The 144179-nt window shown below is 38.7% G+C and overlaps 2 protein-coding genes across 2 annotated transcripts; one reads left to right on the top strand and one right to left on the bottom strand.

The window, feature by feature from the left end:
* The first annotated feature begins 345 nt into the window (after positions 1 to 345).
* AWAT2 (acyl-CoA wax alcohol acyltransferase 2) lies at positions 346 to 10102 on the top strand. The gene is made up of 7 exons (XM_077146151.1): positions 346 to 430; positions 7674 to 7784; positions 8162 to 8232; positions 8390 to 8594; positions 8798 to 8972; positions 9527 to 9726; positions 9948 to 10102. The coding sequence occupies exons 1-7, from the start codon at positions 346 to 348 to the stop codon at positions 10100 to 10102; spliced, it is 1002 nt and encodes a 333-aa protein (XP_077002266.1).
* Positions 10103 to 12222: 2120 nt separating this feature from the next.
* EDA (ectodysplasin A) lies at positions 12223 to 93026 on the bottom strand. Its single transcript, XM_077146999.1, has 7 exons — positions 92990 to 93026; positions 89394 to 89417; positions 27275 to 27454; positions 25828 to 25862; positions 24866 to 24917; positions 18224 to 18354; positions 12223 to 16357 (listed from the first exon to the last, which is right to left on the bottom strand). Exons 1-7 carry the CDS (start codon positions 93024 to 93026, stop codon positions 16106 to 16108), a joined length of 711 nt encoding a protein of 236 aa, XP_077003114.1. The 3' UTR covers positions 12223 to 16105.
* Positions 93027 to 144179: the final 51153 nt, after the last annotated feature.

Genomic DNA, 144179 nt, shown 5'->3' on the forward strand with positions numbered 1-144179 from the left:
TAAAAAGGCAGGCCTGGGTCCCAGCCCCACCCCCACTCCCACTCACTTTCTATGCCAGGAACTCATCCACATTTTTGTACGTATGTGTGACAGGGATGTCACAATCTCAGCCTAATCCATGCCCAAGTGGGTAAAAGTACAAGTGGGTAGGTAGTTGGAAGGAGTTGGAGAAGCAGAGTCAGTATATAGTCCTGTGATCCTGTGGAGGGGTGGGGAAATGGGGGGTGGAGACTCAAAAGAGATAGTAAAGAAAGCTTGAAAAGATGAAACACCACTGGACCTGGAGCAATCAAGGCTGGGCAACCAAATGAACACTTATCTGGAGCCACTGGGACTCTGGGCATAATGCTCTTTCCCTCCAAGAAGGACCTCAAGGCCGCTCTGGAGGTCTTTGCTGTCTTTCAATGGGCCCTCAGTGGCGTTCTGATTGGTGAGTTTTCAGCTTCTGGTAATCCCTGGTACTGAGGGGGTTTTCCAGGTTGTGGGGCTTTCAGTGCTTAAACAAGGGCAGTCCCAGGCAAATCGGACGAGCCTTGATTTTGTGGGATCTATGTATGTACAAACAGGCAGGTGTGCATGCATATGGTGTGTGCCTATGCAGGTATGTGTGTGTGTGTGTGTGTGTGTGCACATGCCTTGCAAGCAGATGTGTGGAGAGCCCTCCTGGGTCTACAGTGGGACATGAAGGGCATGCTCTCAGAAGATGGGGCACAGTTCCACTAAGGCTAACCAAGGAAAAGGGCTTACCTATGACCACAGTGACTCATGCAGACCATCAGTGGGAGAGAGTTGATCCAGTGACAGGGGGAGGCTCTGGAAACCTCTGGTCAGGAGGAATTCAGCCATTGGTCCAGACATCGTTTTCAACACAAACACTTGGTGAATGTTGCTTATAAGCTGACCACTGTGTTCTATGTGTGGTGGGAGGGGGCAACTGGGAAAAAAAATTCTCATCTGTCAGGTAGTTCAGTTGAGAACTGAGTGGAGGCAGGGGCATGGTGAGTGGAGAATGCAGGTAGGCTCTGGGAGCCTGGGACTGGCACAGCGACATGCCGGTGAGTAGGGAGGATGGGCATCTCTTGCCTCAACTTACCACCATCCTAAAGAACAGGGAATAGGGAATCAGAACTCTATCTGGGGTGGACATCAGTACCCCTCAATGTTGAAAAAAGCAGTGTTAACCCAGGAATGATGGGCAGTCAAAGCTGGAAGGGACCATTAAGGAGAAGGGAATTCATATGTTTTAGGCACTTACTTTGTACCAGGTGTTTTCACACCCATTATTTCATTTCAGCCTCATGCCAACTTCAGGAGGTAGAGACTATTATTATGTGTAATGATACATACTAATTATTACACACACCTAATGATAGCTAAAGTACATGTAACAAAAGCTAACATTTATTGCACTTTCTTCATGCCAGAAACTGTTCTTAGCACCTTATGCAGATACTAATCTCCATTGTACCGATGAGGAAACTGAAGTACATGTAGTATAGCTAATCTGTCCAAGATCCATCAGCTAAGAAGTGGGGTAACTGGGCTGCAAATGGAAGCCACAAGGATCTGATTCCAGCACATGAGTTCCTCTCTCTGTTTCCTGCGTCTCCTCACTCACCACTGGTTGGGGAGTTTGGGCATGGCATGCACACTAGGCCAGGGAGGCCAAGCTTTGTGCATACATAAAAATTCCAAACTGAAAGTTTCTAAGAGCCAACACAAGATGGCCTCCTACTGAGGATACGGCCGCACAAGCTGGACTTCTGCACTCTCTACCACCATTGTGGGGCCTGGAGCCAGGGGCACTTGGTAAGGGGTGAGTCTGCCATCTGGCTGGAAGGGTGGACTACCACTCTTCTCATTCCTCTAGAGCAATCACCACTCTCATTCTTCTAGCTGCTGGATCTCAAAAATATCTGAGGTTAGTCTGCCAGAACTGGCCTGTTCAGAGGACTGCTCAGCTACTTGTTTTCTTTCTTTTTTTGTTTTTTTTCCTTGTCTCTCTCTCTCTCTCTATATATATATATTTTACTTAAGAAAACAAACAATACACATAACCACCAACAATGGATATCTTTTAGCTTAACCATAGGCATATTTAAATAAAGTATCCATGTAATAATTGTAAAGCCTGTTTTTGCACAATAAAATTCATAAACCAATTTAAAATTAAGGCAACAAGGAAAAAAATCTGCATATTCAGATAGAAAAGTTCTTAAATTCTAAATATTAAACACTAACTTAGATACCATTTGATCAGCTGTCAAAACTGTGCATGTTCTCAAAATATCAAGTAGAAAGTTCTTACAAATATCTGCATTGCTATAGTAATGACCTGTGTTACTAAATATTTTCCTGGTTTCAGGAAAAATATGAAGATAGAAATATTTTAATAATTAACATATGGAAATCTTAGCCACCTAAAATGGATATCTTAGATTATCCATAGGCATACTACAAAAAAGAAACTACATAATCATCATAAAGCCTGTTTGTACAATATGTTTCATAAACCAGTTTAAAATTAAAGCAAGGAAAGAAAAAATCTATAAATAAAGATATCAGAGTTACTTGAATTCTAAATATTAAACAGTATCTTAAATACCATTTGATTAACTATCAAAGCTGTGCATTCTCAAAGTATCAAGTAAAAAGCTATGACAAATATCAACTTTGCTATAGTAGTGAGCTATCTTACTAAATATTTTCAAATTTTTGAATTCAGGAATTTATCTCATCTAATATTAGTATAGGGTGCACGAGTGGTTCAGTGGTAGAATGCTCGCTTTTCATACGGGAGACCCAGGTTCGATTCCCACACCATTCAGCCCCCCCCCCCCAAAGATGTAATATTACCATAACTGCCTATAGTTTTTTAAAACTGTTTTTTAGTTGTAAAATATAGCACATGTATACAAAGAAAAGAAAGAAAAAAAGCCACAATTTTCAAAGCACACTTCAAGAAGCAGTTACAGAATCATTCCCAGAGTTTGTCACAGGCTACCATGTCCTCAACTCAGATTTTTTCCTTCTAGCGGCTTCAAAATATTGGCAGTTTTATCGGAGTCATAATAATGGAATCATACAATATCTGTCCTTTTGTGTCTGACTTATTTCACTCAGCATTTTTTCCCCAAGGTTCATCCACATTGTCATATGTTTCGGGACATCATTTTGTCTAAATGTTGCACAATATTCCAACGTATGTATGTACCACATTTTGTTTATCCACTCATCTGCTGATGGGCACCTGGATTGTTTCCATCTCTTGGCAATTGTGAACAATGCTGCTATGAACATTGGTGTGCAAATGCCTGTTTGTGTCACTGCTCTCAACTCTTCTGGGCATATACTGAGCATTGGTATTGCTGAGTCATAGGGCAACTCAATATTTAGTTTTCTGAGGAATTGCCAAACTGACTTCCACAGCAGCTGAACCATTTTACATTCCCACCAACAGTGAATAAGTGCTCCAATTTCTCTTCATCCTCTCCAACATTTGTAGTTTCCTGTTTGTTTAATAGCAGCCATTCTTATAGGGGTGAGGTGATATCTCATTGTCGTCTTAATTTGCATTTCTCTTATAGCCAATGAAGATGAGCAGCTCTTCGTATGCTTTTTAGCCATCTGTATTTGCTTTACAGAAAAGTGCCTATTCATTTTCTCTGCCCATTTTATAATTGGGTTGTTTGTTCCTTTGTTGTTGAGCTGTATAATTTCTTTATGTACACAGGATATCAAGCCTTTATCCAATATGTAGCTTGCAAATATTTTCTCCCATTGAGTTGGCTGCCTCTTTACCTTTTTAAAAAATTTTTTGAGGCACAGAAGCTCTTGATCTTAAGGAGTTCCCATTTGTCTATTTTTTCTTTTGCAGTTTGTACTTTAGGTGTGAAATTTAAGAAGCTACCTCCTATTACTAGATCTTGGAGACATTTCCCTACATTTTTTTCTAGATATTTTAAGGTAGTGGCTCTTACATTTAGGTCTTTGATCCATTTTGAATTAATTTTTGTATAGGGTATAGGGTAGGGGTGCTCTTTCATTCTTTTGACTGTTGAAATCAAGTTCTCCCATGCCCATTTATCGAAAAGACTATTCTGTCCCAGTGCAGTGGATTTGGAGGCCTTATCGAAGATCAAATGTCCATACAAATTTGGTGTCCACTTGTTTCCCTGAATGGGCTGTGGCTTTGGCATTTGGTGCGACTATTCTTCAGGAAGAGCCATTCCCCTGACTGTGCTGGGGCTTCTTCTGCTTGGTTAACAGGACCAGCATTCTTCTTCAGCCTTGGCTCCAGGTTTCTTAGAAACCAGAGTCACCAGCCTTGGGGCACCTGCCACCAACTCCTGCTCTGAGCCAGAAGCTTTAGGACATTGGATTCCTTTCTATTGTCTTTCTTGAGTTCTTCTCCTATCCCCACAGTGACTGTCCTATCCCCCCACCGCTACTATATTCTCACAAGAAATCAGAGTCCTGAAGGCCTAGGAACTGACACTGCTTTGAAGGAGAAGAATGATCACTTATCGGAGGCTATCTTGGGCCAGGCCCAGAGGAGAAGGCTGGAGCATCCAGACTATATATATATATGTACACACACACACACACACACACACACACATATATGTATATATATATACATAACCAAGAGGTAGTATACTATGGGTGCTAAAAATACAGTTTCTGGAGCCAGACTGTCTGCATTCAAATCCCAGGTCCACTAACTTACTGTCTTGCAAACTTTAGCAAGCTATATAAACTCTCTGACCCTTGTTTTCCTCATTCATGAAACACATGTATTAGGGTATATTAGTTAGGATAGACTAGGTTTGCTAAGGTCACAAATTAACTCTGAAGTCTCAGTGGTTTAACCCAATAAATGCATAATTTCGTTCATGCTAAACATCCCGCATAGATTGTTGGTAGGCTCTGCTCATTATGGAGACTAATGTTCAGGCTGATGGACATTAGTCCATTAGTCCTACAAAATTGTGATGCTGCAAAATATGGCTTCAGAGATTTCCACAGCACAGGAAGGAAGGAGAATGAAGATTTCATACCCATCCCTTAACACCTCCACCCAAAAGAAATAGGTGGAAAGTGGTGAGTTGTAGCTTTATTTTAAACTGCCTCAATTATGAATAAGGAGGAGCACTGTTCCATATATCTGTCGGCAATTAGTATTTCATTTTCTGTTAATTGCCCATTCATGAACTTTGTCCATTTTTCTACTGAATCTTGAAGGACAAATATGAAATAGGTCAAGAAGAGAAGAAGTGTTCAGGGCACAGTAGGCAACAGGCGAGAAGACTAGGATGAGGGGGAGAGCATGGAGCATTCAAAGAGCTGCCAATGGTTAAGAAGGTTGAGTGGATGAGATGCACAGAATTGGTGCTCAATACCTATTCAATGAATGAAGGGTTGGACAAATGGGGGAGTGAAGAAGAGGAGGCTGGAGAAGTAGGTAGGAGACAGATTGTGCAGTTGTAGACCATGGCAGGGAGGGTGGACTTTTTCCTGAGGGCCGTGAGGAGACATAACTGGGTTTGGGGCAGGGTGATGGCATCTGATTTGGGTTTTTGTGAGATCGCTATAGGTCTGTGTGGCAAGCCAATTGGAGGAAGATGGGAGTGTAAGTAGGATGCCAGGTAGGAAAATGAGAATTTTGTTCTCACATACATTGTTACCAAAATTTGCTTTCCCTCCATCCCCTCAAAAGTGTTATATCACAATTTTGGTTAAATACTTGACTGTAAGTAGGAAAATATTGCTCACAATTGAGCTATTTAGTTTACTAAGATTACATTTTGTTTCTTGTGCAACTCATTTTCCCTGGAGTTAATAATTGCCTCATTTATTATTTCTTTAATTATCTATGTATCTATCACTAATTCATCTCCGTACTCTCCAAGACTTGTTAATCTTTCAGTACATGCAAATGTATCAGGAAATCCATATCTTCCTCCTCCCCTTCTTTTTTCCTCTGGGAAATTGCTGCTGGAGCCCAGCATTCTCCCACTACTAAGTCCAACTTAGCATGTGTGTAGTGGCAACCCACTACACGGTTGTCACCTCCAGGACGTTTGAGGCGCCTTCGGTGCAAAATTTAAAAAGGTGGTCATTATCAGTGTTGTGGAAATGGAGGATCGTTACTTACACGATCCTGAGAACGAATGTCTCTCTAAGTTTTGGGCCTTCGTTGCCTTCGCTTGCTTCACCCTAGTCCTGAGGCTAGTCACCTCCTGCCTTTGTTGGATCCTTTTATTTCTGGATTCCATGCCTTCTTCTTTCTTGGTTTACTCCCTCATTTTGGTGGAGCACATCCTCCAGTAGTTTCCTGAGAAAGGGGCATGGAAGACAAATTGTCTGAGACCGTGTGTACCTGAAAATGTCTTTTTTTTTTTTTTTTTTTTGGCATGGGCAGGCACCAGAAATCAAATCCGGGTCTCCGCCATGGCAGGCAAGAACTCTGCCAGTGAGCCACCTGGGCCCACCCCTGAAAATGTCTTTATTATACTTTGAAACTTGGTTAATAGTTGGTAACTGACTCTAGAGTCTCTTTGGTTCAAGTTTTTCATAGAGTACTCCTCCCATCAACCAGTTATGTAGGGGAGAGGAGAGGACCTATGACAGACTTTCAATCAATCCTTTCAAGTTCTGAGTCTTTCCTAGGTTCTCCAGTGCCAACAGGCTGGCTTCTTGCTGACAGCCCCTTGCTGATAAATAGGCTTCAGCTTTATTTATTTTGTTCAAAGTCAGCTATCTCCTCCTCCTCTATCCACATTCCAAAAAGCAAAAATTTTATGTGTATCTCTCATCCACCGTTGGTACCTATCTAATTCTCTTTCTTTATAATCTCTATATTGTTCAGAACATTTTATGGTAATTTTCATGGGGCTCCAGTAAGGAGGGAAGATAAACAGTTTGTTCAATCTGTCATGTTCCATTGGAAGTGTTTTCTGTCTTTTCTAAGCTTTATTTTGACCCACTTTCTCTCACACGGTCTTAGTCACAGCTGTTTTAAAAGTGGAGTCCAATAATAATCCTAAGTGAGTGTGACTCCCCAGACTGGTCTCCTTTGTTTAATCTTTCCTAACAAATTTAACCTACAGGGTTCCTGTATTTTTGGAATTCAGTGCTGCTCCAAACCTTATTTTATTCTATTTTGTATTTTCCTTTGGATTCTTGTTTGCCAATCCTGTGTGCTCTCCATCTGATTGAAGGTGGGTCTTCTCTTACTCTGGTTTTCTCCACTGTAGCCTTGCAGAGAAGATGTGGACAGGGAAATTGGAGGAAAATTGTTCCTGGTTCTTTTTTTCCAGGATTCCTGATCTCTGGTGGCCAGATCAGTGTGACCTACCCCTGGCTCCCTGCCATTAATTACACTCCAGAGGTAGCCCAGAGCAGCCGGGCAGCAGGTCCCGGAGAGTAGAGGGCTCACTGTGTTAGGCATCACCGGGAAGGAAAACACTCTGTCTTCCAGATCCAACTCTGATTCTAAGGCCAGGGAGGAGGAGGGGGGTTGGGGAAGCATGTGCCAGGCTGAGGAAGTGAGAGCATGAATGAGCATGAATGAGAGTGTGTGTCATTTTGGGGTGGACAGAACTCTGGAGGCAGTGGTAAATTTGAGGGACTGTTCACAATTCATTAACTTGGGGCTGGGCTTCCTCCAGCATTCGTTGTGATCTGTCTTAACCTCTACCTGGTGGTGTTCACATCATACTGGCCAATCACTGTGCTCATGCTCACCTGGCTGGCTTTTGACTGGAAAACTCCTGAGCGAGGTAAGGTATTTGCTGGGGTTGTTTTGCCACACATGCTCCCTTTTTCCTCTTTTCTCCTCATAGTCCTGAGAACCAATTCCCAGGCAAGAGAATTTCAGCATGACCGTCCCTGGGCTAGAGAAGCTGAGGCAAGGGGTCTTTTCAGGGCGATAGATAGGCCCAGATCAGTACTAGAGTGGCTTGGGAAGGGGCAGCTAGGGAAGCAGAAAGCTAAGCCTGTCCTAAATTGACCTGAATTTGCTATAGTCCCACCCTGGTTGTCACTTAAGAGGCTGTGACATAGAGAAGCTGAGAGTACCCTGTGGCATGCCTGAAAGGGCCTGGGAGAAGGTCAGTGAAAGTGGGGCAAAGCTTGGCTATGCTGACTCTGTTTTCAGGTGGCCGCCGGTTTGCCTGTGTGCGGCGTTGGTGCTTGTGGAAACAATACTGCGATTACTTCCCTCTCAAGGTGAGTTGCTGAAGATCCCTCCTCGGGTCCCACTCTATGCTAGTAGATGTATCAGGGTGGGGGCGCCATTCTCACTGAAGCTTATATGAATGATGTCCCCCTGAAGGTTTCCTGTTCCTTGATTAATAAACCCTCTTGACTCTATCATCCTTCACAGCTTTTGAAGACTCAAGATATCTCTCCCAGCCACAACTACCTCCTTATCTGCCACCCTCATGGGCTCCTGGCCCATTCCTACTTTGGCAACTTTTCCACAGAGACCACGGGCTTCTCCAAGATCTTTCCTGGGATTACCCCTTATCTACTCACACTGGGAGCCTTTTTCTGGGTGCCTTTCCTCAGAGACTATATAATGGCTACAGGTAAATTGATTCCCGGGACATAAAATCAAAGGAAAAAAAATGGTTCTCCAGGGGAGAAGTATTGGGGGTAGATGAGACCAAAGCCAACTCTGTGATGCCATCTGGTCTTAAAGGCTTTCTCTTCCTCCTTTTGAAGACGTACGGAGGAAAGTTATCATCCTTAGGAAGTAGCTAATGACTGTTTGTCTTTTTCTGCCCACCAGGGGTCTGTTCCGTAAGCCACTCCTCGATAGAATTTCTACTTACCCAGAAAGGCACAGGTAATATGGTCATTGTGGTGGTTGGTGGCCTGGCTGAGTGCCAATACAGCATACCAAGCTCTTTTACCCTGGTCTTGAAGAATCGGACTGGTTTTGTGCGTATGGCCCTTCAGCATGGGTAAGGACAGCTCTGGTCCAGATTTGGGGAGAGGGGTAGTTCCAGTAGTACAGAAAGGAAGGAGCAAGGGGTCTTAAGGAATCATATCTCAAGAAGGAGGAGGAAATCTACTTCTGGATTGGAATGGAGCTGGGGCTACGGCCCAGAGGTGTTTCTGTTTATGAAGAAAGCCTAGAGGGCTGGATCTTGAGCCTGTTCTCCCTCAAACTAGTCACTCGTCTGGGCCAGTTCCTCCATAAAAGGAGACTGGCTGCAACCCCATCTTAGAGAAAGTCCAACTTAGCATGTGTGTTAAAGGCAAGAAGGCCAAATGAAATCGCCCTTGGGTCTTAGTTTGTAGTTTTCCAGATCTATGGGTTCATAGGAAGGTCCAGGGCTTGCATCTTCTAACCTGCTGCTACTTTGTCCCCACAGTCAGCCTGGTCCTATGCAAAGCTACGTTGAGGCCTGAGGAGCCTGTAGGCAAACCCAGGAACCATTGAGGATCAGCATGTCTGGTGTTCAGCAGGGTCCCTACCTTCGTGAGCATCAAAGAACATTCCTTTCTTCTACAGGGTGGCTCTGATACCTGCCTATGCCTTTGGGGAGACGGAGCTCTATGATCAGTACATTTTCTCTCCTGGGGGCTTGGTCAACCGCTTCCAGAAGTGGTTCCAGAGCATAGTACACATCTATCCTTGTGCTTTCTATGGGCGTGGCTTCACCAAGAACTCCTGGGGCCTTCTGCCCCACGCTCGGCCTGTAACCACCATTGGTGAGCAAACCCTTCTGCTGGCAACTTTGGTTTTGGCTACAGGAACCAGCTCTGAGGCTAAAGCTCAGCTCTGACTATGTGCAGATGCAGGGAACCTGGTTAGGATGAGGGGTAGGGTGGGGGTGAGGGTGGGGAGAACCTGGGCTTGAGGATTGGGGCACCTTCTGAGTAGTAAGGAATTTTGACGCTTTTCCATTTTCCTTCTCTCTCTCCCCTGGCAGTCGGGAAACCGCTACTACTGCCCAAGTTTGAGAATCCAAGCCAAGAGATTGTGGATAAATACCATGCACGCTATATTGATGCCCTATGCAAACTGTTTGACCAGCATAAGACAAAGTTTGGCATCTCAGAGACCCAGGAACTGGTGATAGTTTAACAGATATCTTCAGCAGCCTTCCATTTTAGAACTGGTGAAAACCGAAAGACAAAACTCACCAGCCCTCAATGTGGGGAGGGGCTGCCTACTTGATTGTTTTCTGCCTCCCTCCCTTCCCCCTTTGTCTCTCTTCTTCTGGCTCTTCTTTGCCTTTTCCATGGGGCTACAGGGGAGATAGCCCCAAGAGGCAGGGAAGGTCCTAAGGGAGAGGTGCCCCGAGGGCTCCCTCACATAGGCTCCCTCGGCACCAGCACTGAGGATCACAATGGACAGGAAAAAAAGCCCATCTTTTGATACTGCTCATGCCCCAATTAGACTATGTTGAGGGCTTTGGAATTCCAGAACATACCATTCCTTCTCTAGCTCTAGCAGTCCCATCTCCTGGTACAGAGATTCCTGCAGGACTGGGTTCCTTGGGACCAGCTGACTTTGAATTCAGGCTCCATCACCTAGAAGCCACATGATTGTAGGTGATCAGTCATCTCTGAGCCTCAGTTTCTCCATCTGTAAAACAGGACTATTAATCCCTTCCTTGCTTACCTCAAAGGCTATTGGGTAGATCAAATGATACTGGATGTGACTGAATTTTGCAAACCAGAGAGCTATAGAAAATTATCCTCCTCTAATCATTTTTCCCATTTCTTGTCTCTGAGTAAACAATGTATTACATTTCATGACAATTCAATTATTAAAAGGAAGTTTACAATGCAGGAACTTGTCAACAATCCTTTGAAAGTTTAAATAAGCAATACCCACTGCTAGCCTGTCATCCACATTTAGTTTCTGCCTCATAAAGCTCCAAAAGAATAGGTCAGGCTCAGGACTAATTTCTCCTCCAGGAGTGTGCTGTCTTTTCCTCTGCAACTTGTCTGTACCTGCCTACTTCTATTTCTCTGCCCTTTGTTAAATATTGAGCCAGATTGCTTAGGATGGAAGTGAGGTCCCCAGCTTCAGGCAGCCATAGAGACCTCTTCCTATGAGTGGCAAGTCCCGTAGACTCTTGGTCCAGTGGTTGTTGGCAATGGCAGGTTACACAATTTGGCCTATACCTGCCTTGTTCTCTCCCTCTTGGGTGGATGCCATCTGGTTCCAGTGATTTATCTGCATTGTGTTTGTCACTTTGACCTGGAACATCCTTTGCATTTACCACAGTGTGATCTGCTGCTTCTGCCTTGGGTGCCTGCCTCAGGTGATGATTGTGCAGTGTAGCAAATAAATTCTTCCACTTTTCTGCTGTCTCTGTGACCTCCTCATGCCAGAGACTGCATTTTTCCTGAGATCCTATAAGATGTTTTTAAACAGTCTCCAGGATGTCTCTTAAAAATCAATATATTTCTTACCTAAGGCAGCCAGAGAACCAGCCTGGACTCCAACACCCAGCCCATATACACCTAGCCGGTTCAGATTTTTTATGGGCTACTGTGTGCTGATCATTATATAAGGGCCAAATTCTCTACCAATACAGTGGGCACAAAAGGCAGCTGGGGTTATTAAAGTTGCCCAGAGCTCTCTTGGGCTAGTTGTTCCTAAGCTGCTGTCTGGTCTTCTCTCCTTCTTGTGAGCTTTTTCCTTATTACAGACTTGACATGGCTTTTCTACGCAAAGACCTTGGGACCAAGTGGTAGAGGCAGCATGGTAGGGTAGAAAGTGCATTGCACTAGGAATCAGGCCAGGCCGACACACATACTGGTTGTGTAACTTTGAGTGAGCTACTTAAACTTTTGGAGCAATGGTTTCCTCATCTACGAAATGGGATGACACCTCAGGCAGAAGCTGGAGGCTGGATCTACCCAAGCTACTTTGGGCGTAGGCCTAAAATATGTTATATATGCCATAGCCTCAAGCTGAGATTGCTTCAAGCTACGTGTGTTTGCCTCAGGACAATGTCCCTTTTGGCAGAACAAGCTAATGGAACATGTAGCTTACAAGGTGATAGGGATGGGGTAGGAGAGTGTGTGTGGCCTGAGGTACAGATGTGGGATATTCTGACAGGAAATCCAGATTACCTTACTTCTGTTTCCCTCTGAAATGGGTGACTGTTTGTTCTTCTCCTAGCTCATGTGTTAAGTCACTTGCAAAGAAGCACGTAATATATCGGAACTGCTCAAAGTGGTTTCGAGAAAGGGGAAAAAAAAAGCTTTATTTGCAAAGAACAAACCATTAATTTACACAAACTTACATCCCAGTTTATATACATTATGTATAGCTTATATACACAGTATTTCACACTGGATGCTGACCCCCAAAGCAGCATTGGGCCTGCTCCAGGCCACTCTTACAACAAAGCCTACTCCCCATCCCAGCTGGAAGCTTCTTAAATCAAGGAATGGCACACCCTAACCCCTCCTGGAGAGAGCTGTGAAATGGAGTTAAAGGAAATTTCTGGTTCCTTTTTATTTTGTGTTCAGGTGGCTTAGGCAAGCTTCTAGGCAGGAATGGTACCTGAGGCGGCACCATGGTGGTCTGAGGACTTCCTGGTGCTGGGCCAACCAAAAGCTTTCAGGAAGAATTCTGATGAAGGCTGCAGTTGCTCTCTCACCTGCCTGGCCAGGCTCCTGAAGGAGGCCAAGCCCTTCCAGCCTTGAATTTGTGAGTAGCATAAAGAAGAGGGCCTGTTTCGAGCAGGGACTGTCCTAACCCTCATTCTGCTGAGTCAGGAGTAGGGGCTCTAGTCTCAGCATGTTATCCATCTTGGGCAGGTCAATTTCCTTCTCTGGGCCTCAGCTTCCACATGAGTAACATAGTAAGTTGGGATAGATTCTCTCTAAGGGCCATTCTAGCTTTGCATTTCTCTGAATCTATGTGTATCCACCAGAAGTTACATAAAACACACATACTCACCGGTGGATCAAAATCTATCCATCTTCAGGATTCCTAGCCCTTTCCTGCTCAGGAAAATAAATTTGGCTTAGGATGGATGAAAAGGGATAAATGAGGCAAATATTGCATTTTCCAGGGATCCAGTAGCTGAGCAGACCCCACTATCTAGCAGTTGAAGTCCAGAAGCTGGCAAAAGCCTCTGTCATGCAATTTTCCTGGAAACCGCTATCATTTGTTTGCCCACAAATGTCATCGTCCTGTTCTCCATGCTAGCCTTGGTCCCCTGGTAAACTCACGTTGGTATAATCCCAAACTGTAAATCAATTTCCACATTCTTTTCATCACTGCTTCATCACTTTGCCAATATCTTCACAGCAACAAGGTCCTGCTACCTACTGCTTTCATCATCACCCCCTTTTCTCTAGGATTCCTTTGGTGAGTTCAGAATGAATAAAGGGTTGGGTGAGTCTCCTATTTCCCCTATATTCCCCACCACTTCTGGAGAATAGAATGGGGTGTCAGAATGTACTTTATGGGCACAATTAGGAAGGCCTTTCCTTCTCCCTTCTCTCATTCTTTTGGCTTTAGAACTGGCCCTCTCGGGTCTTTCCTCTATCCCTGAGGTGCCACTAGTACAAACATCTCTGTGGTATGGTGGAAAGAGATAAGGATTCATATAGTAGCTTAGTGAAGTAGATCAGGTCTTGTAACCTATTGTAGGGTAACAAAAGGAGGAACTTAGCCACAGTAGGGGCTCCATACATAAGGGTTGGTTTGTTCACTGGATGGATGAAAGAACATGTGGGGCATCTCTTTTGTGGGTACTGGAAACCTCTACTTTGAAGTCAGGTCAGGAAGTTCCTTCTGAATGCAAGGGCTCTAAGTATGATGACTGTTTCCCAAAGAAAGTCTTTTTTTTTTTTTTTTTTTGCCATAGAGCCCACTGGTAGCCAAGAGCAAAGTCATGACCATCAAAGATAAAATAAAAACGGGTATCTCTGGGTTTCTCCATAGGATCCTAAGGGATTTGGGTTCTACATTACTACTTTCACTCGTTCTCTAAAGACCCCAAATTCAGTATAATGCTGTGGTGTTTTGGAATAGTACTAATTTTGGAGTCAGACCTGGTCAAAGATCCAGGTCTTGACTTAAACTGGGTGAGATCTTGGTTAAATCACTTAATTCCTCTGAGCCTCATCTAAACAATGGGATTCGGGATATTATCTGCCCTCCTTTCTTCAAATGATATAATAAAAGATAAAGTACTTTATAAATTTTAAGAAGAGGCTCTCATCAGTTCCTGATACAACTGAGGAACTGCCCAAGGTTCTTTCTAGGAGTTGGGGCCAGACACATGTCTGTAGGTTGCCTCACCTTGGGTTGTAAGGCTGTCATTAGCAACCAGCGAATGGAGGCATACCCCAAACTCCTCTTGCCCTTACCCTTGAAGGGCCGAGCAATGTGGCTGCTTAGAAAGGGAAGGCATAGCTGAGAAATAAGTACTGGCAATTCTTGTAGGATTTCAGCTGCCTGAAGGAACTTATCCACTACCTCCTCAAAAGGAAATATGTTTCAGAGCAAGAGCAGCAGAATATTTAAGGTTGGTGCCCCCTGCTTTGGACTGCACATAGCACCCAGAAGCCATGCTTGGCCTAATAGCCTAAAGGACCCAATTAACAAAGTCCTTGAGTGGTTCCACCATATGATCAGGTGGGAAGCTTGGGGTAGGGCAGACGGTGCCTTTGGACCTGAAGTAGGGGGTAAAGCCCTGCCCAATGCATAGATGCTGGCTTCATCAGAGCCTGGATTCCAGGTGAGCAACCCTGGAATCTATGGTGACTATGCTCTGTGGTGGCTTTCTGTAGCCAGAGATAAGAAAGACTGGGTCAGCAGGGCATTAACTGCTGTCCTCTCAGATAAGACCTGAGCTAATGACTGCTTGGGTTGCAACAAACTTGACCAAAGAACATCTGGTCCTATCCCCCACGTCTTGCCCTTTGTAGGCCAGGTAGAAAAGCTCTGCCTTGCTGATGCCCAGGGACAGTCTAGGGTTTGGGAATTTTATTAGGTTATCATGGCAGCTGCCTATTACATCTCAAATACTAGAACTTAAAGGGACTTCTGGAGGTCATCCAACCTAACCATTTGCCCCAGATACAACCTGACTAAATGAATAATATTTGTATTGCTTAATAAAGGGGACACTCTCTTTGTGCCCAGGCAAGCTAAAGAGTATCCCAGACTCACAGAAGCACAGGTCCCAGGTTGGGCACCTGTCTCAGACAGAGGTAGGCTCTGTGGAGGAAAGAAGACAAAAGTTCTAGACACGCTGGGAAGGGAGACAAATGGGAGGGGCCCTAGGTAGTTTTCTGAGCATGAAGCATAGCTGTAAACAAAGTGAAAGGCACATGGGTCCAGGTATGGATTCAGGTTCTGATACAGGCATGTTTGTGGCTGTTCCCTGTAGTCATTCAGAGGAAGGCCAAACCCCCTGTCTCCAAAGCCCAGAAAGCTGCCCATAAATGTGGCTTTCAGCCTGAGTGGGAAAAGCTATCTGACCTTCCTGCAGGCTCTAACCCAGAGCAGCAAGGATGCTTCCACTGATGAGGATGCACCATTTGACAGGTTTCTCCCCTGGTCTCTGCCACAAGCACCTGCCTTTTCCCTCCCAGTCCTTCTCCTCATGCAACACTCCCCTCATGGCCCCTGCCCCCTAAATAGGAGTCAGAGCTGCTCATGCTTCTGTTTGCTACTGGTGTGCTCCTGAGGCGGCAGCTCCCTTTGGGTCAGATGTTCACCCCCAGAGTCTAGGAGTGCACCTTGGCTTTCTCTTGCCTGCTGCCCCAAACCCTCTATTTTAGTGCAAAAAGCTATAAATCGGACAATGGGGACCTTGGGGTTGAAAAGCCATGAAATAAGCCAGTCCATGTGGAGCCAAAGAAAGCAGTTCTGCTTCATGCAAACCCTGGGGCTCCATCAACTGTCCTGTTAACTCAAGGTCATTCTGAAAAGTCAAGCAGGCCTTGTCATCCTGAAGTCACTAGGGAATAAATAGTACTGGGGCATTTCTCTCTGAGGCTGCAACACCATTATACCTCACTCCGCAGCAGCACTTAAAGGCTCTGGGAGTCTTGGCTCCCAAACCTGGGGCAGGGGCATGGGTGGGGGCAGAACAGGGGGAATCTAGGATGCCGGGGCCTCGCCCAGCCTGATGGCTCCAAAGAAAGTGGTGTGCTTGCTCATATTGATAGAGATGTCGGCGTGCACCATCTTCACTGCAATCTTCTGCCGGGCTTTGAGGAGGCAGACACCAGCGGTGTAGCAAGTGTTGTAGTTCGTCTTGCCTGTTTCAATGCTGCGAGTGCACTGCAGGAAGGGTTTCTCATCCACCACCACCTCGTAGCTGGCAAAGTCAGTGAAGTTGATGTAGTACACCTGGATGAGAGGCAACAAGAAGGGATTGGGGAAGAGAGGAAAGAGAGGGTGGGCGGCTCTCCCCTGTGATGAGAACAGACAGGACCTTCTCAGATTAGCTGCCCAGTAACCACTGTGTGAAGGATAGGTGTCATGAAGGTGTGCTAGTTGGCCAACAGGAAGGGCAGGACGAGATGCTTACATACTGCTCCTTCCCCAGACTCCATGGGGCTTAGATGGCTGAGCATACCTTTCCTACAACAGCACACCTTTGGTCAGCTCTGTAAAGGCAAGAACCATGCCTTATTTGCCCTTTTGCTTCCCCCCACCCCCCCACATTCTTCAGCCCTGGTCTGAAGCACAATGCTCTGCACATATTAGGTGCTCAATTAGTGCTACAGAAATAAATGAACTCAGACTAACTTTCTAGTTCAAGGAGTCTCTGTGTATAAACTTAGAAAGTCACTGGTTCCCCAGAGAGTACCCAATAATGACTTGTCATTTCTTCCGCTCCTTAACAAGAAGCTCATTCAGCTTGGAGCCCCCTCACCCACCCACCCCTACCTGCCTGCAGCTGAACTTTGTCATAGATTTTCATAATGTCTTTTGGCCCTCTTGTTTGATATTCAAGGAAACAGATCCAGGGAGATGGAGGGCAATCACCACAAATGAGAAAAAGAATCTGGAAGAGCAAAACCCAGGTCCCTAACTTCACTTTTTTTTTTCCAGAACGAAGTGCTATCCTATGGGGATTTTCCCAACCAGCGTGGTGTCCAAGGCCTGAGGCCACTCTCGATTGCCCGGAAAATTAATTTTTCCATCCTTCACTACCCTTGTCCATCAAACGTCACCCCAAGCTTTGATTCCCCACTCCAGAAAGAGCTTAGCCCATAAGACATTTGCTCCTGGGGTTTGAACCTTTATTCCTCAAGTTAATTCACTTTCTGAAAGGAAGCTCCCTCCACCAGCTCTTCATGAGGGAGCAGTGTATTGAAGTGCCATGTAATCTCTTGGGCCAGGACCCAAGCTATGCCAAGATGTTTGGTGGGCTTAGCAAATGATTGTGAACCCACCTTCTCTGGCCATTGTCCTATGAGACCCATCTGCTGGCCCCACAGTTCTTCTGGCTATCCACCTGTTTGCTGCCTACCCCACAGGAGCCCCGACCTCAAGGCTTATTTACCTCTATCTCTGAGGAGCCACCCCAGTGGGGACAAACAACTGAGGGTGGAAGTGAAGGAGCACTGGCAGACCTGGAGCGTGGGCCTGGGGTAGGAAAGGGACAAAGGCAGAGGGAGCAAAGAGCTGGGAGAATGACAGCAGGAAGGAGGCAAGATCAACAGAGAAAATGGAATGGAGGAAGAAAAGGGAGAAAGAGGAAGGAAAGATAGTCAGAAATCTTTTTGAGGTGGAGAAAAAGTCTGCAGGAGCACTATACATTATAATGCCCAAGCTAGCAGCATAGGGAGGGGAGAAGGGTTCCCAGCTGTCCTGGAGTTGACTTTGAAAGAATATACTGAGACCAGGTTCAAGTTCAGCAGTAGAACCAAACAGCTCAGAATAGAAATATGGTGTCATACACCATGGGCCTGGGGCCCTGCAGGAGGGAATGAGATAGCAGTGGGAAGGGCTCATTTCAGTTTTTTCAATGATATCTGGCTAGGGAAAAAACCCTGAAGCACCCCTCCTCCCTTTCCTCCATTCAACTCCTTCCAAGTGCGTCTCCCACCCCCACCCCACCCCACCCCACTCCCACACCACCCTCGACTCCCTAAAGCCAGAAGTAAGCCATTGGTTGGTTTTGACTGGCTCCACAGTGCCCCTCTGTGGCCTGCACTGAATCTGCAGTCTGGATATAAGAAGAGTTAGGCCTAAGACCGTACTCACTTCTACCTGACTATAGATGAAGTAGGTGCCGTCCACCAGTACCTCCAGCTCCCCGCTGCGGGGATGTAGCTTAAACACTTTGGGGTTCATAGTGATGCGAGACCAGTCATTGAGCACTCCACCTGAAAGATCTCAGTATGAGAGAAGGGCAGACACTCAGTATATGTCAGAATGATAAGGACAAAAGAAGTAAGAAATAGCAAACAGTACACCTCCCCACCCCTATCCCACAGCAAGTGGGACAGCCCAGAAGGGTAAGCTTTAAGAATCATATTTGGGTCTAGAGTGGACAATGGTGGTGATTAAATGTATAAATATAAAAACGTTTTTGAATGAGGAAGAACAAAAGAATATCAACATTGAAAGGTATTAGAAAAGGAATGGTATACAAGAAAAAATATAATCAATGCAAGCTAGGGTCTACAGTCAATAGTAACATTGTAATGTGCTTCCACTGAATGTAACAAAGGTATTATGCCAAAACTAAATATCAACAGGCAGGGGGCATGGGGTAGGGGTATAGAGTCTTTTTTTTTTTTTAACATGGGCAAGCACCGAAAATCGAACGCGGGACCTCAGGCATGGCAGGCGAGAACTCTGCCTGCTGAGCCACCGTGGCCCACCTGGTGTATAGATTCTTTGCGGAAGAAAAGGAAATGTCTTCATATAGATTATGTGGTAACGCATGGCTATTTACTTAGGTTGGATTGTATGATGTGTGAAAAAAAACTGTTTAAAAATGAACAGAGAAAAACAAGTGCTAGAGAAAATCTGCAGAAAGAGATGTACTTATTCACTGTCAGTAGGGAAACAGAGTTGCACCCCGTTGGAGGGCAGTGTGGTGGTTCCACAGGAGGCTAGGGGTGGGGTTACCATATGATCTTGCAACCCTGTTGCTCAGTATATACCTGGAAGAACTGAGAGTGGGGACACGAATGGACATTTGCACACTGGTGTTTCTAGTGGCAGTGTTCCAGCAATTCCCAATGGATGGAGGTAGCCTAAGGGTACACTGAGGAATGTGAGGGGGAACTACAGTGTATACATACAATGGACTACTGAACAGCTGCAAGAAGGAAGGACTTTGTGAGGCATGCAACTGGGTGAATGAACCTTCAGGGCAGTATGTTGAATGAAATGTCAGAAAGAAAAAGATAAATATTATTACCCCTCACTCATATGGACTAACTATAATATAAAAACTTGGAGAATTGAAGTTGAGAGCAGGAGCTATCAGGTTGGGGCATACTGTAAAAGTCCTGGATTGTAAGGTCTTATAGCAGTCACATCTATTCAGGAGGAGTAACTGTTTATTTCTAAATTCTGAGATACTGGGCTATTTGTGTTAACCTGGTCATTCCCTGAAACTTCAGGTATTTTTGTGACGCCTGAGACTCAGAGTTAGAGCACTGAGGCTATGAAAGTCAGCATTACCCCATACAGCAACTGCTTAAGAAGTTGAGAAAGGGATCAGACTTTGACTAGAGATATGAATGAAGTTGATCTGGTCCATATTTTAAAACTTCAACTTCTGTGTGAGACCAAAGGGCAAGATATTTTTGATGTAAAATTTATATTTTAGGTAGTGTATTATCTAATTTAACTTGTATGGTCAATTTATTTGAACATCATAACTACATGAAATCTTGAATAGGGCATGAAATCTTGTTGGTTTGTACAAGATAGTGTGATGCTCCGATATATCTCAGTATAATTTTGGTAGAGAATAAAAAAGTATTTGCAAAGTCCCCTTGGGGGACTGAGGAGAAAGGAGGAAATATTAACCTTCCCCACCTGGGGAATTCCTGATATTCTCACAAGCAGTGGGGACAACCAATTCAATAGGTTGAGCCCTCTTTCTTAGGGTTTGCCTCTATGAAACTTATTCCTGCAAAGGGGAAGCTAAGCCTACTTATAATTATGCCTAAGAATCACCCCAGAGAACCTCTTTTGTTGCTCACATGTGGCCTCTCTCACCTGCCAATGTAGGAGGCAGGCCTTCCCCTCTTTCTAGTTCAGCTGTGCTCTCTGTGGAAAATCCCCAACCCCCCTCTCCTGACCTTCAGGAATGGGTAAAACTGCAGGCAAGCGAGATAAGACACATTCCTGGGATAGAAACCCCCTCCCCTAGCCTTCAGGAACTGGTGAAGCTGAAAGTAGGCAAGATAAGACATTCTGGGGTGGGGACCCCTCCCTTAATGGTTCAGCTTTGGGCCATTCTCAACTTAAATCAGCCAATTGTTTCCCTTGTCTTTAACATGTCAAACAGTCTATAAAAGCTAAAGTTGCCTTTTGTTCGGGGCTCAGACTTTCAGAGGCTACTCGCTGAGCCCTATGGCCATAGCAAATAAAACCTGCTTCCTGAAACTAAGGATCCTTAGTCTCAGCCTGTTCTAACTTTGCTGAACGTTCCTGGAGGCCTGTGGCTCGTTCCTGGTTTTCGTGCTACACTAACTTGGCAGGTGAACTCACTGCCCTCGCTTCTATGTGGGACATGACTCCCAGGGGTGTAAATCTCCCTGGCAACATGGGACAGAACTCCTGGGATGAGTCAGGACCCGGCACCTTGGGATCAAGAAAGCCTTCTTGAACAAAAGGGGGGAGACGAAGTGAGACAAAATAAAGTGTCAGTGGCTGAGAGATCTCAAACAGAGTCAAGAGGTTATCCTGGCAGTTATTCTTATGTATTATGTAGATATCCCTTTTTAGTTTATGGTGCATTGGAGTGGGTGGAGGGAAGTACCTGAAACTGTTGAGCTGTGTTCTAGTAGCCTTGATTCTTGAAGACTGCATAACTATATAGCTTTTACATGTGACTGTGTGATTTTGAAAACCTTGTGCCTGATGCTCCTTTTATCCAGGATATGAGTAAAAAAAAATAGGGATAATAATAAATAAATAATGGGGGGGATAAGGGGTAAAAAATTGGGTAGATTGAAATACTAGTGGTCAATGAGAGGGAGGGTTAAGGGATATGGGAGTATGAATTTTTTCTTTTTATTCTTTTTCTGGAGTGATGCAAATGTTCTAAAAATGATCATGCTGATGTATACACAACTATGTAGTGATATTGTAAGCCACTGATTGAATACTTTGGATGAACTGTATGTGTGTGAATTTATCTCAATAAACTATTTTAAAAAAGAAAAAAAAATGAGGTATCATCTCTACTGCACAGGGAACAGTATATCAAGGTGGTTAAAAGTGTAAAATCTAGATTCAAATCCTGCCTCTGCAATTTGCCAGCAATGTAGCATTGTACATCCAACTTAATATCTCTGTACTTGAGTTTTCTCATCTGTATAGGGGATAATAGTCCCTGTCATAGATCACTGTGAGAATTAAATGAGTGTGTAAATCATATAAAACTGTGCCTGATAAAATAAGTACTCAATGCAAGTTAGCTCTTGTGATGTCCTATTACAGAGATCACTGGTTCTCAAAGCTGTATGCACTGGTTGGTGGGAGTGTAAAATGGTGTGGCTACTATAGAAAACAGTTTGGTGTTATCTCAAAAAGTTAAAAAAAGTACTACCATTTCATCCAGCCATCCCAGTTCTAGCCAAAAGAACTGAAAGCAGGGACTTGGACAGATATTTGTATATCAATGTTCATTGCCACATCATTCACAATTGCCAAAAGTTGGAAGCAACCCAACTGTCCATCAAATGACGAATGAATAAATAAAATGTGGTAAATACACACAACGGAATATTATTCAGGCGTAGAGAGGAATGAGGTTCTGATATATACAACAACATGGATGAACTCTGAAGATGTCAAGTTGAGTGAAATAAGCCAGACACAATGGGACAGATAATGTAAGCTGTCACTGATATGAAATAATTTGAATAAGCAAATTCATTGAGCCAATAACTAGAATATAGGTTACCAGGGGTGGTGTGTGGGTAGGGAACAAGGAGTTAAGGCTTAAATTGTATAGGGTTTCTATTTAGATGGTGGTGATGGTAACACAACATTGTGAATGTAACTAATTCCACTGAATTATATATTTGCAGTGGTTATATATGTTACTAGAAAAATTTTTAAAAAAAATTCATAGGTCTGTAGAACTATAGTTAATAGTATAATTAGAAAATGTTCTTTCAACAGTGGTAATAAATGTAACACATTAATGCACTAATAATAGGATAGTGTACAGGAACTCTATTTTATGCGTGATTTTTTCTATAAACCCATAATTCTTTAATAAAAAAGAAAAAAACAAAGAACTGCATTTGCAAGCAGGGAAGGTATTCTGTTTATAAGATGGCTGCCAAGCCTACATCAGGCTCCCTAGAGTCTGCCTGTCTGTCTTCTTCCATCCTTTCCCAACCCCTTCACTGGCAAGAGTCATCAACACCAGCTAGTTGGAATTTGGGGCAGGGGAGTGGTGAGAGAAGAGTCGGCACACTGCTCTGTCTTTGTTGTTCTGGGGCCAGCATAGGCAAAATTCAGACACTGAGTGGCAGGCTAGGTCTTATTATTCAATTTTACTTTCACAGTTTTAGATCCTGAATCCCTTTCCTGTCTCATAGGTTCATGGGGTTCCTCCTTTCCCCTCAAGATATTTCTTTTCATGGCTCCTCTATCCCCACTCCTTTCTGGAAAGCCTCCCTCCCTGGATCCTTGGGAAACTATTGAGCACAATGAACTATCTATCTGGAGAATCTTAGGAAGCAGGGGTGATTCAGACTCCATGGCTGCCAGAGCTATTGACCACCAGCCCCATAGGTGAGGGAGATCTTCATGAGAGCAAAGCTGTACTAGAATCATCCAGGGGGATAGAAGAGGGTGTCTGGGAGCTGCTCCACCCTTGTCAAAGCATCTGTCTCTTATCCCCACTCCAGTCAAAGGTGGAGGGGCAGTCATCTGCCTTGGCTGTCTTGGGGAGCCAGCAGGTGTGAGGAGGAGCAAAAGCTTCCCTTTCCATTCTGCAGAAAGAGGGATGTTCTTTCCCACCATGAGAGGAAAGAGTCCAAGCCCATGGGGCCTTTTCCCTTCTAAACTATCACCCAAGAAAGTATGTTTCTTCACCCAAGAAATTAAATTTTGATCATCCATCTTGGGCCTGTCTCAGGAAGCCATCTTTCTGAGGTGTGAGGAAAGAGGCCTTGGGAAAAGGTGGCCTCTGTCCTAGAGGTGGTAAGTAGAGTCAGATCTTTTCTACAGATGCTCTGTGTGACATCTTCACACTCATGTCTCCTTCACCTGTGCTTCTGGTAGAACCAAAGTTCAGTACAGACTAGTACTGGAGATTGTCTCAGAGGAGTGTGAAACAATCTCGTCACGTGGGAGTGGTAGCAAAATCAGCAACTGCTGCCACAGAATAAAACTTGAGGTCACCCCTCTAAATACCCAAACAAATCTATTTCCTGAACTGTCTCAGTCTTCCCTGTACAGATGATGATCACAGCCCACCCAGTGCCTTGGGGCCCATGGCACCTGATTCCAGCAGGACTGCTTGGTTTTGGTGCCATTCTGTTCCTTTTTACATTTGTGAAGCTATTATCAGGCATCCAGGTGGCTGTCAGGGGAGTAGCTAAGCCCAATCATTAAGGAATCTCAGAACAGCCAGTTCTCAACCAAATGGGCTCTCAGAGGTTGTCCTCTAACCTTCATTTACTGCTTACAAACTTACAGCCCCTCCTTTTAACTCCAAGCTCTGTAAACATCTGGCATCTTGGCTAGCTTGCTGCTTTCCAAGGCTCCCAGGGGTTCATGAATTTTAGGCTTTGTTTACTCTGGGGACTGGACATTATTTTATAGGTTTGTTCTTTCATGAATGTTCATGTCTTTTGGGGGAAGAAAATGAACCTAGCCATTTAGTGGAGTGTACATACACATCAACTGAAGCAGGAGTGTGAAGTGGAAAGAGCTGATTGATGTTGTTTTGGATCCCAGTTCCTATACTTAAACTATGAAATCTTGGACAAGTTAATGAAACTTTCTGAGTTTCAGTTTCTGTCTCTGTAAAAAGGAGCTAATACCTACCCCATAGGGTTGTCGTGAGGATCCAGGGAAATAAAAGACAAAGAAGGTATGTTGAAAACTCTCAAGTACCATATGAATATAAGGCAGTATGATTTATTTTAGTATTATCCAATCTCTCTGGGACTCTGCTGCCTCATCTTTTAAAGGGAGGGATTACATTAAGTCACTTTCTCAGCCTTATTAATATGTTCCCTCTTTTGATGGACACTAATATCTCATGCCCCCTGGAGATTCTAATATGCTCCCCACCCTAGAGAGCAACACCCCTTCCATCCATTTACTGTGTGGACCCATCACAAGCAGAATTTAGTTTTATGTAGTTTCACCTTCGCTAATCTGTACTGCGAAAATGCTTGTCAAACTACACTTATACACAGGGTGACTCTGATATAACCTCCATCCCCCAAGAATCCCTGGGTTAGATGTCTTATGTCCCTTTCAGTTTCATCATCAATGATTCTAAAGGCAATTTGGGTGTAGCAACCAGCCTTGGTGCAAGCAATTAGTCAGGACAGCCACCAGAGGGCGGGATGGTGTAGAGAATGGTCCTTGGCCAAGGGTACTTTGCTGGCCTGGTAATAATTTGGAGGCTGGGGGTGAGGAAGGGAAGGAGCTCCTTTTTGGGAGAGAGCCCACTTTGACTCTTACCATTCTTGACTTGAATTGCTGACCCTTGGCCCTGTAGATGCACCACAGCTGGCTGGGAGGATGAGAAGGATAGAGAGTGGTCACTGTGAGTAATGGCTGCTTGCTCAGCTACCAGTGCCCATGTTACTACCTATAGTTTCTAATCTCCTTTTGCATCACGATTCTGCTCCCTCCCCCCTTGTCTTGGGATGCTACTGACCACATTTTTATTAGAGGGTAGTGTGATGTTGTAGCTCTGCCACCTCCTCACTATGTGACCTTAGTCAAATATAATGCCTCCAAGTCTTATTTCCCTACCTGTAAAATGGGGATTATGAGAATCTGCCTGGCCTCCCTCACAGGGATGCCTGAAGAGCAAATGAGGTGATGGTTATAAAATTGCCCTGCAAAAAACCATCAAGTGCTGTTCAGCTGTGTAGATTTATCACTAACAGCTGTAGTGAAGGCAGCTGAGATGAGACCAGGCAAGGCCGCAGAATCTTGCCAATAGAGAGTGATTAGGAAGCCCAGAGATTAGGGAGGGGGTCTACAAGCCATTAGGCCAGAAGCCCAGTCTGGCTATGGCCTGGACCTAGTTGGCTGTTTTTCAAGGACATACTCTTAAGCTTCTAAGCTCCTGATCCCAGGTGGTCTGAGTGCCGACAAAGTGTCTGAAGTGGCTGGGGAGTTTGAGGTCCTAGTGAATAGGTATGACTGGCAGTTCATTTCAATTGCTTACTGATCTTGGATATGGTGACCCTCTGTGACCTGGCAAGAGTCAGTTCCCTTAGCTGAAGGCAGGCTTTGGGGCAAAGCTTTCCTATTCATACAAACAGGATGGGACTATGAGTTAAAAAGCCTCAGAAACTCTAGGGTGTCCTTATAAAATAAAGTCTTGGCAAATTTAATAGGGATCAAAGTCAAAGGTGGCTCTAGCCTATGGATTTCCCTCCTCCCCAGGGAGACAGCAATCCCCAGCCAACCTGATTTTCTCGAGTTCCAGCTTTATCAGTAGCACCTGCAAAATAGAACAGGCCAGTCAGAGGGCATGCTGTTTCTACTTTCTTTTCTTCTCACCTAAGTAGTCAGTGGCAGGGAGCCTTGCTCCCTGCACTCAGTCATGTCTGTGTTTTATTCTTCAAGGTTCAGAGTTGGAGGGAGAATCAGAGAGTAAATGAAGGGCCCTGGGATGGGAGAGGACACCCCTTCCTTCACTGGACCCAGCATCCAGCTGGGAAGCTGACCTCTTGCCAATGCTGGCCCAAGACAAGCCCCACTGAACACTTGTGGGCAGAGATGAGAGGGCACTCCTGTCACCATGAGCGTTTGTGCTTCTCTATAACCTGCTCTGGTCTTTTGCCCCCCCATCTTTTTTTTTTCTTCACGGAGCATATTACTGTATGTAATTATCTTGTTTCTTTAATTGTCTCTCTCTTTCTCTAGGACATGAACTCCAGGAGGACAGGAACCACTCATCAATATATTTCCTGAACACAGAAAGCACTTGATTAATATTTGCCTAATGATTGGATGAAAACAATCCTTAGCTATCTCTTGTGCCAACAGCCATGATGAAGCATTATTAGCTCTGTTTGAACTACAGGGTCAAAGAAGCTGAGTCCTGCTGCACATTTCTTGGACTTGGAGAAATCAGCCATAACCAGTTCATTTCTGTAAAGCCCCAAGAAACAGGAGGGGAGCAGGGGTAAGAAATAACAATTGTCAGAAGTCCAGGCAGTTTGACTGTTATCAATGCCAATTTGGCAGTTTTGGATCTGCATTCATACCTTTGGGTGTCCTTCTGGGCCCAAGGGGAAAGATGCAGAGGGATTTTAGGTGGCATTCAAATGGGCAGTGTGGTGGGGATGAAGATTTAGTGCAAGAAGCACTTGGTTCCTTGATAGCACAGTCTTGGTGCCACAGCCTGAGGGACTCAAGCTTCCAACTCATTGACTATGAGTGACTACTTGTCTACCTTTATGGAAGAGGTCCTTCAGAGTTAATGGGATGAAACTGTCACTTCGTCCAGTCCTCAACATTCCTCCTCATAGTCAAATTCCATGCAAACATTAGCACGTGGAGATAGATGCTGGGAATCAGAGCAGACCAAATTCCTCCCCCAGAGGAACTGTAGTTAACCCTCCAGGCCTCTGAATTTGGCACATATGAATTTACTGGTAAGCACTGGTTCATTATAGGGATGCTTAGAGTTAGGGAAGACTTGTGATGCAAGGGTTGAGATATGGTAAGGACAGGTGACTTGTCTTTGACAGGCTGGTACAAACAATAAGTTAGAGCAGGCCAGTCCATTCTAGCTGTTCAATGGGCTAGGAAAACTGCATTTCTTATTGCAGACAAACCCAATTACCTCCATTTGAAACCTCTCTCATGATAAGGAGCCTAGGGGGTTAGGGGGACAAAGGAACTCACCAGAAGGTCCCTGGAGGCCAGGGGGTCCTTGAGGCCCGGGAGGACCTGGAGGGCCAGGTGGTCCCATAACAGTTGTTCCTGGAATTCCAGGAATTCCTGGAATCCCTGGGGGCCCCTGGGGTCCTGGAGGTCCTGGAGGTCCTGGAGGTCCATTGGGCCCAGGAGGCCCTGCCTTCTTTCCTAAAAAACAAGATTCAATGTTACATTTATAGTTATTTACTGTCAGGAGTGCACAGATTCCTAGTGATGCAAAGTCTACCTTCTGGGGGTACCTGTTGTTAAAGAGCTAGATACTTTTATCACATGTGATACACACACACACACAAACACATACACACACACTCACAGTCTCCCTTATCCAATTTTATTTGATAAGAATTTTCTGAACTAGGCTTGAGGATATAGAAATAAATAGCTCTAAAGAGTCCACACTCTAATGGAGAAATAGACACAGTCACAGTATAGGAATACTATATTAGCGGTACAGCCAAACCACTTAAGAGGTCAGGGAAAGCTTCAAAAAGGTTACATTTCAGCTGAGTCCAAAGGATAACTACCAAGTGACTAGACCTATGGGCCTATGTGCTTTTTAGAATTCGGCTATGGTTGAAGACTGTGGCTTTCATGTTTACTGCCCAGTTTGGGGGACTTGATGTGGATAACAAGAAGTTAGGAGGGCAGACTGACCTTAGGAACAATATTCCTGCAAGCTCTGCTGTGCACTCCCCCTGCTGTCAGCTACATCCAGGAAGGTTTCCTATTGTGTCAGAATGTACAGGAAGTGGGGGCTGGGATGGGGGCAGTGCTGGTCGGGAATGAGGAGTGAGAAGGCCTTTGGGAGAGGAGAGGCATTCAGAGAGAGAGAGATCATTTCAGGACCCCATCCACAGAGAATAAGGAATTCAGATCTAGAGCACATGTCTCCCAGGAAAAGTCCCTGTAGTCTTACAGACCTAGAAACATGAACTTTAGTGTTCTCCCTTTACTTAGCAAATGAAAGAATCTGCCCAGTTTCTAGATCTGGCCAGTTTCAAGATGTTAAAGAGGAAAACCACCTCCCTTCAGATTTGGGGAGCTTCCATATCAGGCTTATTCTGTGCCTACATTTCAATTCCAGCTAGTGATAGTGGAAAGAACAGGGAATCCAGTCAAGAGATAAAGATGGAAGCCCGAGCTCTGCCATGGACACACTTTGGGCAAATCCCTTCCTCTCCCTGAGCTTTAGTTTCTCCATCTGTAAAATGAGGAGCTTGGCCTTGATGATCTAAATTTCTTTCAAAGTCTAACTCTAACGTGCTTTAAAAAGGACTGATTTCCCTCCAGGAGCCAGGTCCACTTTCCCCTTTTATCTCTGAATGCGGTAGACATCTAGGATAGTGCATATTAGGCTGTCCCATATCCCAGCATTTCCAGACCTAAGAGTAATTTCCAAGCTAGATGGTGCTCTGTGGGTAGTATGAACTTTAGCTTCAAGAATGTGAGTTTCTAGGGATTGCTAATGTAATTTTGGAAGAATTACAGCCAGAAACTTCTCCAGTCAAAGAGAATAATGGTGGCAGTGTAAACAGAATGTTCACTTATGAAAATGTTAGAAGGCATTTGGGGAAAAGTTTAGTACTGCAGCTGGTCCTCTCTGCTTATCAGCAACCAGGTTGAGGCAAATGTGCTTTCCATACTTGCATACTTACAGAAAGTTGGGCCCTCAGAGGAACATGTACAAAATGACCCCTGGACCAAGAGGATGAATTTAGAGGATTGCATTCCTTCTCCAGATTGCTCTACTTTTTTAAAAAACTTTTTTTTGTTATTAAATATAACATATATAGAAAAAAGCAATAAATTTCAAAGTGCATTGTAAAAAGTAGTTATAAAACATATTTAAGAATTTGGTATGGGTTATAACTATAACCCACAATTTTAGTATTTTCCTTCTAACTGCTCCAAGACATTGGAGACTAAGAGGAATATCAATATAATGATTCAGCAGTCATACTCATTTAAGTCCTATCTTCTCTGTTATAGCTCCTTCTCCTTTCCTCCTTCTCCCAATCTTTAGAAGTATTTTAGCTCTACTCTTTCCAACTTGAAAAAGTCGGTAATATGGGATAGGGGGATGGAACTAGTTGATATTCTTGGAGAGGCTGCCCTCCTGCCCTGGGTTTCAGGACTTATCTGGCCTAGGAAGCCATAAGGAGGTTATAGGTTTCTGGAAAGGATTCTTAGTATGTGAAATTTTGTAGAATCTGAGATAGAGCCCTAGGTATTCTTTAGGGTTAACAGGAATGGTTTTAGTTGGGGTTTGGCAAACTGTGGTAATTAGCAACATCTAGCTAAAGCTTGCATAAGAATAGCCTCCAGAATAGCCTCTCAACTCTATTTGAACTCTCTTAGCCACTGATAGCTTATTTTGTTACATTTCTTTTCCCTCTTTTGGTAAGGATGGCATTGTCGATCCCACAATGCCAGGACATCATCCCTGCAGGTTATGTCCCATGTTGCCAGGGAGAGTTAACATCCCTGAAGTCAAATTTCACATGGGGGTAGGGTAATAATTTTGCTTGCAGAGTTGGGCTTAGAGAGAGAGAGGCCACTTCTGAGCTATAAAAGAGGTCCTCTGGAAGTAACTCTTAGGCATAACTATAGGTAGGCTTAGGTTCTCCGTTACATAAATAAGCTTCACAAGAGCAAGCCTCAAGATCAAGGGCTTGGCCTATTGACTTGGGAGTCCCTAATATTTTAGACAGTATCAGGGGTTTCCCCAGTGGTAAAGCTTAATATTTCCCTATTTTTTCTCCAGACCCTCAAGGAACTTTGCCAATACTTTTTAATTAACTGGCCAACATACTCTGGGATATATCTGGGTATTGCCTTAAGATATACAGAATTACAAGCCCTCATTCCTATTCTGGGCTCCATGTGTTTGGGTTGTTTAAATGAGCCATCCAGGCAGGTTGCTTTAGATTGTGTGTTACAGAAAATTTAGGTTTTGGACAAAATAAACCTTTCTTCCTTTGGTCTCATACAGTAGGTGAAGTTCTAAAATACAGACAATGGGATTTCTGGCAAGATGGTGGAATAGGAGAGGCTGAGTTCACCCTGGCACAAGAGAAAGGACTGAAAAATGACTGGGATAGCAGTTCCAGGGTCTGAGTGATGAGAGGGGCTCTTCACCTCTACCTAGGGAGACCCTGAATGAAAAAACAGAGATATTAGAATAGAAAGAAAAGGGTAAATGAGCTCTGCCACATTCCAGCCTACTCCAGTAGCTGGCTAAGGAGATTTTCTCTTATGGCTACACAAGTTGGGAGTTGGAGGGGAGGCGGGGGGAGGGGGAATTTGAAAACTAACAGACTTGCATACAAAGACCAATTAGCCAGAGTACAGTATCTGCTCCCCACCTCTGAGACAGGTTGCTGCAGGCACCTGGTTTATTTCTAGAGACTGTGGGGCCTTTCCCCAGGGAGGAGGGAGAAATGCAGAGAGCTCCAGGTCTGAAACTGGCCAAGGAGAGGAAATTATTTTGGGTCTAGATATTGCTTATTCCACCCACAGAGCCTAGAGACATCAGGCATATGCAGAGAAGTGAGGCCAAAGAAGTGGCTGATCTGTGTGCCCTCACCACATGCCAGATAATTCCAGATCAGCCATGGGCAGGGGAAGTTGAAATACCCAGTCCCACAGCCCAAGATGAGAGTTTGGGGGCTAACAGAACCATTGGGCATGCAAGCAGTGGGTCCTGGCTGGAATTACATCAGGTTTCTAATTAATTTAGCCAGCACCTGTAGCTGGGGACAGGTAAGCCTGATGGGAAGAGGTGGCTCAAGAGAGCCATCTGCTGGGAAGAAGTGGAAAGTGTAGTCTGACAAACTGCCTATCAGCCTAGCTCTCAATAGAGCTTTAAGGAGAATTGCAATCCCCACATGAGATCTTGGACTTGGTTTGGGGTAGGGGAGGGAAAGGACTGACAAAAGAAGTTCAAAAGGGGACTTTTAATGCACTCTAAATACAAAACCATAGATGCATAAAGGAAATTAGCTTACACAATAACCTTATTAAGACATTTAGATGTTCTCTGTGCAATGGAATTTCATAAAGCTTGTTAAGACTCCTGCAGATATGGCCCAGTTAAATAAGTTAATTAAATTACCAGAGGGAACACAGAATCTGGAACAACCAATCAAGGATACTCACAGCATCATAAAAGGTATTAAAAAGACACTGGAAGAGCATAAGGAAGAATTTGAAAGAATAAATAGAAAAATGGCAGATCTCATAGAGATGAAAGATACTGTAGACCAAATTAAAAGTATACTAGAAACACACAACAGCAGACCTGAAAAGACAGAAGAAAGAATAAGTGAATTAGAAGATAGGACAATTACACTTGAACACATAAAAGAACAAATGGCAAGGAAGATGGAAAGATGGAGCTGGATTTCAGGGAAATGATAGATAACATGAAGCACACAAATATAGGAATTATTGGTGTCTTAGAAGGAGGAGAGAAGAGTATAGGGATAGGAAGGTTAGTTGAAGAGATAATGGGAGAAAACTTCCTAACTCTTATAAAAGTCATAAATATGCAAATCGAAGTATTAAAAAAACCAAATAGGCCAAATGCAAACAGGCCTACTTTAAGACACATACTGATAAAAATGTAAATATTGAAGAGAAGCAGAAAGTCATGAAAGCAGCAAGAGAAAAGAAACTCACTACTTATAAGGGAAACCACATAAGACGGAGCTCAGACTCCTCAATAGCCACCATGGACACAAGAAGGCATTGGTATGACATATTTAAGATTCTGAATGAGAATGATTTCCAGCCAAGAATTATTTATCCTGCTAAGCTGTCCTTCAAAACTGAGTGAGAAATTAAAATCTTCACTGACAAACAAAGGCTAAGAGAATTTGCCAACAAAAGACCTGCCCTATAAGAAACACTAAAGAGAGTTTTATTGACTGAAAAAAAATTAAAAAGACAGGAAAGGGAGGTCTGGAGGAGAGTGCAGAATTGAAGGGTAACTTAAAAGACTCTAAGAAATAGAAGGAAAAGAATACATAGATCTGATAAATAAATACTAACAGATAAGATGATAGATTCAAGAACTACTTTTACAGTAATAACTCTGAATGTTAATGGATTAAATTCACTAATTAAAAGATACAGATTGGTAGAAGGGATTAAAAAATATGATCCAACTATATGCTGCTTACAAGAGACTCATCTTAGACCCAAGGATACAAATAGATTGAAAGTGAAAGGATGGAAAAAGGTGTTTTATGCAAGCTATACCAAAAGAAAGCAGGGGCAGTTATATTAATATCAGATAAAATAGACTTTAAATGCAAAGATGTCATAAGAGACAAGGAAGGATACTATATATTAATAAAAGGAACAATTCACCAAGAAGAAATAACAATCATAAATGTTTATGCTCCTAATCAAGGAGCTCCAAAGTACATGAGGCAAACACTGGGTAAACTCAAGGGAGCAACTGACATTTCAACAACAATAGTGGGAGATTTCAATATAACACTCTCCTCGATCAAAAGAACAATCAGACAGAGGATCAATAAGGAAACAGAGAATTCAAACAATGTGATATATCAATTAGATCTAACTGATATATATATGTATATGTATATATATATATACATATATATATATATATATATATATACATATACATCAGTTAGATCTAATTGATATATCATCATTACACTCTAAAATATCAGGACACACATTCTTCTCTAGTGCTCACAGACCATTCTCCAGGACAGATCATATGCTGTGACACAAATCAGGTCTTTATAAATTTAATAAGATTGAAATCACTCAAAACACTTTCTCTGACTACAACAGAATTAAGTTGGAAATTAACAATCAGCAAAGAACTACAGCTTTTACAACTATATGGAGATTAAACAACATACTTTTAAACAACTAGTGGGTCAAATAAGAAATTGTTAGAGAAATTGTTAAATATATGGAGATGAATAAAAATGAAAATACAACATATTAGAACTTGTGGGATGTGGCAAGGGCAGTGCTAAGAGGGAAATTTATCACACTAAATGCCTACAATAAAAAAGATTGAGGTGCACAGGTGGTTCAGTGGTAGAATGCTTGCCGTCCATGCAGGAGACCTGGGTTTGATTCCCGGACCATGCACAAAAAATAAATAAGTAAATAAAAGAAAGAATGAGCAAGGGGGCACAAGGGTAGTTCAGTGGCAGAATTATTGCCTGCCATGTGGGAGACCCAGGTTCGATTCCTGGTCCATGCCCTTCCTAAACAAACAAACAAAAAAAAACCAACAAAAACCAACCAACAAACAAAATTTCAACAAATGGTGCTGCAATGATGGGATACTCACACGGAAAAAGAATAAAATGTGACCCTGCCATACGGCATACAAAAAAAAAAAAAAAAAAAAAAAGAATGAGCAAAAATAGAGGACCTAACTGCTCCCCTGGAGGAACTAGAGAAAGAACAGCAACTAACCCCAAAGTACATAGAAGAAGAGAAATAACAATAACAATTATTAAAGTAGAAATAAATGACTTGGAGAACAAAAAAGCAATAGAAAGAATCAACAAAACTAAAATGTGTTTCCTTGAGAAAATAAATAAAGTTGATAGACCCCTAGCTAGATTGACTAAGAAAAAAAAAAGACAGGGTGTAAATAAATGATATTGGAAATGAGAAGATAGTCATTACTATGAATCCTGAAGAAATTTTAATAATCATAAAAGATACTATGAACAACTATATGCCAACAAACTAGACAATGTAAGTGAAATGGACAAATTTCTAGGAAGTTATGAATTACCAACACTGTCTCAAGAAGAAATTGAGGATCTTAACAAATAAATTAGAAGTGAAAAGATTCAATTAGTTATTAAAAATCTTCCTACAAAGAAAAGTCTGGGGTTGGACGGCTTCATAGGGGATTTTCATCAAACATCCAAAAAGAAGTAATACCAATTGTGTTCAAACTTTTTCAAAGAACTGAAGAAAAAGGATGATTACCTAACTCATTTTATGAAACTAAGATTACTTTAATATCAAAACCAAACAGAGATGTTATAAGAAAGGAAAATTACAGACCAATTTTCCTAATGAACATAGATGCAAAAATTCTCAATAAAATTCTAGCAAATAGAATCCAATGATACATTAAAAGAATTATGCATCATTTCAAAGTGTGATTTATACCAGGAACACAAGGGTGGTTCAAAATAAGAATATCAATGAATGTAATACAGTATATTAATAAACTCAACAGGAAAAATCATATGATTGTATCAGTTGACCCTGAAAAAGTATTCAACAAAATTCAGCATCCTTTTCAGTAAAAACACCACAAAAGGCAGGAATCATAGGAAACTTCCTCAATATCAAAAAGGGCATATATGAAAAACCCATATCCAGCATCATTCTCAATGATGAGAAATTGAAAGTATTCCCATTAAGATTGGAAATGAAACAAGGGTGGCCTCTGCCACCATTATTATTCAACATTTTACTAGAAGTTCTAGCTAGAGTGATTAGGAAGGAGAAAGAAATAAAATGCACCCAAGTAGGTAAGAAAGAAGTAAAATTTTCATTATTTGCAGATAACATGATCATATACTTGGAAAATCCTGATAAAGCTACTTGAGTTAATAAGAACTTCAGTATAGTGGCAAGATACAAGATAAATGTACAAAAATCAGAAATATTTCTATATACAAATAATGACTTAAACATGGAGACAGTTAAGGAAAAAATCCATTCAAAATAGCCACTAAAAGAATCAAGTATTCAGGAATAAGCATAACTGGGGAAGTAAAGGACCTGTACACAAAAAGCTACAAAATTTTGTTTAAAGAAATTAAAGAAGATCTAAATGAATAGAAAGATATTCCATACTCATGGATAGGAATGTTGAATGTTGTTAAGATGTCAATCCTAATTCATCTATAGATTCACTGCAATGCTAGTCAAAATTACAACAACCTGTTTTGAAGACTTGGAAAAGTTAGCTACCAAATTCATTTGGAAGGGAAAGAATCCTTGAATAGCTAAAGGTATTCTAAAAAAGAATAATGAAGTGGGAGGATTAACACTTCCCAACATTAAAGCTTATTACAAAGCCATAGTCATCAAAACAGCATGGTATTGACACAAAGAGAGGAGTATTTATCAATGGAACCAAATCAAGAGTGTGGAGACTGACCACCAAATTTATGGCCAATGATCTTCAAAAAGGCTCCTAAATCTACTGAATTTGAACAGAATACTCTTTCCAATAAGTGGGCTTGGGAAAATTGGATATCAATAGTCAAAAGAATGAAAGAGACCCCATATCTTATGCCTTATACAAAAATGAACTGAAAATGGATTAAAGACCTAAATATAAAATCCAGTACTATAAAATTCCTGGAAGAAAACAGGGAAACATTGTCAAGACCTAGTAATAGGAGGTAATTCCTGAACTTTACACTCAAAACACAAGCAATGAAAGAAAAAATAGATTAGTGGGAGCTCCTCAGAATCAAAAACTTCTGTACCTTAAAGGATTTTGTCAAAAAGATGAAGAGACGGCCAAATTAATGGGGAAAAAATACTTGGAAACCATACATCAGATAAATGTTTGATATCTTATGTACATAAAGAAATTATACATTCAACAACAAATGAATAAACAACCAATTATAAAATGGGCAAAAGATATGAATAGACATTTTTCTAAAGAGCAAATACAAATGGCTAAAAAGCATATGAGGAACTCTGGGATCTGTCCTGTAACTCCTTGTTGAAGAGTGCTTTGAAAACTATTGCTTTTTTCTTTCTTTGTTTTGTATATAATATTATACAATAAAAAAAGTTTAAAAAGCATATGAGGAATTGCTCATCTTCTTTAGCTATAAGGGAAATGCAAATTAAAACTAGGATATACCATCTTACACCTGTAAAAATGGCTGCCATTAAACAAACAGGAAACTAAACTCTAGAATGAGCTGAGCCTCAGCATCAAGGGATTGAGAAAACCTTCTCGACCAAAAGGGGGAAGAGGGAAATGAGACAAAGTGTCAATGGCTGAGAGATTCCAAACAGAGTCGAGAGGTTATCCTGGAGGTTATTCTTATGCATCAAGTAGATATCATCTTGTTATTCAAGATGTAATGGAGAGGCTGGAGGGAACTGCCTGAAAATGTAGAGCTGTGTTCCAGTAGCCATGTTTCTTGAGGATGATTGAATAATGATACAGCTGTAACAATGTGACTGTGTGATTGTGAAAACCTTGTGTCTGATGCTCCATTTATCTACCTTGTCAACAGATGGGTAGAACATATGGAATAAAAATAAATAATAGGGGGAACAAATGTTAAAATAAATTTAGTTTGAAATGCTAGTGATCAATGAAAGCAAGGGGTAAGGGGTATGACAGGTATAATCTTTTTTTTTCCTTTTTTTTTCCTTCCTGTGTTCGTTTTATTTCTTTTTTTATTGTCTCTTTGTTTCTTTTTCTGAATTAATGCAAATGTTCTAAGAAATGATGAATATGCAACTAGGTAATGATATTGTGAATTACTGATTATGTATGTTGTTTTATTTTGTTTCTTATTTTTTAAATAAATAAATAAATAAATAAATAATCTGAAAATGTGGAATGGTAACCCATACCTAACTTTGAAATCTGTTCCGCAACTACTTGTTAAAATGTACTTTGAAAAGGATTGCTTTTTTTTCTATATATGTTGCATTTCACAATAAAAATGTTTTTTTAAAAAAAATTAGGATATACCATCTTACACCTGTAAAAATGGCTGCCATTAAACAAACAGGAAACTACAAATGTTGGAGAGGAGGTGAAAAATTGGAACACCTATTCACTGCTGTTGGGACTGTGTAATGGTCCAGCCACAATGGAAAACAGTTTGGCAGTTCCTCAAAAAACTAAACATTGAGTTGCCATATGACCCAGCAATATCACGACTTGATATATACGCAGAGGAGCTGAAAGAAATGACATGAACAGACATTTGCATACCAATGCTCATAGTAGCACTATTCATAATTGTTAAAAGATGAAAGCAATCCAAGTGCCCATCAACAGATAAGTGGATAAACAAAGTGTGGTACATATATACAATGGTATATTATACAGCATATGACAACATGGATGAAGCTTGAGGACATAATCCTCAGTGAAATAAGCCAGACACAAAAGTACAGATACTGTGTAATGTTAATATTATGACTCTGGTACAGATGACAATGTCAAAGCTCAGGTGAGATGAATGAGTTGCTCTGAATAACAGGCCAAGAAGTGATCAGCACCCAGACAGAAAGGCAATGCAATGCCCTCTGATATTTGGCTCTAATAGGATTTGAATGAAGATTTTGGAGACAGATGGGGAATGTGGTGGTTTCCTGCCAATATTACCCCCCTCCTTCCCTGTTCTTTCTCTACTTTCTCCCTTCTCTTTTCCTCTATTTCTTTCACCATTTCTCTATTTCTTTCTTGTCTATAAGTAAAAAAAAAAAATTAAAATTAAAAAACAAATAGGCAATGTCATCATACCCCTGCATTCTGATTCACTTTAGAACTGACCCAATGGGCTTCATTCTTATCTCTAATTGAAGCCTGGTCTATTTTGGATTCTTTAAAGTAGCAATGCTGACTTTCAAAGCTGCTGAGTTCCAACTCTGAGTCTTATGTGTCACACAGGTAGCTAAAGTTCCAGGGAGATACCAGGTTATACACATATAGTAGAGCATCTCAAAATCTAGAAATAACAGCTCTGGACTAAATGTACTGCTATGAGAACTTACATTCCAGGCCCCAATTTTCTTTTAGGTATTTTCTAAATGAGTCCAAACAATATTTGCTCTTTTATTTCTGGCTTATTTTGCACCACATAATGTCCCCAAGTTTCATTCACCTCACTGCATGCCTCATGACTTCATTCTTTCTGTAGCTATACAATATTCCATCATAAGTATACACCACAGTTCACCATTCTACTTCTCAGTCAACATATCCTTCAACACCTCTATCTATTGGGCATTGTGTATAATGTCCAAAAGTAAACAATCCTTGTCTCACATTATCCTCACTTAGTTGTATAATGATCAACACTGTCATTTTTAGACAATTTTCATTGCTCCAAAGAGAAAAATAACCAACTTAAACACACCCTCACCAAATAGAAAGTCCAATCCTTCCCTTAACTCTTGTCCTTTGCCCCCAATTATATACCCCTGGTATTGCTGTGGTACTGTTGATGTCATCCTGTTAAATATAGACCATAGCATGCAATAGTAGTTTTCCTCAGATATTCCTCTATTATCATTGACAAGATTCATATGTTTGAAGTAGTTCATAAGAACTTATTTGTACTCGTAGTGTTAATCCATTGGATACATGGCTTTATACAACCACTTTCAATCATGTTCACCTTCAATATGGCAATATTATTTATAGACCCACTAGTGAATTACCTTCCCTTCTATCTCACATTTAAGTTCAACCTCATTAGCTATCCATTCACCCATCTCTAGCTTCTATGTATCTCTAGGTTCTCTATATTCTAAATTAAAAGCCTCTGAGTTTACATTTACCAGGTCATAATAGGGAAATTATACAGTATCTATCTTTTTGTATCTGACTTATTTCACTCAGCGTTGTGTCTTCAAGGTTCATCCATGTTGCCATATGCTTCAGGACCTCATTTTGTTTCACTGCTGCATAATATTCCATTGCATGCATATACCACATTTTGTTTATTCACTCGTCTGTTGATGGGCACTTGGATTATTTTCATCTTTTGGCAATTGTGAATACTGCTGCTATGAACATTGGTGTGCAAATGTCTGTTTGTGTCACTGCTTTCTGCTCTTCTGGATATATGCCATGTGGTGGTATTGCCAAGTCATAGGACAATTCAATATTTACTTTTCTAAGGAACTGCCAAACTGTTTTCCGTAACAGCTGTACTATTATACATTCCCACCAGCAGTGCATAAGTGTTCCAATTCTACACCTCCTCTCCAACATTTGTAGTTTCCTGTTTGTTTAATAGCAGCCATTCTTATAGGTGTGAGGTGATATTTCATTGTAGTCTTGATCTGCACTTCCCTTATACCTACTGAAAATGAACACTTCACCATGTGTTTTTGAGCCATCTGTATTTGCTTTCCAGAAAAATGCCTATTCATATCTTTAGCCCATTTTATAATTTGGTTGTTTGGTCTTTTGTTGTTCAGTTGTATGATTTCTTTATTATATAGGCTATCAAACTCCATCTGATAAGTGGTTTCCAAATATTTTCTCCCACTGAGTTGGTGGCCTATTCACCTTTTTGACAAAGTCTTTTGAGGCACAGAAGCACTTGATTTTGAGGAGTTCTCATTTATCATTTTTTTTTCTTTTATTGCTTGCACTTTGGGTTTAACGTTTAGGAAGCTACCTCCTATTACTAGGTCTTAAAGATGTTTCCCTATATTTTCTTCTAGGAGTTTCTGGTACTGGCTCTTATATTTAGGTCTTTGATTCACTTTAGTTAATTTTTGTATAGGGTATAAGGTAAGGGTCCTCTTTCATTCTTTTGGCTATTGATATCCAGTTCTCACATGCCCATTTATTGCAAAGATTATTTTGTCCCAGTTCAGTGGATTTGGGGGCCTTGTCAAAGATCAACTGACCATAATTGGTGGTCTATCTCCACACTCTCTATTTCATTGGTCAATACTTCTATCTTTGTGAAAGTACCAGGCTGTTTTGACCACTGTGGCTTTATAATAAGTTTTAAATTCAGGAAGTGTTAGTCCTCCCACATTGTTCTTCTTTTTAAGGATATTTTTAGCTATTCGAGGTCTCATTCCTTTCCAAATGAATTTGATAACCAGCTTTTCCAAGTCTTCAAAGTAATTTGTAATTTTGATTGGTATTGCACTTAATCTGTAGATCAATTTAGGTAGAATTCACATCTTAACAACATTTAACCTTCCTATCCATGAGCATGGAATGCCTTTCCACCTATTTAGTTCTTTGATTTCTTTTAGCAATGTTTTGTAGTTTTCTGTGCACAGGGCCTTTACATCCCTGGTTAAGTTTATTCCTAGATACTTGATTCTTTTAGTTGCTATTTTGAGTGTAATTTTTTCCTTAATTGTCTCCTCAAGTCATTGTTTGTGTGTAGAAACTTTACTAATTTTTGCACATTAATCTTGCATTCTGCCCATTTGCTGAATTTATTAGCTCAAGTAGCTTTGTCACAGATTTCTCAGGATTTTCCAACTATAATATCATGTCATTTCCAAATAATGAAAGTGTTACTTCTTCTTTTCTGATTTGGATGCCTTTTATTTCTTTTCCCTGCATGCTCTAGCTAGAACTTCTAGTACAATGTTGAATAGTGGTCACAGAGGGTATCCTTGTCTCAGTTCTGATCTTAGGGGGAAGGCTTTCAGTCTCTCCCTGTGCTGGTTTGAAAGGATGTATGCCTCCTAGAAAAGCCATGTTTTAATCAAAATCTCATTTCATTAAAGTAGAATAATCCCTGTTCAAAACTGTATGTCTGAAACTGTGATTGGATCGTCTGCCTGGATGATGTGATTTAGTCAAGAGTGGTTGTTAAACTGAATTAGGTGATGACATGTCTCCACCCATTTGGGTGGTCTTGATTGGTTTACTGGAGTCCTATAAAAGAGGAAATGTTTTGGAGAATGAGAGATTGAGAGACAGCAGCATCACAAAGCAGAGAGTCCATAAGCCAGCAACCTTTGGAGATGAAGGAAAACGCCTCCCGGGGAGCTTTATGAAACTAGAAGCCAGGAGAGAAAGCTAGCAGATGACACCGTGTTCGCCATGTGCCCTTCCAGCTGAGAGAGAAACTCTGACTGTGTTCACCACTATGTGCCCTTCCACTTGAGAAAGAAACCATCAACTTCATTGGCCTTCTTGAACCAAGGTATCTTTCCCTGGATGCCTTTAATTGGACATTTTTATAGACTTGTTTTCATTGGAACATTTTCTCGGCCTTAGAACTGTAAACTAGCAACTCATTAAATTCCTCTTTTTAAAAGCCATTCTGTTTCTGGTATATTGCATTCTGGCAGCTAGCAAACTAGAACACTCCCCATTGAGTACAATGCTGGCTATGGGTTTTTCATACACACCCTTTTTCATATTGAGGAAGTTGCTTTCGATTCCTGCATTTTGAAGTGCTTTTAGCAGAAACAGATACTTGAATTTTGTTGAATTCTTTTTCAATTGAGCACCAATCAAGATTATTTTTTCCTTTTGATTTGTTAATGTGCTGTATTATATTGGTTTATTTTCTTCTGTTGAACCACCCTCGCATTCCTGGTATAAACTCCACTTGGTCATGGTGTATAATTCTTTTAATACATTGTTCAATTTGATTTGCTAGTATTTTGTTGAGAATTTTTGCAACTATATTCATTAGGGAGATTAGCCTGTAGTTTTCCTTTCTTGTAGCATCTTTACCTGGCTTTGGTTTTAGAGTGATATTAGCTTCATAAAATGAGTTAGGTAGTGTGCCTTCCTCCTCAATTTTTGGGAAGAGTTTAAGCAGGATTGGTGGTAGTTCTTTTTGGAATGTTTAATAAAACTCCACTGTGAAGCTATCTGGCCCTGGGCTTTTCTTTGCAGGAAGATTTTTAATGACTGATTGAATGTCTTAACTTGTGGTTGGTTTGTTGAGGTCCTCTATTTCTTCTCAAATCAGTGTAGTTTGTTCATGTGTTTCTAGGAATTTGCCCATTTCATCTAAGTTGTCTAGTTTGTTGGTGTATAGTTGTTCATAGTATCCTCTTTTTTTTTTTTTATTTCTTCAGGGTGCTTGGTAAAGACCACCCTCTCATTTCTAATTTTGTTTATTTGCATCCTATTTCTTTTTTTGTCAGCCTAGTGAGGGGTCCATAAATTTTATTGATTTTCTCAAAGAACCAAATTTTGGCTTTATTGATTTTTTCCTATTTTTTTAAATTCTCCAATTCATTTATTTCTGCTTTAATCTTTGTTATTTTTCCTCTTCTATTTGCTTTGGGGTTAGTTTGCTGTTCGTTCTCTAGTTTCTCCAGGTGAGCAGTTAAGTCCTTGATTATTGCTTTCTTCTTTTTTAATATAGATGCTTAAGGCAATAAATTTCTCCCTCTGCACTGCCTTTGCCATATTCCAGAAGTTCTGATATGTTGTATTCTCATTTTCTTTCATCTTCAGATATTTACCAATTTCTCTGGCAATTTCTTCTTTGAAACACTGATTGTTTAAGGGTGTGTTTTTAAATCTCCATATATTTGTAAAAGTTCTGGTTCTTTGGTGGTTATTGATTTCCAGCTTCATTTTGTTGTGAGCAGAGAAAGAGTTTTGAATAATATCAACAGATTTCTTTGCTTTTAACAGAATGCTTCATATATAAAGCCCAGAGACTTTTGTACTTAGAAAGTTACCTTGTGTATTCTTAGATGGAATAGCACACCCATTTCTTTCAAAGTTAAACTTCATGAAAAGAGCATTTCCCTACCATTTTAGCTAATACCAACTGCTGAAATAACAACTAAAAGTGATTAATGAATGTGAGAGAAAGAGTAGTGTTTGGTGGGGGGTGGGAGGAAGGGAGAAGGGTGAGAGAGAGAGAGAGTGTGTGTGTGTGTGCATGTGTATCATGTGAGGGGGAAAATTCCATTAGAGGGTGAAAATTAAGTGAACTACTCAATTTACCTCTTCAGGCATGTGCTTAGTCACAGTGTCTGAGGAAATTTCTGTTACATGGTTTCTAAATCATTTTCAGCCACAGTAAATGTTTAAAGTCTATGTGCATTCTCCTCCCAATAATGGCTCATACACAAGGTGGCATACCAGGCAGTGATCTGAGTTCCTGCCAGAAGCAGTAGAATCTTTCAAACTTCAGTTTCTAGCCTAGGGAATTGATTTCCATTGCCACTAGTAACTGTGTTTTCTCAGTTCTCACACGTTGGATAACACCCGCTACTGGGTGTTGCTCCCCACCACACACATGCCCTATGCACTGTCCAACCACTAGAACATGCCACATTCTTTCATGCCCCTGAAATATTTGAGTATGCTGTTCTCTTTATTGGAATGTCCTTCCTTCTCTTTTTCTCTCAACCTTCAAAGTCATGGTCAAACACTACTTTCTCTCTGATGTGTTCCCTCGTCTTTCCAGGGAGAATGACTTACTCCTTTATGTGCTCCCACAGCACCCTGTTCATACTTCAATGATAGTGTTTTTCATGCCGTACTGTAATTCTGTGTAGTTGATCCCAACTACACTGGGAGTTCTGTTTTTTTATTAGAGAAGGTGTGAGTTTACAAAACCAGCATGCATAAAATACAGGATTCCTATACACCTCCCCCCAACAACACCGTGCAGTGGTGTGGAACATTTGTTGCTGTTGATGATAGCACATTTTTTATAGTTGCATTATTATTTTTATCAAAAGTTATCTTTGTTACAATTGATTAAAGATTATGAAAATAGTTCATACATCCATTATTTACATTGGTGTATTTTTTCCTATACACTATTCTATGATTACACCTTGTCTTACATTTGTTATAACCATGAGATAATATTTTTATACTTGTACTATTAAATAAAGTCCATTGTCTACAATAAGGTTCACTGTGATGTACATTCCTATGTTTTATGTTTTAATTTATATTTAATTTTTATTTTAGTAAAGTTTCCTGTTTAACCCACATTCACCTATATAGATCAGTGCTATTGATTACACTCCCAATAATGTGCTAATATCATCACCATCCATTTAGAAACCTTTATCATCAGCTTAAATAGAAATTCTGTACAAGTTATGCATCAACTCCACATTCTCTAACCCAAATCTATTGCCTGGTAACCTACATCCTAGATTTTAACTGTATGAGCTTGCTTATTATAATTAGTTCATAACAGTGAAATCTTACAATATTTGTCTTTTTGTGTCTGGCTCATTTCACTCAACATACCGCCCTTAAGGTTCATCCATGTTGTCACAGGCATCAGAATTTCATTCCTTTTAACATACATCCATCATGGAAATATCACATTTTGTTTACCCATTCATTGATTGGTGGACACCTGGGTTATTTCCATCTTTTGGCAATTGTGAATAATGTTGCTATGAACATTGGTGTGCAAATGTCTGTTTGAGTCCCTGCTTTCAGTTCTTCTGGGTACATTCCTAGTAGTGAGATTGCCAAATAATATACTTAGCTTCCTGAGGAATCACCAGACTGCCTTTCACAACAGCTGCCCCATTTTACAATCCCACTGGCAATGAATGAGTGTTTCTACTTCTCCACGTTGTCTCAAACACTCGTAGCTTTCTGTTTTTAAATAATGGCCTTTCTAGTAGGTGTGAAATGTCTCATTGTTGTTGTTGTTTCTGGTGCATGGTCCAGGAATAGAATCCAGGTATCCTGCATGGAAGGCAAGAATTCTACCACTGAACCACATGTGCACCCCTCATTGTGGTTTTGATTTGCATTTCTCTAATAGCTAACAAAGTTGAGCATCTTTTCATGTGATTTTAGTCATTTGTATTTCCTCTTTGGAGAAATGTCTATTCATGTCTTTTGCTTATTCTTTTTTTTAAATTGGTTGTTTGTCTTTTTATTGTTGAGTTGTAGGATTTCTTAATATATTCAGGATATTAAACCTGTACTGGATATGTGGTTTCCAAATACTTTTTCCCATTGAGTTGGTTGTCTTTTAATGTTCTTGACAAAGTCCTTTTTGTACAAAATTTTTATCTTTGAGGAGGTCCCGTTTATCTAATTTTCCTTTTGTTACTTGTGCTTTGAGTGAAAAGTCTAAGAAACCATTGCTTACCACAATACCTTCAAAATTCTTCCCTACATTTTCTTCTGGGAGTTTCATGGTCCTGGTTCTAATATTTAGGCCTTTGATCCATTTTGAGTTAATTTTTGTATAAGGTGTGAGGGGTCCTCTTTCATTACTCTGCATATGGATATCCAGTTCTCCTAGCACATTTTAAAGAGACTATTCTTTCCCAGTCAAGAGGACTTGAAAGCCTTGTCAAATATGAACTGGCCATAGATGTGAAGGTCTATCTCCAAACTCTCAATTTATTATTCATTAATTTATTTATTTTACTTTAAAGCTTTAACACATAAAAGTAATTAACCCAGTTGGTCAAACTGATGAGGGGGAAAGAGAGAGAGTGAGAGAGAGAGAGAGGCAGAAAGGGAGAGAGACAGAGAGAGGGAAAGAGAAAGGAATAAAGAGAGAGAGGCACACACAGAGAGACTGAGAGAGAGAGAGAGAGACAGTGATGGAGAGAGAGAGATAGAGAGACAGAAACAAAGAGAGAAAGAGAGAGAGGAAGGAAGACAGAAAGAGACAGACAGACAAAGAGAGAGTGAGAGAGATAAAGAGAGAGAGAGAAAGAGCCGAACTCTCAGTTTGATCTCATTGGTCAGTATATCTATCTTTATATGTCAGTACCATGCTGTTTTGACCACTGTAACTTTGATATGTTTTAAAGCCAGGACATGTGAGTCCTCCAACTTTGCTCTTCTTTTTCAAGATGGTTTTGGTCATTTGTGGCCCCTTACCATTCCAAATAAATTTGATAACTTGCTTTATCATTTCTGAAAAGAAGACTGTTAGAATTTTGATTGGGATTGCATTATCTTCTTTTTCTTTTTTTTTTCTTCAGAAGGAATATGAACTTTATGCATTGAATCTTTAAATTAGTTTGGGTAGAATTCATATCTTAACAACATTTAGTTTTCCAAACCATGATCATGGAATTTCCTTACATATATTTAGTTCTTTGATATCTTTTAGGAATGTTTTATAGATTTCTGTGTAAATGTCTTTTACATCCTTGGTTAAATTTATTCCTACATATTTCATTCATTTATTGATATTGTAAGTGGACTTTTTTTTCTTGATTTACTCCTCAGATTTCTCATTACTAGTGTATAGAAACATTACTGTTGATCTTGTATCCTGCCACATTGTTGAACTCGTTTATTAGCTCTAGTGGCTTTGCTGTGGATTTCCAAGGACTTTATATAGGATCATGTCATCTGCAAATAAAGTTTTACTTCTTCCTTTCCAGTTTGGATGCCTTTTATTTCTTTTTGTTGCCTAACTGCTTTAGTTAGAACTTCTAACACAGTGTTGAATAAGAGTGGTGACAGTGGGCATCCTTGTTTTGTTCCAGATCCTAGAGGGAAAGCTTTAAATTCTTCATCATTAAGTAAGTTAGCTGTGTTTTTTCATATATAAAATTTATCATGCTGAGAAAGTTTCCTACTATTTCTATTTTTTGAAGTGATTTTATTCTTTTACTCAAGAAACTGATGCCTTTTCTGCATCAGTCAAGATGATGTGGATTTTTCCCTTTCAGTTTGTTAATGTGGTGTCTTACATTAATTGATTTTCTTGTGTTGGACCACCCTTGCATACCTGGGATAAAACTCACTTGATCACGGTGTATGATTCTTTTAATGTGCTGTTGGATTCACTTTGCAAATGTTTTGTTGTGGATTTTTGCACTTACATTCATTAGATAAATTGGTCTGTAATTTTCTTTTCTTTCAGTATCTTTCTCTGGCTTTGGTATTGGGGTGATGTTGCCCTCATAAAATGAGTTAGTTAGTATTCCCTCTTTAAATTTTGGAAGAGTTTGAGCATAATTTGTAATAATTCTTCTTCGAATGATTGGTAATATTCTCCTGTGAAGCCATCTGGTCCTTGGCTTTTCTGTGCTGGATGGTTTTGATGAGTGATTCACTCTCTTTTCTTGTAATTGGTCTGTTGAGGTCTTCTATTTCTTCTAGAGTCAGTGTAGGTTGTTCATGTGTTTCTCAGTGTTTGTCCATTTTATCTAAGATGTCTATTTTGTTAACACACAATTGTTCATAGTATCCTATTATAATGCTTTTGATTTCTGTGGGGTGAGCATTAATGCCCCCCATAATTTCCGATTTTATTTTCATCTTCTCTCTCTTTTTCTTTGTCAGTCTAGCTAAGGGTTTGCCAATTTTATTGATCTCTTCAAAGAAACAACTTTTGGTTTTGTTTATTCTCTCTATTGTTTTTTACTCTCAATTTCATTCGTTTCTTCTCTAATCTGTGCGGTTTTTTTTTTCTTCTACTTGCTTTGGGATAAGTTTCCTTTTTTTTTTCCTAGTTCTTCCAGATGTGCAGTTACATATTTGATTTTAGGTTTTTTTTATATGGCTGTGTATTTATTACCAGATTAAACTTTTTTTCTTTTTTGTGGAAGTTACATATATACAAAAAAAAAGCAGTATATCTCAAAGCACACTGCAACAATTAGTTGTAGAACAGATTACAAAGTTAGGTATGGGTTACAATTCCACCATGTCAGGTTTTTACTTCCAGCTGCTCTATGATATTGGAGAATAAAATAAATATCCACATAATGATTCAGTATTCATACTCATTTGTTAAACACTATCTTCTCTGTATAACTCCACCATCACCTTTGATCTTTTTCATACTCTTTATGGGTAATTAGGCTATGCCTATTTTAACTTTTTCATGTTGGAAGGGGCTTTCGATAATATTGGATAGGAGGATGGAACTAGTTGATGTTCTAGAGAAGCTGGCCCCTCTGAATTTCAGGACTTCTCTGGTCCAGACACCCACCAGGAGGTTGTAGGTTTCTGGAATGTTACCCTCGTGCATGGAACCTCTGTAGAATCTTATATAATACCCTATGTATTCTTTAAGAGTGGCAGGAATGGTTTTGGTTGGAGTTTGGCAAGCTATGGTGGGTAGCAATGTCTAACTGAAGCTTGTGTATGAGTGACCTCCAGAGCAGCCTCTTGACTGTACTTGAAATTCTCAGCCACTTATTTGACACCTTATTTGTTATACTTCATTTTCCCCTTTTGGTCAGAATGGCATTGTTGATCTCATGGTGCCAGGGCCAGACTCATCCCTGGGAGTCATCTCTGAAGCTGCCAGGGAGTCTTTGACCCCTGGAAGTCATGTCCCATGTAAGGGGGAAGACAATTTGCAGAGTTGGACTTAGAGAGCGAGAGAGGTCATATCTGAGCCACAAAAGAGGTCCTCCGGAAAAAGCTCTTAGGCACACCTACAGACAGGTTAAGCTTCTTTGCTACATACATAAGCTTCAAAAGAGCAAGCCTCAAGATCAAGGGCTTGGCTTATTGATTTGCGTGTCCCTAATGTTTGGCACAGTATCAGCAGTTTCCCCAGTGGTAAAGCTTAATAATTACATATTTTTTCTTCCATCCCTCAAGGGACTTTGCCAATACTTTTTGATTATCTGCTTAATATACTCTGGGATGTATCCAGGCATTACACTAAGCTATACAGGATTAAAGGCCTTCATTCTTATTCTGGGATCCCTGTGTTTGGATTGTTTAAATGATCAATACAGACAAGTTGAGTTAGATTATGTGTTACAGAAAATTTAGGTTCTGGAAAAAATAAACTTTTCTTCCTTTGGTCTCAAAGAGTATATGAGGTTCTAAAATACAGACAATGTCCTCATTACCCCTGTGTTCTGAATTATCTTAATCATGACCTGATCGGCTTTGTTCTTATCTCTAAATACCAGGTTATAAATATATAACAGACTCTCAGAATTGAGAAATAACAATTACTGTTCTTGACTAAATGTGACTGCTCTAAGAGCTTACAATCTATGTCCCTGTTTTTTTTATAATGATTTTCTAAATGAGACCATTCATTTGCTCCATGTTTTCAGCTTATTTTGAGTCACCAAATGTCCCACAGGTTCATTCACAATGTTGAATGCTTCACAACTTCATTCCTTCTTGTTGCAGCACAATATTCAATCATATGTATACACCATCATTTGCCAATCTACTTCTCAGTCAGTGCATCCTTCAGCCACCTCAATTCATTGGGCATTCTGCTGGTTTGAAGCTTTTATGTACCCCAGAAAAGCCATATCCTTTAATCCTCATTCAATATTACTGTGCGGGACCTTTTTGATTGTTTCCATGGAGTTGTGTCTCCACCCTTTCAAGGTGGGGTTGCTTAGTGGAGTTTTTTTAAAGAGGGAACTATTTTGGAAAAAGCTTGAGAGCCACTAGAACCAAGAGAGCTCATACAGCCAGAGACCTTTGAGATGAAGAAGGAAAACATCCCCAGGGGAGCTTCATGAAACAAGAAGCTGGGAGAGGAAGCTAGCAGACACCTCCATATGCCCTTCCAGCCAAGAGCAAAACCCTGAACATCACTGCCCTTTGTTGAGTGAAGGTAATCTCTTGTTGGTGCCTTAATTTAGACATTTTCATGGCCTTAGAACTGTTAACTTGAAACGTAATAAATTCCCCTTTGTAAAGGCTGTTCTGTTTCTGGTATTACATTCCAACACCTTGCAAACTAGAACAGGCATCATGTATAATGTCCAAAGTAAACAATCCATCAACACTCTCAATTTTAGATTTCACTGTTCCCAATAGAAAGATAAACCATAAACACACCCTCACCAAATAGAAAATCCAAACCTCCCCTTAATTCTTGCTTCCATTATTTAACCCTGGTATGGCTGTGGTACTGTTGTTGTTTTCTTGTTAAACATAGCCCATAGCATGCAATAGCCGTTTTTCACCTATAGCCCAAACTTACACACTCTTTGTACAAGATCTATACCTTTATAGTAGTTCATGGAAGAACTTACTTACATTTGTATTGTTAATTAGTGGGACACATGGGCCTACTACATAACACCTTTCAATCATGTTCACCTTCAGTACCTTCTATTACATATAGACCCACTAGTGAATTGCTTTCACTTCTATCTACTACCTTACATTTAAGTTCAACCTCATTACTAACTGTTCGCCCATCTCTAGCTTCCATGTGTCTCTAGATCCCCTATCTTCTGTATTATAAGCATCTGATTATACCTTTACCATAGTCATAAAAGTGGAATCACACAGTATCTTTTCAGGCCTGGCTTATTTCACTCAGCATTATGTCCTCAAGACTCAGCCATCTTGTCATGTGCTTCAGGACATCATTTCATCTTACTGCTGTAGAATATTCCATCACATGTATATACTACATTGGGTTAATCCACTCATCTCTTGATGGGCACTTGGATTGCTTCCACCTTTTGGCATTTGTGAATAATGCTGCTATGAACGCCAGGGTGCAAATGTCTGTTTGTGTCACTGCTTTCAGCTCTTCTGGGTATAAACCAAGTAGTGATATTGTTGGGTCATAGGGCAACTCGACATTTAGTTTCCTAAGGAACTGCCAAACTGTCTTCAATAGCGACTGTACCATTATACATTCTCACCAGCAGTGTATAAGTGTTCCAATGTCTCCACATCCTTTCCAACATTTGTAGTTTCCTATTTGTTTAATAGTAGCAATTCTTAGAGGTTGAGGTGGCATCTCATTGTAATTTTGATCTGCATTTCCCTTCTAATGAGAATGAGCATCTTTTTGGGCACTTTTGAGCCATCTGTATTTGTTCTTCAGAAAAATGCCTATTCATATCTTTAGCCCATTTTATAATTGGGTTGTTTGTTCTTTTGTTGTTCATTTGTATGATTGCTTTATTTATAGAGGATGTCAAACTTTCATCTGATGTGTGATTTCCAAATTTTTCTCCCATTGAGTAGGCTGCCTCTTCATCTTTTTGACAGTCTTTTGAGGCACAAAAGCATTTGATTTTGAGGAGTTCACATTAATCTATTTTTTTTTCTTTTGTTGCTTGTGCTTTGGGTGTGAAGTTTAGGAAGCTACCTCCTATTACTAGGTCCTGAAGATATTTCCCTACATTTGCTTCTAGGAGCTTTATAGTACTGGTTCTTATATTTAGGTGTTTGATCCACTTTGAGTTAATTTTTGTATAGGGTGTAAGGTAAGGGCCCTCTTTCATTCTTTTTGCTATTGATATCCAGTTCTCCCATGCATATTTATTGATAAGACTGTTTTGTCCCATCTCAGTGGATTTGGGGGCTTTGTTGAAGATAAGTTGACCATAGATTTGGTGGTTTATTTCTGCACTCTTGATTCAATTCCATTGACCAATATTTGTATCTTTGTGCCAGTACCATGCTGTTTTTTTTAACTTTTTAAATTGTATAACATATATACAAAGCAAAGAGTTGAAAAAGCAATAGTTTTCAAAGCACTCTTCAACAAGTGGTTATGGGACAGACCCCAGAGTTTGTCATGGGCTACCATATGATCCTCTCTTATTTTTCCTTCTAGCAGCTCCAGAATATAGGAAGTTAGAAGGCTAAAATTCTTTTTTATCATCATAATCAACTTTTTTTCCTTCTTTTTTTGTGAAGAATAACATATATACAAAAAAAGCTATAAATTTCAAGGCACAGCACCACAATTAGTTGTAGAACATATTTCAGATTTTGACATGGGTTACAATTTCACAATTTTAGGTTTCTACTTCTAGCTCCTCTAAAATACTAGAGTCTAAAAGAGATATCAATTTAATGATTCAGCATTCATATTCATTTGTTAAGTCCTATCTTCTATGTATAATTCCACCATCCCCTTTGATCTTACCATACCTCTCTTTGGGGTTGTTTGGGCTATGGCAATTCTAATTTTTTTTTTATATTGGAAGGGTCTGTCACTAATATGGGGTAGGGAGATGGAACTATCTGATGTTCTGGAGAGGCTGGGCTAGGTTTCAGGACTTATCTGGACCAGGGACCCATCTGGAGGTTGTAGGTTTCTGAAAAGTTACTCTAGTGTCTGGAGCCCTCATGGAATCTTATATATTGCCCTAGGTGTTCTTTAGGATTGGCTGCAATGTTCCTGGTTGGGGGTTGGCAGGTTATGATAGGTAGTAAAGTCTACCTGAAGCTTGCATAAAAGCAACCTCCAGAGTAGCCTCTTGACTGTATTTGAATTCTCTCTGTCACTGATACTTTATTAATTATACTTCTTTCCCCCCTTTTGGTCAGGATGGATCCCACGGTGTCAGGTCTGGATTCATCCCTGAGAGTCATCTTCCACTAAGGGAGACTGTCACCCCTGGATGTCATGCCCTACATAGTGAGGAGGGCAATGATTTCTCCTGCAGAGTTGGGCTTAGAGAGACTGAGGCCACAACTGAGCAAGAAAAGAGGTCCTCCAGAAGTAACTCTTAGGTATGCCTATAGGTAGTCTAAGCTCCACCGCTACTTATACAAACTTCACAAGAGTAAGCCTCATGATTGAGGGCATGTCCTATTGATTAGAAGCATGCTGTTTTGACCACTGTGGGCTTTATAATAAGTTTTAAAATCAGAAGTGTTAATCCTCCCACTTTGTTTCTCTTTTTTTCAGGATGCTTTTAGCTATACAGGGTGTCTTTTCCTTCCAAATGAATTTGGTAAGTAGGTTTTCCAAGTCTTCAAAATAGGTTGTTGGAATTTTGATTGCATTGAATCTGTAGATCAATTTGGGTAGAACTGACATCTTAACTGCATTTAACCTTCCTATAAATGAGCATGAATGTCTTTCCATCTATTTAGATCTTCTGTGATTTCTTTTAGCAGTGTTATGTAGTTTTCTTTGTACAAGTTCTTTACATCCCTAGTTAAGTTCATTCCTAGAAACTTGATGTTTTAGTTGCTATTTTGAGTGGAATTTTTTCCTTAATTGAATTCTCAGTTAGGTCATTGCTTTTGTATTTAAACATTAGTGATTTTGACCCATCAGTTTTATATCCCACCACCTTGGCAAATTTATTAGCTCAAGTAAATTTGTTGCATATTTCTCAGGACTTTCCAAGTATGGTATCACATCACCTGCAAATAATGAAAGTTTTACTTCTTCCTTTCCAATTTGTATGCCTGTTATTTCTTTTTCTGCCTGATTCCTCTTGCTAGAACTTCTAGTACAATGTTGAATAATAGGGGTGACAGAGGATATCCTTGCCTCATTCTCGATCTTAGGGGGAAAGTTTTCAGTGTTTCACCATTGAGAATGATGCTGGCTATGGGTTTATCATATATGCCCTTTATCATGATGAGTAAGTTACCTTTGATTCCTACATTTTGAAGTGCTTTTATCAAAAGAGGATGTTGAATTTTGTTGAATGCTCTTCCAGCATCAACCAAAATTATGATGTGATTTTTCCCTTTTTTTGTCAATGTGCTGTATTATATTAATTGATTTCCTTGTGTTGAATCATCCTTGCATTTCTGGTATAAACACACTTGGTCGTGGTGTATAATTCTTTCAATGAGTTGTTTGATTTGATTTGCTAGTATTTTATTGAGGATTTTTGTATCTATGTTCAGTAGGAAGATAGGCCTGCAGTTCTCATTTCTAATAATATCTTTACCTGGTTTTGGTATTAAGGTGATGTTAGCTTCATAAAATAAGTTAGATAGTCTTCCTTTTTCTTCATTTTTTTTGGAAAAGCTTGAGCAAGATTGGTTCTAGTTCTTCCTGCAATGTTTGATAAAATTCCCCTGTGAAGTCATCTAGTACTGGGCTTTTCCTTGTAGCAAGATTTCTGATGAGTGAGTGAATCTCTTTACTTGTGTTTGGTTTGGTGAGATCTTCTATTCCTTCTTGAGTCAGTGTAGCTTGCTCGTGTATTTCCAGGAATTTGTCCATTTCATCTAAGTTGTCTAGTTTGTTAGTGTATAGTTGTTCATAGTATCCTCTTATGATTTTTATTTATTTGTTCAGAATCTGGGGTAAGGACCCCCTTCTCATTTCTGATTTTACTTATTTTCATCCACCCTCTTTTTTGTCAGCCTTGCTAGTGGTACATTGATTTTGTTTTATTTTCTCAAAGAAGCAACTTTTGGTTTTATTGATTTTTTCTATTGTTCTTTTGTTCTCCCATTCAGTAACTCTGCTTTAATATTTGTTATACCACTTCTTCTATTTGCTTTGGGGTTAGTTTGCTGTTCTTTTCTAGGTCCTCCAGGTGAGGATTTGAGTCCTCGATGTTTGCTATTTGTCCTTTTTTAATATAGGCATTTAGGGCAATAAATTTGCCTCTCAGCACAGCCTTTGCTGTATCCCGTAAGTTCTGATATGTTGTATTCTCATTTTCATTCATCACCAGAGAGATACTGATTTTGCTAACAATTTCTCCTTTGACCCACTAGTCATTTAAGAATGTGTTATTTAATCTCCATATATTTGTGAAAGTTCTCGTAATTTGGAGGTTATTGATTTACAGCTTCATTCCATTGTGATCATAGAAAGTGCTCTAAATAATCTCAATGTTTTTAAAGTTATAAAGAGCTGTTTTGTATCCCAGCATATGATCTATCTGGATGATGTTCCATGAGCACTAGAGAAGAAGGTATATCCTGGTGTTTGGGGATGTAATGACCTATATATGTCTCTTAGGTCTAATTCACTTATCAAATTGTTTAAGTCCTCTATTTCTTTGTTGATATTCTGTCTGGTTGTTCTATCTATGGAGGAGAGTTTTGTATTGAAGTCTCATACTATTATTTTTGAAACATCTGTTGCTCCCTTCAGTTTTGTCAATGTGTGTCTCATGTACTTTAGAGCTCCTTGATTGGGTATCTAAACATTTATGTTTGTTAGGTCTTCTTGGTGAATTGTCCCTTTTATTAATATATACTGTTCTTCTTTGTTTCTTATGATGCCTGCCATGTTGACTGAGAGATAGGCCACATCTGAGCAACAAGAGAGGTTCTCTGGGGGTGACTATTAGGCCTAATTTTAGGTAGGCTTAGCCTATACTTTGCAGGGGTAAGTTTCATGTGAACAAACCCCAAGAATGAGGGTTTGGCCTACTGATTTTGTTCTCCTCATTGCTTGTGAGAATCTCAGGCCTTCTCAAAATGGGGAAGTTGAATTTTCCCTTTCTCACCATTCCCCCAAGGGGACTTTGCAAATATTTTTTATTCACTGTTCAAATCACTCTGGGATTTATCAGGGCATCACTCTGGACAAACCTACAAAATTTCATGCACTACTCAAGGTTCCATGCACTTATGGTGTTCAATTAAACTGTCTGTATAAGTTATATTAGGAGATACACTAGTCAAAACATAAATTTTGTACCAGATAAACATTTTTTTGCTTCAGTTTCAGACATAAGATAAAGTTTTAAAATATGTATTACCATCAGTTTTCAACACCCTGCAATATTGACATTCCTTTGTTCTTGCTCATACAAAAACATTTTTAAATTTGTACATTTAGCTACTATCATTGTACACTCTAGGCATTCCTAGATTATACCATCTTTATCATCTATCTTTCCTTCTGATTTCATTTGTGCACCCAGCCCTCCTACATCTATCATTCTCACATTCAGCTTCATTCAGTGTACTAACATTATTGTACTACAGTTAGGTAGTATTGTGATATCCATTTCTGAATTTTTACAATCAGTCCTGTTGCACAATCTGTATCCCTTCAGCTCCAATCACCCAATATCTATCCTATTTCTATCTCCTGATGACCTCTGTTCTTAACTGAAATTCTCCAAGTACATTCAGTTCATTCACTAATGTTAGTGCATATCAGAGAGACCATACAGTATTTTTCCTTTTGTTTCTGGCTAATCTCACTCAGCATAATGTCCTCAAGGTCCATCCATGTTGTTACATACTTTATAAGTTTATTCTGTCTTAAAGCTGCATAATATTCCATCATATGTATATACCACAGTTTGTTTAGCCGCTCGTCTGTTGATAGACATTTTGGCTGTTTCCAAATCTTGGCAATTGTAAATAATGCTGCTATTAACATTGGTGTGCAAATGTCCATTTATGTCCTTGCCCTCATTTTCTCTGAGTAGATACCTAGTAATGGTATTGCCGGATCATATGGCAATTCTATACCTAGATTCCTGAGGAATGGCCAAACTAACTTCCACAGCAGTTGTATCATTTTACATTTCCAACAACAGTGGATAAGTGTGCCTATTTGTCCACATCCTCCCCAGTCTTGTCATTTTCTGTTTTATTGATAATGGTCTTTCTGGTGGGTGTGAGATGATATCTCATTGTGGTTTTGATTTGCATTTCCCTAAAAGCCAGAGAAGTTGAGCATCTTTTCATGTGCCTTTTGGTCATTTGTATTTCCTCTTCTGAGAACTGTCTGTTAAAGTCTTTCTGCCCATTTTGTAATTGGGTTGTCTATCTTCGTTGTTGATGAACAATCTCTTTATAAATTCTGGATACTGGACCTTTATCTGATATATCATTTCCAAATATTGTCTCCCATTGTGTAGGCTGTCTTTTTACTTTCTTGATGAAGTTCTTTGATGTGCAAAAGTGATTAATTTTGAGGAGCTCCCACTTAATTTCTTTCTTTCTTCAATGCTCTTGCTTTGGGTGTAAGTCTAGGAAATGGCCTCCTAGCATAAGATTTATAAGATATTTCCCTACATTTTCTTCTAACAGTTTTATGGTCTTAGATCTAATGTTTAGGTCTTTGATCCATTTTGAGTTAATTTTTCTATAGGGTGTGAGATATGGATCCTCTTTCATTCTTTTGCATATGGATATCCAGTTCTCTAGGCACCATTTATTGAAGAGACTGTTCTGTCCCAGGTAAGTTGGCTTGACTGTCTTATCAAAGATCAATCGTCCATAAATGAGAGGGCCTATACCTGAACACTCTATTCTATTCCATTGGTCAGTATATCTATTTTTATGCCAGTACCATGCTGTTTTGACAACTGTAGCTTCATAATATGCCTTAAAGTCAGGTAATGTGAGACCTCCAACTTCATTTTTCTTTCTCAGGATATTTTTTAGCTATCTGGGGCCCCCTGCCCTTCCAGATAAATTTGGCTATTGGTTTTTCTATTTCTGAAAAGTAAGTTTTGGGGATTTTAATTGGTATCACATTGAATCTATAAATCAATTAGGTGGAATTGACATCTTAACTATATTCTTCCAATCCATGAACACAGTATGCCAGAATCATGCTGTTTCGACCACTGTAGCTTTGTAATATGCCTTAAAGTCAAGTAGTGTCAGACCCCAACTTTGTTTTTCTTATTCAGGATATTTTAGCTATCTGGGGCACCCTGCTCTTCCAGATAAATTTGGTTATTGGTTTTTCTATTTCTGAAAAGTAAGTTTTTGGGATTTTAAATGGTATTGCATTGAATCTATAAATCAATTAGGTGGAATTGACAGCTTAACTATATTTAGTCTTCCAATCCATGAACACGGTATGCCCTTCCATTTATTTAGGCATTCTTTGATTTCTTTGAGCAATTTCTTGTAGTTGTCTTTGTATAGGTCTTTTGTATTGGTAGTTAAATTTATTCCTAAATATTTTATTATTTTGGTTGCAATTGTAAATGGATTTTTTTTCTTGATTTCTCCCTCAGATTGTTCATTACTAATGTATAGAAATGCTACAGATTTTTGAGTGTTGATCTTGTAACCTGCCACAGTGCTATACTCAATTATTAGCTCTAGTAGTTTTGCTGTGGATTTTCTGGGGTTTTGACATATAGTATCATATCACCTGCAAACAGTGAGAGTTTTACTTCTTCCTTTCCAATTTTGATGCCTTGTATTTATTTTTCTTGTCTAATTGCTCCGGCTAGAACGTCCAACACAATTTTGAATAACAATGATGATAACGGACCTCCTTATCTTGTTCCTGATCTTAGGAGGAAAGTTTTCAGTTTTTTGCCATTGAGGATGATGTGAGCTGTGGGTTTTTCATATATTTCCTTTATCATGTTGAGGAAGTTCGCTTCTCTTCCTATCCTTTGAAGTGTTTTCAACAAAAAGGATGTTGAATTTTGTGAAATACCTTTTCTGCATCCATCAAGATGATCATGTGTTTTTTCTGCTTTGATTTGTTGATATGGTGTATTATATTAACTGATTTTCTTATGTTGAACCATCCTTGCATACCTGGAATGAATCCTACTTGGTTATGGAGTATAATTCTTTTAATGTGTTACTGGATTCGAGTTGCAAGAATTTTGTTGAGGGTTTTTGCATCTGTATCCATTGGAGAGATTGGTTTGTAATTTTCTTTTCTTGTAGTATCTTGATCTGGCTTTGGTATGAGGGTGACGTTGGCCTCATAGAATGAGTTAGGTAGCCTTTGCTACCCTCTTCAATTTTTTGAAGAGTTTGAGCAGTATTGGCACTAATTCTTTTTTGAATGTTTGGTAGAATTCATATGTGAAGCCATCTGGTCCTGGATGTTTCATTTTGGGAGCATCTTAGTGACTCATTCAATTTCTTTACTTGTGATTGGTTTGTTGACGTCATGTATTTCTTCTCAAGTCAAAGGTGGTTGTTCAAGCCTTTCTAGGAAGTTGTCCATTTCATCTACATTGTCCAGTTTATTAGCATAAAGTTGTTCATAGTATCCTCTCATTACCTCCTTTATTTCTGCAGGGTCTGTTGTTAATGCCTCCTCTTCCATTCCTGATTTTATTTATTTGCATCCTCTCTCTTCTTCCTTTTGTTAACCTCACTAAAGGTCCATCAATCTTATTGATTTTCTCACAGAACTTCTTGTTTTGGTGATTTTCTCAATTATTCTCATGTTCTCAATTTCATTTATTTCTGCTCTAATCTTCATTATTTGTTTCCTTTTGCTTTCTTTGGGGTTAGTTTACTGTTCTTTATCCAGTTCTTCCAAGTGGACAGTTAATTCCTCGTTTTTTGCTCTTTCTTCTTTTTTTGATATAGGTATTTAGGGCAATAAATTTCCCTCTTATCACTGCCAGTGCTGCATCCCATAAATTTTGATATGTTGCATTTTCATTTTCATCTTCCTCGAGATATTTACTGATTTCTCTTGTAATTTCTTCCTTGACCCACTGGTTGTTTAAGAGTGTGTTGTTGAGCCTCCATATATTTGTGAATTTTCTGGCCCTCTGCCTATTATTGATTTCCAACATCATTCCTTTATGATCTGAGAAAGTGTTTTGTATGATTTCAATCTTTTAAAATTTATTGAGACTTACTTTGTGACCCAGCTTATGGTCTATCTTTGAGAATGATCCATGGGCACTTGAAAAAAAGGTGTATCCTGCTGTTGTTGGGTATAATGTTCTATAAATGTCTGTTAAGTCTAGTTTGTTTATTGAATTAATCAAATTCTCTGTTTCTTTATTTATCCTCTTTCTAGACGTTCTGTCCATTGATGAGTGGGGAATTGAAATTCCAACTATTATGGTAGATGTGTCTATTTCTCTTTTCAGTGTTTGCCTCATATATTTTGGAGCACTCTGGCTCAGTGCATAAATATTTATGATTGTTATGTCTTCTCATGGAATTGCTCCTTTTATTAATACAGTGTCCTTCTTTGCCTCTTTTAATGTTTTATATTTAAAGTCTAATATAGCAACTCCTGCTCTTTTCTGATTGTTGTTTGCATGAAATATCTTTTCTCAACCTTTCACATTTTTAAAATAATCCTTGGGTCTAAAATCTGTCTCCTGTAGACAGCATATAGATGGGTCTTGTTTTATGAATCCATTCTGCCAGTCTGTATCTCTTGATTGGGGAGTTTAATCCATTAACATTTAGTGTCATTCCTGTAAGGGCAGTACTTTCTTCTACCATTTTGCCTTTTGGATTTTATATGTCACATCCAATTTTTCTTCTTTTTTACTTTTACCAATAGTCTTCATTTCTACACTCTTCTCCACACCTCTCTCTGCTGTCTTTTCCTATCTGTCTCTAGTGGTCCCTTTAGTATTTCTTGCAGAGCCATTCTCTTGGTCACAAATTCTCACACTGACTTTTTGTCTGAAAATGTTTTAATATCCCTCTCAGTTTTGAAGCACAATTTTGCTGGATATAGAATTCTTGGTTGGTGTTTTTCTCTTTTAATAACTTAAATATATCATACCACTGTCTTCTCGCCTCCAAGGTTTCTTCTGAGAAATCTACGCATAATCTTATTGGGCTTTCCTTATGTGTGATGGATTGCTTTTCTCTTGCTGCTTTCAAAATTCTCTCTTTCTCTTTGACATCCAACATTCTGATTAGTAAGTGTCATGGAGTATGTCTATTTAGACCTATTCTGTTTGGGGTATACTGCACTTCTTGGATCTGTAATTTACAGTCTTTCATAAGAGTTGGGAAATTTTTAGTAATAATTTCCTGCATTTTTTTTGTTCCTTTTTCCTTCTCTTCTCCTTCTGGGAGACCTACAATACATATATACATGAGCTTCATGTTGTCATTCAATTCCCTGAGTCCCTGCTCATATTTTTTCCATCCCTTTCCTTATATTTTCTTTTGCTTGTCAGATTTCAGATGTTTTGTCCTCCAGTTCACTAATCTTATCTTCTGCCTCTTGATTGCCTCTTGAAATCTAACATTGTAGGTTTTCCATTGTTTTTTTTTTTCATTTCTTCTACTGTGCCTTTCATTCCCATAAGTTCTGTGATTTGTTTTTTCAGACTTCTGGTTTCTTCTTTTTCTTTGTCCCTTGCCTTCTTTATATCCTCCCTCAATTCATTGATTTGATTTTTTGATGAGGTATTCCATGTCTGCTGGGACATTATGAATTAATTGTTTCAATGCCTGTATTTCATTTGAATTGCTGATTTGTTCCTTTGACTGGGCCATATCTTCAATTTTCCTAGTGTGATTCATTATTTTTTGCTGGCATCTAGGCATTTAATTTCCTTAATTAGTTTATTCTGGAGATTGTTTTTGCTTTTGTTTTTACCTAGGATTTTCCTGCTGGATGACTCTGTTGTCTATCTGTTTTCTGACATTCAGTTCAGCTTATTCTAGACCTCCAACTTAGGTTTTGTTTAACAGGTCTGAATTTTTCAGTTCCTGTTTTCTTGTTTCTTGCCCTGCTTGTATGGTGCCTTTTTTTTTATTTTAGGAGGGTCTACTTAGGTATTATAGACCCCAGTCAGATTTTCCTAGATCATAATGGCCTCTTCTCAGGAGTAGAGAGTCACCTCTCTCAGTTTTCCCTGAGAATGAGACCCAGCAGGTTGAAAGCTTTCCTATGAAGCCTCTGGACTCTGTTTTTTCCTATCCTGCCCAGTATGTCATGCTTGTCTGCCTATGGGTCCCACCAGAACAAGGTGATGTGGTATCTTTAACTTCAGCAGACTCTGCCTGCTAGGGGTGTGGTTGAGACAGAGGAGAGATTGTAGTCTGGCTCTAATCACTTCAGTTTTCTAGACCTTGTGGTCTGAATTCCTTGAAGGAGTGATTCCACCTGAGCTGGGCCCCACCCCTATACTGGGGAAGGCACAGCCTCCAGACAAGTTCTCCAATAAGCTTAATTCCACCCTTGCCTGCGGCAGTTGGAGCCTGAGAAGGCTTGCAGTTGTATTCAAAGAGCAGTCAAAACATAGAAACACAGATACAAAAAAGAAAAGAAAAAAAAATCCTCCTTTTCAGAGTAGGATCCCTGTTCCTCGGGTTTGCCAATCAAGAGCTAAAGTTGGTACATTTCTCTGTGTATTTTCAGGTCCTATGTGTCTCCTCCTTTCCTTCAGGGCCCAGATCCTTTGAAGTATTTTGTGCTGTCCAATCCAAAAAAACCCTCTGTTCTGTTTTCTTTTTCTGTCAGCCTTAACCCCTCTGCGCTGGGACAAAGACCAGCAACCTCAGCTTTTACTTAAGGTTCAGCTAAGCTGGGGGCCTATTTTTAGTAGTCAGTATTTGTTAATTAATTCCACAAATCTGACCTTGGTTCCTCAGCCCCTTGCTGCTAGTAAAGTTTCTTTTTTTTCCCCTCTGGGAACCAGCCTTTTGGGGAGGGGTGCTGGCCACCATGGCTTGGGGGACTCATGGTTCTGGGTGGGACCACAGATGGTCCAGCTTGTTCAGAGTGGTGCATGCTGTGTGTCCAGTCACTGTTGCAGCTCCAGCAGTTGTTCTGTACTGTTCCTGGGTATTTACTAGCTGCTCTGGAGGATGAACTAAATTGCACTCCTCACTAAACTGCCATCTTGACTCTATTTCCCTTTGTAGAATCTTATATATTGCCCTAGGTGTTCTTTAAGGTTGGCTGGAATAGTTTTGGTTGGGATTTGGCGAGTTATGATGGATAGCAATGTTGAACTGAAGCTTCCATAAGAGCGACCTTCAGAGTAGCCTCTCGACTCTATTTGAACTCTCTCAGCCACTGATACTTTATTAGTTACATTTCTTTTCCCTCTTTTGATCAGGATGGAATTGTTGATTCCACAGTGTCAGGGCTGGACTCATCCATGGCATCATCTCCCATGCTGCCAGGGAGACTTTTACCCCTGGATGTCATGTCCCATGTAGAGGGAAGGGCACTGATTTCATTTGCAAAGTTGGGCTTAGAGAGAGTGAGACCACATCTGAGCAACAGAAGAGGTCCTCCAGAAGTAACTCTTAAGCATGCCTATAGGTAGGATAAGCTTCTGTGTTACATACATAAGCTTCACAAGAGTAAATTTCAAGATCAAGGGTTTGGCCTATTGACTTGGGTGCCCCTAATGTTCAAAACAGTATCAGGGGTTTCCTTGGTGGTAAAGTTTAATAGTTCCATATTTTTTTCTCCCATCCCTCAAGGGACTTTGCCAATACTTTTTGATTATCTGCTGAATATATTCTAGGATGTATCCATGCATGACATTAAGCTATACAGAATTAAAGGCCCTCATTTTTATTCTGGGCTCCCTGTGTTTTGATTGTTCAAATGAGCTATGCAGACAGATTGAGTTAGATTATGTTCTACAGAAAATTTAAGGTCCAGACAAAATAAACCTTTCTTCCTTTGGTCTCAAAGAGCAGGTGCAGTTCTAAAATATAGACAATGTCTTCTTTACACCTGTGTTCTGAGTTACCTGAATCCTGATATGATTGGCTTCATTCTTATCTGTAAATATCAAGTTACACATATATAAAACAGCATCTCCAAATCCAGAAATAATAATTACCACTCTGTACTAAATGTGTTTGCTCTAAGAACTTACAATCTAGGCCCCAGTTTTCTTATAAGCATTTTCCAAAGGAGACCATACAATAATTTGTTCTTTTGTTTCTGGCTTATTTTGCCTTACCAAATGTCCCACAGGTTCATTCAAATCGTTGCAAGCCTCACGACTTTGTTCCTTTTTGTAGGAGCACAATATTTGATTATAAGTATACAACATCATTCACCAATCTACTTCTTAGTCAGTGCATCCTTCAGCCACCTGCATTCATTAGGCATCATGTATAATGCCCAATGTCCACAGCCCATCAACACTCTCAATATTAGATAATTTCATTGTTTCCAACAAAAAGATAAGAAATAAACACATCCTCACCAAATAGGAAATCTAAACCTCCCCTTAACTCTTTTCCCTCCCCCTATTATTTACCCCTGCTGTTGCTTTGGTACTGCTGGTGTTTTCCTATTAATCATAGCCAATACATGCAATAGCAGATTTCCCCCTGTACTCTGAACTTTAACATTCATTCTACACAAATCATATCTTCAAAGTTGTTTTTGCAAGAACTTATTTATATTTCTAGTTTTAATCAGTGGGACACTTAGGTCTATACAACCCCTTTCAATCATGTTCAACTTCCATATGGTAATATTAACTATAGAACCATTAGAGAACCACATTCACGACTATCTATTCCCTTACATTTGAGTCCAATCTCATTAGTTAACTGTTCACCCATCTGTAGCTTCTGTGTATCTCTAAGTCCCCCATATTCTGTATTATAAGCCTCTGATTTTACCTTTACCATGGTTATAAAAGTGGAGCCATATAGTATCTATCTTTTCAGGCCTGTCTTATTTCACTCAGCATTATGTCCTCAAGGTCATCCATCTTGTCATGTGCTTCAGGATGTCATTTCGTCTTACTGCCGCATAATATTCCATTGTATATGTTCTAGTTTGCTAGCTGCTGGAATGCAACACACCAGAGATGGATTGGCTTTTAATAAAAGGGAATTTATTTTGTTAGTTCTTCAGAGGAAAGGCAGCTAACTTTCATCTGAGGTTCTTTCTTACATGGGAAGGCTCAGGGTAATCTCTGCTGGCCTTCTCTCCAGGCCTTTGGGTTCCAAAAACTTTCCCCAGTGTGATTTCTTTCTGCATCTCCAAAGGCCTGGGCTGAGCTGCGAGGGCTGAGATGAGGAATGCCGAGCTGCTTGGGCTGTGCTACGTTGCCGTCTCTCATTTAAGCACCAGCCAATTAAGTCAAACATCATTCATTGCAGCAGGCATGCCTCCTAGCCAACTGCAGATGTAATGAGCAAGAGGTTCACGTACCATTGGCTCATGTCCACAGAAACAGAGCTAGGTGCCTTCATCTTACCAAGTTGACAACTGAATCTAACTACCACAATGCCCTTTATCATATTGAGGAAATTATGTTTCTTTCCTACCTTTTGAAGTGTTTTATCAGAAAAGGATGTTGAATTTTGTTAGTTGCTTTTTCAGCATTAATCAAGATGACCATGTGATTTTTCCCTTTCAATTTGTTCATGTGCTGTATTATATTAATTTATTTTTCTTGCATTGAATCATCCTTGCATTCCTGGTATAAACCCCACTTGGTTGTGGAATATAATTCTTTTAATGTGTTGTTGGATTCAATTTGCTAGTATTTTGTTCAGAATTTTTGCATCTATGTTCATTATGTAGATTGGCCTGTAGTTTTCCTTTCTTACAGCATCTTTACCTGGTTTTGGTATTAAAATGATATTCACTTCATAAAATGAGTTAGTGTTCCTTTTTCCTCAATTTTTTGGAAAAGTTTGAGCCAGATTGATGTTAATTCTTTTTGGAATGTTTGATAAAATTCCCCTGTGAAGTCATCTGACCCTGGACTTTTCTTTGTAAGAAGATTTTTGATGACTGAATCTCTTTACTTGTGAATGGTTTGTTTAAATCTTCTATTTCTTCCTGAGTCTGTGTACTTCCAGGAATTTGTCCATTTTATCTAAGTCATCTAGTTTGTTGGCATATAGTTCTTCATAGTATCATTTTATGATTTTTTATTTCTTCAAGTTCTGTGGTAACACACCCCTTTCTCATTTCTGATTTTATTTGCATCCTCTCTCTTTTTTTCTTTTTCAGTCTTGCTAGTGGCCTATCAATTTTATTGATTTTCTCAAAGAATAAAGTTTTGGTTTTATTGATTGTTTCAAGTGTTCTTTTGTTCTCCCATTCATTTAACTCTGCTTTAGTCTTGTTATTTCTCTTCTTCTATTTGCTCTTTCTTGTTTTTTTAATACAGGCATTCAGGGCAATAAGTTTCTCTCTCATCACTGCCTTTCCCACATTTCATCAATTCTGATATGCTGTATTCTCATTTTCATTCATCTCCAGATAGCTACTGATTTCTCTAGCAATTTCTTCTTTGACCCACTGGTTGTTATTTAATCTCCATATATTTGTGAAAGTTCTCATTCTTTGGTGGTTATTGATATCCAGCTTCATTCCATGTGTTCAGAGAAAATGCTCTGAATAATTTCAAACTTTTTAAATGTATAAAGAACTGTTTGTGCCCCAACACATGATCTGTTCTGGGGAATGTTCTATGAGCACTAGAGAAGAAGGTATAGCCTGGTGTTTTGGGACATAATGACCTATATATGTCTGTTACATCTAATTCCTTTATCAAGTTGTTTAACTGCTCTATTTTCTTGTTGATCTTCTCTCTGGTTTTCTATCTATAAAGGAAAGTGGTGTATTGAAGTCTCCTATGATTATCATTGAAATATCTATTACTCCCTTCAGTTTTGCCAATGTCTGTCTCATGTACTTAGGAGCTACTTAGTTGGGAGCATAAACATTTATGATTATTATTTCTTCTTGGTGAAGTGTTCCTCTTATTACTATATAGTGTCCTTCTTTGTCTCTTATGATGTCTTTACATTTAAAGTCTATTTTGTCCAATATTAGTTTCTTTTGCTTACAACTTGCGTGGAACATCTTTTTTCATCCTTTCACTTTCAATTTATTTGTATCCTTGTGTCTAAGATAAGTCTCCTGTAAGCAGCATATAGCTGGATTATATTTGTTAATCCATTCTGCCAATCTGTATCTTTTAATCGGTAAGTTTAGTCCATTAACATTCAAAGTTATTATTGAAAAGGCGTTTCTTGAATCCACCATCTTATCTTTTGGATTTTATTTGACAGATCTATATATTCTTTTCCCTCTTTCTCCTTATATTCTTTAAGTTATCCTTATTGGGTCTCTTCAGTTCTGTGCCCTCCTCTAGACCTCCCTCTCCTGACCTTTTTTTTTCAACTGGCATATCTTCCTTTAGTATTTGTTGTAGGGCCAGTCTCTTGTGAGAAATTCTTTCAGGATTTGTTTGTGAAAAATTTAATCTCTCTCTCGGTTTTGAAGGACAATTTGGCTGGGTCCAGAATTCTTGGCTGGAAGTTGTTCTCTTTCAGGATCTTAAATATATCATATCCACTCCCTTCTTGCCTCCATACTTTCAATTGAATAGTCTCAACTCAGTCTTATGTGGTTACCCTTGTGTGTAGTTGATTGTTTTTCTTTTGCTACTTTCAGGATTTTCTGCTTGTCTTCAACATTTAACAGACTGATTAGTATGTGTCTTGGGGAAGGGAAGGCCTATTTGGATTTATTCTATTTGGAGTTAGTTGGGCTTCTTTGATTTGCATATTTATGTCTTTTATAAAGGTTGGGAAGTTTTCCCCCGTTATATCCTCCACTAATATTCCCAGCCCTTTACTCTTCTCTTCTCCTTCTGGGACACCAATGATTCTTAGATTTATGTGCTTTGTTTTGTCCAACAATTCCCTGAAATCCAATTCAATTTTTTCCATGTTTTTTGCCATTTGCTGTTTTGAGTGTTCAAAATCAGCTGTCATCTCCTATAATTTGCTTATTCTTTCTTCCACCTCTTCAAATCTGCTGCTGTGCATCTCTAGTATGTTTTTTATTTGCTCTACAGCATTTTTAATCTCTGTGACATCTGCTATTTTTTCTATTTATTCTTTCAAATTCCTCTTTATGCTCTTCTAGTGTCTTCTTGATCTCCTTTATGTCATTAGGCATTCCATTAATTTTATTTAGTAGAGTTATATGAACATCTTTGATTAGTTGTTCCAACATCTGTGTCTCCTGTGGTGTTTTAATTTGGTCATTAGGCTGGGCTATATCTGTCTGCATTGTGATTTGTTTAGTGATTTTCTGTTGTCCTCACAGTATGTAAATATCTTGATTGATTAACTTTGTAAGTTGATTTCCTTCAGTAACCTAAAGCTTTGTGTGTGGGGGATGGATGTGCAGCAGGATCCAGGGCACAACAGTGCAGTGATGTGTTGCAGCACAGGTATAGGGACATGTTGGGGATGGTATGCTGGTGCCTCTGAGTGTGGGTGCCCAGGGGTGGGGAGGATGTGGTTGTGCAGCTGCATGGATCTATGGGGGGGCCCTGGTGTGCACTGGTCTAGGGCATGGGGCACTTGGTGGATACTGGCAAAGCTCAGTGCAAGTTGGTGTTATCCCTGCATGGGCTGGGGGTGGATGTGACCCAGCTGCCATGCAGGTCGGTGCTTTCCCACAGTTGGGGGGCATGACTGGGGGCTGTGTGCATGCAGAGACCTGGGAGAGCTGTAAACTGATGTACACGTTTGAAGAGCTCAGGGGGGTGGGGGGGTTGCAGGACTGCATGGGCTGTGGGTGGGTGTATCTTGGGTATGGAGATAAATGCCTGTAGCCTTTATGCACTGGTGGCCACCTACAGGGGGAGGTAGGGCTCAGGAGGGGCGGGGTGAGACTGCACTTTTGCAGGAGAGGTGGGTTGGGCTGGTGCATATGCTTGGTGTGGGGGTGTGGGGTGGGTATGTTGCAAGGGGACTTGGCAGGGCAGGGGTGCACAGGGAGGGGAGTGGGTATGGGCCTCATGTGTGTGGGGTGTGGGGTTTGTTGTGGGTCATGGGGCTGTGGTGGTGTGGGTAGTGGATTCAAGGAGTGCAGCTTGGCTTCCTTCCCAGTCCCTGTCTCCTCATCCATGTACTCCTGAGAGCTCTGGGTTTCCACATTAGCCTGTTTGCAGCAGCTGGATGGTCACTGGGTCTCTGCTTCTCAGTTCCTCATCTTTTGCAACCAGGGCCTCCCTATGTGGTGCAGAAGACCCTCCCAAGTCACTTACATTCTGGAAGAGTCATCTCAGTTGGCTTTCCATCCCTTCCCTAGCTGTTCCTTGGTGCAGGGGTGAACTCAACCTATCTTATTCCATCACCTTCCTGGACTCTTTTTCATCTTTTTTAAACAGTTGCTGTATGGGGTAATACTGACTTTCATAGCTCAGGACTCAAGCTCTAAGTCTTAGGTACACACAGAAAACTGATGTTCCAGGGAATGATGGGGTTATACATGAAGAGCTTTGCATCTGAGAATTTAGAAATAACAATTAAAACTCATGAATATATGTAACTGCTGTATGAGCTTACATTCTAGGAACGTTTACAATAAGCCTTCCCAAGATAACTCATGCTATCAAATTCAATTCTCAGAGTTTGCACATTATAGTGAGTTCATATTAGTGAAGCATTATAACATTTGTGTTTTCATTTCTGGCTTATTTCACTCAATTTTGATTGGTATTGCATTTAAATCTGTAGATCAATTTGAGTAGAACTGACATCTTAACGACATTCAACCTTCCTATCCATGAGTACAGAATGTCTTTCCACCTATTTAGATCTTCTTTAATTTCTTATAGCAATATGTGTAGTTTTCTGTGTATAGGTCTTTAACATCCCTGGTTAAGTTTATTCCTAGATACTTGATTTTTTTAGTGGCTATTTGAATGGATTTTTTTCTGTAATTGTCTCCTCAGTTACATCATTACTTGTGTATAGAAACATTACTGATTTTTGTACATTGATCTCGCATCCTGCCACTTTGCTGAAATTGTTTATTAGCTCAAGTAGCTTTGTCATAGATTTCTCAGAATTTTCCAAGTATAGGATCATGTCATCTTTAAATAATGAAAGTTTTACTTCTTCCTTTTCTATTTGGATGCCTTTTATTCCTTTCTCCTTCCTGATAATTCTAGCTAGAACTTCTAATACATGGTGTTGAGTAATAGTGGTGACAATGATCATCCTTGCCTCATTCCTGATTTTAGGGGGAATGCTTTCAATCTTGCACCATTAAGTATGATGCTGGCTATGGGTTTTTCATTTATGCTCTTTATGATATTGAGGAAATTTCCTTTGATTCCCAGCTTTTGAAGTGTTTTTATCAGAAAAGGATGCTGAATTTTGTCAAATGCTTTTTTCAGCATCAATTGATACTCCCATGTGATTGTTCCCTTTCAATTTGTTAATGTGTTGTATTACATTCATTGAGTTTCCTTGTTGAACCACTCTTGGATTCCTGGTATAACTCCCACTTAGTCGTGATGTATAATTCTTTTATTTGCCATTGGATTTGATTTGCTAGCATTTGGGTGAGAATTTTTACATCTATGTTCACTAGGGAGATTGGCCTATAATTTTCCTTCCTGCAGCGTCTTTATCCAGTTTTGGTACTAGAGTGATGCTAGCTTCATAAACTGTGTTAGGTAGTGTTCATTTCCCCCCAATTTTTTGGAAGAGCTTAAGCAGGAGTGGTAGTTCTTTTTGAAATGTTTGATAAAATTCCCCTGTAAAGATGTCTGGCTGTGGGCTTTTCTTTGTAGGAAGATTTTTGATGACTGATTGAATCTCTCCTTGAAATTGATTGGTTGAAATTGATTTCTTCTCGAGTCAGTGAAGGTTGTTCATGTGTTTCTAGAAATTTGTCCATTTCATCTAGGCTGTCGAGTTTATTGGTGTATTTATAGGATCCACCTATAATTAAAAAAATTTATTTAGGATCCATGGTAATGACTCCTCCTCCTTTCTGATTTTGTTTATTTGCATCCCCTCTCTTTTCTCTTTTGTTAGCCTAGCAGTGAGTCTATCTATTTTATTGACTTTCTCAAAGAACCAAGTTTTAGTTTTATTGATTCTTTCTTTCTTTTTGCTCTCCAGTTTGATTATTTCTGCTTTAATCTTTGTTATTTCTATTCTTCTTCTAACACTGAGGTTTGCTGTTCTTTCTCTAATTCCTCCAGGAAAGCAGTTATGTCTGTATTTGGCTCATTCTTCTTTTTTCAATATAGGTATTTAGGGCAATAAATTTCCATCACAGCATTGTCTTTGCAGCATCCCATACATTCTCATATGTTGTATTTCATTTTCATTTGTCTCCAGATATTTACCAATTTCTCTAGCAATTTCCTCTTTGACCCATTGTTATTTAAGAGTGTGTTGTTTAATATCCATGTTTTTGTGAAAGTTCTGTTTCTTTGGTGGTTATTGATTTCCAGCTTCATTCCGTTGTGATCAGAGAAAGTGCTTTGAATCATTTCCATCTTACTAAATTTATAAAACCTGTTTTGTGTCCCATCTTATGATCTATCCTGGAGAATGTTCCATGAGCATTAAAGAAGAATGTATATATGCTGTCATTCTGGGTATAATGATCCATATATGTCTTTTAGGTCTAATTCCTTTATCACACATTTGCATGATCTTTTGCTCCCTTCAGTTTTACCAATTTTTCCTGATATACTTCAGAGCTCCTTTTTTGAGAACATAAACACTTATGATTATTATTTCTTCTTGGTGAATTGTTCTTTTTATTAATATGCAGTGTCCTTTCTTAACTCGTATGACAACTTACCATTTAAAATCTATTTTATCTGATATTAGTATAGCTACTCCTGCTTTCTTTTGGGTGCAGCTTACATAGAACATCTTTTTCCATCCTTTCACTTTCAATCTATTTGTATCCTTGGGTCTAAGATGAGTCTATTGCAAGCAGCATATAGATGGGTTATATTTTTAAATCCATACTACCAATCTTTATCTTTTAATTGGTGAGTTTAGTCCATTGCCATTTAAAGTTATTACTGTAAGAGCAGTTCTTGAGTCTACCATCTTATCCTTTAGTTTTATTTGTCAGATCTTATATATTCTTTTCCCTCTCTCTCTTTTTATTCTTTAAACTACCCTTACTGATACTCTTCAATTCTGTGCCCTCCTCCAGACCTCTCTCTCCTGTGTCTTTTTTTTTTTTTTTTTTTGGCTGACAGAGCTCCCTTTAGTATTCCTTGTAGGGCAGGTCTCTTGTTGACAAATTCTCTTAGCCTTTGTTGTCTCAGAAGATTTTAATCTCTCCCTGAAGGACACCTTTGCTAGATAAAGAATCCTGGCTTGAAGTCTTTCTCATTCAGGATCTTAAATACATCATACCAATGCCTTCTTCTTCTTCTTCTTTTTTTTTTTTTTAGCAATATTCTACTATTTTTAATCTAGAAAATGTAATTTCATGGTTTCACTTTAAGAGATTAATGTGTATCCTTCCAGAATTCTCTCCTACATGCAGTAAGTATGGTGGTTTTAAAACATGGTCAGAAATTCTTTGACAATCTTAAGAAGTGGAGTCTTTGCCTCCTCCTCCTGAATTCAGGTGTCTTCTGACTGCTTTGACAGCAGCGTATCGTGTACACAATGTGCTGTGACTTCTGAGGCTGGCTTATAAGTGACCAGGTGGTCTCTACTTTTTTTATTAATTAAAAAATAAAGAAACAAAATAAATCAACATACATAATCAGTAATTCACAATATCATCACTTAGTTGCATGTTCATCATTTCTTAGAACATTTCCATTAATTCAGAAAAATAAAAAAGACAATAGAAAAAGAAAGAAAACAAACACAGGAAAGAAAAAAAAAAGATTATACCTACCATACCTCTTACCCCTCGCATTCATTGATTACTAGCATTTCAAACTAAATTTCTTTTAGCATTTGTTCCCTCTATTATTTTTTTTATTCCATATGTTCTACTCCTTTATTGACAAGGTAGATAAAAGGAGCATGAGACACAAGGTTGTCACAATCACACAGTCACATTGTGACAGCTGTATCATTATTCAATCATCCTCAAGAAACATGGCTACTGGAACACAGCTCTACATTTTCAGGCAGTTCCCTCCAGCCTCTCCATTACATGTTGAATAACAAGATGATATCTACTTGATGCATAAGAATAACCTCCAGGATAACCTCTTGACTCTGTTTGGAATCTCTCATCCATTGACAATTTGTCTCATTTTCCTCTTCCCCCTTTTGGTCGAGAAGGTTTTCTCAATCTCTTGATGCTAAGTCTCAGCTCATTCTAGGGTTTTTCTCAATCCCTTGATGCTGAGTCTCCGCTCATTCCAAGATCTCTGTCCCACATTGCCAGGAAGGTCCACACCCCTGGGAGTCATGTCCATGTAGAGAGGGGTAGGGTGGTGAGACTTCTTGTTGTGTTGGTTGGAGAGAGAGGCCACATCTGAGCAACAAAAGAGGCTCTCCTGGGGGTGACTCTTAGGCCTAAATTTTAAGTAGACTTGACCTATCCTTTTTGGGGTTAAGCTTCATATGAACAAACCCCAAGACTGGGGGCTCAGCCCATAGCTTTGGTTGTCCACACTGCTTGTGAGAATATCAAGAATTCAACTTGGAGAAGTTGAATTTCTCCCTGTTCTCACCACTCCCCAAAGGGGGCTTTGCAGATACTTTTCCACTCATTGAACAACTCACTCTGGGATTCATCAGGGCATCACTCTGGACAAACCAGCAAAATCTCATGTTCTACCTGAGATGCCAAGTACTTATGGCGTTCAATCAAACTATCTAAATAAGTTATATTAGGAAATGCACTAGTCAAAATATAAATTTTGTAACAAATAAATATTTTTTGCTTTAGTCTTACACATAAGGTGTCATTTTAAAATATTAATTACCATCTATTTTCAGTACCCTGCAATAATGACATTCCTTTGTTCTTCCTCATGCAAAAACATTTTTAAAATTGTACCTTGTACATTTCACTATTATTATACACTCTAGGCATTCCTAGATTATACCATCTCAATCTTTAACATATATATTTCTTTCTGATTTCATTTATGTCCCCAGCCCTCCTCCCTCTATCATTCTCACATGCAGCTTCATTTAGTGTTTTAACATCATTGTATTACAGTTAGGTAGTATTGTGCTTTCCATTTCTGAGTTTTTGTATCCAGTCCTGTTGCACAGTTTGTATCTCTTAAGCTCAAATTACCCAATATCTTACCCTATTTCTATCTCCTGATGGTCTCTGTTACCAATGAAATATTCCAAGTTTATTCACTAATGTCCATTCATATCATTGAGACCATACAGTATTTGTCCTTCAGTTTTTGGCTAGTCTTACTCAGCATAATGTTCTCATGGTCCATCCATGTTGTTACGTACTTCATAAGTTTATTCTGTTTTAAAGCTGCATAATATTCCATTGAATGTATATACCACAGTTTGTTTAGCCGCTTGTCTGTTGATGGACATTTTGGCTGTTTCCATCTCCTTGCAATTGTAAATAATGCTGCTATAAACATAGGTGTGCAAATGTCCGTTTGTGTCTTTGCCCTTATGTCCTCTGAGTAGATACCTAGCAATGGTATTGCTGGGTCATATGGCAATTCTATATTCAGCTTTTTGAGGAACTGTCAAAGAGCCTTCCACAGTGGTTGCACCATTTGACATTCCGACCAACAGTAAATAAGTGTGCCTCTTTCTCCACATCCTCTCCAGCACTTGTCATTTTCTGTTTTGTTGATAATGGCCATTCTGGTGGGTGTGAGATGATATCTCATTGTGGTTTTGATTTGCATTTCTCTAATGGCCAGGGAAGTTGAGCATCTTTTCATGTGCCTTTTGGCCATTTGTATTTCCTCTTCTGAGAAATGTCTATTCATGTCTTTTGCCCATTTTATGATTGGGTTGTCTATCTTTTGGTTATTGAGTTGAACAATCTCTTTATATATTGTGGATAATAGGCCTTTATCTGATATATCATTTCCAAATATTGTCTCCCATTGTGTAGGCTGTCTTTTTAATTTCTTGATGAAGTTCTTTGATGCACAAAAGTGTTTAATTTTGAGGAGTTCCCATTTCTTTCTTTCTTTCTTTCTTCAGTGCTCTTGCTTTAGGTATAATGTCAATAAATCGCCCCCAATTATAAGATTTATAAGATTTTTCCCTACATTTTCCTCTGTTTTATGGTTTTAGACCTGATGTTTAGATCTTTGATGCATTTTGAGTTAACTTTTTTATAGGGTGTGAGATACGGGTCCTCCTTCATTCTTTTGCATATGGATATCCAGTTCTCAAGGCACCATTTATTGAAGAGACTGTTCTGTCCCAGGTGAGTTGGCTTGACTGCCTTATCAAAGATCAAATGTCCATAGATGAGAGGGTCTATATCTGAGCACTCTATTCGATTCCATTGGTCAATATATCTATCTTTATGGCAGTACCATGCTGTTTTGTCCACTGTGGCTTCATAATATGCCTTAAAGTCAGGAAGCGTGAGACTTCCAGGTTCGTTTTCTTTCCTCAAGATACTTTTAGCAATTTGGGGCACCCTGCCCTTCCAGATAAATTTGCTTATTGGTTTTTCTATTTCTGAAAAATAAGTTGTTGGGATTTTGATTGGTATTGCATTGAATCTGTAAATCAAGTTAGGAAGAATTGACATCTTAACTATATTCAGTCTTCCAATGCATGAACATGGTATACCCTTCCATCTATTTAGGTCTTCTGTGATTTCTTTTAACAGTATCTTGTAATGTTCTTTGTATAAGTCTTTTGTCTGTTTAGTTAAATTTATTCCTAAGTATTTTATTCTTTTAGTTGCCATTGTAAATGGAATTCGCTTCTTGATTTCCCCCTCAGATTGTTCATGACTAGTGTATAGAAACACTACAGAATTTTGAATACTGATCTTGTAACCTGCCACTTTGCTGTACTCGTTTATTAGATCTAGTAGTTTTGACGTGGATTTTCAGGGTTTTGACAGAGTATCATATCATCTGCAAACAGTGATAGTTTTACTTCTTCCTTTCCAATTTTGATACCTTTATTTCTTTTTCTTGTCTAATTGCTCTGGCTAGAACTTCCAACACAATGTTGAATAACAGTGGTGATAGTGGACATCCTTGTCTTGTTTCTGATCTTAGGGGGAAAGTTTTCAGTTTTTCCCCATTGAGGACAATATTAGTTGAGGGTTTTTCATATATTCCCTTTATCATTTTAAGGAAATTCCCTTGTATTCCTATCCTTTGAAGTGTTTTCAACAGGAAAGGATGTTGAATTTTGTCAAATGCCTTCTCTGCATCAATTGAGATGATCATGTGATTTTTCTGCTTTGATTTGTTGATATGGTGCATTACATTAATTGATTTTCTTATGTTGAATCATCCTTCCATACCTGGGGTGAATCCTACTTGGTCATGATGTATAATTCTTTTAATGTGTTGCTGAATTCGATTTGCTAGAATTTTGTTGAGGATTTTGCATCTATATTCATTAGAGAGACTGGTCTGTAGTTTTCCTTTTTTTGTAATATCTTTACCTGGTTTTGGTATGAGGGTGATGTTGGCTTCATAGAATGAATTAGGTAGCTTTCCGTCCACTTCAACATTTTTGAAGAGTTTGAGCAGGATTGGTACTAATTCTTTCTGGAATGTTTGGTAGAATTCACATGTGAAGCTGTCTGGTCCTGGACTTTTCTTTTTGGGAAGCTTTTTTTTTTTTTTTTTTTTTTTAGAGGGAGGAAGGGAAGGAAAGACAGAGAAGGAAGGATGGAAGGAAGGAAGAAAGGGAAACATCTTTAAACATTTTCTTGTTTTATTATATTTTGTTTGTTTGTTTGTTTTTTACATGGGCTGGGGCCGGGAATCGAACCGGGGTCCTCCGGCATCGCAGGCAAGCACTCTTGCCCGCTGAGCCACCGCGGCCCGCCCCTTTGGGAAGCTTTTTAATGACTGATTCAATTTCTTTACTTGTGATTTGTTTGTTGAGGTCATCTATTTCTTCTTGAGTCAAAGTTGGTTGTTCATGCATTTCTAGGAAGTTGTCCATTTCATCTACATTGTGGTATTTATTAGCATAACGTTGTTCGTAGTATCCTGTTATTACCTCCTTTATTTCTGTGGGGTCAGCGGTTATGTCTCCTCTTCCATTTCTAATCTTATTTATTTGCATCCTCTCTCTTCTTCTTTTTGTCAATCTTGCTTAGGGCCCATCAATCTTATTGATTTTCTCATAGAACCAACTTCTGTTTTTATTGATTTTCTCAATCATTTTCACATTCTCAATTTCATTTATTTCTGCTCTAATCTTGTTATTTCTTTCCTTTTGCTTGCTTTGTGGTTAGTTTGCTGTTCTTTCTGCAGTTCTTCCAAGTGAACAGTTAATTCCTGAATTTTTGCCCTTTCTTCTTTTTTGATAGAGGTATTTAGGGCAATAAATTTCCCTCTTAGCACTGCCTTTGCTGCATCCCATAAGTTTTGATATGTTGTGTTTTCATTTTCATTTGCCTCGAGATATTTACTGATTTCTCTTGTAATTTCTTCCTTGACCCACTGTTTGTTTAAGAGTGTGTTGTTGAGACTCCACATATTTATGAATTTTCTGGTGCTCTGCCTATTATTGATTTCCAACTTCATTCCTTTATGATCTGAGAAAGTGTTTTGTATGATTTCAATCTTTCTAAATTTGTTGGGACTTGCTTTGTGACCCAGCATATGGTCTATCTTTGAGAATGATCCATGAGTACTTGAGAAAAAGGTGTATCCTGCTGTTGGGGGGTGTAATGTCCTATACATGTCCGTTATGTCTATCTCATTTATTGTAATACTCAAATTCTCTGTTTCTTTATTGATCCTCTGTCTAGATGTTCTGTGCATTGATGAGAGTGGGGAATTGAAGTCTCCAACTATTATGGTACATGTGTCTATTTCCTTTTTCAGCATTTGCAGTGTTTGCCTCATGTGTTTTGGGGTATTCTGTTTTGGTGCATAAATATTTATGATTGTTATGTCTTCATGTTGAATTGTTCCTTTTATTAGTAGATAGTATCCTTCTTTGTCTCTTTTAACTGTTTTACATTTGAAGTCTAATTTGTTGGATATTAGTATAGCTACTCCTGCACTTTTCTGGTTGTTATTTGCATGAAATAACTTCCCAACTTTTCACTTTCAACCTATGTTTATCTTTGGGTCTAAGATGTGTTTTCTGTAGGCAGCATATAGAAGGATACTGTTTTTTAATCCATTCTACCAGTCTATGTCTTTTGATTGGGGAGTTAATTCCATTACCATTTAGTGTTGTTACTGTACAGGCAGTATTTTCTTCTACCTTTTTGCCTTTTGTATTTTATATGTCATATCTAATTTTCCTTCTTTCTACACTCTTCTCCACACCTCTCTCTTCTGTCTTTTCGTATCTGTCTCTAGTGCTCCCTTGAGTATTTCTTGCAGAGCTGGTCTCTTGGTCACAAATTCTCTCAGTGATTTTTTTGTCTGAAAATGTTTTAATTTTCTCCCTCATTGTTGAAGGACAATTTTGCTGGGTATAGAATTCTTGGTTGGGAGTTTTTCTCTTTCAGTAATTTAAATATATCATCCCATTGTCTTCTCGCCTCCATGGTTTCTGCTGAGAAATCTACACATATTCTTATTGGGTTTCCCTTGTATGTGATGGATTGCTTTCCTCTTGCTGCTTTCAAGATCCTCTCTTTCTCTTTGACCTCTGACATTCTGACTAGTAAATGTCTTGGAGAACATCTATTTCGATCTATTCTCTTTGGGGTACACTGCACTTCTTGGATCTGTAATTTTACGTCTTTCATAAGAGTTGGGAAGTTTTCAGTGATAATTTCTTCCATTAGTTTTTCTCCTCCTTTTCCCTTCTCTTCTCCTTCCAGGACACCCACAACATGTATATTTGTGCGCTTCATATTGTCATTCAATTCCCTGAGTCCCTGCTCATATTTTTCCATTTTTTCCCTATAGTTTCTGCTTCTTGTTGGATTTCAGATGTTCCATCCTCCAGTTCACTAATCCTATCTTCTGCCTCTTGAAATCTACCATTGTAAGTTTCCATTGTTTTTTTCATCTCTTCTACTGTGCCTTTCATTCCCATAAGTTCTGTGATTTGTTTTTTCAGACTTTCAATTTCTTCTTTTTGTTCATTCCTTGCCTTCTTCATATCCTCCCTCAATTCATTGATTTGGTTTTTGATGTGGTTTTCCATGTGTGTTCGTATATTCTGAATTAGTTGTTTCAGCTCCTGTACCTCATTTGAATTGTTGGTTTGTTCCTTTGATTGGGCCATATCTTCAATTTTCCTGGTGTGATTTGTTATTTTTTGCTGACATCTAGACATTTAGTTACTTTAACTAGTTTATTCTGGAGATTCCGTTCACTTCCTTTACCTAGGGTTTTCTTGCTAGATGAATTTGTTGTCTATCTGTTCTTTGACATTCAGTTCAGCTTTTTCTGAACCTCTAGCTTAGGTTTTGTTTAAGAGAGGATAATTTTTCAGTTCTTGTTTTCTTGTATCTTGCCCTGTTTGTATGGTGCCTTTTCCTCCCCACCCTTAGGAGGGTTTACGTAGGTATTATAGATTCCAGCTGGGTTTTCCCAGACTAAACTGGCCTCCTATCAGGGGGAAGGATTCACCTGTGTCAGTTTTCCCTGAGGGTGAGACCTAGCAGATTAAAAGACTTTCCTGTGAAATCTCTGGGCTCTGTTTTTCTTATCCTGCCCAGTATGTGGCGCTTGTCTGCCTGTGGGTCCCACCAGCAAAAGATGTTGTGGCACCTTTAAGTTTGGAAGACTCTCCCTGCTAGGGGTGTGGTGGAGACAGAGGAGAGGTTGTAGGCTGTTTTTAATGGCTTCAAATTGGTTAGCCCTGGTGTCTAAACTCCTTGAGGGAGGGATTCCACCTGAGTTGGGCTTCACCTCTCCCCTGGGGAAGGTACAGGAGGGAGACAGCCCTGAAAGCAGTGTGTTTCTGCCTATGCCTGGGGCAGTTGCAGCCCAAGAAGTCCTGCCACTGAATCCAGAGGCAGCCAAGTCTCCATAGAAACACAGCCACTGAAACCTCCGTTTCCTCCCCTTTCCTCTTTTTCTGTGAGCCCAATGAGTGACCTCCACATTGACCAGGTTTAGAGTCTCTTTCCTTTCCCTCTGGGAAGCTGTCTGTGGGGGAAGGGCACTGGGCATTGGCCACCGTGGCTTGGGGAACTCACAGTTTTGGGGAGGCTTGCAGCCATTCCAACTGGTCCAGACTGGGGTACGCTGTGTGTCCGGTCACTGACGTGGCTCTAGGAGCTGTTCTGTACTGTTTCTGGTTATTTAGTAGTTGTTCTGGAGGATGAACTAAAATGCACACATTGCTAAGCCGCCATCTTGGCCCCTCCTCAGTCTTGCTTTTCACCAATGTCTTCTTGTGTTCATGGTGGCTGTTGAGTAGTCTCAGCTCAGTGTTATGTGTTTTCCCTTGCATGTAGTGAGTTGCTCTTCTCTTGCTGCTTTCAGGACTTTCTGGTGCTCTTCAACATTTAACAATCTAATTAATATGTTTTTTGGAATATGCCTATTTGGATTTTTTCTATTTAGATTTCCTTGGGCTCCTTTGATTTTCCTATTTATGCCTTTTATAATAGTTGGGAAGTTTTCCCCATTAACTCTTTTTTTAAATTTTAAATAGCTTATTTTGAGAAACTTGTAGACTCAGGAGTTTGTAAAATTAGTACAGAGATGTCCTGTGTACCCTTCCTCTAGCTTTCCCAAATGGTAGGTTCTTTTTTGTTGTTAAGATTAAAATATTTTTTATTGGCTGTTTCCTAATTTTTTACACTATTTGGTATACACATTTTTACAAGCTGGGTTGAATATTCATGTACTTTGTTTCTTTTCATAAGCATTTAAGCGAGTTCCCGTATTGATAATTTTTTTAAACCATTTGATTGGTTTAGCTGTAGGCATTCTGTAGTGTAAATTTGCTAAACTAAGTGTTATTTATATTTTGAATATTAAGTTTGTATTCAATGTTTTTCCTTCAACAAAAGAGGAATTTGGTAGGTTTTAACTTGGAAGGGGCTGTCAATATTATGGGATAGAGAGATGGAACTAGTTAATATTTTGGAGAGGGTAGCCCCTCTGGGTTTCAGGACTTATCTGGCCTAGGAACCCATCTGGATGTTGTAGATTTCTGGAAAGTCATCATAGTGCACAGAAACTTTGTTGAATCTCAGATAAAGCCCTAGGTGTTCTTTAAGATTGGCAGGGTGGTTTTGGTTGGGGGTTGGCAAACCATGATAAATAGCAATATCTAGCTGAAGCTTGCATAAGGATACTCTCCAAAGTAGCCTATGGACTCTATTTGAATTCTCTCAGCCACTGATACCTTATTTTGTTATAATTCTTTTCCCCTCTTTGGTCAGGATGGCATTGTTGATCCCACAATGCAAGGGCCAGGCTCATATCTGGGAGTCATGCCACACTGCCAGGGAGACTCTCATTCCAGGATGTCATATCCCATGTAGTTGGGAGGGCAATGATTTTCCTTGCAGAGTTGGGCTTAGAGAGGGAAAGGCCACATCTGAGCACAAAAGTGGTCCTCTGGAACTAACTCTCAGGTAAAACTATAGGTAGTATTAGGTTCTCTGGTTCATAAATAGGCTTCACAAGAGTAATCCTCAAGATTAAGGGCTTGGCCTATTGACTTGGGAGTCCATAATGTTTGAGACAGTATCAGGGGTTCCCCTGGTGATAAAGTTTAATAGTCCCATATCTTTTCTCCCATTCCTCAAAGGACGTTGCCAATACTTTTTAGTTATCTGCTCAACATACTCTGGGATATATGCAGGCATTACCTTAAGCTACACAGAATTATATGCCCTCATTCTTATTCTAGGCTCCCTGTGTTTGGGTTGTTTAATTGATCTATCCAGACTGGCTGAGTTAGATTATGTGCTACAGAAAATTTAGGTTTTGGACAAAATAAACCTCTCTTCCTTTGGTCTCATAGAGTAGGTAAAGTTCTAAACTACAGACAATATCCTCCTTACCCCTATATTCTGATTTACTTTAGTCCTGACCCAATTGGCTTTGTTCTTATCTCTAATTGAAGCCTGAACTCTTTTTCAATTTCTTGTACAGTTGTTCTATGTAGCAATGCTGACTTTCAAACCTGCAAAACTTCTACTCTGAGCCTTAGGTGACACACAGGTACCCAAAGTTCCAGGTAAGAAAGTAACCTTCCTAGCCCTTTACTCTTCTCTTCTTCGGGACTACAGTGATTCTTAAATTTGCATTCTTTGTTTTGTCAATCATTTCCCTGAAATCCCATTCCATTTTTTCCATCTTTCTTGCCATTCTTTTGTGTGCTCGAGTTCAATTGTCCTGTCTTCTCCTCATTTATTCTTTCTTCCACCTCCTCAAATTTGCTGCTGTGTACTTCTAGTATGTTTTTAATTTGGGCTACAGTATCTTTCATCTCTGTGAAAACTGCTATGTTTTTAAGTTTGTTTTTTTTTTTTTTGCATGGGCAGGCACCGGGAATCGAACCTGGGTCTCTGGCATGGCAGGTGAGAACTCTGCCTACTGAGCCACCATGACCCACCTGAAATCTACTATTTTTTCTCTTTATTCTTTCAAATTCTTTTTTATGTTCCTCCAGTGTCTTCTTGATATCCCTTATGTTGTTATGAGTATTCTTGATTAGTTATTCCAAATTCTGTGTTCTCTCCAGTGTTTTAATTTGGTCATTTTGTTGGGACATATCTCCCTGAACCTTCACATGCATTGTGATTTTACATTGTATTCAGGGCATTTGATTATCTTGATAACATTATTTTGCAAGTTGGTTTCCTTCACTGTCTAAAGTTTTGCATTTGCTTAGGTTTGCATAAAAAATTCCCCTTTGCAGTTGGTTTATCAGTAATTCCCTGCCAAACCAAGGCACAGATCTCATAGAGGGGATACAGTTCTACTTGCAACTTCACAATAGATGGTGCTCTTGTACCACCTCTTCCACTCAGGCCTGCCTCCCTAAAACAGTGATGACTGGCTGAGCAAGATGGAGACCCAGTGTAATTCCAGCCAGGGTCACTGATTTTGTTGTATGCTGAGAGCTGCCAACCCTGGGACTGGGTGTTGAGCAGTATGCACCTTAGTGGAGACTCCACTATGGACCTGATGGGTCTGGTGGCCCCAGAATCCTGCTTGGGATGACCTTGGGCTGTGGGGCTGGATATTTTAGGCTGCCCTGGCTTAAAACGAATGTGGAAATGCCTGGTGGCTGGTCCTAGCATGTAGCAGGTGGCTGGTCCTGCCATGCAGTGGGGTGGCTGATCCTGGTGGGGTGTCTGTTTGCGGCACCTGGTGGATTGGCTGGTTATGGCAGGCAGGTGGGTATTTCCAGGTTCCCTATGGAGCTGCATGGGAAGATCTCTAAAGCTAGCTGTGGGAGCAAACTGGAGTGGAGGGATCATCCACTCCTTTGGATCCACACTTCCCTACATGCTGCCATTTACCTCTGGTGAGGTCACACCTGAGCTCACTCACACTATACTCTCTGTCTCAATTTCTTTACTTTAGTCATCTAGGATCTCTCTATATAATATAGAAGAACTTCTCTGGTCACCCATACCCTGGAACTGCAGTCCCGGTCTTTTTTTTTCTGTCCCTTCTCTCATTATTCCATGGAGCAGGAGTGAACTCAGCCTATCCTATTACGTCATGTTGATCTCTTTTACCATATCTTCCCTCAATTTGCTGATGTGACTTTTAATGTTTGAACATCTTTAATTACTTGTTTCAACTTCTGTATCTCATTTGAAGTGTTAGTTGTTTCCTTTGACTGGGTCATATCTTCATTTTTCCTAGTATGACTCATAATTTTTTGCTGGTGTCTAGGCATCTGATTCCTTTGATTAGTTTATTCTGGAGGTCATGTTTACTCTCTTACCTAGGGTTTTCTTGTTGGTTGGCTTTGTTCACTATCTCTTCTTTGACATTTAGTTCAACATATTCTAGACCTCTAGTATAGCTTCTGTTTAACTGATCAGAATTTTTTAGCTCTTGTTTTTCTGGTTCTTGTCCTGCTTATATGGAACCTTTTTTTTTTTAATTTTGATGAGGACCTCCCCATATGATCAACCCCGATTCATTTTCCCAGACAAGACAGGGCCAAGTCTCAGGAAGTGGGTGTAATCAGTATGTTTCCCTGAGGATGAGACCCAGCAGGTTATCAGACTTTAATGTGAAGGCTCTTGACCCTGTGCTTTTCCTATCCTGTCCAGCAGGTGGTGCTTTGTCAGTCCACAGATCCTTATTGGTGTAAAGTGATATGATGCCTTTAATTTTCAGCAGACCCTATCCCTGCAAGGGATGTGGTTGAGACAGAGGCTGAGGTAGAAGGCAGGCTGAAGCTGTGTTTCCCAGACCCAGAGGTCTGAATTCTCTGAATGAGAGCTTCCACTGAGCTGGGCACTATCCTTTATTTTCTTGGGGAAGACACACCCTTTAGGGAATTGTCTCCTTCACTGGACTAGTTGCTTTGTCTCTCAGACATATCTTAGCTCTGCCCTTGCCTGGGTCAGTGCTGAAAATTGAAAATACCTGAGGCTTTCTTGAATGAGCTACTTAGAATAGTTAAAAAAATAAATAAAAGAAATCCCTTTTTAGAGCCAGTCCCCAGGCCCCAAGGTTCACCAGTCAACAGCCAGAGTTGGTACCTGGCTCTATGTGCGCCTTTTCTTGGGGCACAGCCTTTTTCCAATATTTTGAGCTCAGCCTAAACCAAAAGGCTCCATTTTTATTTTCCATCAGCCCCAGTTCTTCTCTGCTGGGAGAGACCTCAGGGTTCCTTTCCTGCATTTTCTTGGTTTATCTGTGCTTGGAGCTTGAATTCAGCAATCTAAATTTGCTAATTAAAACTGCACTTGGAGTATGATTAAACAGCCTTCCCCCCTCCTACTAAGGACTGCATCTTTTTTCCATGGGGGAACGTCTCCAACACAGCCTGCCATGCCAGTGAGGGAAGGGCACCAGACTTTGCAGTTTGGGGGCTTTACTTACAGTTCTGCACTGTGATCTTGACCCTTCCACCTATTTCAGACTGGTGTACAATGTGTGTCTGGTCTCGGATTTCCCCCAAACAGTTGTTCCAGACAGTTCCTGGCTATGTACTAGCTACTCTAGAGGACTAATTAAGTTACACACCTCCATATACTGCCATCTTGTCTGCCTCCTATATTTTGGGGCACCATGGTTAAGTGCAGAAATACTTATGATTGTTATTTCTTCTTGGTGGATTGTCCTTTTTATTAATATATAGTGTCCTTCTTTATCTCTTATCACAGTTTTACATTTAAAATCTATTTTGTCTGATATTGGTATAGCTATCCCAGCTGTTTTTTTAAATTACAGTTTGCATGGAATATCTTTTTCCAAACTTTCACTTTCAACCTGTTTGGCCTTTGGGTCTAAGGTGAGAGTCTCTAGTATATACTTGGATCATACTTTTAAAATCCATTCTGGTGATATATGTCTTTTGATTGGGGAGTTAAGCATTAACATTCAATGTTATTACTGTAAAGGCAGTACTTACTTCAACCATTTTATCCTTTGGTTTTTATATGTCATTTCTTTTTTTTGTACCTTTTTATCCTTTTAGTTACCTTTACTAATAATTTTCATTTCTGCATTGTATTCTAAGCCTCACTCTCTTGACTTTTCTTTCAGCTTGAAGAACTTTTAGTATTTCTTGTAGGACAGTTCTCTTGTTGACAATTTCTCTGCTCCTGTATATCTGTGAGTGTTTTAAACTCTTCCTAATTTTGAAGGATAATTCTGCTGGATAAAGACTTCTCTTTCAGTACCTTAAACATACACCACTGCCTTCTTCCCTGCATGGTTTCTGATGAAAAATTGGCACTTAAGTCTTATTGTGGTTCCCTTGTATATGATGAATCATTTTTCTCTTGCTGCTTTCACAATTCTTTCTTTATCTTTGGCATTTGACATTCTGATTAGTATGTGTCTCAGAGTAGGTCTATTAGGATGTATTCTGTTTGGAGTACATTATGCTTCTTGGACACGTATATTCATGTTTTTCATAAGAGTTGGAAATTTTTCAGCCATTATTTCCTCAAATATTCTTTCTGCCACTTTTCCCTTCCCAGGCACCCATGATGCATATCATTTGTGTGCTTTGTGCTATCATTGAAATCCTTAAGATCCTGCTTTATATTTTCCATTCTTTTTCTCAATTTCTTCTTCTATCTGTAAGTTTTTTATTATTCTTTTAGTTCACTGATTCTTTCTTATGCCTGTTCAAATATGCTCTTGTATACCCCTAGGGTATTTAAAATGTTTTCTATTGTGCCCTTCATTCCTACAATTTCTGTTATGTTTCTTTTTGCTCACCCAGTGTCTTCTTAATATCTTTTATTTCTTTAGCCATATTTTCCTTATCTCCTCAAATTGATTTAGAAGATTTGTTTGAACATCTTTGATTAGTTGTTCCAAATTCTGTGTCTCCTTTCAAGTTTTAACTTGTTCCTTTGGGTCATATTTTCCTATTTCTTAGTATGCCTTGTAATTTTTCCTGTTGTCTAGATGTTTCAATTTGCTAAAGCTGCCAGAATGCAATATGGCAGAAGTGGGTTGTCTTTTACAACGGGAATTTATTAAGTTACACTTTACAGTCCTTAGGTCATGATAATGTCCAACTTCAGGCATCGATAGGATGATACCTGGAAGAAAGGCTGCCAGCAACTGGGACATCTCTGTCACAAGGGAAGGCACATGGCTGGTGTCTGCTGGTCTTTCACTACTAGGTTCTGTTGCTTTCTGCTTCTGGTTCCAATGGCTTCCACTGTATGTCCTCTCTTAGCTCCTCTGGGGCATTTCTCTCTAAGCTCTCTCAGCTTTTTCTGTCCTTTATTTTCTCATAAAGGACTCCAGTAAAAGGCTTAAGACCCACTTTGAATTTTCTTGGTCACACCTCAGTTGAAATAACCTAGCCAAAAGGACCCACCAACCACAGGTTTGCACCCACAGAAATGGATTAAAAGAACATGGCCTTTTCTAGGGTACATAATAACTTCAAACAGCACACTAGGCATCTGATTGTCTTGATGAGCTTACTCTGAAGGTCAGTTTCTCTCTCTTGCCTAGAGTTTCATTGTTGATTGACTTTATGTTAAGGCTCTTCATTGACACTTGGTTCAACTTGTTCTAGACCTTTGGAGTGACCCATGCTTAACTGATCAGACTTTTCCAGCTCTTTTTTATCTGGTTCTTGCCAGAATATGCGGTTCAATTTTTAAGCTTACACTATTTGTGCAATTGTTTCACAACCAGGAGAAAGATTCTTTTCTTCTGTTCCCTCTGCAGGAATCTTGATCTGGTCTGTTTGTTTTTGTTTTACCTGTATAGGTTTCTTTTTTTTTTTTTAATTCCTTTCATTGTCTCTAGCTGCTTTTGCTTGGAGGGCAAATTGAGAGAGGAGGTTTACCCTGAAGGGACTTTCCCAAGTCAGTATTTCCCAGCCAAAACAGGGCCAGGGACCCATGAAGAGGGTGCAGACTGGCTCCAAAGCTCCTGGGGAGAGGGTCAGGAAATGTGCCAGAAGCCTTTGTTATGGTTCCCCAAAGCTGTGCTTTCCTGGCCTGCCCAGCAGATGGCACTTCTGAGCAAACTCTTCCTCCCAGCCCTAAAGAGGCACTGTTCTTTAAACTTCTGTTGTCTCTGCCTTGCCTTTGCCTGTGGTGGGTTGAAACAGTAGCTTAGAACTGGGACCCAGCAATTGGAATTCGGTAATCAAAAGCCATGATCAGTGATTAGCCATGCACCCACCACTGTTCTTAGGGAAGAGGATTTAAAAAAAAATAATTTCCAAGTATACCTTAACAAGTAGTTATAGAACAGATTTGAAACTATGGTATGGGTTACAGTTTCATGATTTTTCATTTTTTCTTCTAGCTGCTCCAAGACACTGGAGACCAAAAGAAATATCAATATAATGATTCATCAGTCATACTTATTTGTTAAATCCTATCTTCTCTGTTATACCCCTCCTTCTCTTATTTTCTTTTTTGCAAAAAATAACATATATATAAAAAGCAGTAAATTTCAAGGACATTGCAACAAGTAGTTATAGAATAGATTTCAGAGTTTGGTATGGGTTACAAGTTCACATTTTTAGGTTTTTATTTCTAGTTGTTGTAAGATACTAGAGTTTAAAAGAAATATTAATATAATAATTTAGCAATCATACTTATTTGTTAAATCCTACCTTCTTTGTATAATTCCACCATCACCTTTGATCTTTCTCCAACTCTTTAGAGATGTTCAGGCCATGCCCATTCTAACTTTGTCATGTTGGAAAGGGCTGTCAATAACATGGGATAGGGCAATGGAACTAGTTGATATTCTGAAGAGCCCTGCCTGGGAAGAGGATTTTTATGTCCTCTTCTGACAGCAGCAGCTAGCCAGGGTTTGGATCCCAATGTAGCCTGCCAAGTGAATGAGGAATTGGTGCCAGCATTCACCATGCAGATAGAGTTACTCACATTTCTTTACTGTGGTTTATCAGCCTCTTCTTCCTGCTCTTCCCTGGATGCTATACAATTTTCTTCTGTCCTCCAGAGGCCAAAGAAGAGTGGTTTCAGACAGTTTCTGCCTGTTTACTAACTGCTTTGGAGGAAAGAGAGAGTTCTACAGCTCCCTACTCTGCCATTTTCCCTGGTCTCACATTGGGTGATTTTTGAAGACAGTGACCATTTTTCTTCATTTCTATATCTCTAATGCCTGACAAATAAAAGATACATATTCACTGGTGAATAAGTGAGTAGAAAAAGAGACTAACTGTAATTAGAAAATGCTCTTTAGTTCACCCTTTAAGAAAGAAAGTCATCCCTGGGCTTGTGTCAGGAGTAGAGAGGGTCCTTGTCCAAGACAAGTAAACTTTCTTTCTTTGTTATACTTTCTGTTTTAAAGGGATGTGACATGAGTTAAGAACTACATGTTTGAAAATTGAATTTACTTTCTTAAGAAATAAAATATCTTGGTGGTGAATGCCCAGGCCTCATGTAGAAAGGTCTTCTCACTGACTCCAGCTCTCTGGCTGCTTTCCAGCCTTGCTCCACTCAGGTTCTCAGGAGGTTAGGCCATTCCTCAGCTTATTTACAACAGGGACACAGGTTTTCCATGTGGAACATGGCACTTCAAGTCACCAAATTGCCCTAATGCTCTGAGAAGTGGTGGGTACAACTGAAGCCAATCTCTTTGGCCTAGTTTGGGGTTGCTAATCTACTATGTAAATCTCCAGAAATCTTAACAGACAGAATAATTTCCCTTAAAGCATTTTAATTAAAAATCATTGGTTATACTTTATCTTCCTTCCCAATCAGAAGCCAGAAACAAACAGGTGCTTCAACTGGTTTCATAGTTGGGTGTTTTTTTTTTTTTTGGGTTTAAGGAGTGGCCCATATTACTTAATCCTGTCCTTGGAGCCTGCTCTGTCTCTACATTCTCCTCTTCCTGTAGGAAAGTACTCATAGAAGCAGTTTTGACCAGTCCCAATTGCAAATACATTGGGGACATACTGACCTAACATGGGCATGATGGAACCAACCAGCTAGAAGCTCCGTTTTTGAAAATCTAATAAAAGATTGGTGTACCTCTCAAGTCTACTTGTTCCATCATAGAGAAAATGATATTGAAACCCCAAAGCAAGAAATACCTTCCCTGATCATTTGGAAAATAGAATAGGGATAGCTTGTTAGGCCAGGAAATAGGGTACTGGCATCTCTCAGTAGGAAGTACACATAATCCTTACGAGGTATCTTATGATTCCATTCATATTTGGTCACCAATTTGATAAAGGAGGGAAAAATATAAGGGAAAGGGGGAGAATAAGAAAGAATGAAGGAAAGAAATATAAATTGGCTTGTACAGAAAAAGGAGAAAGAAAGAAAACCGAAAATAACTTTCATATGTTGCTAGAGAAGCAATTATATTTTTCATAGATCATCACTGAGAAACAATTTCTCTTTCTTCCTTATTCCTCAGAAGGTATAGTACCCAAGATCATATGTGATTGAATAAAATAATGGACATCCAATGCTGAAATAATATAGTACAAAAACCCTACTTCCTTGATAATTTCTTCTAATTTTAGAAAAGACATGGTAGGGCACATCTGCAGTGATTTTACAGAATTAGGAGATTAACTTACCCTTTTTCTTGTTTTTAACTGGGCCTATTAAAAAAAAGAAAATAAAAATTCAGTCACTGGCAATTCACAGAAAATGCTTATTCTATAAGACAGTCATTAGGAGGAACCCCCAAGGCACCGTAAATTTGAGGAAGCCCCACAATGAAGGGTCGGGTTTACAGGCTCAGCCTTCAGCATGAGGAGTGGGTAGAGATGAAATGCTAGAAATGTAGAACTCAACAATCTTAGGATGGCATTCCATTAATTCTGCGAGTCCTGAGATTGAAGAGTCATGTGTTCAGGTGAGGAACTGTGCTGTTTTGAATGATATATGTACCCTAGAAATGCCATGTTTTAATCCCAATCCCACTTTGTAAAGGCAGCGATTTTTTCTAATCCCTATCCAGTATTGAATGTTTGAAACTAATTAGATCATCTCCCTAGAGATGTGATTTAATCAAGAGTGGTTGTTAAACTGAATTAGCTGGAGGTGTGTCTCCACTCATTTGGGTGGGTCTTGATTAGTTTCTGGAGTCCCATAAAAGAGGAAACGTTTTGGGGCAAGAAAGATTCAGAGAGAGCAGAGCAGAATGACATAGCCATGAGAAGCAGAGTCCACTAGCAACATTTGGAGATAAAGAAGGAAAATGCCTCCCGGGGAGCTTCATAAAACAGGAAGCCAGGAGAAGAAGCTAGCAGATGACACCATGTTCACCATGTGCCCTTCCAGATGAGAGAGCAACCTTGACCATGTTCACTATGTGCCTTTCCAGATAAGGGAGAAACTCTGACTGCATTCGCCATGTGTGCCCTTCCACTTGAGAGAGAAACCCTGAACTTCATCGGTCTTCTTGAATCAAGGAATCTTCCCCTGGATGCCTTTGATGGGACATTTCTATAGACTTGCTTTAATTGGGACATTTTCTTGGCCTTAGAGCTGTAAACCAGCCACTTATTAAATTCCCCTTTTTAAAAGCCATTCCATTTCTGGTATACTGCATTCTGGCAGCTAGCAAACTAGAACAGGAACTGATATGAAGTCTCATGGCATCAAAGCTGGAGGGAAAAATTGTTTTTGTGGAAGGAGAAGAGCAGCGGAAGTTTAATTTTTAGTTGCTTCCTTATCATGATTTAATTTTTTAGTCATTCAAACAGTGCAACCATAATACATTCAGGTTGGAGCCACATGCATTCCCATTGTAATTTAGAATAAGTTAATGGATGCTTTAAAAAGAAGTGTCAACAGTTTCATTGATGGTGAAATCACAAGCATTTTCTTGGGAATTGCTCTTAAGGTAAACAATTCTAATTAACTGAGGGCATTCAGAAAGCCCAAGGATTTCCTAAGATAGGGGTCAACCACTTCCCAGACATATACAGATTAGGAGTTTCTCAAGACAGTCATTTTTTCCCTGGGACTCAATTCTTTTCATTCTGTAGGGGGATTTGTCTTTCTTTAGATACAGGTATTTAAAATCTGTTTCAAACTCCAATAAAGATACAATTGTACAACATTAAACCACTGTCAGTGCCCTCAGGACCTTAAAAAATAGACCATTTATAGATTATTTTGTAGTTTGTAAACCATGTTTGCATCTATTATCTCATTTGATCCTTGCAACAACCTGACATTTATAAGAGAAGGCGCTATCAGAGGTCAGTGAAGTCTCCAACCTGAAGCGCAGCTAGGGTGGCCACCAGAGCTTGCATAGGCCTCTGGAAAAATCAATGTCTGGGTAGGTTTCCCTGGCAAGGTGATTTTATATGCAACAGTAGTATTATTGACATGCAGGGAATGTTTTAAGTTGGGTTTAGCATCCTGCTGCACTTAAGGACATGAATCTCCATTCTTTTATTCTCCTTTCCCCATTCCTTTGTACTTCTCTCAGGCTTTTGCCTTTTTTCTTTGCTATCCATGCTTTATGTTTGTTAATAACATTGAGGGTTCTTGAGAACATGCATGGAAGTTCTGGCAGGGAAGTATACCTACACAGATATAACTAAGAGGCAGCAACTCAGCGTGAGAAGGGCTTCCTCCTTGAATAAGAAAGTTGTTTGGGGAAGTTTTTACACAGAAAAGACCCAGCCCCATCAGTCAGCCCAACACCGTGAATATAATTAACAGCACTGAAATATATATCTGAACGTGATTAAAAGGGGAAATGCTAGATTGTATATATGGTAACAGAATACAAATTTTAAAAAAACCCACGGAAGTACACCACACAAACAGTGAAACCTAAACTAGACCATGGACAATTTATAATAGTATAGTTCTATTACTGGTAATCTATAGTTACCAGTATAGTTCTAAAAATGTGCTATCATCAATTGTAAGAAATGTTCCACACCAATGTAAGGTGTTAATAATAGGGTGGTATATGGGAATTCTGTATTTTATGCATAATTGTGCTATAAACCTACAACTTCTCCAACAAAGAAAAAAAGTTAGCATTTTACATCAGACTTCAAAGCAGAATTTGGGGAAATCAAGACTAACACCAATCCTTACTGAGTATGCCTAAAGGCAGTAACACAGTAACAAATGAAACATTAAAAAATGAACCCTCAAAGAACTTATAATTGGATAGGAAGATACTAAAGAGGGGAGGACTTCAGGAATTATGCTTGCTTGTTGAAGAGAAAAAAAAAACTTTCTGAAAGAAGCTTGATCCAAATCCACAAATGAAATGGGAAAGAGGATTTTTTAATGTTTTTAAACTTCTATCATTATTACACTGGAAACATCTGCTCATTATACATGCACACATATGTATATATATGCATGCAAGTATATGCACATACATTTTTACTTATATGAAAGAGAGGACTATAAAGGAAAAAAATAAGTTATTAAACTACATACAAATAACCACTATTAACATTTTTATGCACATACAGAAATTTTCTGTGCACATAAATATGTAAATATAGGCTCAAATTTAAAATGTTGTTTGATAACTTCTTTGTATGTCAATAGCAACATTTCTATGTTACCATTTTTAATATAGATGTAGCAACATTTAATTAATCATCTCTCATGGAAATTTAGGTTATTTCCAATTTTTTACTGTTATAAACACATAGTTAATGTTTTAACATCTATACATCTTCAAACACATGTTCAAAAATTTTCATAGGCTCAGTCATTAGAAATGGTATTGCTGGCTCAAAGGCTGTAAGTAAAAGGCTTTCCTTGAATGCAGTTAAACCTAACAATCTTCCTTTACAGTTACTGCCTTCAGTGTCATGCTTAGTTAGGCCCTCTTTAATTGTAATATCACATAGGGAGCTCTTTATATTTTTTCTAGGTTCTTTTATGGTTTCATTTTTTTATATTTAAATCTATAATTCATTTGGTATAGGTTTCAGCATATAGTATAAGGTAGGGAGCTAACTAAATAACTTAATTGATTTCTTCCAAAAAGGCCATGCCATGAAGAGTGCTAAGGGCAGCAGGGGTTCAAATTTTTTTCTTCCACTTCACCTTGTGTCAAAGAAGGGCTCTCAAAAGAGTATTTTCCTTAGAAAAAATTAAGGGTACAGAATGTAAACAAAATTGTCCTTAGATTGTTTCAAGATATTTTCCATAAATGCTAATGTGAACATCATCTTACCAGCATAGGACTGAATAAGTCTCATGAGCTTCAACATGGACCACTAGGCCTTAGCTCTATATTCACCATGCCTACTGCTTTTGCTTGAGGCTGCAGTGTAGCTTCTCAGCTTCTAGAGAGAAAATTTCGGGCAGCTTGAGCTATTTTATTCTAGAAATGAGCATCCTGACCCAGAGCAAAAGCAGTTACCCCTGCTGAGTTCTATACTCTTTGGTATGTATTCATTTATTTTCTCTTTATGCTTTGGAACCATCTTCATACCGGTTCAGAGTACTACTGCTACTACATGTATGTTTCTATGGTAACAAGATACATTTCTGTATCATTTCAATTCCCTCTATTTATAACCATCATGCTTTCTGCAAGCAAAAATCACAAATGCATCAGAGTGAGACAAACAACCATGTAGTTCTGGAGACTGCTTTGATAGCAGTAAAATTGAGATCTGACATGTTTTGATCTATGGGGGCAGTGGTTTGCCTATCTGACATTAAGAACACAGGGTCTTGTAAGAGAGTTAGACCATGGAGGTCAGCAGCAGGCCTAGCCAGATTCTAGTCCAGACTGAACCACAAACTGATCATCGGATAAGTAACTCCTTCTGATTCATCATCTGCTAAGAAAGAACATTTCTTGCTTTGTCTCTATTCCTTTCTATTTAAGGCCTAGGATTCTGATGAGGGTCAATGACATAATCAAAGTAAATATTTACTGAAAATATATGATGGGGCTAATTGCTTTGTGTATGTCATTTAGGCCTTATAACAATCCAGACAAGTACTTAATAAGCATCTGTATGTTATTTTACAGATGAGGTGATGAAATAAATTAGTCCAAGGTTACACAGCCAGTAGATATTTTAAGGTAAGCTGAAACTTCAGAAAGATCCATGTTATTCTAGGAATGTTTTGAAAATGTAAGAAGAGATTTATAAAATACCTACCAGTTTAAAAGCAACATTGAACTGCATGTATTCTTCCTGTACCCCTCTCCATAAGTCTCCTGCCTCTGTATCTTTCTTCATGCCATTCCCTCTGCCCGCAATGCCTTTCTACAAGCACCCACTTCTCTTAAAGCCTATTCATTCTTTACAACTCAACTCACTCATCAATTTCACTGTGTTCGCATAATACACTATTACACTTATCAAATTCTAATATACTGATTATGTGATTGTCTCACCTATTAGACTGTTAACTCCTTGAGGGGAAGTACTATGTCTTATTCATCTCTGTATCTCCAGCACCTAAAGCATCTTTTTTTATAGTAGGTGCTCAGTAGAGTGTTCTTGAACGAATAAATGAATGACTGAAGGGAGTGGTAAAGCTGGGGTATGAACCAATATTTTCCTGATGCCAAGCTCATTGTACCTTCTACTGAATCACAGACATGCTAAGAATACCAATAATAATAATAGTCTTAAAAACTGTCCATTTGCACAGTGCCTGCCATGAAAAAAAATTGTCCATTTGTAAAATGGGTATTGTATTTGGTTTGTTAAAGCTGCTGGAATGCAATATACCAGAAACAGAATGGCTTTTATAAATGAAATTTATTATTTTACAAGTTTATAGTTCCAAGGCCATAAAAATGTTCAAACTACCCTACAGAGAAAGCTATCTTGATTCAAGAAAGGCCAATGTGTCCAGAACACCTCTGTCATCTGGAAAGGCATTTGGCTGGCATCTCCTGGGGCCTATGGCTTCTGGTTTCAAATAGCTTCCCCAGGGGCATTTACTTTCTGCATCTTCAAACATCTGGGTCTCCTGTTGACTCTGTTGTTTCTTCCCAAAATGATTCCCTCTTAAAGGACTCCAGTAAGTGACCCCACCTTGAATGGGTGGAGACACATCTCCAAGGAAACCACCTAATCAAAAGATCCCACCCACAATTAGGTGGGTCACATCTCCATGGAAACAATGTAATCAAAAGATCCCACCAAAAATATTGAATCAGGATTAATTAATAACCTAAATAAGTGAAAATTCTGCTGTGTATAGATACACAATAAGTGTTAATTTAATTGCACTTGTTTTTTGTTTATAGAGTTAGTAGGATCCCAGCTTTCACGCCTTCTTCTGTGTATGTAGGGAGCTGCACTAGAGAGTTGTACATGGTCAACATTTCTTCAGAACCAGTTAATAAAGCAGTAAGGAGGGAATTAGGGCTTTGGTTTGGAAAATGAGGAGGTGTAGGATTGGAAATTTTTGTAAAAAAAAAAAAAGGAAAACAGCCTTCAACATAGTCTATATCTTCAAGTCTTGTCACCTTAGAGTTTATTCATGTTCTGTCTCACAATATTAAAATAGTAAACAGAGAGAACACATAAATACATGTGGCAAGCTCAATATATATGAAAATGGAAGCCATTAGCATCAAAGAAGAGTGAAGATTTCAAATGAGAACCATGCCCATGTGTGTACATCACATTACAGTCCTAAGATCTGTTCTAAGCATAACCAAAAGGCAAGAAAAGGTTGTGCAAGGTGATTCCCACCCCATCACATTCCACCCCAATCTCCAAAGTATTTCTAATATGAGAAAGCTTGGTGTGCTGGTTTGAAAGCATGTATGTGCCCTAGAAAATCCATGTTTTAATCCTAATCACATTTTATAAAGGCAGCCATTTCTTCTAATCCCTATTCAGTACTGTATGTTTGAAACTGTAATTAGATCATCTCCCTAGAGATGTGACTCAATCAAGAGTGGTTGTTAAAATGGATTAGGTGGAGACGCGTCTTCACCCATTTGAGTGGGTCTTGATTAGTTTATTGGAATCCTATAAAAGAGGAAACAATTTGGAGAAAGGTAGAGATTCAGAGAGAGCAGAGAAGAATGGCAGAGCCACAAGAAAGCCACAACAGAACGCCTCAGAACCATGAAGAAGAGAGACCACCAGCCAGCGACTTTTGGTGATGAAGAAGGAAAACACCTCCTGGGGAGCTGGAGAGGAAGCTAGCAGATGATGCCGTGTTCACCATGTGCCCTTCCAGCTGAGAGAGAAGCCATGACTGTGTTCACCATGTGCCTTTCCACATGAGAGAGAAACCCTGAACTTCATTGGCCTTCTTGTATCAAGGTATCTTTCCCTGGATACCTTAGATTGGACATTTCTATAGACTTGCTTTCACTGGGATATTTCCATGGCCTAAAAACTGTTAACTTGCAACTTATTAAATCCCCCTTTTTAAAAGCCATTCCATTTCTGGTTTATTGCATTCTGGCTGGTAACAAACTAGAACACTTGGGTTCTTAATCAGAGGTTCTCCTCCCCAGCTCTGATACCAAGGGCCCAGCCCTGGGCTTCAAGCTCCACAAACATGATCAGCTATGAAATTTTTCTGGCTCAGTTCTGGCTTGGTTTGGGAAAGACTAAAAAATATTATTGTGGTTAAAGCAATACTAAAACAGTCTCATTAACTGCCAATATTTCAGAAGCTTAATGGTCTCTCTTTTTAATTCCATGAGATAAAGGTTTCATGTTATCAAAGATGTTCCCAAAGGGAAAAACGTGCTCTTGCTAAGGAAGCTTTATGCAACACTGAGTCTTTGGTCACGTTAGTGGTAAAGATGAAAAAGCCAGGCCTAAGAGGAACAATCTCTGAGGAGGATCAGAAAGATGAATGGGAAGATGAAGTGTGGTCTAATGCAGTGTTTTCCAAATTACTTCTAGAGAACATTAGGGTCCTGTGTCATATTCACGGATATACTTGGAAAAAGAGTTCCTTGGTCAAAAAAAGTTTGGGAAACACAGGATTAAGGAAAAATAAACAGATTTCTTCAATGAAGTCTTCTCAGATCTTTTAATACGCTAATAGTCAATGAGACTCTTCAAGAGGGGAATATAAAATGTGGCATTTCCCAAACATATTCGGCCACAGAACCTTTTCAAGAAATATCTCTCTCTTTTAGAATTAGCATTACACCTTTTAGGAAATACTGAAGTTGTTGAAAGAGCATGAAGTTTGTTATCGTTTCAGATCTGGGTTTGAATTCTAGGGTAACATTCAATAGCTGTGTGACCTTCGGCAAGATACTTCACCTTTTTGAGTCAGTTTCTTCATCTATAAAAATTGGAACAGTGATAATGGAATCAAAAGGAATGCTGAGAGGATTAAATACCTGGCACAAAAACTCACTGAATAGGTAGCAGCTATAATCATCATTTAAATTTTTCATCACCATCATATCAAGCCACATACCTAAGGTCTGCCAAAACAGCTTCAAAATAGGTCTGGCTTGAGTACTCTGACAGACATATTTCTGCTGTTTTTGAAACTGAGTGTAGTGGGAGGAGAATTGCACTAGCTGCCTGGAGATACAGTTCCATGACTTATTTGCTGTCTGACCTTGGGTGAATCACTTCCCCTGTCTGCATTTCTTTCTCCTGTCAAATGTAGGTAGGAACTTGGTGATCTTTTATTACTCTAAAATTTTATGAAATTCAGCTCTAAAATGCTATATAAGAGATTTATAAATTTATTATTGAAGAAATCTGCAGTACAGGTTAAATCCAATGATAAAAGATGGTTCTGTATAACAAAACTATTTTAATGTTCCAGCAGATGGCTGGCAGAAACAGTGGTTTGCCAATCTGGTTACAATGAACTCTGTATAGTGAATAATTCTGTATAGCAATTGCTTTCCCTGGTCCTTGACCCCATAATCGTCACTCTCCAACATTGCTCTAATCAACTAAAGAACTTGATTATGTGTTGTTTTCATCATAGACACAGAGAGGGGAGCTGAGCAAAGCTAAGCTATAGAATTCCTAGCTAAGACATTTATATCCAATTCCATTATTTTACAGCTGTGGAAATAAGATATAAAAGGTTAAGTAATTTGTCAGGGGTCATACAGGTGGTAAGTGGCAAGGCTGTGAATGGGTATTTGGACTAAATGTGATTCATCATCTGTAAACTTAGAAATCACACTGCAAATTCTTTAACCCAGGCTGTACATACAAATGCCAAATTAACCCAGAAACAGATATTATTAAAACTCTACTGTTTATACTTCTCAACCTAGAGAGATTTATCATTACCCTCTATACCTGCCCTTAAGCACTCTTCATAAATGGCCTCCCTAATTTTACATTGACACAACTTAAAACATAATCAACCTTGGAGCAGAACTTCAGTTAAAGGTTTTTTGAAAGTCTAAACAACTGTGCTTGGATCCCTTCCCTTCCACGAAGACCTTTGATTAGTCATATATTGTTTTTCATTATAGAAACCATGTGGCCTTTGCAAAAATAGGCTAACAGAGATGAAAATCTTAACACTGTTAATATCAAAGGTCAGTCTTCAGGCCCCTACTTTTCTCTATCTACACACTCTCATGAGTCCATTTCTTTCCACTGCTTCAACCTTTATGGAGAATGATATTCCCTAAATCTCCAATTACAACCACAGCATTCATTACCAGGTGAATGTACTCCTGTTACCTGAAACTCACATGCTACAAACTGAATGCATCTAAGCTAGCATTTCTCAAATCTGAGTATTCATTGGAATCACATGGGGGAGCTTTGAATGGTCTCAATGTCTGGACTCCACCCTTAGAGATTCTAATGTTTTTAGTCTGGGGTCAGATCTGGGCATGAGAATCCCCAGATGATTCTAATATGTGGCCAATTTTGAGAACCACTGCTCTAGGTCAAGCCCTGAGTGCCAATTCCTTCATCTCTTTTAATGGCAGCACTATTCTATTTCTTGCTTGGGTTCAAAATGTGGGACTATTCAACTTTCAGCTCTAGGAATCAATGAGATAATAGACACAAAAACAATTATGGAAAATGTGAAGTGCTAAGCAAAATGCACTATGCAGTATGTACATAAATTAAGTGTATTACTTTAGTAGTTGTTCCCGGCAGTATTTCCGCCAGCCTTGTAAAGGGTGGGTGTGTAATCCTCTGGCTCCCCTTCGTTGGGGAGGATTATGAAGGCAGCTGGCCAGCCAAACCACAAATAGCAGTTTTCCTGAGAACCACACATATGCAACATGGCTCTAGACTAGGTCTCAGAATAGTTCAAGATGGCTAGCTGGTTGTGCTGCACTGCATGTGCTAGCCCATGAATCAGAGAAGAGGCTCATCTTGAGTCACATTAAGCTTATCTTAGGATAAACTGAGGACTTCTGATGCTCATTTTGTGTGTACTCTGATCATTTACAATAATGTCTTCCCTAGATAGACTAATGTAATGTAAAATACTAAAATAAATACTTTGGTTTAGAAAGAGTCAATTCAATTTTGTCCTTTTCAAAGAAGTATATACCTACCTGGCTTCATCTGAGGTTATTCTTCATTATTTTAAGTGTTTATCTTGCCAGGTGACTATTTTCAGTATAGTCACCCCATTTACCTTGTGGCATCTGCTTTCACAGTATGTTGGCCAACCTCTACACTTTGTACTCAGCAGAAGTTTGTTCCAGAAAACACCTGTTCCCTTTCAGAGAGATTGGCCACATAAGTGGAAGCCATTCATGGAAAGGTATGATATTTAAAGTCATAGAATTTCATAGAAGTCCCAGTCCTACCACTTAATGTTATATGACATTGAGCAAATTCTTTCACCTGAGTTTGTGCATCCTCATTTGTAAATGGAGATATTATCACCTACCTTATAGAGCTATTAATAAGGATTATATACGATAACAGAAGAAACATATATAAGGCATTCTCTAGGCACCCACTAAATGCACATTTGCTTCCTTGTAAAATTTCATGAGCAACAAAACAGTATGGTACCGACACAAAGATAGAAGTATTTATCAATGGAATAGAATTCAGGGTGTGGAGACAGACTATCAAACCCATGGTTAATTGATCTTTGACAAGGTCCCCAAACCCACTAAATGGGGTTAGGCTAGTCTTTTCAATCAATGGAAATGAGAGAACGGGATAGTAAGAGTCAAAAGAATGAAAGAGGACCCTTACCTTACAATCTATACAAAAATTAACTCAAAGTGGATCAAATACCAAAATATAAGAGCCAGTACCATAAAATGCCTAGAAGAAAATATAGGGAAACATCTTCAAGACCTAGTAGTAGGAGGTAGCTTCTTAAACTACACCCAAAGCACAAGCAACAAAAGAAAATAGATAAATGGGAACTCCACAAAATCAAATGCTTGTGTGCTTCACAGGGCTTTCTCAAAAGGGTGAAGAGGCAGCCAACTCAATGGGAGAAGATATTTGGAAATTACATATTGGATAAAGGTTTGATATCCTGTATACATAAAGTAATCATACAACTCAACAACAAAAAAACAAATAACCCAATTATAAAATTGGCTACAGATATGAATAGACATTTTTATGAAGAGCAAATACAGATGGCTAAAAAGCACATGAAGAATTTAGTCCAGAGTGGTAATTATTATTTCTGGATTTTGAGAGGCTGTTTTATATATCTGTAACCTGTTATTTAGAGATAAGAATGAAGCTGATCAGGGCAGGATTAAGGTAATTCATAATACAGAGGTAAGGAAGACATTGTCTATATTATGGAACCTCATCTACTCTTTGAGACCAAAGGAAGAAAGGTTTATTTTGTACAGAACCAAAATTTTCTGTAGCACATAATCTAACTCAACCTGTCTGGATAGATCATTTATACAATCCAAACACAGGAATCCCAGAAAAAGAAAGAGGGCCTTTAATCCTGTATAGCTTAATGTGATGCCTGGATACATCCCAGAGTATATTAAGAAGATAATCAAAAAGCATTGGCAAAATCCTTTGAGGGATGGGAGAAAAAATATGTAACCATTACATTTCACTGCCAGGGAAACCCCTGATACTTTGTCCAGTATCAGAGACATCCAAATCAATAGGCCAAGCCTTTGATTTGTTTTTTTTTTAACGTTTTTAAAATTGTGAACTATAACATATATACAAAAAAGCAATACATTTCCAAATACATTTAAAAAGATTTTTATTGATAAAACAATGTACAGGCACACACATTCTTAACATACAAACATTCCATACATGGTGTACAATCAATGGCTTACAATACCATCACATAGTTGTATATTCATCTCCATGCTCATTTTTGAGAACATTTGCATCACTTCAGAAAAAGAAATAAAAAGAAAAAAAAACCTCATACATACCATACCCCTTACCCCTTCCTCTCACTGACCACTAGTATTTTCATCTACCCAATATATACACTTTTTAATTTTAACATTTGTTCCCCCATTATTTATTTATTTTTAATCCATATGTGTGTTAGTTAGACTCAGTTGTCAACTTGGCCAGGTGAGCATACCTAGCCTTGTTGCTGCGGACATAAGCCAATGGTACGTGAACCTCATCTGTTGCTAATTACATCTGCAGTCGGCTAGGAGGCGTGTCTGCTGCAATGAGTGATGTTTGACTTAATTGGCTGGTGCTTAAATGAGAGAACGCAATGTAGCACAGCCTAGCAGCTTGGCATTCCTCATCTCAGCACTTGCAGCTCAGCCCGGGCCTTTGGAGATGCAGAAAGAAGTCACCTCAGGGAAAGTTGTTGGAACCCAGGGGCCTGGAGAGAAGACCAGCAGAGACCATCCTGTGCCTTCCATGTAAGAAAGAACCTCAGTGGAAAGTTAGCTGCCTTTCCTCTGAAGAACCAACAAAATAAATCCCCTTTTATTAAAAGCCAATCCATCTCTGGTGTGTTGCATTCCAGCAGCTAGCAAACTAGAACAATATGTTTTACTCATCTGTCCATACCATTGATAAAAGGAGCATCAGACACACGGTTTTCACAATCACACAGTCACATTATGAAAGCTATATCATTATACAGTCATCTTCAAGAAACATGGCTACTGGAACACAGCACTACAGTTTCAGGCATTTCCCTCTAGCCTAAAATACCTTAAACTAAAAAGGGGATATTTGTATAATGCATGAGAATAACATCCAGGATATCCTCTCTACTCTGTTGAAATCCTCAGCCACTGACCCTTTATTTGGTCTCATTTCTCTATTCCCCCTTTCGGTCGAGAAGATTTTCTCAATCCCTTGATGCTGAGTCCCAGTTCATCCTAGGATTTCTGTCCCATGCTGCCAGAGAGGTTTATACCCTGGCAAGTCATGATCCATGTAGAGAGGGGAAGGGCAGTGAGTTTGCTTGTGGTGTTGGCTGAGAGAGAGAGAGGCCACATCTGAGCAACAAAAGAGGCTATCTGGGGGTGACTCTTAAGCCTAATTTTAAGTAGGCTTAGTCTATCCTTTGCAGGTAAAAGTTTCATAAGAACAAATCTCAAGATTGAGGGCTCAGCCTATTGATTTGGTTGTCCCCACTGCTTGCGAGAATATCAGGAATTCTCTACATGGGGAAGTTGAATTTTCCCCCTTTCTCGCCGTTCCTGCAAGGGGACTTTGGAAATACTTTTTTATTCACTGTTCAAATCACTCTGGGATTTATCGGGGCATAACTTTGGACAAACCTACAAAATCTCATGCCATATTAAAGGTACCATGTACTTATGGTGTTCAATTAAACTGTCCATATAAGTTATATTAGGAAATGCACTAGTCAAAATATAAATTTTGTACCATATAACCATTTTTTGCTTTAGTCTCACATGAGTCAAAGTTTTAAAATGTGAATTACCATCTATTTTCAACACCCTGCAGTACTGACATTCCTTTGTTCTTCCTCATGCAAAAACATTTTTTAATTTCTACATTTAGTCACTATCATTGTATACTCAAGGCATTCTTAGATTATACGAACCTTAGTCTTTATCATATATCTTTTCTTATGGTTTCTTTTGTGCCCCCAGCCCTGCTCCCTCTATCATTCTCACATTCAGCTTCATTCAGTGTACTAACATTATTGTGCTACAATTAGGTAGTATTGTGCTATCCATTTCTGAATGTTTACAATCTGTCCTGTTGTACAATCTCTATCCCTTCAGCTCCAATTATCCAATATCTACCCTATAAAAATCTCCTGATGGCTTCTGTCCTTAACTGAAATTCTCCAAGTTCATTCATTAATGTTAATTCATATCAGTGAGACCATACAGTATTTGTCCTTTTGTTTCTGGCTAATGTCACTTAGCGTAATGTCCTCAAGGTCCATTCATGTTGTTATATGCTTCATAACTTTATTCTGTCTTACAGCTGCATAATATTCCATAGTATGTATATGCCACAGCTTGTTTAGCCATTCATCTGTTGATGGACATTTGGACTGTTTCCATCTCTTAGCAGTTGTAAATAATGCTGCTATAAGCATTGGTGTGCAAATGTCTGTTTGCGTGCTTGCCCTCATGTCCTCTGAATAGATAATTAACAATGATATTACTGGATCATATGGCAATTCTATACTTAGCTTCCTGAGGAACCACCAAACTGTCTTCCACAGTGGTTGTAACATTTTACATTCCCACCAACAGTGGATAAGTGTGCTCTCTCCACTTCCTCTCCAGCACTTGTCGTTTTCTGTTTTATTGATAATGGCCATTCTGGTAGGTGTGAGGTGATATCTCATTGTGGTTTTGATTTTCATTTCCCTAATAGCCAGGGAAGTCGAGCATCTTCTCATGTGCCTTTTAGCCATTTGTATTTCCTCTTCTGAGAAGTGTCTGTTGATGTCCTTTGCCAATTTTGTAATTGGGTTATTTGTCTTTTTGCTGCTGAGTTGAACAATCTCTTTATATATTCTGGATACTAGACCTTTATCTGATATATCATTTCCAAATATTGTCTCCCACTGTTTACTGTGTCTTTTTACTTTCTTGATAAAGTTCTTTGATGCACAAAAGTGTTTAATTTTGAGGGGTTCCCATTTATTTATTTCTTTCTTCAATGCTTGTGCTTTGGGTGAAAGATCCAGGAAACCACCTCCTATTATAAGTTTTATAAGATATTTCCCTACATTTCCTTCTACAAGCTTTATCGTCTTAGATCTAATGTTTAGGTCTTTGATCCATTTTGAGTTAATTTTTGTATAGGGTGTGAGATATGGATCCTCTTTCATTCTTTTGCATGTGGATATCCAGTTCTCCAAGCACCACAGTATCATATCATCTGCAAACAGTGAGAGTTTTACTTCTTTCTTTCCAATTTGGAGGTCTTGTATTTCTTTTGCTTGTCTAATTGCTCTGGCTAGGACTTCCAACACAATGTTGAATAACAATGGTGATGGTGGACATCCTTGTCTTGTTCCTGATCTTAGGGGGAAAGTTTTCAGTTTTTCCCCATTGAGGATGATCATAGCTGTGGGTTTTTCACATATTCAGTTTATCACGTTCAGAAAGTTCCCTTCTATTCCTATTCTTTGAAGTATTTTCAACAAGAAAGGATGTTGAATTTTGTCAAATACCTTTTCTGCATCCATCGAGATGATCATGTGGTTTTCCTGCTTTGATTTGCTGATATGGTGTATTACATCAATTGGTTTTCTTATGTTGAACCATTCTTGCATACCTGGAATGAATCTTGGTCATGGTGTATAATTCTTTTAATGTGGTGCTGGATTTGATTTGCAACAATTTTGTTGAGGTTTTTTGCATCTATATTCATTAGAGAGATTGGTCTGTAGTTTTCTTTTCTTGTAGTATCTTTGTCTGGCTTTGGTATGAGGGTGATGTTGGCTTCATAGAATGAGTTAGATAGCCTTCCCTCCTCTTCAATTTTTTGAAGAGTTTGAGCAAGATTGGTACTAATTCTTTCTTGAATGGCTTGGTAGAATTCACATATGAAGCCATCTGGTCCTGGACTTTTCTTTTTTGGGAGCTTCTTAATGACTCATTCAATTTCTTTACTTGTGATTGGTTTTAAGGTTGTCTGTTTCTTCTTGAGTGAATGTTGGTTGTTCATGCCTTTCTAGGAAGTTCTCCATTTCGTGTACCTTGTCTAGTTTATTAGCATAAAGTTGTTCATAGTATCCTCTCATTACCTCCTTTATTTCTGTGGGGTCAGTGGTTATGCATCCTCTTCCATTTCTGATTTTATTTATTTGCATCCTCTCTCTTCTACTTTTTGACAACCTCGCTAAGAGTCCATCAATCTTATTGATTTTCTCATAGAACCAACTTCTGGTCTATGTCTTTTGATTGGGGAGTTTAATCCATTAACATTTAGTGTTATTACTGTACAGGCAGTACTTTCTTCTACCATTTATTTGCCTTTGGGATTTTATATGTCATATCTAATTTGTCTTCTTTTTACCTTTCCTGATAGACTTCATTTCTACACTGTTCTCTGCACCACTCTCTCCTTTCTTTTCTTATCTGTCTCTAGTGCTCGCTTTGGTATGTCTTGCAGAGCTGGTGTCTTGGTCACAAATTCTCACAGTGTTTTTTGTCTCAGAATATTTTAATATCCCTCTCATTTTTGAAGTAAAATTTTGCTGGATATAGAATTCTTGGTTGGCAGTTTTTCTTTTTTAGGATCTTAAATTTATCATCCCACTGTCTTCTTGCCTCCATGGTCTCTGTGAGAAATCTATGCATAGTCTTATTGGGCTTCCCTTGTATGTGCTGGATTGCTTTTCTCTTGCTGCTTCCAAGATTCTCTCTTTCCCTTTGACGTCTGACATCCTGATTAGTAAGTGTCTTGGAGTATGTCTATTTGGATCTATTCTGTTTGGGGTACACTGCTCTTCTTGGATCTGTAATTTTAAGTCTTTCATAAGAGTTTTTCAGTGATAATTTCCTCCATTAGATTTTCTCCTCCTTTTCCCTTCTGTTCTCCTTCTGGGACACCCACAACATGTATATTTGTGCACTTCAGGTTGTCATTCAATTCCCTGAGGTCCTGCTTAGATTTTTCCATTCTTTTCCCTATATTTTCTTTTGCTTGTCAGATTTCAGATGTCCCACCCTCCCATTCACTAATCCTATCTTCTGCCTATTGAATTATAACATTGCAGGTTTCACTGTTTTCTCATCTCTCCTACCTTGCCTTTCATTCCCATAAATTCTGTGATTTGTTTTTTCAGAGTTTTGATTTCTTTTTTTATATGATTTGCCTTCTTTATATCCTCCCTCAATTCAATGATTCGATTTTTGATGAGATTTTCCATGTCTGTTTGAACATCCTGAATTAATTGCTTCAACTCCTGTATCTCATTTGAATTATTGGGTTGTTCCTTTGACTGGGCCATATCTTCAATTATCCTAGTATGATTCATTATTTTTTGCTGGCATCTAGACATTTAATTTCCTTAATTACTTTATTCTGGAGATTGTTTTCACTTTTTTACCTAGGATTTTCTTGCTGGATGATTTTGTTGTCTATCTGTTCTTTGACATTCAGTTTAGCTTATTTGAGATCTCTAACATAGGTTTTGTTTAACAGAGCAGAATTTTTCAGTTCTTGTTTTCTTGTTTCTTGCCCTGCTTTGTATGGTGCCTTTTTTTTTTAGGAGGGTCTACCTAGGTATTAAAGACCCCAGTCAGAGTTTCCCGGACCAGACAGCCTGTTCTCAGGAAGAAAGAGTCACCTGCATCAGTCTTCCCTGAGGGTGAGACCCTGAAGTTTGAAAGACTTTTGTATGATGCCTCTAGACTGATTTTTCCTATCCTGCCCAGTATGTGGCACTTGTCTGCCTGCGGGTCCCACCAGCAAAAAGTGATGTGGAAACTTTAACTTCAGCAGACTCTCCTGCTGTGGGCATGGAGGAGAGGTTGTAGTCTGGCTTTAAACACTTCAGTTTTCCAGAACCTGGGGTCTGAATTCCTTGAGGGAGGGATTCCACCTGAGCTGGGCCCCACCCCTCTCTTGGGGAAGGTATAACCTCCAGGGAATTACTTCCTTTCACCTGACCAGCCTCTTTGTCTCTCAGAAAAGCTTAATTCCACCCTTGCCTGGAGTAGTTGGAGCCTGAGAAACCTTGCAGTTGTATCCAAAGAGCAGTCAGGCTGTAGAAACACAACCAAAAAAAGAAAAAGGAAAAGAAAAACATCCTTTACAGAGCAGGACCCCCAATCCTTGGGTTTGCCAATCAAGAGCTTAAGTTGGTACATTGCTCTATGCATCGCCAGGTCCTATGTGCCCCTTCCTTTCCTTCAGGGCCCAGATCCTTTCAGTATTTTGTGCTGTCCACTCCAAAAAACTTCTGTTTTTTCCCCCCTTTTCTGTCAGCCCTTCCCCCTCTGTGCAGGGGCAAAAACTGGCAACCTCAGCTTTTACTCAAGGTTCTGCTGAGCTGGGATCTATTTTTAGTAGTCAGAATTTATTAATTCCACAATTGGAGCTAGGTTGAGTTCAGCCCCTTGCTGTTAGTAAAGTCTCTTTCCTTTTCCCCTCTGGGAACCAGCCTGTGGGGAAGGGGAGCTGGCACCAGGGCTCAGGGATTCATGGTTCTGGTGGGATTGATTGCAGCTGGTCCACCTTGTCCAGACTGGTGTACGGTGTTTGTCTCATCACCGATGTGGCCCCAGCAGTTCTGTACTGTTCCTGGCTATTTACTAGTTTCTCTGGAGGATGAACTAAATTCCACATCTCACTAAGTCACCATCTTGGACTTCCAAATATATTTTAACAAGTTGTTACAGAACAGATTTTAAAGTTTGGTATGGGTTACAGTTCCATGATTTTTTCATTTTACTTCTAGCTGCTCCAAGACATTGGAGACCAACAGAAATAGCTGATTTCTATTTCTTGCCTCATTGCATTGGCTAGAACATAAAGAGCATTAAATATCAGTGGCTATAATGAACATTTTTGTCTTCCTCCTTATTTTGGCAGGAATGCCTCTAATATATCTACCATTACATACTATGATGTTTATTAGGTCAAAACATTCTTTATCTTATTAAAGAATATCCCTTTATTCCTAGTTTACTAAGAGTCACCAGAAAAATATGCTAAATCTTTATCAAATGACTTTGTGGCATCTGAGCTGATCACACAATTTATATCCTTTGAGCCAATGGTGTACTGTGATATTACAGAGATTTCCTATTATTGAACTATCCTTGCATTCCTTAAATATATTTCAGAGTTTGATTTGGAAACAGTTTATTTAGGATTTTTATGTGAGTCATGTCTTTAGTTTTTTTTTTTTTTGATGCTGTTTTTCAAGGGGGTTGTTAATGAGGTTATATCAATTTCTTAAAATGAACTAGGAAACATGTCTCCTCTTTCTATTTTTTGAGTCTCTTTTTATGCTTTTAGACAGTTTATAGAAATTGTAAACTGCTTGTTCCATAATATCTTAATTTGTGCCTAAGTCTTTTTTCTTCTATCAACATGTCATGGGGTGTTTATTCTCCCTAGTAGAAAAAAATTACTGCTATTCTTAGTTTGTAGCACTTCCTTGAAGGCCAATTAATTATAAATTTTTTAACAGTTCATGCAGTCACACTAACTTTAAAAAACCATAATCTCATCTGAGTTTCATGTACTTTCATTTTATGTCCCAATGTCATTGCCTTCAGAGTTATCCTAAGCAGGAAGATGCAAGATGAGGGTGTTAAAGGAGGGGAGAAGATAGATGGACTCAAGGAGGATGAGTATCAAAGTCTGGGAGTTTTGCTCTGGAAAGGCTTTATAGTATGGATGAATCTTAAGGAGCCCTTTTTAAGAGGGCTTGTTGCTGGCAAAGTAACTAATGTGGGAGTGGGGGAAGGAAGTATCTTTACTATTTATGTGTAAATTAATCTTTACAGAATTATTGGTATGAATTCATGCTTTAATGCATAGCTGTAACTGAAATAGACTTCTTATTGGAAATTAGTGATTAAATTTACAAATTGCAGGTACTGAGCTCAGATGGTATATTCTTTATTATACTTTCTTGTGATGTTATTGTGGAAAGGCTTGGCTTTCTGTCTTTAGGAAATTAGCCTTTGGAACTATTTCCTTAAAGTGCTCACTTCCTGCATAGACACAAACAAAAGAGAGGAGCACACTAGAACACAAGGGCTGTGACCAAAAGACCTGATTCTAGGGTGACAGAGAGTGCAGGATATCGTGTGTGTTGGTTATTTCTAATAACTTGAGAAGATCGGTGTTCCGGAAATACCCTACATCTGCTTTTCTAAAGGAATAGGAATAGCCTGGAAAGCTTGTCTTCTTGAGTAAGTTTGAATTGACTTCAAATTGCATCTTTCTAATTGGTCCACTCTTTACCTCTAGTTTCCTTCTCTAACAATGTTCCCACTTGCTTAACTTGCAGGGGGCATTTGGGTCAGTAACTTTCCTTGGGCACTTTAGTTCATTTCCTCTAATCTCCAGGGCCATTATAAAATGCTTGTTGAAATCTAGGCTGTGATTCAGTTGGGTCTGGTACAGAGACTAGATTTAGTATGTGGAAAATCCCAAATTTAATCCTTCTATACCCAAGTATGTGACAACCAGACAGAAGTAACTTTCTTAGGATACTATGCTCTGTGAAGGCTCTATGTTCCTGCAGACCTAGTAGTTGCCCATCCTGGAAATGATGAGGGAGTTAACATAAAACAGCAATAAACTAAATTTGCCTATTTTATGGAACTTTATTACACAGTTGAACGCATTATTTAAGAAAACTATTTTTGAACAAAGCCACCCTTCCCCCATATTACCCCGACTGTCTACTGCTGCCTCTTCTCATTCCAAGGAATGAGGTCATGCTTTGTGGGAGCCATCTGCTTCTAAGGATATTACTGCCCTGAGCATAGAACATGACTTCATTAGAGGGATCAGTGGACCACAGAGATGCAACAGGAGACTTGCATATGTGACAATTAAAAAGAAAAGAAAGAGTCAGTAGGGATTCTTCTCAATTCTCTAGCCTTCACGATAGAACTAAGATCTGGTGATTTCATTTTCATGATTGTCTTTTGCTTTAAAATTGTGTACTATGTACGAAAGCTTCCAGAGAACTGTAACTCATAGCAATGCCACCTGTATTTGTAAATAGAGAAGCTGTGTTCTCTCAAAGGATGGGATGGATTACATTCTGAGAAGACACCAGGTATTTGAAACTTTGGGGTAGCTACTAAATGCACACCCATGCAGAGCAAGCCCTGTTTCAGGGAAGCATTGCTTCAAACAATGCTGCAGATGTATAAGATGTCATTTTTCAGTTTTGTAAAGCAAATTCAGAACATTAGCAGGGATTCTGACTTCCAAGGAAGATGATTTCCAGAGAAATTTTATAGGATTTTTGACATATGTTGTTTATAACCTTAATTTTTAAATAAGCAAGTCCAATAAATCTGTTACCTACTAAGCAAGGTCTGGTATAGTTGCATCTGTTCCCATTTTATTTGATACTGTAAAGAAGTTTCAATGGAAAGTGAAATATTTTGGTGTTATTCATAGTCCTATGCTCCTATTGACTGTGACCCTCAAAGAAAACCCTTAAAAGCACTAGCATTTTAAAAGGCAATAATTGGTGGTTCAATTTTCCAGGCTTTGCCTCTAAGGACTCATGATGCAGCTCAAATCAAAGAAATGGAAGGGAATGTTAAGAGATCAGGTGTCTAAGTCTCCTTTGACCTAAGAGGAGTAGGACTTTTGAGTATCAGGCAATTGCTGTTGCTATAATTTAAGTCCACTTAGTTGCAGAAATGGAGAACAATTTGTCTGGGTATCCAAAATAACCATGATGGAATAAAAACAGCCATTATATGCCTCTCCTTCTGTGGTCATGTATACTCCAGCTCCTTTCTCGTCCCTTCCCAAGATCCAACTTTCTGTCCTTTTAGTCATATGGATTGTTCTTTCCCAGATACTTTCTAATTTAAGAACCATTTACTGACTCTACCATATGGGAGGTATAATGCTAAGTGTTTCAGGTAAAGTGGGTCCTGTATTTGGCTTTGTTCTAAGGATTACCTGGAGAGAATTTTAAAAATTAAAATTTTTTAAAAATTTCTGGGCTTCATCTTAGATATACTAAATAAAATCTGAGGTTAGGGCCAGAAAATCTGTATGTATAAAGCAAGCCCGAGGTGATGCTCATATAGTCAGCTGATCCTAGTCCAAGGATTAGAATATGAGAACAACTGCATTAAGGCTGCTGCAAATTAAGGTCATTTAGTGGGGTGCTTGTGGTACAGATGTGTCAAGAACATAAATGATTATAGAGAACAGCACATGAGGAAGAATAGTGCCACGTCCCTTTGTGTTAGAATTATAGAAAGTGTATTTGCAATTATTATTTTATTTAATCATCACATCAACTCTGTGAGTGGGAAGTATGTCCATTTTACAGAGAAGAAATTGGAAGCTCAAGGAAGAAAAGATCACTTTTCTATAATCTCTCAGCCAAAGATGAAGTTAGGACTCAAACTCAGGATATCTGATGTCTTTTTTATGTTGGGAGGGGCTGTCAATTATATGGGGTAGGGGGATGAAACTAGCTAATGTTCTGGTAAGGCTGGCGCCTCTGCATTTTAGGACTTATCTGGTCCAGGTGCCCATCTGGAGGTTGTAGGTTTCTGGAAAATTACCCTAGTGCATGGGACCTTTGTAGAATCTTATATAATGCCCTACATATTCTTTAGAATTGGCAGGAATGGTTTTGTTTGAGGTTTGTCAAGTTATGGTAGGTAGCAATGTCTAACTGAAGCTTGTGCAGGAGTGACCTCCATAGTAGCCTCTCGACTCAATTTGAACTCTCTCAGCCACTGATACCTTATTTGTTACATTTCCTTTCCTCTTTTTGGTCAGGATGGCATTGTTGATTTCATGGTGCCAGGACCAGACTCATCCCTAGGAGTCATCTCCAGTGCTGCCATGGAGATGTTGACCCCTGGATGTCATGTCCCACATGGGGTGGGGGGCAATGATTTAACTTGCAGAGTTGGGCTTAGAGAGAGAGGCCACATCTGAGAAACAAAAGAGGTCCTCTAAATAACTCTTAGGCATACCTATAGGTAGGCTAAGTTTCTCTTCTACATGCATAAGCTTCCCAAGAACAAGCTTCAAGATCAAGGGCCTGGCCTATTGATTTGGGTGTCCCTAATATTTGACACAGTATCAGGGGTTTCCCCATTGGTAAGGTTTAATAGTTCCATATTTTTTCTCCCATCCTTCATCTTTTAACCATCTCTTCTTTACTTTTTTTGCCCATGCTACCTATAGCGTAGCAGAATGCTTTCTGGCAACTAAATTATGCACTCCAAGTATGGAACAAAGATATAAGTAAGCTAGAAGGGGACAGGAGAGAAAGCTGGGACACATCTTAGACAGATGTTTTGCATAAGTTAGGGGTGCAAATATGCAAAGCACTCATTCTGTAACACTTGTCCTTAAAGGCACTGTACTACCAGTCACATATACTCTTCTCATAACAGACAATTGTCTCCTCTTCCTTATTCAGGGCTGTCAGCTTTTTCTAGAAGGCACTGTGGTATAGTGGCAAAAATAAGTTCTTTAGCATCAGATAGACCTATGTTTGAGCTCTGTCTATCCTGCTGTGTGATCTTAGGCAATTTAATCTTTAAAAGTTTTAGTTTATTTGTCTGAAAAAACATGAATAACATCATCTCTTTCTCCTGGTTGTTGTAAGGGATAGATAAAATGACCCTAGGAATAAATTACCCAGCAGTATCTGATACATAATAAATGCTTAATCAATCTTAATCTCTACCCATGACTTTCGAAGCTCCTTTACTAGTAGAAAGTTGGTGTAAGGTAAAGGTTTTATTAGGGGGACCTGTAATAAAAACAACACCATCAACCAACAGGATCTAAATGACATTTATAGAACACTTCACCCTACAATAGCAGAATACACATTATTTTCAAGTGTCCATGGAACATTCACCAAGATAGACATTATTCTGGATCATGAAGCAAACCTCAACAAAGTTAAAAGAATTGAGAGCTACAGAGTGTGCTTTCTGAGCACTATAGAATCAGACTAGAAAGTAATATAGAAAGAAAATAGGGAAAAATACAAAAATAATTGGAAATTAAATGGCACATTTCAAATAATCCATGAGCCAAAGAGAAAGTTTCAAAGGAGCTAAAAAATATGCACAGAATTGAATGAAAATTAAAACACCACATATAAAAATTTATGGGATGCAACTAAAGCAGTGCTGAGAGAAATTTATAGTACTAAATGTTTATACTTGAAAAGAGGAATAAACTAAGTTCCTACCTTGTGAAAGTATAAAAAGAAGAGCAAAAGAAATCCAAAGCAAGCAGAAGGAAGGAAATAATAAAGGTAAGAAGAGAATCCAAGGAAATTGAAAACAGAAAAATAACAGAAATAAACCAATGAAACAAAATCTAGTTCTTTAAAATAAATAATTAAAATTGAGTAACCTCTAGCAAGACCAACAAAAAAGGAGATAAGACACAAATTACCAATATAAAGAATGAAACAAGGGATTACCACAGGTACTGCAGCCATTAAGATGATGATATTTTCCCACTTTCAGGAAGATGAGGTAGACATACTTTTCTTATTCCTCCCACTAAGTAAAACTAGAAGTTCTTGGACCTTATATCATAAAATAAATATAAGAAGACTCTGAAATATGGAGAGAAGAAGGTAGACTCGCTAAGGATCTTGATAAGCCAAGGAATGATAAGATAGCAAGCTCCCAGGATATTTTTCTCTCATGTATCCTAGACCTCAAATGAAGAAACTGGCAACCCAGAAACACTAACAGGAGCAGAAAAACAATGCCTTAACAAATGCCTGCTTTCTCTAGGCAAAGGACCAGAAAAGGAGCAACCTAGTATGAGAGAAACCTTTTAGATAATAACCACTCTACTCTAACCAAACAGCAGAGAAAACAAAACTGTGGTGGAATTCTCACCCATGCAGGAAAGGCCTATTGAAGATTCTAGAATTCACCTCATGAGGCTGAAACAAGGTGGCAATATGGTGATATGATATGGTGTCAGAGAAGTCCAAGTAAGGAGCTAGGACTTTCAGCCTCACTGGCTTGTAACTAGGCTCCTCTACCCACAGTGTTAGAGGTGACCACATGGAGAGCTGCAAGTCCCACCCCTTCCCAGAAGTAATGATAAGGCCTTACTGCCTTGCAGGTCTAAGGAGACCAGTGAGGTACTTGCACATCTACCTCCATCTGGCAGTAATAAATTGGCAGCCCCTCTACTCCTTCTCTGGCTAGAACAGTATGAAAAACTCCAGTTAAAACAGAAAGTTTAAATAAGATCCAGAGTCTTAAAATATAATACGAAAATCTCCAGGTTTCAATAGAAAATCACTCATTAAACCAGGAGCCTAGAAGATTGCAAGCTGAATGAAAAAGATCATCAATAGATGCCAACATGAGATGACAGAATTATCTAGCAAAATCTTTTAAAGTAGCCATCATAAAAATGTTTCTATAAGCAATTATGAACACACTATAAAATGAAAAAAAGCCTCACAATGAAATAGAAAGTCTCATCAAAGAAACAGAAGATATAAGGATAATCAAATGGAAATAGTATAATTAAATAATAAAAATCAAAATAAAAAGCTGTTGGACTCAACAGCAGAACGGAGGGTATGGAGGAAAGAATCAGCAAACTGCAACACAGAACAAGAGAAATGTCTTGATTACTTGATTTGAACAACCAAGAAAAAATAGACTGAAAAAAGAATGATCAGAGCCTCAGGGACCAATGGGACCATAAAAAAGATCTAGTATTTGTCACAGCGTTTCAGAAACAGTGAAGTAGAAAGCTGGTAGGGCTGAAATGTACTCATAATAATGGCTGAACTTCCCAAATTAAAAAAAAAGTAGATATATATCCTAAAATTTGTCATTTTAAGTATCCAGTTCAGTGGCAGTAATTACATGCACAATGTTGTGCAACCATCATCACTATCTATTTCCAAATCTTTTTCATCAACCCAAACAGAATTTCTACTCACTAAGTAATAACTCCACATTTCCCCATCTCTCTGGACTCTGATAATCTCTATTCTACATTCTGCCTCTATGAATTTGCATATTCTAGATACATCATGTAAGTGGAACCATACACTATTTGTCCTTTTGTATCTGGCTTATTTCACTCAGCATACTGTTTTCAAGGTTCATCCATGTTATAGCATGTATCAAAATATCATTCCTTTTTACAGCTGAATTATATTCCACTGTATGTATATATCACATTATCTTTATCCATTCATCTGTTGATGACCACATAAGTTGTTTCCTCATTTTTCACTGTTGTGAACAACATTACTTTTAATATTAGTGTACAACTATCTGTTTGAGTCCCTTGTTTTCAATTATTTTGGGTATATAACCAGAAATGGAATTGCTGGGTTATATGCTAATTTGGTGCTTAACTTTTTGAGAAATTGCCATACTGTTTTCCACAGAGACTGCACCATTTTAAATGCCCACCAACAATGTATGAAGGTTCCAATATTTCCACATCCTTGTAAACACTTGTTATTTTCTTGTGGTTTTTTTTTTTAAGATAGTAGCCTATTGGGCATGAAGTGGTATCTCACTGTGGTTTGATTTGCATTTCCTTAGTGACTAATTATGTTGAGTGTCTTTTCATATGCTTATTGGCCATTTGATTATCTTTGGAAAGTTTTCTATTCAAGTCCTTTGTCTATTTTTAAAAAATTGATTGTCTATCTTTGTGTTGTTGAACTGTAAGAGTTCTTTACATATTCTAGATACTATTCTGTTATCTGATATATGATTTGCAAACATTTTCTCCCATTCTGCATGTTGTCTTTTCACTTTCTTGATAATGTCCTTTGATGTACAAAGGTTTTTAATTATGATTAAGTTCAATTTATCTATTTCTTCTGTTGCTTGTACTTCTGATATCCTACCTATGAATAGATTGCCAAATTCAAGATCTTGAACATTTACCCCTATGGTTATTTCTAAGAGGTTCATGGTTTACATTTACCCCTATGGTTATTTATAAGAGGTTCATGGTTTGAACTCCTATTTAGGTGGTTCACCTATTTTCAGTTAATTATTGTATCCAAGTTTATTCTTTTGCATGTGGAAACTCAGTTTTCCCAGTACCATTTGTTGATGAGACTATTCTTTCCCCATTTGAATGAACTTGGTACCATTGTCAAAAATCAATTGGCCTAAATGTATGGGTTTATTTTTGGACTTTCAAGTCTATTCTCTTGGTTTATATGTCTACCTTTACATCAACTTTTAAAATTTGGCAAGAGACAACTCACAAGTTCAGTAAGCTTAGGGAACTCTACATGATAAACTCAAAGAAATTCACAACAAGTTACACAGTAAGCTTCTGAAAACTAAAATTAAAGAAAAAAATCTTGAAAGCATCCAGAAAAAATGGCATTTTATGTGGAAAAATAATTTGAATGACAGCGAATTTCTCATAAGAAACCAAGGAAGTTAGAAGGAAATGACACAACATTTTTCAAGTACTGAAAGAAAAGAACTGTCTGTCCTGCATCCTATATCCAGTGAAAATAACCTTCAGGAATTGAAGGGTAACAAATTCACAGATGAAGGAAAACTAAGATAATTTTACATCATCAGACCTAATCTAAATTATTGGCTAAAGGAAGTTCTTGAAATAGAAAGTAAATGATAAAATAAGAAATTTTAGAATACCAGGAAGGACAGAAGAAAAAAAAAACAGTAAAATTATGGGTAAATAAAATATACTTTCCTTTTCCTCTTGAGTTTTCTAACTTGTGTTTTACAACTGAAGCAAAAATTGTAACTGTCTTATATGGTTCACAATAACTGTAAAGGAATTATTTAAGAAATTTGTATGATAAATGGGGATGGTGGTGGTAATTAGTAGAGGGACTTAAGGAGAGGTAATATCTCTACTGTTTATGTGAACTGGTAAAATATAAACATTAGTAGGTATAACAAGTAATGTCTGTAATATGATCAACCACTGAACAATCTACCCAAAGAAGGAATACATTCAAAGTGCTATATAGAAATCAAAATGGAATTCTGAAATGTGTTCCAAGAACTCACAGGAAGGCAGAAAAAGAAAAGAAATGAAAAAAAAATCAAGAATAAACAGGAAGCAAAAATAAAATGGCAAATTTAAAGCCCTAATAGAGCAATAATTACCTTAAATATAAATGATGTAACAACACCAATTAAAAGACAGATATTGGCAAAGTGAACTAAAAACACATGACATAACTCTGTATACAAGAAATTCACTTCAAAAATGATGATGTAAGAGGGTTGAAAGTAAAAGGATGGGAAAATGTATATTATGCAAACATTATTCAAAGGAAAGCAACAGTGCTTATATCAATATCACATAAAATAGACTTCAGAGCAAAGAAAATTACCAGGGAGAGAGGTCATTACATAATGATAAACAGATCAATTGATCAAGAAAACAATCCAAAATGTGGATGCACAAAGCAAATAGAGTTACAAAATATGTAAAGCATAAAGTGATAGAAATGAAAGAAGAAATAGACTAATCCACAATTTTATTTGCAGACTTGAACATTCCTCTTTCAACAATAAATAAAAGCTGAAAGAAAATCATCAAGGATATAGAACTCACCAACACCATCAACCCAAATGGGATCTAATTGACATCTATAGAACACCTCACCCAACAACAACAGAATACAGATGCTTTTCAATTGCCCAGGGAAAACAGGACAAGAAAGTCCATATCCTGAGTCATAAAACAAACCTCAAGAAATTGAGGACTTCCAGGAAGACTGGCTGAGTAGAGTAGCTTGAGATTAGAATTGCTTCATGGAAAAGTTAGAGAAGGGACAGGAGGGTGACTGAGGCAGCAATTTGGGAGTGTGGCTGACCTGGGAGAGCCTTCTACACCTCATAGGCCACCATGGTTGCAAAGGTCAAGAAACTGAGAAGCAGAAAGCTGGAGCATGGCGCGGAGGCGCTGAGCCTACGGGAGTGCACAGATGGGAGCCAGGGACTAGGAAGTAAGCCAGGCCAAGTTCCTTGGGTGTGCTACCCTCACCAATGCAGCTCCATGAGCAGCGACACACCCCATACCCCATACACCCAAACCCAGTCACCTGCTCTCATTCCCCACACTCCAGGGTCCCCAACCCCACCAGTCCCCAGTGCACATATCTGCCCCACAAACCCACCCCAAGTGCAGCCCAACCCACCTTTTCTGCAGCCCACCCAAGCACTACCTCCCCCTCCCTGTTTCCCGCAGTCTGTTGCCAGTGCATAAAGGCTGCGAGTACTAACCTCCATACCCAGGCTACACCTGCCCCCTGCCCATAGTGTTGCACAGCCTCCCCCCACCTCCCCCAAGCACTGTGCTTCAGTTTATGGCACTCCTAAGCCCACACATGTGTATGGGCCCTCAATCATAAAATTCAACTCTGGGAACCACACTTTAGAGCAGTCCTAGAACTGTGCATGTGCACGGCCCTCAGCCATAATTCCCAATTCTGAGACAGTTCTGACCTGGACAGTCAGGTCACATCTGCCCCCAATCCAGGAAGGCATAACACCAACCTGCTGCCACAGCTCTATGCATGCACATAAAGGGGACCATGCCTTAGGCCAGTGCACACCAGGGTTATGCCCCCCAGACTGCTGCACCCACACAACTACATCCTCCCTGGCCGCTGGGCACCCACGTTCACAAGCATCAGTGTAACATCCCCAACCTGCACCTATAAGTGCGCTGAAACAAATTACCACAGTGAGTGACCCATCCTATACAATGCTCCCTGCTGTACAACCATCCGACAAACACAAGACCTTAGATGACTGAAAGAAATCAACCCCCAGAGTAATATCAATCAAGATATCAGTCAAGATATTTACATGCTATGAAGACAGCAGAAGATCACAAGCATATCACAATGCAGACAAATATTGCCTTGCCTAATGACCAAATTAAAACACCATATGAGACACAGACGTTGGAACAACTAATCAAAGATGTTCATACAACTATACTAAATAAAATAAGTGGAATAGCAAATGATGTAAAGGAGATTAAGAAGAAACTCGAAGAGCATAAAGAGGAATTTGAAAGACTAAATAGAAAAATAGTGAATATCACAGAGATTAAAGACTCTATTGACCAAATAAAAAACATACTAGAGGCACACAACGCAAGACTTGAAGAGACAGAAAAAAGAATAAGTGATATAGAGGAAAAGATAACTGACTTTGAAGACTCAAAACAGCAAATGGTGAAAAAGAATAAAAAATTGAATTGGATCTCAGAGAAATGATAGGCAAATCAAAGCACAGAAATATAAGAACCATGGGTGTCCCAGAAGGAGAAGAGAGGAAGAAAGGGCTACAAAGAGTATTTGAGGATATAATGGGGGAAAACTTCCCAACTCTCATAAAGGATATAAATATACAAGTAGAAGAAGCCCAACAAACTCCTAACAGAATAAATTCAAATAGGCCTTCACCAAGACACATACTAATCAGTCTGTCAAATGTTGAAGAGAAGCAGAAAATCCTAAAAGTGGCAAGAGAAAAATAATCTACTACATACAAGGAAAACCAAATAAGACTGAGTTCAGACTACTCCACTAGCACTCTGGAGGCAATAAGGCAGTGGTATGATATATTCAAGATCCTGAAAGAGAAAGACTTCTAGCCAAGAATTCTGTCCCCAGCCAAATTGCCCTTCAAAATTGAGGGAGAGATTAAAGTTTTCACAGGCAAAGAAGTCCTGAAAGAATTTGTCAACAAGAGACCAGTTCTACAAGAAATATTAAAAAGAGTTATGCTGGCTGAAAAAAATAATAATAACAAAAAACAGGAGAGCAAGGTCTAGAGGAGGTCACAGAATTGAAGAGTACTACTAAGGGTAATTTAAAGAATGCAAAGAGAAAGAGGGAAAATAATATATAGATCTGAAAAAATAAAATAAAAAAGATATGATGGTAGATTCAAGAAACAACTTTTTTAGTAATAACTTTGAAAGTTAAATGACTAAACTTACCAATTAAAAGATTCAGATTGGCAGAATGGATTAAGAAACATAAACCAGTTATATGCTGCTTACAGGAGACTCATCTTAGACACAAAGATACAAATAGATTGAAAGTGGAAGAATGGAAAAAGATTTTCCATGCAAGTTGTAACCAAAAGAAAGCAGGAGTAGCTATACTAAAATTGGACAAAATAGACTTTAGATGTAAAGACAAGGTAAGAGACAAAAAAGGACACTATATACTAATTAAAGGGTCAATTCGCCAAGAAGATATAACAACCATAAATGTTTATGCTCCCAATCAAAGAGCTCCAAAGTACATGAGACAGATATTGGCAAAACTGAAGGGAGCGACAGATGTTTCAACAATAATAGTAGAGGACTTCAATACACCACTCTCCTCTATAGATAGAACAACCAGAGAGAAGATAAACAAGGAAACAGAGAGGTTAAATAACTTGATGAATGAATTAGACCTAACATAGGTCATTGCACCCCAAAGCACAAAGATATACATTCTTCTCTAGTGATCATGGAACATTCTCCAGGATAGATCATATGCTGGGGCACAAAACAGGTCTTTATAAATTTTAAAATATTGAAATTTTCAAAGCACTTTCTCTTCACAATGGGATGAAGCTGGATCTCAATAACTACCAAAGAATGAGAACATTCACAAATATATGGAGATTAAATACACACTCTTAAACAACCAGTGGGTCAAAGGAAAAATCACTAGGGAAATCAGTAGCTATCTGGAGATGAATGAAAATGAGAAAACAACTTATGAGAAGTTATGGTATGCAGCAAAGGCTGTGCTGAGAGGGAACTCCATTGCCCTAAATGTCTATATTAAAAAACAAGAAAGAGCAAAAATCGAGGACTTAACAGCACACTTGCAGGAACTCAAGAAAGAACAACAAACAAACCCCAAAGCAAATAGAAGAAGAAAAATAACAAAGATTTAAGCAGAGATAAATGAATGGGAGAAGAAAAGAACAAGAGAAAGAATCAATAAAACCAAAAGTTGGTTCCTTGAGAATATCAATAAAATTGATGGGCCACTAGCAAGACTGACAAAGAAAAAGAAAAAAAAGAGAGAGGATGCAAATAAACAAAATACAAAATGATAAGGGGTGCATTACCACAGACACTGAAGAAATAAAAGAAATCATAAGAGGATACTATGAATAACCACATACCAACAAACTCGACAACTTAGATGAAATGGACAAATTCCTGGAGACACACAAACAAGCTACACTGCTCAGGAAGAAATAGAAGATCTCAACAAACCAATCACAAGTAAAGAGATTCAATCAGTCATCAAAAATCTTCCTACAAAGAAAAGCCCAGTGCCAGACGGGTTCACAGGGGAATTATATCAAAAATTTCAAAAAGAATTAACACCAATTCTGCTCAAACTTTTCCAAAAAATTGAGGAAAAAGGAACTCTACCTAGCTCATTTTATGAAGCTAATATCATTTTAATACCACAACTGGGTAAAGATGCTATAAGAAAGGAAAACTACAGGCCAATATCCCTAATGAACATAGATGCTAAAAAAAATCAGCAAATTGAATCCAACAACACATTAAAAGAATTATACACCATGATCAAGTGGGGTCTATTCCAGGAAGCAAGGATGGTTCAACACAAGAAAATCAATTAATGCCATACAGCACATTAACAAATCAAAAGGGAAAAATCACATCATCATCTCGATTGATGATGAAAAAGCATCGACAAAATACAGCATCCATTTCTAATAAAAACACTGCAAAAGATAGGAATGAAAAGTAACTACCTCAGTATGATAAAAGGAATGTATGAAACACCGATATCCAGCATTGTACTCAATGGAGAGAGACTGAAAGCTTTCCCCCTCAGATCAGGAAGAAGACAAGGATGCCCAGCGTCACCACTATTATTCAACATTGTACTAGATGTTCTAGCAAGAGCAATCAAGCAGGACAAAGAAATAAAAGGCATCCAAATTGGAAAAGAAGAAGTAAAACTCTTATTATTTGCAGATGATACGATACTATACTTGGAAGATCCTGGGAAATCTACTGCAAAATTACTTGAGCTAATAAAGAAATTCAGCAAGGTGGCGGGATATAAAATTAATGTGCAAAAATCAGTAACATTTTTATACACAAGCAATGACCTAGCTGAGGAGTCAGTAAAGGAAAATATTCCATTGAAAATAGCAACTAAAAGAGTCATGTACTTAGGAATGAACTTAACTAGGGATGTAAAGGACTTGTACACAGAAAACTACATAACATTGTTAAAAGAAATAAAGGTGATCTAAATAGGTGGAAAGACATTCCCTGTTCATGGATAGGAAGGCTAAATATTAAGATGTCAATTCTCCCCAAACTGATCTACAGATTCAAAACATTACCAATTGAAATTCCAAGAACTTACTTTGAAGATTTGGAAATGCTAATTATCAAATTCATCTGGAAGGAAAAGATATGCCGAATAGCTAAAAGTATCCTAAAAAAGAATAATGAAGTGGGAGGATTAACACTCCCTGACTTGAAAACCCATTATAAAGCCACGATGGTCAAAACAGCATGGTACTGACACAAACACAGAAGCACTGACCAATGGAATTGAATTGACAGTGCAGAAATAGACCAACAAATCTATGGTCAACTGATTTTTGACAAGGCCCCCAAATCCTTTGAACTGGGACAAAATAGTCTTTTCAATAATTGGACATGGAAGAACTGGATATTAATAGCCAAAAGAATGAAGGACAACCCCTATCTTACACCCTACACAAAATGTAACACAAAGTGGATCAAACACAGAAATATAAAAACTAGCACCATAAAGCTTCTAGAAGAAAATATAGGGAAACATCGTCAAGACCTAGTAATAGGAGGTAGCTTCCTAAACTTTACACCTAAAGCACAAGCAACAAAAGAAAAAATAAATAAATGCGAACTCCTCAAAATCAAATGCTTCTGCACCTCAAAAGATCATGTCAAAAAGGTAAAGAGGCAGCCAACTCAATGGGAGAAAATATTTGGAAATCACAGATGGGACAAAGGTTTGATTTCCTGTATATACAAAGAAAACATATAACTCAACAAGAAAAGAACAAACAATCCAATTATAAAATGGGCTAAAGATATGAATAGGCATTTTTCTGAGGAGCAAATACAGATGGCTCAAAAGCACATGAAGAGATGCTCATATTCATTGGCTATAAGGGAAATGCAGATCAAAACTACAATGAGATACTACCTCATACCTATAAGAATGCCTGTTGTTAAACAAACAGGAAACTACAAATGTTGCAGATGATGTGGAGAAACTGGGACACTTATGCACTGCTGGTGGGAATGTATAATGGTGCAGTCACTACGGAAGACTGTTCAGCAGTTCCTTAGGAAACTACATATTGAATTGCCTTATGACTCAGCAATAGCACTTCTTGGTATATACCCAGAAGAGCTGAGAGCAAAGATGCAAACAGACATCTGCACACTGATGTTCATAGCAGCATTATTCACAATTGCCAAAAGATGGAAGCAAACCAAGTGCCCATCAACAGACATGAGTAGATCAACAAAATGTGGTGTATATATATATATATACACATACATACAATGGAATACTATGCAATAGTAAGACAAAATGATGTCCTGGATCACATGACAAGATGGATGAGCCTTGAGGACATAATGCTGAGTGAAATTAGCTAGACACAAAAGGATAGATACTGTATGATTCCACTTTTATGACCAGCATAAAGGTATAATCAGAGGCTTATACTATAGAATATAGGGGACTTCAAGATACATAGAAGCTAGAGATGGGTGAAACATAAGCTAATGAGACTGAACTCCAATGTAAGGGAATAGATAGGAGTGAAGGTGGTTCTCTAGTGGGTCTAGAAGTAATATTACCATATTGAAAATGAACAAGATTGAAAGGGTTTGTATAGACCTACGTGTCCCACTGATTAACACTAGAAATATGAATTAATTCTCGCAAGGATTACCTTAAAGATATGATTCTTGTACAAAGAGCATTTAAGTCCAGGGTATAGGGGGAAAACTGCTATTGCATGCTATGAGCTAGGTTCAAAAGGAAACCATCAGCACTACCACAGCATCAGCAGAGGTAAATAATGGGGGGAGGGACAAAAGTTAAGAGGAAGTTCAGATATCCTTTTTGGCGAGGGTGTGTTTATTGGTTTTCTTTCTCTTTGGAAAAATGAAATTATCTAAAAATTGAGATTGTTGATGGACAGTGGACATTGGGCCCTCTACATGATGGCCAATGAATGCAGGTGGCTGAAGGATGAACTGACAGAGCAGTAGATTGGTGGACAATGGTGTATACTTATGAACAAAGTTGTGCTGCTATGAAAAGGAACAATGTCATGAGGCATGCAAGGATGCAAATCAATATGTGGGGCATTTGGTGAGACAAAATAAGCCAGAAAGAAAAGAACAAGAATGATATATTCACCTTTAGAAAATGCTTATAAGAAAACAGGGGCCTAGATTGTAAGCTTTTAGAGCAGACATTTTAAGTCTGGAGTAGTGATTATTATTTCTGGATTTTGAGGGGTTGTTTTTTATATATAACCTGATATTTAGAGATATGAAGGAAGCTGAATAGGTTGGAGTTAAAATAATTCAGAACACAGGGGTAAGGAAGACAGTCTCTCTATTTTAGAACCACACGTACTCTTTGAGACCAATGGAAGAAATGTTTATTTGACCTGGAACTGAAATTTTCTGTAGTGCATAATCTAATTTAACTTATCTGTATAGCTCATTTGAACAACTGAAACAGAGGGAGTCCAGAATAAGAAAGACATCCTTTAATCCTATATAGGTTAGTGTAATGTCTGAATACATCCCAGAATATATTAAGCAGATAATCAAAAAGTATTGGCAAAGTCCCCTGAGGGATGGGAGAAAGAATATGGAACTATTAAACCTTACCATCAGGGAATCCCCTGATACTGTGTCAAACTTTAGGGACATCCAAATCAATAGACCATGTCCTCAATCAGGAGGCTTACTCTTGTGAAGCTTATGTAGGTAGCGGAGAAGCTTAGGCTACCTAAAAGCATGCCGAAGAGTTACTTCTGGAGGACCTCTTTTGTTGCTCAGATATGGCCTTAGTCTCTCTAAGCTGAACTCTGCACGTGAAATCATTTCCTTCCCCCCTATGTGGGACATGACATCCAGGGGTGAAAGTGTCCCTGGTGATGTGGGAGATGACTCCCAGGGATGAATCTAGACCTGGCACCATGGGATCAAGAATTCCATCCTGACCAAATTGGGGGAAAAGAAATGTAATTAATACAGTATCAGTGGCAGAGAGAGTTCAAATAGAGTCGAGAGGCTACTCTGGAGGTTGCTCTTATGCAAGCTTCAGGCAGACCTTGCTACCTATCATAACCTGCCAACTCCCAACCAGGACCATTTCAGCCAATCCTAAAGAACACCTAGGGCAATATACAAGATTCCACAAGGGTTTCATGCACTAGAGTAACTTTCCAGAAACCTACAACCTCCAGTTGTGTTCCTGGTCCAGATAAGTCCTGAAACCTAGCCCAGCCTCTTCAGCACATCAGATACTTCCATCTCTCTACTCCATATTAGTGACACATCCCTCCCATATCAAAAATTTAGAATTGCAATAGCCCAAACACCCCTAAAGAGAGGGATGGAAAGATCAAAGTTGATGGTGGAGTTATACAGAGAAGATAGGATTTAACAAATGAATATGAATGCTGAATCATTAAATTGATATCTCTTTTAGTCACCAGTATTTTGGAGCAGCTATAAGTAAAAACCTAAGATTGTGAAATTGTAACCCATGTCAAAGTCCGAAATATGTTCTACAACTAATTATGGTGCTGTGCTTTGAAATTTATAGGTTTTTGTATATATGTTATTTTCTAAAAAAAAATGAAGGAAGAAAAGTCAATTATGATGATAAATATTTAAGCCCTCTAGCCTCCTATATTCTGGGACAGCTAGAAGGAAAAATATGAGAGGATCATATGATAGCCCATAACAAACTCTGGGATATGTCCTATAACTACTTGTTGAATTGTGCTTTGAAAACTATTGCTTTTATATTTCTTTGCTTTGTATATATGTCATACTATACAACAAAAAAAGTTAAAAAAAAATAAATTGAAATCATTGAGAGTGTGCTCCCCAACCACAATGAAATCAAACTAGAAATCAGTACAGAAACATAACAGAAAAATCTGCAAACCCTTGGAAACTAATGACATGCCCTTTAATAATCAATGTGTAAAAGAGGTGGTTTCAAGGGAAATAAATATACATTAAAGTGAATGAAAATGAAAATAAAACATATCAAAATTTATGAGACATAGCTAAAGAACTACTGAGGAAATTTATAGCATTAGATGCACACATTAGAGAAAAGAAGTATATCTAATAATCTAAGTTCCCACCTGAAGAGCTTACCAAAAGAAGTGTAAATTAAGCCTAAAACAAGCAGGAGAGAAAGAAATAGTGAAGATAAGAGCAGAAATCAATGAAATGGAAAACAGAAAAATAGAGAAAACTAATAAAATAAAGATTTACAATGTTTAAAAAGATAAATCAATGAATGACAAATCTCTAGGAAGACTGACACAAACTGGCCCTCATCAAGATGTCAGAGTGAGAAGCTTCAGTACTTTGTTCTCCCACAAAAGCTTTGAACAACTAACAAGAGCTGACAGAAACATCTTTCTCAAAGCCCCAGAAAACTATTAAGTGATTGCAATAACAGAGTGAGCACCAAATCAAGAAGAAGACAACTTAAAAGCAGTAAGATCTCATGACTCCCTGATGGCCCTTCCCCAATCTCACAGACCTGGCCTATACTCCCAGTGTGGGTTCTGGTTCTGGTTTTAGAGGGAGCAGAGTAACCCTAGAGCACATATAGGAAGAATGTAAGTCTGGCCCAATCTGCCTGGTATGCCTGAGGGATTTAACCAGTAAACTCATCCCAGGCTTGCTGTCCCAGAACTTGCCAAGCATGTAGAAGGCTCACAGAGCTCTCCTACAGAACACTGTGGGAAAGCAGTCAAATCATGGCTTCCTGGTGTAAGAATCAAGCTTAGTTTTCACACAAGGTGAAGCAGGCAGGGAAAGGGAAGGGCCGCTGACACAAGCTTAGAATTGGGGCCAAATCCTTAATGTCCAGGGTCATTTAAATGTAAAACAATAAAAAAGAGGAACCTTCGGTAGGAAGTTTAAATTAGTTAGACTATCCAGATAGGCTGTACCCTCTGGGCATCCAATCAGTGGAGAAACAGGGGAGGGTTCTGTGGGTTAGGCTTAGAAGATAAATATCACTGCTTCTGGTTGCTCAGCATGCCAGCCAGCATTTTTCGGCTAGGCACCCATTCTTGCAAGATCGTGAATAAATTCTTTTCTTCCTCACAATCGGGTGAGTGTTTATTCTCTTTCAAGTATGGCATTTTTTCTAACACTGGGGAAGGGATTGCTGGCTGTAGGACATACAGTGCAGTGCCCAAGACAGTGAGAAAACTTTCCTAGTGAAGGGAGGACATTTGTATCCATGTAAATGAGGGAATTCCTGGGGCCACAAACACATCCCAGAGACAAGATGCATGCACAGAAAGGATTAAAGAGCCCATGTGCTTTGGCTTTGAGTTATTCTCAAAACTTATTGTATGGATCTGAAGGAGAGCACTTACACAGGTCAATCTGCAAAGACTGGGAATGGTGTTTGATTTTTTTTTCCTTTTCCTTTTAGTTACCTCCCACCTGGCATTCAGGAAAATCTGTCCTAACACTAGTTGGATTAAGGAACAGACACCTCAGAGTCTAAATTCCAGTGATAGAGAGGGAAATTTTGAAAAGGAATCAAACAGAGCTAAAGACCACAGTAACAGAAATTAAAAATTCCTTAGAGGGGTTCAACAGCGCTTGCATCTGGCAGGAGTCAGCATGCTTGAAGATAAAACAATTGAAATACTAAAATCTGAGGAGCAGAAGGAAAAAAGTATGAAGAAAAGTGAACAGAGGCTGAGGAACCTGTGGGACACCATCAAGCATACCAATATATTCATTGTGGGAGTCCTAGAAGGAGAAAAAAGAAAGGATCACAGAGAATATTCAAAGAAATAATGACTGAAAACTCCCCATATGTAGTGAAAGAAATAATTATACACATTCAAGATGCTCAACAAACTCCAAACTCAAATAGACCCATGTCATAGGCTTTTATAATCAAACTGTCCAATGTCAAAGATAAAGAAAGAAGTCTGAAAGCCAAAAGAGAGAAGCAATGTGTCACATACAAGGGCACCTCAATACAATGCAAGTGGTACACTATGTTTAGCATCTTGAGGAGCAACCAGAGTGTTTTCCAAAATGACTACACCATTTTACATTCCCACTAGTAGTGTATGAGAGTTCTAATTTCTCCACATCTTCAACACTTGTTATGTCTTTTTAATTATAGCCACCCTAGTGAGTGGGAAGTTGCATCTCCTTGTGGTTTTGATTTGTATTTGCCATATGGCTAATTATGTTGAGTACCTTCCCTACTTTTAAAAATAAGTATATATTGCCTTAAGTATTTCCTCTACTTATATAGAGCATCACACCAGATAGTGTTATAATCTATGCACCAACCATCAAAAATGAATTAAGAAAGTCATGAGAACTCTGATAGTCTATTTTATCTACCCTGATCTTTACCATTGTGATATACTTTAAGTTCCCAGCCTTCTTCTGTTATCATTTCTGCTTATAGAACTTTCTCTAGCCATTCTTTAAGAGTAAGTTTTGACCAAAAAGTGCTTTTAGTTTTCCTTCATCTGAAAATCCTCTTATTTCCTTTGTATTTTTGAAGGGATTCTCTGGATATAGAATTTGCAGCTGTGAGTTGTTTTCTTTCAGTACTTGAAAAATGTTGCACCCTTCCCTTCTAGCCTCTATGCTTTCAGATAAGAAATTTGAACATTGAGATTGGTGTTCCCCTATCAGTAATGCATAATTTTTCTCTGGGCGCTTTAAAGAGTTTTTCATGTTCTTTAATTAACAGATGTTTTAATTTGACGGATCTTTACTTGGATTATATTTGGGTTTCACTCAGCTTCTTGAATCTGTGGGTTTATATATTTTGTCAAATTTGAGAAATTTTTCATCCGTTATTTCACTGAGCACTTTTTCAGTACCTACTTCTCTCTCTTCTCCTTCTTGGACACTGATGATATGGATGATATGGATATTTTCTTATTGTCCCACAGGTCCCTGAGGTTCTGACAATTTTTTACAATCTGTTTTTATTATGTTCTTTAGATTGAATAAATTCTATTGACCTGTCTTCAATTCACTAATTTTGTCTTTTTTTCATGTAGTCAAATGCTTCTATTTCTCTTGGGTAAATACCCAAGATCCTATGCAAGATCCTATGGTGGGTGTATACTTATCCTTTTTTTTGGGGGGGGGGCATGGTCTTGGGATCGGACCTGGATCTCCCTCATGGAAGGCAAGCATTCTACCACAGAATCACCCATGCACCCTATGCTTATTTTTTTAACAAAGATAAAGCGGTTGTACCATTTTACATTCTACAGTAAATGAGAGTTACATTTCCCCTCATATCCTCTTCAAAACTTGGTATAGGTCAGTATTCTAAAATTTTAGCTATTCTAATAAATGCATAGCAATATTTCATTGTGATTTTAATTGCTTATCCCAAATGACTAATTGTTAATTGGCTTTTATATAATTTCTTTTGTGATGTGTCTGTTCAGATTTTTTGCACATTTTTAATTGGATTATCTTCATATTAAGTTTTGAGATTTCCTTATATACTTTCTTTTTTTATTTATATATTTTTATTAATTAAAAAAATTAACAAACAAAACATTTAGAAATCATTCCATTCTACATATATAATCAGTAATTCTTAATATCTTCACATAGTTGCATATTCATCATTTCTTAGTACATTTGCATCTACTTAGAAAAAGTAATAAAAAGACAATGGAAAAAGAAATAAAATGATAATAGAGAAAAAAAAAACTATACGTACCATACCCCTTACCCCTCGCTTTCATTTACCACTATTTCAAACTGAATTTATTTTAACATTTGTTCCCCCTATTATTTATTTTTATTCCATATGTTCTACTCTTCTGTTGATATAGTAGCTAAAAGGAGCATCAGACATAAGGTTTTCACATTCACAGAGTCTCATTGTGAAAGCTATATCATTGTTCAATCATCATCAAGAAACATGGCTACTGGAACACAGCACTACATTTTCAGGCAATTCCCTCCAGCCTCTCCACTACATCTTGAACAAGGTGATATCTACTTAATGCATAAGAATAACCTCCAGGATAACATCTCAACTCTGTTTGGAATCTCTCAGCCATTGACACTTTGCCTCATTTTACTCTTCCCCCTTTTGGTTGAGAAGGTTCTCTCAGTCTCTTGATGTTAATTCTCAGCTCATTCTACGGTTTTTCTCAGTGCTTTGATGCTGAGTCTCAGCTCATTCCAGGATCTTTGTCCCATGTTGCCAGGAAAGTCCACACCCCTGGGAGTCATGTCCCATGCAGAGAGGGGGAGGGTGGTGAGACTGCTCGTCATGTTGGCTGGAGGGAGAGGCCACATCTAAGCAACAAAACAGGCTCTCTTGGGGGTGACTCTTAGGCCTAAATTTTAAGTAGACTTAACCTATCCTTTGTGGGGTTGAGTTTCATATGAACAACCCCCAAGACTGGGGGCTCAGCCTATAGCTTTGGTTGTCCACACTGCTTGTGAGAATATCAAGAATTCAACCTGGGGAAGTTGAATTTCTCCCCACTCTCACCATTCCCCGAAGGAGGCTTGCAAATACTTTTCCAGTCAATGATCAAATCATTCTGGGATTCATCGGGATATCACTCTGGACAAACCAACAAACTCTCATGTGCTACCTGAGATTCCAAGTACTTATGACATTCAATCAAACTATCTACATGAGTTATATTAGGAAATGCTCTAGTCAAAATCTAAATTTTGTAGCAAATAAACATTTTTTGCTTTAGTCTTACACATAATGTGACATTTTGAAGTATTAGTTATCATCTAATTTCAGCACCCTGCAATAATGACAATCCTTTGTTCTTCCTCATGCAAAAACATTTTTAAAATTTGTACATTGTAGATTTCACTATTATTATACACTCTAGGCATTCCTAGATTATGCCATCTTGATCTTTAACATCTATTTTTCTTTCTGATTTCATTTATGTCCCCAGCCCTCCTCCCTCTATCATTCTCACATGCAGCTTCATTCAGTGTTTTAACATAATCACATTACAGTTAGGTAGTATTGTGCTGTCCATTTCTGAGTTTTTGTATCCAGTCCTGTTGCACAGTCCATATCCCTTCAGCTCCAATTACCCACTATCTTACCCTATTTCTATCTCCTGATGGTCTCTGTTACCAATGACATATTCCAAGTTTATTCACTAATGTTAGTTCATATCAGTGAGACCATACAGTATTTGTCCTTTAGTTTTTGGCTAGTCTCACTCAGCATAATGTTCTCTAGGTCCATCCATGTTGTTACATACTTCATAAGTTTATTCTGTCTTAAAGCTGCATAATATTCCATCGCATGTATATACCACAGTTTGTTTACCCACTCATCTGTTGATGGACATTTTGGCTGTTTCCATCTCTTTGCAATTGTAAATAATGCTGCTATAAACATTGGTGTGCAAATGTCCATTTGTGTCTTTGCCCTTAAGTCCTCTGAGTAGATACCTAGCAATGGTATTGCTGGGTTATATGGCAATTCTATATTCAGCTTTTTGAGGAACCACCAAACTGCCTTCCACAGTGGTTGCACCATTTGACATTCCCACCAACAGTGGATAAGTGTGCCTCTTTCTCCACATCCTCTCCAGCACTTGTCATTTTCTGTTTTGTTGATAATGGCCATTCTGGTGGGTGTGAGATGATTTCTCGTGGTTTTGATTTGCATTTCTCTAATGGCCAGGGACATTGAGCCTTTTGGCCATTTGTATCTTATATACTTTCAATACAAATACTTTCTGAGATATGATTTGCAAATATTTTCTCCCAATCTAACCTTTTTTGTGTACTTAGAACTCCTTATTTCTTTTACACTGATGCTATCTTGTGTCATCTCCAAACATCACTTTTGAGCCCATCCAAGGTTTTTGTTTTATTTCATTATTCTGTTTTTCACTTCCATCATTTCCATTAAGTTATTTTTTGGGGGGAGGGGGGGAGCATGGTCTGGGAATAGAATCTGGGTCTCCCGCATGAAAGATGAGCATTCTACCACTGAACCACCCATGCACCCTAGGTTCTTTTTTATAACTTCTATTTCTTTGCTGAGATTTCATATATTTTCATTTGTTTCAAGAGAATTTATAATTGCCTATTTGGATCATTTTTATTATAAGATGATTTATCATCCTTATTGGGTAATTTCAACATCTGACTCATCCTGGTATTGGTGCCTTTTGATTGTCCTTTCTCATTCATGAATTATTTTCAAAAGTAACCTGAATATTTTGGATTTTGAATCTTGGGTTTTTATGTTGAGGTGTAAGGGAAAGGTTGGATAGATGGTATGCTCAGCTTCCCATTGCAGCTCTCTGACAGAATATTCGCAAAAGTGAGGCACTGACTCACACTTCCTTATTGCAAGTGGGTAAGGCAGAAGTTCAGCTATACCTTCAGACCTGCTAAAACTACCCAAGAAGAAAGTGGGATACCAACTAAATGGCTTTACTGGCTCTGAATGGTGTTTGTAAGACTTTAGGGGACCAGGGGATGTGAGGGGGGGAGAAGCAGGGTGCCAATTAGCTCCACCTTTCACCACCTATTTTTTAAGCCTTATTGATGCTGGATAGGGGTTGATATTCAGCTTCCCACTGGGCTCCACTGACACCAGGTGTTTAGTTTGCTAGCTGCCAGAATGCAATGCTTTTAAAAAGGGAAATTTAATAAGTTTCTAGTTTACAGTTCTAAGGCGGAGATAATGTCCCTATTAAAACAAGTCTATAGAAATGTTCAATCAGAGGCATCCAGAGAAAGATACCTTGGTTCAAGAAGGCCGATGAACTTCAGGGTTTCTCTCTCAAGTAGAAGGGCACATGGAGAACACAGTCAGAGTTTCTCTCTCATCTGGAAGGGCACATGGTAAACATGGTCAGGGTTCCTCTCTCATCTGGAAGGGCACATGGCATCATCTGCTAGCATCTTCTCCTGGCTTCCTGTTTCATGAAGCTCCCTGGGGGGCGTTTTCCTTCTTCATCTCCAAAGGTCACGGCTGGTGGACTCTGCTTCTTGTGGCTATGTTGCTCTCTGCTCTCTCAGAAATCTCTCATTCCCCAAAATGTTTCCTCTTTTATAGGACTCCAGTAAACTTATCAAGACCCAACCAAATGGGTGGAGACATGTCATCACCTAATCCAGCTTAACAATCACTCTTGATTCAATCATATCTCCAGGGAGATAATCTGATTACAGATTCAAACATACAGTATTGAATAGGGATTATTCTGCCTTTATGAAAGGTGATTTGGATTAAAACATGGCTTTTCTAGGGGACATACATCCTTTCAAACTAGCACACCAGGGGAGGGGAAAGAGTGGAGTACTTACTAGCCCTGATTTGCACCCCCCTGTTTGGTCTTGATACTGGGTGGAGGTGGATGCTTAGCTTCCCATTGGGTTCCACTAACGTGGGGATAGGGAGTGAAGTCCAATGGTGACTAGCTCTGCCTTGCATAGCATTGTTGAGTCCCATTATTGCCGGGTGGTTGTGGAAGCTCAGCTTGCCACTGGATATCACTGGGACTACTCTGGCAGAGAAATCAGAACACCACCTGCTTCCACTGGATGGGGCACAGAAGATCAGCTGTCTGCTCAGTCTGTCTGACAGTACCCCAGCAGTGTAATAGGAGCATGCCTTTGCTTTTTTGTCAGGTGAAGGGGTGGGGTGGAATATCAATTCCTTGCTAGTGGCCACACTAAAACTGCAGAAGTGAGGTTGTGCATGGTTTTTTTTTGTTGTTGTTTGGCTGGAATAGGGAGGGGATTTTCTGTTGTCAGACCACCCTTTCTTCTATTCTTTGGCTGGGAAAAAAATAGGCTTTTCTTTGAGCTTTCTTTTTCCATGTCTTTTGGCAGTTCCACGTTGGAGGTTTCTACAGTGCCATGTTTGGGATATATGTGAGGTAATAAGGAAATACAGGAAGATTACTACCACATTATTTCTCAGATTCTGAGGCAGTACATCTCCTTCTTTCTATCTTTCAGAGTCTACTTGTTTGCTGTGTTATGCCCAGGGTTTTTCAGTTGTAAGAAGGAGGACCTGGAAGGAATGGTGTTTCTCTATCTTGGTAAAACTGGAAATCCCCTGATTTTTCTTTTTAAGGAAAAAAACCAGCAGATCACACAACATCTTTGAAATTGGATTTTTGTATATATAAGGATATTTCTGACCTTGGATATCTAAAGAATAAAACATAGTAAAAGAGTATCTAGGGAAATTTGATGAGATGGAGATTTATTAGGTTTATGGAAAGACATGCAAGATGCTTTTCCTAATTTCACTGGGAAGTCAAAGAATGTTAAATTGATCATGCTTGGGGTGGGTCAAGTTCTCTCTCTATACAATGCTAATTTGTGGGTTTGGAAATCCCCTTGTATTTTTTTGGAGGAGAAATTTAAGTGTCAGGGAAATTTTGGCTCCTTGTATGTGCTTAAACAAGATACTATATTGAGTTACTGTTAAGTAAAAATGAGATTGGTGTGAGTAGGGGAGGTTGTAGTGTCAGATGCCTAAAGTCTCAAAAGCAATAGCAGCAATATTTTCCTATGCTCACACTCTCAACTCAAAGTACCAGTAACTTGCACTTGTTGGGATTCTTGTAAAGTGTACAATTTGAGATTCAAGGTTTCAAAAAGAGGCTCTGACCCTGGCACCTTGGGACTGACATGCTTTCCTGACCAAAAGCGGGAAAATAATTGTGACAAAATAAGGTATCAGTGGTTGAGAGAGATCAATTAGGGTTGAGAGGCTATTCTGGAGGCTACTCTTATGCAAGCTTCATGCTATTTACCATGGTTTGTCAAACCTCAAGCAAAACCATTCCTGTCAACCTTAAAGATCATCTAGGGCTCTATCTGAGATTCTACAAAGGTTCCATGCATTATGATTACTTTGCAGAAACCTATAACCACCAGATGGGTTCCCAGGCAAGATAAGTCCTGAAACACAGAGGGGCCAGCCTCTCTAGAATATCAACTACTTCCATCCTCCTATCCCATATTATCAACACCACTTTTCAACGTGAAAAAGTTAGGATGGGCATAGTTCACATACCCCTAAAATTGGGAGACAGATCAAAGGACAAGGTGGAGTTATAACAGAGAAAAGAGGATTTAACAAGTAAGCATTACTGCTGAATCATTATACTGATATTTCTGTTAGTCTCCAGTGTCTTGGAGCAGCTAGAAGGAAAAAACCTAAAATTGTGGAACTGTAATCCATACCAAACTCTGAAATCTGTTCTATAACCAATTGTTGTGGAGTGCTTTGAAATTTATTGCTTTTTTGTATATATGTTATTTTTTACAATAAAAAATCCTATAAACATGAAAAAAAGAGAGAGGCTCATATCTTCACTTGACAAACCTTTACCTTAGATGGCATTCTTTGCTGCCCACCCAAAATCAATATGTTTCAGATGCTGCTACATCAGATGCTGGTTGGAACTCCAAATGTCATGAGGAAAAAGCAAATGTTTGACTCTGCTAAGTTGCTTGGAGGCAGTGTAGCAGAAAGAGTTTTTGAGCCAAAACGACTTTGGATCAGTCTGTATTTTCCACTAACTAACTAGCTGTTTGGCCTTGGGAAAATCACTTAATCTTTCTGAGCTGCAGTTTGCTCATCTGAATGGTAATAATACTGACTTCACAGGATTGTTATGAGAATTCAGTGACATAAAGCAAGAAACCAAAGTTGGTAATTAATAATTTTGAAAAAGCTTCTAGAGAATATGCTTGGCCTCTGACATTATGTCTGTGGTCAACTAGTGTTTCTTTCACTTGGCCAGGTAATGGCTGTTTTCTCCCATGGCTTCATTTCAATCTCTGGAGCTTTGTATGCTACATTTATGGTACAAGAAGCCATCATTTACTTGAAACAGAAAAATAATGACATGGTCATCTCATCCTGCTACTTATAATTACTTACTATCTCCAGTTCCCAAAATAGAAGCCCAAGATACTCAAACCAAAAGCAAAACAAAACAAAACACCTTTCAAAAGTTTTCAATGCAACCCAAACATTTCTTGCTCAATGTTCTTCTATTATACATTACCGGCAGCACAAGATTTTGTTTCTGGTGAAGAACTGGGGAAATTGAACCTAAACTTTTAGTCATAACCATCTATAATACTGTACACCATTGGCAATAATGTTCAAGGACCTATCCAACTGACCTAAAAGGATCTAGTAGTAAAGAGGGATTGAAACCATCAAGAAACAATTTGGGGTAGGTTTATATTTTGTGGCCTTACCAAGATTCTAAACATTTGTTTAAAAATTTAACTTTTAGCTTTTATTACCAAGAGACAGTAAAGACAAACGATGCTCTATAACCCCAGTAGAATGCACATGGTTAAAAAGAGCTTCTGGACAAATATTTCAAAAGAAAACCCACCCACCCAAAACTTTGGCAAGAGAACGTCAAGATGAATAATTTGAAATTGAGATCAGATCTTGAAGCATCAAAAGAGCAAAATGAACATCTCAGAGGGACAAAATACTACAAAGAAGACATTACATATTTCTTTTTTTTCTGCCTGTAGCTTTATTCAAACATTTAACCTCTGAGCTTGTCATCTGTGTCTATGTATATAATAAGGATAATCTCCACTTAATGTGCAGGAATGATGTGAGGATTAGAGCACCTATCACAGTGCCTGGAACATAATAGGAACACAATAGATGGGTAGTTATTTTTAGAAAGAGCTTGAGGTCTTTATCATTGATTTATTTGGCCCAGAATAAATGAATTAGACATGCTGAATACATTTATGAAATAATCTCAATTCCCTGCTTAAAATTAATACAATTTCATGGTTGAAAGGAATCACAGAGATGATCTAAGGTTTTTTATTTAAATGTATCAAGACTTTTACTCTGGTAGAAATCTGACCTCTTATACTATTCTGCTCAGACCAATTCTTTTGCTGAGGTACCCTATAACTAAGCAATTCAGAAAAAGCACATGTTGATAAGGCTTAACAACTAACATTATCGTTACTAGTTACGGAGAACTTAAAGGCATACCTTGGAGATATTGGGGCTTGGTTCCAGACCAATAATAATAAATGAAATATTGCAATAAAGCAAGTCATACAAATTTTTTTGTTTCCCAATGCATATAAAAGTTATGTTTAGAAAATTGTGCTGCAATAAGGGGATACTCACATGGAAAAAGCATGAAATGTGACCCCTGCCATATAGCACACAAATAAAAAAACATTTAAAAGTTATGTTTACATTATAGTAATCTATTAAGTGCATAATAGCATTGTCCAAAAACGTACAAACCTTTATTAAACAATATGTTATTGCTAAAAAATGCTAGTCATCATCTGAGCCTTCAGTGAGTCATAATTTTTTTGCTGGTACATAATCCAGCAAAAAAATTATGTTGACTTGACATTGAGGGCTGCTGACTGACTGATTAGGGTAGTAGTTGTTGAAGGTTGGGGTGTGTGTTAGTTAGATTCAGTTGTCAACTTGGCCAGGTGAGCATACCTAGTTCTGTTGCTGCGGACACAAGCCAATGGTACGTGAACCTCATCTGTTGCCAATTACATCTGCAGTCAGCTAGGAGGCGTGTCTGCTGCAATGAGTGATGTTTGACTTAATTGGCTTGTGCTTAAATGAGAGAACCCAATGTAGCACAGCTTAAGCAGCTCGGCATTCCTCATCTCAGCACTCGCAGCTCAGCCCAGGCCTTTGGAGATGCAGAAAGAAGTCACCCCGGGGAAAGTTGTTGCAACCCAGGGACCTGGAGAGAAGACCAGCAGAGACCATCCTGTGCCTTCCACGTAAGAAAGAACCTCAGTGGAAAGTTAGCTGCTTTTCCTCTGAAGAACCAACAAAATAAATCCCCTTTTATTAAAAGCCAATCTGTCTCTGGTGTGTTGCATTCCGGCAGCTAGCAAACCAGAACAGGGTGGCTGTGGACATTTCTTAAAATAAGAAAACAATGAAGTTTTCCACATCTATTGGCTCTTCTTTTCACAAACAATCTCTGTAGCATGCAATGCTATTTGATAGATTTTACCCACAGAGCAACTTCTATGAAAATTGGAGTCAATCCTCTCAAACTCTGCTGCTGTTTTATACGTTTCTCTAATATTCTAAATTCTTTGTTGTCATTTCAACATGTTCACAGGATCTCCACCAGGAGTATATTCCTCAAGAAACAACTTTCTTTGCTCATTTATCAGAAACAACTCCTCAGCTGTTAAAAGTTTTATCATGAGATTGTAGCAATTCAGTCACATTTTCAGACTCCACTTCTAATTCTAGTTTGCTTGCTACTTACACCACATCTGCAGTTGCTTCCTCCACTGAAGTCTTGAACCCCTCAAAGTCATCTATGAGGGTTGGAGTCAACTTCCTCCAAACTCCCGTTAATGTTGATATTTTGACTTCCCATGAATCACTAATATTCTTAATAGCATCTAGAATGGTGTAGTGGTTTGAAGCTGTTATGTATCCCAGAAAAGGCCATGCTCTTTTAATCCATTCCTGTGGGTGTAGGCCTATTGTGGGTAGGACCTTTTGATTCTGTCTACATTGAGATGTAACTCACCCCATTCAAGGTGGGTCTTAATCCTTTTACTGGAGTCTTTTATGAGAGGATAACACACATACAGAAAAAGAGAGATGAATTTAAGAGAAGCTCATAGAGGAAAGCCTTGGAGAAGCTAAGAGAGAACCCAGAGAAGCTCAGAGGAAGCCACTGGAATCATAAGCTGAAAACAACAAAACCCAGGAGTGAAGGACCAGCAGATGATCATCATGTGCTTTCTCATGTCACAGAGGTTTCCTGAATGCCAGCATCCTGTCTTCAGAGAAGGTATTGTCCTGTTGAGGCCTTAATTTGGACATTTTCATAGCTGTAAATTTGTAAGCTAATTCATTCCCATTATAAAAGCAAACCGATTTCTTGCATATTGTATTCTGGCAGCTTTAGCAAACCAAAACAAATGGTGATCTTTTTCAGAAGTTTTTCAATTGGCTTCTCTCAGATCCAACAAAGGAATCACTGTATATGGAAGCTACAGCCTTAGGAAATTTATTTCTTACATAATAAAACTTGAAAGTCAAAATAACTCCTTGATCCATGGGCCACAGAATGGATGTTATGTTAACAGGCATGAAAACAACATTAATCTCATTGTATATTTCTATCAGAGCTCTTGGGTGATCAGCTACATTGTCAATGAACAGTCATATTTTGAAAGGTATCTTTTTTCTGAGCACTAGGTCTCAATAATGGGCTTAAAATATTCAATAAACCATTTTGTAAAGAAATGTGCTGCCATCCGGGCTTTGTCATTCCATTTAAACAGCACAGGCATAGTAGTTTTAGCATAATCCTTAAGGGATCCAGGATTTTCAGACTGGTATATGAGCAATGCTTTCAACTTAGAGTCCTCACCTGCATTACCCCCTAACAAGAGAGTCAGCCTGTCCTTTGAAGCTTTGAAGCCATGCACTGACTTATCCTCTCTAGCTATGGAAGTCCTAGATGGCATCTTTTTTCTAAGAGAAGGCTGCCCTGTTTTCATTGAAAATATGTTGTTCAGTGTAGCCACCTTCATCAGTTATCTTAGCTATATTTTCTGGATAACTTGCTGCAGCTTCTACATCACCATTTGGTGCTTCACCTTGCACCTTTATGTTATGGAAACGTCTTCTTTCCTTCAACCCCATGAACCAATCTCTGCTAGCTTCAGAATGTTCTTCTGCAGCTTTCTTCACCTGTGTCAGCCTTCACAGAATTTAAGAGAGTCAGGGCCTGGCTTTGGCTTAAGGGAATGTTGTGGCTGGTTTGATCTTCTATCCAGACCACCAAAACTTTCTCCGTATCAGCAATAAGGCTGTTTTGCTTTATCATTCATGTGTTCACTGGAATAGCACTTTTAATTTCCTTCAAGAGCCTTTCCTTTGCATTCACAACTTGGCTAACTGTTTGGTGCAAGAGGCCTAGCTTTTGGCCTATTTCAGCTTTTGACATGCCTTCATCTATAAAGCTTAATAATTTCTAGCTTTGATTTTAAAGCTTCCTCTTCCTTTCACTGGGACACTTGAAGGGTAACAACCAAATTTCAGCCTAATTAGCCTAATTTCAATGTTGTTGTGTCTTAAGGAATAGGGAGGCCCAGGGAGAAGGAGAGAGATGGGGGAACAGCAGTCAGAAAACACAAAATTTTTCAATTAAGTACGCTGTCTTATGCGGGCACTGTTAGTGGCACCCCCAAACAATTACAATAGTAACATCAAAGATCACAGATCACTATAGCAGATAATAATAATGAAAAAGTTTAAAATATTGTGGGAATTATCAAAATATGATACAGAGAAATGAATTGAGCACATAGTGTTGGAGAAATGGTGCTGACGAAGGCTTGCGTGACGAAGGGTTGCCATAAATCTTCAATTGTAAAGAAACACAAAATCTGTGAAGTGGAGTAAAGCAAAGCACAATAAGATGAGGTGTGCCTGTACTGTGGAATGCACATAATATTCCATTTTAACCTTTTAAACAAATGAAGGAATAAAAATGCATCATAATTTATCAAAGTATTTATTATCTTATCCTTCATTCTCCAAATTTGATTACTTCTCTGACTGCTTTGGTACAGCATGGTGGCTCTGTACCTTTTGTCAGCCTAATACATAGCTTGGAGAACAATCACACATGAACACCTCCCTTGAGTTCCTAGGGTTCTGTGCATTTTCTAGGACACTGGCGGTAGCTAGGTCACTCTCTTTTCTGTTCAAGAAAAAAATGAAAATGAAAATGAAAATAATACTATAGAAATATCATTAAATCTACTCTAGCTGTTTTTTTTCTATTTTTTAATTTAAAAAGTATTTAATAACAAAGTATTTGCAACACACTTCAAGACCTCAATCACTGGGGCAGTAAAATGGACATTGGCTTTCGAGTTTAAGGACCTGGGTTTAAAATGATGATAACGCTTGCTTGCTGTAAAACTTTGAACATGTTTATACATCTCTGAGCCTCAGTTCCTATAAAATGCCAATAATAACACCACTTCACTTGGATTACTATGTAGGAGTAAATGTGATGTTATATGAAAAGCAATTTTCAAAATGTAAAGCTCTGGGCAAATCTGAATTCTACATACACATATATGCATATGTAATTTTCCTTTTCCTCATTGCCAGGCCTTTAACTCAGGCCCTGAAATACCTATTATCTTTCTCTTTCCTGACCTTATATAAATTTGTCACCTTTTTTTTTTTTTTAGAATCATTCCAACAACTTGTACTTGATCCAGCTAACAGTTCTAGATTTACTGTTTTCCAGTAGAACCAGGTATGGTAGGCCCCATAGTGATGAAGTTTAATGCAGCCTGGATCAGAGAAAAGAATTCCTTACTTATTTAAAAATATTTAATCTTTTCTCTATCCCCCAGAGAATGCTTAGATACATACTTTGTTTGCCCTCACAGTACCTCCAGAATGTACCCACACATGGTCCACTGCAGAAAGACAGTTTAAAAGGCAAGTGATTGACCACATAGAACAGGTCAAGGTGGAGGCTTAGGGAAGACAACACCTGAATTCCTTTGGTGGCTGAGGCAAGATTCTCTAGATGTGTTGGCATTCTCTGCATTTGTATGGGAACTTATAGCAGTAGGATCTGGCTACACCCACTGCTATTGTTCCAAGCTTTAACCTTACAAGTTACAGCCCAGTAGAGAAGCATAGATGGGAAAACTAAGATCAATTGCCTCTCATGATGTTTCTTGGGCCTCTATCAATAGTCCAATTTCTATCAGTTCCTCCTTCTACTAGCTCTGACCCATAATGGAAATTCCTCTACCTTATCCCCATTGACTTCTCTCAACTACTAATTTGTTGTCTCTCTTAGTGAGAATGGTGCCCCTTCAATTCCTAATTCTTTATTCAAAAAGAAACTCTTACATGTACACTACAGGAGACTTATACAAGAATGTTCATAGGGTGCTCTTCACAGTAGCAAAATATGACAACAACCTAAGCGTCCATTGATGGAATAGTAGGTGGATAAGCTATAATATCCTACGATGGAATATTAGAGAGCAGTCAAACCAGTGAACCATGGCAACATCTGGTGATATAGATGAATCTTACTAATCTAATACTAAGTATATAAAAAGTAAGTCCTCAAGTATTAAATACAGCATAATATCCTTTATATAAACTTAAAACAATATTAAAAAAAGTTTTTTAGAAATCCATATAACTGTAATACAATTATCTAAAAAGGAAACCAAAGGATTGATGAACATGGGGCTCATGATAAAAATTACTTACTTGGGTGGGGGAGAGGTAGAGAAATTAAAGTGAGGAGGAACCATATAGTTGTATGTACATTTTTGTCAAAGTCCTAGTTTTTGTTTCGGAAAATAGGTTCCCAAGTGCTTAATTACATTGTTTTTGTAAACGAACTAGCTAAATAAAAGTGGGTCACATGTGTCTGTGTCTTTGTCAAGGTGAACTGAAATATGCAGCAAATGTAAAAAAACACACCGGATTTCAAAGACCTAGTATCAATAAAAAGCAATGTAAAATATCTCATTAATGCATATTTATATTGATGATATGTTGAAATTATAACATTGTGGATATATTGGGTTAAATAAGATGTAATATTAAAGCTAATTTCACTTTATTCTTTTTACTTTTTTTTTGGCAAATGAACTCAGGTCTCCTGCATGTCAGGTGAGAATCTACCAATAAATGACCCTTGCACTGTTTCTTTTTACTGTGGCCAACAGAAACATTTAAATAACATATTTGGCTCAAATTTGTGGCTTCATTATATTTCTGGTCTTTATAAGTATAAAAACTTGTTTTTAGATCAAAGCTATTTAGTTTGTTTTTTAGGCTTCATAATTCTATTGCATTTTATTTTGGGGTTCTAGCAGGTATGCAGTAGTATTTCATTGTGGTTTTGATTTTCATTTCCTTAATGAATAATAATGTTGAGTATTTTTTTCATATGCTTTTTATCTATTCATATATCTTCTTTGGAGCCATATCTATTGAGGTCCTTTGCCCATTTTTAACTGGGTTGTTTTTATTGTTGAGTTATAGAAGTTCTTTATGCATTCTGGGTATTAAACCTTTATGAGATATATGGTTTCCAAATATTTTTTCCCATTCTGTAGATTGTTTTTTCAATTTATTGATAATGTCCTTTGACATACAAAAGTTTTTAATTTTGATGAAGCCCAACTTATGTAATTTTCATTTATAGCTTGTGCTTTTGGTGTATAAGTTTAAGACCCATAGCTTATTATATGGTCCTAAAGAGATTTCCATATGTTTTCTTTAAAGATTTTTATCTCTTATATTTAGCTAATTAGTACATTTTCAGTTAATTCTTGTACATGTTGTGTGGTAGTGGTCCACTTTCATTTTTTTGCTTGTGGATATCCAGTTTTCCCAGAACCATTAGTTAAAGAAGCTATTCTATCCCCCTTTGAGTGGACTTGGTACCCTTGTCAAATATAAAATGGCCAAGAGCAATAAAATATAAAAAAAATACAAAAAACAATTTGGCCATAGATGTGTGGGTTTATTTCTGAACACTCAATTGGTATATATGACTGTCCTTTACCAATACACACTGTTTTGATAACTGTAGCTTTGTAATAAGCTCTGAAATTGGGAAATATGAGTATTCCTACTTTCTTCTACTTCTTTAAGATTGTTTTGGCTATTTGGGGTCTCTTGCCCTTTCATATGAGTTTGATAATTAAATTTTCCATTTCAGTGAAGAAGGATGTTGGACTTTTGATTGGCATTGCATAAATCTGTAAATTGCTTAGGGTAGTACTGTAATCTTAATAACATTTATTCCTCCAACCCATGAGTACAGAATATCTTCCCCTTTATTTAGATCTTCTTTAATTTCTTTCAATAATGATTTGTAGTTTTCTGTGTACAAATCTTTTATATACTTGGTTAAATTTATTTATAGAAATTTTGTTCTTTTTGCTGCTATT

The sequence above is a fragment of the Tamandua tetradactyla genome, chromosome X (genome assembly GCF_023851605.1).
Source record: "Tamandua tetradactyla isolate mTamTet1 chromosome X, mTamTet1.pri, whole genome shotgun sequence".
NCBI lineage: Eukaryota > Metazoa > Chordata > Mammalia > Pilosa > Myrmecophagidae > Tamandua > Tamandua tetradactyla.

Excerpts from the sequence above, each read along its gene's own strand:
- AWAT2 (XM_077146151.1), top strand. The coding sequence starts at position 346 with ATGCTCTTTCCCTCCAAGAAGGACCTCAAGGCCGCTCTGGAGGTCTTT. Across the intron at positions 431-7,673 it reads CCTCAGTGGCGTTCTGATTG|CATTCGTTGTGATCTGTCTT; the intron begins GTGAGTTTTCAG and ends GGCTTCCTCCAG. Across the intron at positions 7,785-8,161 it reads CTGGAAAACTCCTGAGCGAG|GTGGCCGCCGGTTTGCCTGT; the intron begins GTAAGGTATTTG and ends CTCTGTTTTCAG.
- EDA (XM_077146999.1), bottom strand. The coding sequence starts at position 93,026 with ATGTTGAAGCTCATGAGACTTATTCAGTCCTATGCTG. Across the intron at positions 89,418-92,989 it reads ACTTATTCAGTCCTATGCTG|GCCCAGTTAAAAACAAGAAA; the intron begins GTAAGATGATGT and ends TTTTTTTAATAG. Across the intron at positions 27,455-89,393 it reads AGTTAAAAACAAGAAAAAGG|GAAAGAAGGCAGGGCCTCCT; the intron begins GTAAGTTAATCT and ends CTTGTTTTTTAG.